At 43.7% G+C, this 143,582-nt stretch overlaps 3 protein-coding genes and 2 long non-coding RNA genes across 7 annotated transcripts; 3 read left to right on the top strand and 2 right to left on the bottom strand.

Annotated features, from left to right (window-relative positions):
• The first annotated feature begins 21,635 nt into the window (after positions 1-21,635).
• CNRIP1 (cannabinoid receptor interacting protein 1) lies at positions 21,636-36,953 on the top strand. 2 transcript variants are annotated; one of them, XM_072746104.1, is made up of 3 exons: positions 21,636-22,747; positions 24,851-25,001; positions 35,986-36,953. In XM_072746104.1, exons 1-3 carry the CDS (start codon positions 22,470-22,472, stop codon positions 36,148-36,150), a joined length of 594 nt encoding a protein of 197 aa, XP_072602205.1. In that variant the 5' UTR covers positions 21,636-22,469; the 3' UTR covers positions 36,151-36,953. The 2 variants fall into 2 exon arrangements, with proteins under 2 accessions (XP_072602205.1, XP_072602203.1); XM_072746102.1 differs by having other exon boundaries at positions 22,547-22,779.
• LOC140597500 (uncharacterized) lies at positions 35,737-39,042 on the bottom strand. The gene is made up of 2 exons (XR_011999312.1): positions 37,803-39,042; positions 35,737-37,759 (listed from the first exon to the last, which is right to left on the bottom strand). It is a non-coding gene; the product is annotated as an uncharacterized lncRNA (long non-coding RNA).
• A 2,637-nt stretch (positions 39,043-41,679) lies between these two features.
• LOC140597507 (uncharacterized) lies at positions 41,680-46,312 on the top strand. Its single transcript, XR_011999340.1, has 3 exons — positions 41,680-42,787; positions 44,300-44,473; positions 45,791-46,312. It is a non-coding gene; the product is annotated as an uncharacterized lncRNA (long non-coding RNA).
• A 24,367-nt stretch (positions 46,313-70,679) lies between these two features.
• Positions 70,680-131,085, top strand: PPP3R1 (protein phosphatase 3 regulatory subunit B, alpha). Of its 2 annotated transcripts, none has more exons than XM_072746100.1 (6): positions 70,680-70,993; positions 100,247-100,286; positions 117,554-117,730; positions 119,245-119,304; positions 120,208-120,392; positions 128,971-131,085. In XM_072746100.1, exons 1-6 carry the CDS (start codon positions 70,991-70,993, stop codon positions 129,016-129,018), a joined length of 513 nt encoding a protein of 170 aa, XP_072602201.1. In that variant the 5' UTR covers positions 70,680-70,990; the 3' UTR covers positions 129,019-131,085. The 2 variants fall into 2 exon arrangements, with proteins under 2 accessions (XP_072602201.1, XP_072602202.1); XM_072746101.1 differs by lacking the exon at positions 70,680-70,993 and adding an exon at positions 84,228-84,279.
• Positions 131,086-131,886: 801 nt separating this feature from the next.
• On the bottom strand, positions 131,887-142,540 carry PNO1 (partner of NOB1 homolog). Its single transcript, XM_026017812.2, has 7 exons — positions 142,277-142,540; positions 141,586-141,735; positions 138,914-138,997; positions 138,677-138,737; positions 138,325-138,442; positions 133,193-133,263; positions 131,887-132,334 (listed from the first exon to the last, which is right to left on the bottom strand). The coding sequence occupies exons 1-7, from the start codon at positions 142,481-142,483 to the stop codon at positions 132,267-132,269; spliced, it is 759 nt and encodes a 252-aa protein (XP_025873597.1). The 5' UTR covers positions 142,484-142,540; the 3' UTR covers positions 131,887-132,266.
• Positions 142,541-143,582: the final 1,042 nt, after the last annotated feature.

Genomic DNA, 143,582 nt, shown 5'->3' with positions numbered 1-143,582 from the left:
GGGCACCTCTGCCTGAGTCTCTGCCTCTCTCATGAATAAATAAATAAAATCTTAAAAAAAAAAAAAGATAGGAGTCCTATAGAAAACTAATCATCGATCTTAATCCAGAAATAAAACCGGTGGATAAATAAATAAATAAATAAACAAACAAACACAACCATACACATATAGATAAAATCGGAGATGGATATCCTTTTTTAAAACTTTATTTATTCATTTGAAAGAGAGAGCAAGTGAGAGCAGGAGCAGGGGAGAGTGTTGGACGGAGGGGGAGAAGCAGGCTCCTGCGGGGAGCCCGACGCTGGCGGGACTTGATCCCAGGACCCCGGGGTCACGCCCTGAGCCCAAGGCAGCCGCTCACCCCCTGAACCCCCCCCCCCCCCCGGTGGGGAACCGTTAGATGAAAATCCTTTACACAGTCCTCCTTTTAAATCATTTTTCGTCGCAATGCTCAAGACCGAAGTTGAGCACCCGAAAGTTCGAGGTCACAGTCTTTGGCAAAGGCCCCAGTGTGGCTGCTCAGGCAGGTGACGCATATGCTCGGGATGGCGGGGTGCCCTTCGGTAAGTGGGGGTGTCCTGCGTAGCCTGGGGAAAGAAAACTGGTAAGTGTGAGTTCCACGTCTCAGGCTTTATATCAAAATAAATTCCGGATGGATCAAAAACGTCCATATTAAAAATATCGGGAAAGCTCTATCAGAAAACACAGGATAAAATCATTCTTGTGATCCCAGAACGAGGATGCCCTAAGAGGCTGATGGGCTCAACTGCACGGAAGTTAGAAATCCCGTCTGCGGAAAGCACCGCAAATGAATCAAAAAGACAAACGTCAAGCTGAAAACAAATGATGCTAACATCACACACAAACGGCTGATTTCCCTAGTGTGTAAAGAACTTACATTAAAAAAATAAGATAAAGACAGAAAATGGGAGGCCCGGGTGGCTCAGCTGTGGAGGAGCAACTGCCTTGGGCCCAGGCAGTGACCCGGGGATCCCGGGATCGAGTCCCGCATCGGGCTCCCTGCATGGAGCCTGCTTCTCCCTCTGCCTGTGTCTCTGCCTCGGTGTACGTGTCTCTCAGGAATAAATAAATAAAATCTTTAAAAAATGAATAAATAAAGGTTTTTGCTGGAAAACAGTTGCTGGTGTGCTTCATCATACATGTAAATGCACAGACGATTGATGAGATGGTATTTTGCAGGCGATGATGGTTTTGAACTGGAGTCTCATCCAGCAGATGCTGCTGAAGAGCGGGGCGGGAGGGGGGACAGGCGTGTCGGGGGGCCGCGGGCCCGCTGGTCCCCACAGGACAGGGAGGCTGCAAGATAACGAACTCCGTCCGGCTGGTCCTCCCTGCAAAGTTGCTGAAAATCGATCAATAGGCTCTGTGGTAAGGGCTGCAAAAAAAAAAAAAAAAAAAAAAGAAGAAGAAGAAGAAGAAGAAGCAGAAGAAAACTGGCCTTCCAGGGTCTCTACTGAGCCTTCGAGGCTGTCGGCCGGCAGCAGGGGCCTCTCCTCCGCAGCGGCCCAGACGCTCGTAGCTACACAGAAAACTCCAGTTTCCTCTCGTCCGTGGAATAAATGGAACAACGAGGGGACGCGCGCAGATAATCCAGCAGCTGTGAACACCACTGAGAGTTACACTGAGGGGGGCCCTGCGGCCTGCACACCGGGCGCCCCGCCCGGCCTCGGCAGGCTGTCCCTGGCCTGGTCACCGCGTGGTGGCTGCTGCCCCGGCCTCGAGCTCCCGCCAGCGCCCAGAGCTGCCCCCACCCGGACTGTCCCGGGGATGGCAGGCTGCGGTCCCCCCTCCGCAGGAGCAGGCGACGGGCCACTGTGCCACCCGTGACCCGCCACCTGGCTTCCCGCCACCTGTGGCATTAGCCCTTCCGTGGGGCAGTCATGCCACTGGGCCGCCGGGCTGCGGGCTCCCCGGACTCGGTCAGCCTCAGCGCCAGCACGGCCACCAAGGCCTGTGACCGTAGGCACTGTCCCCTCCGAGTCAGCTCCACCCCTCAGTCCCCACTGTCCCCTCCACATCAGCGTGTCGGGGACAGTGTCCCCAGTCCCCTCAGTCCCCAGTGTCCCCTCCGGGTCAGCCCCGCCCTCAGTCCCCACCATCCCCTCTGTGTCACCCCGCTCCTCGGTCCCCACTGTCCCCTGGTGTCACTCTGCTCCTCGGTCCCCAGGGTCCCCTCCTGTCACTCTGCTCCTCAGTGCGCCCCCAGGCCCGGGTCCAGCTCTCCTTCCCACCCCAGGGCCCCAAGTAGCGTCAGACACTCGGTGCAAGGATCAGGCTCGAGCTTATTTGTCCCCCTCCTCTGGGTTCCAGGCTTTGCCACCTCTGTCCCCACCTAAACATGCTCTGCTCCTGCTGTTTGAATGGCAGCACTATGACAGGCGGGAAATCCGCGTTGCAGCTCGGCCTTCGGGGCAAAAGCTGTGCCACCCGCATCCCGTCCTCCGAGGGTGGGGAAGGAGACCTCTGGGGTCACTGTCGCCCTTGTGCTCGCATTGAACCTGCACAGACGCCCGCGACCGCGATGATCCGTGTGTCTGGGCGGTGCTATTGGAATATCGTGGCCTGTGACGTGCAGTGGCTTGAAATTCAAGTCAGAGATATGAGTGAGGAGCACAGTGCGTGGGCGCCACCGTGGTCATGAATGATGAATCAAACCCACCCAATCGGGGTGATCGATACCACCCACTACTTTACGTATGAAATTTCCCTGAATAAAGACTTTTCTGAAATATAAGAAATTGTGTTTAGGGCACGTCTGGGTGGCTCAGTCAGGTAAGGGTCCACCTTCAGCCCAGGTCATGACCTCGGGGTCCTGGGATGGAGGCGGGAGGGGGGGGTGTCCCCGCTCAGTGGGGAGCCTGCTTCTCCCACCCCCACCCCCTGCATCCCTCCCTCTCTCAAGCTCTCTCCTGGGCTCTGTTTCTCTCAAAGAAATAAAATCTTTTTTTTAAAAAAAGAAAGAAACTTAGTTTAATGCCCAGGAAACCCCTTGAGTCAGGTTCACAGCAGTGAGGGACCTGGAGCTGGGGTTTGGTGGCCGCTATGAAAGCAGGCAGTGCAGAAAAAAAGCAGGCAGTGCAGAAAAAGGAAACGCAGGGGAGGGAAACGGAAGAGCTAAGGGCAGTGGCCAGGCCGCATCTTCTGGGGTCAGGTGGCCGGGGGGGGGGGGGGGGGGGGGGGGGGGGAGGTAGGGGCGAGGCAGCCAGGCTCCCCCTCGGGGACAGATGCCGAGTGCTCACCACTTCTGCGACTGCTCGGCCCCTATTTTAGAGAGTGAGATCTCACAAGCCACAAAGCCAATCTGTGGTGCCACAAACTGGGGCTAAATAGAACCTGGGTTGCTATGGGAACAGCAGAGCCCGCCATGGGGGAGGGCCGCGTGCTTTGTCACTGAGACAAGAAAAAAAGTAGGTAAAAAGCAAAAGGCAGAGAATACAGTGGGGACGGGCGCCAGGCCGGAGCCCTCTGCAGTTAGGGCCCTGCAGAATGTCATTGGCCCCTTCCCAGCCTCGGGGGCCTCCCCCCCAGAGCCCTGTTTATGAAGCGGGGTCTGTGCACCCGGGGAGGGTGTCGGTGCGCCCATTCTGCAGAAGAGAAAACCGAGGCTCAGAGAGACCAGGAAACTCTCTAAGGTCTGGTGAGTGCCAGGGCTCGGATGGAAACCCCGATCAACCCAGAGCCAAGGCCCTGTTGTCCCATCTCTGATCCTGGAGCATTTAGCGCTGCTGAGTGCTCGCTCAGAAAGTATCTGTGTCAACCGGGGGGTCGAACAACAGCATCAAAGTAAAGGTGAACCTAGAAATCGTGTTTAAGCATTTAAAGGTCCGGAGCGGGGCTGCAGAAGGGGAGGTGGGAAGGGGATGGGGTAACCAGGGGCGGACACTGGGGAGGGCACTTGATGGGATGAGCACTGGGTGTTACACTATGTGTTGGCAGATTGAATTTAAAATTTAAAAATGTAAAAAAAATAATAATAATAATTAAAAATAAAAATAAAATAAAATAAAGGTCCAGAGTGTTTTGAAGACTCATACTCCATCCCCTTTCTTTCCCAAATGTCAACCAACTAGCAACTGTAATATTAGACTATAATAATAATAAGGGGGAAATCTCTGAGAAGAGACGCATCAACAGAGACGTGCGTTAAGGAATGGGCCAAACAAGCAATATTCTGAGACATCAGCGTGTATGTCAATCTAACATCATTGGGATAAATAAAAATGATGCTGTTCCACCCAGGTTTCCTCTCATAACTTCTCAAATAAAGGGTGCGATGTAAAGCAGCCTTATTCGTGTTCAGTCCCTATAATAAATCCTCGATTTGAGTATTTTTCTCAAGGTGGTAGGTAAAGGGTATGTATCATCTCAAGCTGGTTTTTGAGGAAGATGCTTTCGTCTGTGGTTGATGTTATCTGGGGATACTCGTCGTGTTTTGCTGAACACAAACACAACCTGATCACCAGCCCGGCTGCCTTGTCATCCTCGAGGAGAGAGATCGAGGCTCCTGGGGGGGAACACGGCCAAGAGCCTGCTGCCCCTACGGAACAGACACCGCGATCCACCGGTTCCACCAACGAATTCCAACCACGTTTTAGTCTTTGCATTATTCGTTCAAGATTTGAAGTCCTAAGAGAAGATACGTGCCTCGCCCCTTATGCAAGGATTAGCACGGAATCTGTAATTTCTCTAAATGCAAAACGTAAAACTAGAAAACTTGCAGAAGAAAAAGAGGAAAAATATGCTGCGGCCTCACGTTAGGCAAAGATTTCTGAGATACCACGGTAAATCCGTGATCCACAAGGAAAGCAAAGTGATGAATTAGAATTCTTAAAAATTAACAACTTTTGTCCTTAAAAGATACCACTAAGAAAACCAGGAAGATAAGGCACAGATTGGGAGAAAATATTTGCAGACCGCATTTCTGTACTGTATCTAGGTTACATGAGGAAGTCTCAAAACCCAGTAATAATAAAACTAACAAGTCAATACAAAAAAAAACAGGCAAAGAAAAATTATTAAACATTTTTTGGGGGACACCTGGGGGGCTCAGTGGTTGAGTGTCTGCCTTGGGCTCAGGGCGTGACCCCGGGGTCCCGGGATCGAGTCCCGCATGGGGCTCCCCGCAGGGAGCCTGCTTCTCCCTCTGCCTGTGTCTCTGCCTCTCTCTCTCTGTGTCTCATGGATAAATAAATAAAATCTTTTTTTTTAATTTAAAAATTAAAAAAATAAACATTTTGTGATAGGCTAACCAATGGCTCCCCTAGAGATGCCCACATCCTAACCCCTGCGGTTTGTACATATATTACCTCACACAGCAAAAGAGACTTTAAATATGATTAGGGTCAGGATCTCGAGATGCTGAGATTATCAGGGATTATCCAATGGGGCCAAATGTGATTACAAGGTTTCTTTTTTTTTTTTTAATTTTTATTTATTTATGATAGTCACAGAGAGAGAGAGAGAGAGGCAGAGACACAGGCAGAGGGAGAAGCAGGCTCCATGCACCGGGAGCCCGACGTGGGATTCGATCCCGGGTCTCCAGGATCGCGCCCTGGGCCAAAGGCAGGCGCCAAACCGCTGCGCCACCCAGGGATCCCGATTACAAGGTTTCTTATAAAAGGGAGACAGGAGGGTCACAGTCAGGAAAAGACAATATGATGAGACCCAGAGAGAGACTGGAAGATGCTCTGCTGCTGGCTTTGAAGACAGAAGGTAAAGCCATGACCCAAGAATGCAAGTCATCTCTAGAAGCTAAAAAAAGTTAAGGAAAGATTTTCCCCTGTGGCTGTCAGAAAAAAAAAAAAAAAAAAGCAGCCCTGCCAACACACTATTTTAGGATTTTTGACCTCCAAACGGTCTGATAATTAATGTGTGTTGTTTACACTCCCAATTTTTTAGTGACTTGTTCCAGCAGCAGTGAAAACCTGATGCACACACACCCACATGCACATAGGTGTACGTACAGCTTAAAGAAAATGGTTTTTATGAAGATAAAAAAAGTCACATATATACACAGACAACATAAGCAGTTCAAAGAAAAATTATGAACCCAATATATGTAGGTAACCACCACCCACAAGAGAAATGGAACATTCCCAACAGCCTACACACCCCCTTAGGCCCGACTCCAGGGTCATCGTTTTCAGGGTTTCCTTCACAATTCAGGGGCGCCTAAGTGCCCACAGACGAGTGTATTTCTAAACCTTACAGCAACGTTGCCTGTTCTCCTAAAGGTTTTCGTGGTGGTGGGATTCGCGTTAACACAAATTTTTTCCGCCGTGATGGTTTTTGAGCGTGCAGTTCTGTGATGTTAGGTGCCTCCACATTGTTGGGCAACAGATCCCTAGAACTTTGCATCCTGCAACCCAAATTTCGTCCTCATTAAATCACTCCCATTCCCCCTCCCCCAGGGTCCCTGGTCATCACCAGGCCTGCTGTCTCTGCGAGTTGGTGACTTTAGATCCCTCGTCTGCGCGAAATCCTACTAGTTTGTCTTTTGGTGACCAGCTTCTCTGCAAGCGCGTCCTCAGGGCTCACGCACGTTGCAGCATGGATCCGGATTTCCCTCCGCTCTAGGTCTGAGCAATGTCTCGCTGTGCGTGGACACCGCATCCCCCTGGTCCATCCACCTGGCGTGGACACTTGGTTTGCTCCCCGCGTTGGGCCATGGAAGATGTTGCCGCTGTGAACGTGGCTGTCCCGTCCCTCCCTCACCACTCTTCTTTCAGTTCTTTTGGGTGTGTATCCAGAAACGGGGAATTCTATTTCTTAATTTTTTTTGCGGAAATTTTGCTGTTTTCCACGGCAGCTGCCCGTTGTACATTCCCACAAAGAGTGCACAAGAGTTCTTATTTTTCCACATCCTCTTCAGCACCTGCTATTTTCTGTTTTTGGGGTTTGGGGGTTTTTTTGGGGGGGGGTTGGGGTAACAATCATCCTAAGGGATGTGAGGTGATACTGTGTTGTGGTTTTGATGTGCACTACCCTAACGATTAGGGACACTCGGCATCTTTTCATATGTCTGTTGGCCATTTGCATATCTTCCTTGGAGAAATGTCTATTCAAATTCTTTGCCCGTTCTTTAATGAAGTTATCTGGGGGGTTTTTTGGTTACTGAGTTGTAGAAGCTCCTTATATATCCTGAATGTTAACCCCTTATCGGAAATACGACTCTCATTTTGTCCCTTTCCATAGGTTGCCTTGTCATTCTATTGATTGTGTCCTTTCATCCAGAGAAGTCTCTAATTTTGGAGCAGTCCAATTTATTTTTATTTTTATTGCCTATATTTCTGACATCATAACCAAAAACATCACCGCCAAATCCAACGTGGAGGTTTTCCCCTTTGTTTTCTTCTTTTTTTTTTTTTTTTAAGATTTTATTTATTTATTCATGATAGTCACACAGAGAGAGAGAGAGGCAGAGACACAGGCAGAGGGAGAAGCAGGCTCCATGCACCGGGAGCTTGACGTGGGATTCGATCCCGGGTCTCCAGGATCGTGCCCCGGGCCAAAGGCAGGCGCCAAACCGCAGCGCCACCCAGGGATCCCCCTTTGTTTTCTTCTGAGAGTGGTATAGTTTGGATCCATTTTCAGTTACTTTTTTTTATATGCTGGGGGTGGGGTGTAAAGGTCCCACTTCATTCTTCTCCATATGACTATCCAGTTTTTCTCTGCATTATTTGTTGAAAAGAACTGTCCTTTCCCCTACTGAAGGGTTTGGGCTCCCTGCTGAAAATCATTTGACCATAAATGCAAGGGTTTATTTCTGGGCTCTCCATTCTATTCTATTCCATTGGTCTGCATGTCTGCTTTTATGCCAACACCAAACTATTTTGACTACTCTAGCTTATTTATGCTTATTTTGGAACTATCTAATCCCATTTGTACTCTTGAGGATTTTGTTGGCTCGGGATTTGTGTTGGTTTTGGTTTGGGTTTTGGTTTGGGTTTGGGTTTTTTGGTTTTTTGTTTTGGTTTGGCTTTTTGGGGTTTAGCATTGAGATATTATTGCATATAGCTGAGTTTGTTCATTTTCATTGAATATGGTATTCTCTCGTCCAAAATTTTGTCCATTCTATTGTTGGTGGATATTCAAGTCTTTCTCAAAATCTATGGGATTTTTTCTTGGAAATAGATTGCTGTCACCCAGTCCCATCAGGTTTGAAATGCTTTTTCATAGCTACAGTCTCTTTCGACCTAGATCATCTTTGTGATTTCATCTTTTGAGTTTTTAAACATTTAATTCATAACCATTTTATATTTCCTATCCGAGATTCTAACATTTGAATTTCCTGATGGTCCTAGTTTGCTGTTTATTATATGTGTGGAACCTCAATCTTCTATCTACGTGGTTTTACTGATTTTTTTTAAAGATCTTATTTATTTATTTGAGAAAGAGCCTGAGGAGGGGGAGAGGGAAAGGGAGAAGCGGACTCCCCACTGAGCAGGGAGCCCAGCGCAGGGCTTGATCTCAGGACCCAAAGATCGTGACCTGAGCTGAAGGTAGCGGGTTAACCAACTGAGCCACCCAAGTGCCCCACGTTTTGTTGATCTTTGATTGAAAGTCGGTATTTGGTTGATATTCATCTGTTGAATTATGCATGGCCGAAGTTGAGCATGCTTCTTCCTTCCTCCAGATATGATTTTTTATTCACTTCTTCGAGGAGCCAGGGACTGTTGCAAATCTACTACTCTTAGCCCGTATGTGGAGCATGAGGAGCCCTAGGCTCATTCCTCACCCCCCTCCCCTCCATCCTGAAGCTGGCCCAAGAACTTACTTTCTGGATGGCAGGGCTCATAGTGCAATTTCATTTACTCCTGCTCAAGTCTACCTTCTTAGAGGCACTGAAATTTATGGGGTTTTCACTGGGATTTTTTTTTTCCTTTGGAAAATTCCCTATTTTCTGTGATAAAAGCAGTGTCATAAAAGTTGGGTGTTATGTAAGTTCTAGTTGTTTTGTAAGAGGAGAACTCTCTCGAGACTATCTGGTGCAACGGCATATCAAAAGCAGAAGTCCTTCAGATGTCATTTTTGGTAGGTTGGTAAGGCCCTCAGGCTCCTGCTTGATCCTAATAAACGGCAGCTATTCCACGAACCAAACTGGACTTTTGCTTTATTGAATAAGATAGACAGGAGCTAGGTTGTCCCCTGCTGAGGACAAAAGCTGTACCTGGTCCTCACAGAGGCATCGGAGCGATCTGGAGACCGGAAAAGAGAAACGAGCTCTACTGAATGAGTTTTATTAAGTTTCCACTGTTTGCTGAGAAATGTGAGCCATAAACTAACCATAAATGCATCCATTGTTCAGAATAATGTGATTTGGGTCTACTTTGGATGAAGTAATGAGGTTCTTCATTATGTGACTCTGAGGGAGGTGAGTGTGAGAGCTCGAGTCTATCACCTACATCAGGTAGTATCTGGACAATCAAACTTACCTTGAGCTTATTATTTTGGCCTGTTGCTGAAGCGTCTTCACCATGTTAAGATTTGATGTGAGCCTCTTGGTTTAGAGAACATACTTCTATAAAGAATCTACTTGAAGAACATTCTGTCTTGTGCAAAACGACATTTCAAGATATCTATTAAATTACTCAGCGTCCCTTAAACAAGAACCCACACACTTACAAGATTTCTCCTTATATTCAATGCCAGGAAAAGCCACATCTCTTTAGAAAAATATGTTTGCTTTTTATCAGACTAAATAACCCATATGTTTCCTGTCTCAATTTTTTTTCCCTTAACTCCCAGAAAAATCAGATCTACACTAAGGGCTCAATTGGGGTAACCAGTACATCCCAGGTCCCATTTCTGTCTCTGATCCTGTTTGTAAAAATAACTTGATTACCCTTTCACTTCGTATCATGAAAGTAATGCATCTTCATTATTCATATTCGTTAGGAAATACAGGCAAGAAAATTTTTTGAAAGCCTGTTCCTATTAAAACCTTAGTGTACATTCTCTGACTATACCATCCCCACTCCCACCCCTACTCTATTGTTATTTCCTTGCCAGATAGGAGAACTGACTCTGACTTATGTAGGGAAGGAAATTTAGGAAGAAAATTTTCCTTTTCTTCTACCCATCACATGTTCATCAGCTGGGTCCTTGCAAAATAGACCCAAAAAAGACGCATTAGCAAGAGAAAAACAGAGGTTTAGTAACATGTATATCACACTAACTCATTGTACCCAGTGGCGAGTAACTCAAAAATGTAGTTAGAATTTGGGTTTATTCTTTTTTTTTTTTTTAAGATTTTATTTATTTATTCATGAGAGACCCAGGGAGAGAAGCAGAGACACAGGCAGAGGGAGAAGCAGGCTCCCTGCAGGGAGCCCGATGCGGGACTCGATCCTGGGACCCCCGAGTCGAAGGCAGACGCTCAACCACTGAGCCCCCAGGTGCCCCAGGGGCTACATCTTTACAAACGTACGTCTTCCTTTTTTAGGCAAATGGGGAGACTGCAGAGAGTTTTCCTTGTATGGCTCTTCTCAGTTGCCTTCTGTTCAAAGTAACCATCATGCCAAGGTACCGAGGCGTGTTGGGGGGGGAGGATTCCACTACCGCTCACTTTCCGAAGCTGTAAAATCTACTGGTTAGAAGGCTCCTGGAGGGCTCCCACGATTCAAGTGGAACACCCAGGCCTCAGAATGACAGCAACCCCGTTTACAGCCCCCAGAGATGGAAATCCCGGCCTCCTCAGGACTTGACCATTGGTTGACTCGTGTCCAAACTCCTTTTCTTCGTGGGGCCTGGCCAGCGTGAAGCAGGCATTCAGCACCCCACGAGGATTGCGCAGCGTGGGGCGGGCCCGGGAGCCAGTCCACTGAGCGCCGGGGGTTCTGCTGACATAAAGTCAGGATGAATAGAAGGAAGCGTTTCAAACCACTGCCACCACCTGTTTTTAACTCCTCTCTCCTGTGTAGCCCAGGCCTGGTGTTAATGAATTTATGTCGCCCCAAACCTAATGCCGCTGCTGTGACAAAGAAACCGTGGACTGACTGTCATTCTCCTGGGGGCTCCTGGGCATCGGCTGCCCACATGCCCTTCCTGCCCTTCCTGCCCCACTGAAGACGGGGGGCATCTGGAGGACGGGAGAACAGGGGTCTGCAGTGGGCGGGAGGCCAGAGTCCCCCTGAGCGCCTCACACACAACTAGAGCAAAACAAAGGCTGATTCTTTTTATTTTAAAAATTCACGGTAGGGATCCCTGGGTGGCGCAGCGGTTTGGCGCCTGCCTTTGGCCCAGGGCGCGATCCTGGAGACCCGGGATCGATTCCCACGTCGGGCTCCCGGTGCATGGAGCCTGCTTCTCTCTCTGCCTGTGTCTCTGCCTCTCTTTCTCTCTCTGTGACTATCATAAATAAATAAAAATTTAAAAAAAAATAAAATAAAATAAAATAAAAATAAAAATTCACGGTAGATGGTTTTTTTATTTTAAATTTTTTTTTAAATAAAAATTTAAAATTTTATTTTAAAAATTCGGATGCGAATCTGTTGCATATCGTCAACACCCGAGACCTAACGGGCACCATCCTCAGCTGTGTATCTCCTGCAGTATTTCTCCGCAGATATGGGAACACCCATTTATGGGACCCTGGTACACTCAGTGAGGTCAATGTTACTTTTGAGGAAAGGGTTTGGCAGTCAAAATACCTTTGGGAGACATTGCCTTCTATATTATAATTTTGGATAGGCTAAATGCACTATATCTAACTTCTAGAAAGTTGCCCCCTCCACCATACACACACACACACACACACACACACACACACACACACATTCCAGTACAGCTGTGTTCCGACAGAACCTGATTTATGGACACTGAAATCATGTAATTTTCACATCATCGGATACAAATTTTTCTTTTTTCTTTTTTTTCCCCCAACCACTTAAAAATGTAAAGCCGTTCTTAGTTCACAGGCTATACAAAAATAGGCAGGGTCAAATCTGGCTCAAGGGCTACTGTTTGCTGATCCATGTTTTAAATATTTGTAGCGGGACGCCTGGGTGGCTCAGCGGTTGAGAGTCCGGCTCCGGGATCGGGGACCAGGGATCGAGTCCCAGGTCCGGCTCCCCCGCAGGGAGCCTGCCTCTCCCTCTCTGTCTCTCATGAATCAATCAATAAACTTTTTTTTTCTAATAAATAAATAAATAAATAAATAAATATTTGTAGCGCAGTGACCACCTCCCTCAAAATGCTATTTGTTCAAACAAAAACGTGTATATGCTTTGGGGCTGCCTTATTAGGAAGATTTCAGATTTAACCTGACATTTCCGAGGGGGAACAGTCTTAATAAAGACTAGCTCCAAGTCGGCCCGGCGACGCCCGCCTCCTGCTAGCACCCCTCCCGTGCGACACTAGCGTATGGCACAAGTGATGGCATGTCACATCCAGGAGGAAGTTATAAAGACTGATTTCCGTCTTGGATGCTCTCTCTGTGTCTCGGAATCTGCCGTGGGGTGTGGTGAGGCCCACCCGGCGAGGAGCTGGAGCCTCCCGCCGACAGTCAGTGGGGGACTGAGGCCTCTGGATCACACCCGTGGGAGCGGATTTAGCAGCACACCCCGCAACCTTGGCTAATGGCTTGAATGGAACCTTATGAGAGACTCTGCACCAAAACCCCCCGGCCAAGGCCTCCTGAACACCTGATCCCCCAGAAACTGTACGGTAATGAATGTGTGTTGTTTTCAGCTACAAAGTTTTGGGGTCACTTTTTACACGTCCAGAAATAAGTGAAGCAGTGTCTACGTGTGACCAAGATCTGTTGGGATCCTGACACCAACCCCTCCCATAACCCTGTCCTCAAGCCCCCTCTGCTCTGATGCAAAACCCAACCCTTTGTCTGGGTGCCCAGTCCATGAACCCTGCTGCACCCAGACACTCCCTGAAATTGAGACTTAACTCGAGCCTTTGGAATGTCTGTGTGTCACATATGGAACTAGTAAAAGGAGAGAGGAAAAGTTCCTGGCACATTATTTTCCATAAAACACTGGTTGGATTTTCTGAATCTAGTAGTTTAACAGCATTTTTCCCTCTCAAGAAAAAAAAAAAAATTAAAGTTAATCTGCTCCTTCCTAACCTACTTATGTGACTCGTCATCTTTCTTTCTCACATGTTCCAGTTTCTTTCCAGACAGTATATTGAAGTTTAAGTGCCAGTTGTTAGAGAATTGTGCTGTTTTTCAGTTAACTGATTTTCCTTATAATGCACAATCTATTCCACTATCACTCTTCAGTATGAAAGGTCCTGTGGTTATTCAAGATGACATTTTGTAAAACATAAGGCAGGAAAAGCAATAATAATAATAATAATAATAACAATACTCCCTCTGCCAAGCCAATCACATGACCCTCACAGAAGCTTGGAGCCAGGCCAGTTGTCATTAGCAAGAAATCATCTTGTGATTTCATCATACTTTGTGATTTCAGGGCATGGGAACTTCCTAATGTCCTCAGATACCTTCTGTACCCTCTGCTTCAGTGTGAGGGAGTTTCAGGCACCTGAGCATGTGGGCATGTGAGCTCATAAGCAGAAGAGAGGTGGGATTCAGGAAGTGTGAAATACCCAGCTGTTCTAACTTCCCCTATTCAATTTGTTTCTCAATTAATCAGAGAACTCTAAATGTAGGAGAGACTTCAAGAGATCATTAAAGATTCCCATCTGGTCTTTGACATCCATACCTATGTCCTCTACAAAATTAGACAGGGTCTAGTGACCAGGTAGGCCTAATGGACGAGGGTTATCAGTGGTGATGGGCTTGCCAGACACTGTCCTTAGAGTTCAGGCACCAGACTTGGGCCATCTCCACTCAAAGTCCCCCTCCATCATTTATTTTTGTTTTTATATGTTCTTTTGCCTGACCAGCGTCTTCACTGGTCCTCCTTTAGGAAACAGCACCCCTTCTGGATACTGATTCTCTCTCTCTAATCATTTTGGTACTAAGGGTTCTATTTCTAGTTATTCCTGAGGTCCAGCTGATACCTTTCCTCATCGATGTGCTGCTGCATAGACTCTTTCTTTGGTTTTCATCAGATACCTAGTCCGTCTTTACCTAAACTGGTTAGAACTGAGTTCCTTGACTTGTGAGCACTTGCAAATTCATCCTAATTCAACTGTGCTATGTGTCATGGTGTAAATAAAAGAACAGGAAATTATGGCCTGACTGAAACACAAGACATGCAAAAAAAATTAGAGAATTATGTAAGAGAGCACATAAATATAATTATCATAGTAACCAGGTCTTGGTGGTGTATTAAGTGGACTTTAGCTAAAGAACATTTCGAAAGCAATATTCTAGGGCACCCGAGTGGCCCAATGGGTTAAGTGTCCAGCTCTTGATGTCTGCTCAGCTCTTGATCCCATGGTTGTGAGCTCAAGCCCCGTGGAACATTCACACCGGGCATGAAGCCTACATAAATAAATAAATAAATAAATAAATAAATAAATAAATAAAATTCCATTTGTGAAAAAAAATTATTAAAATGGCCACAACACTTGCGTGTTAAAAGACATCTATTAGTTATTATCATACGCTCAGCATTAAACCCCCACCAACCAGAGACAATCTACAATATTGTGCCATAGACAGACATTCTGTCATTGTCCTATGAAAATCTGAGCTACACTCTCTTGTTGGACATCTGAAAGTTTAGTATGATTCAAAATGTCGACATCCTGACATTGAAGAAAATTTCAAAATATTTCAACAAATGGAAAAACGGGAAGAGGGGAAAAGATGAACCCATCTCCATCCTTGTCATTTGCATTAAACACAGTGAGAAAAGCGAGGGGCCATTTTTTTGAAAAGTGTTCCTATTGGAAGGGAAAACACGGTGATGGTTTGAACCTATCACAGGAGACTCGGTGAGTGCCCTGCTCTGGTTTCTTCTGCATTGAACTAAAGATTTTTGCAGTCGAAGAAGAGAAGATAGCTTCTCCGTGACTCTAAAAGTAGTTGTATAACCTTCACCTTTTGGAAGGAATCTATAAAGCAAAAAATATTACTCTAAAATATTAGATGTACTCTTGGGGTGCCTGGGTAGCTCAGTAGGTTAAGGCTCAGACTCTTGATCTTCAGTCAGGTCTTGATCTCAGGGTTGTGAGTTCAAGCACTGCATCGGGCACCACACTGGGCATGGAGCCTACTTAAAAAACAAGCAAATAAATTAAATTAAATTAAATTAAATTAAATTAAATTAAATTAAATTAAATTTTAGATGTACTATAAATACCATATTCATTTTGTACTAGATTTTGACTATGACTAGATTTTATTATTAATTAGAGTTATCCATGTCCATCTTTTCCTCTTGTAGTTTGCCATTGCCCCCAATATTCCAATTAGTTGTCAGTTGACTATATTGTGATTGCTCTAAGACTTCGAAGGAAGGGAATATTGGTGAGGGCTGGGCCACTCGGTAACAGCTTTAAGGAGAAGGCAAGACTTGACTTGGGCTTTGGTGGATGGGTTAATTACTAATAATTCTGAAAAATTAATCATTCACTGATTCATTCAACAAATATTAAGCACCTATTATTTGCTGGGCTCATTTCTAGGTACTGGGAAGAAGGTTGTAATAGGATAAAATCCCTGCCCTAAAGGTATTTACATGCTGGTAAAAAGTGTACAAGTAGACAAGTAAATGTATATTTTATAATTCCAGATGCTGACAAATGTCCTGAAAAAAATAATAAAGTAGGGGCACGGAGGCTAAATTTAGGCGTCTCTAATGAGCAACATTTGGTCCTGAATGGAGAGAAAGAAACAGGCAATGCAGAGGTGCAAAAAAATAGCATTCCAGGGATTTGGGAGGAGGGGAGAACAGGAACTTAGTTTTTCAAAGTTTGAGTTGGGGAAGATGAAAACATCCTAGAGTTGGATGTCAGTGATGCTTGCACAATGATGAATGTTCTTAATGCCACAGAACTGTACACTTTTTAAAACGGGTTAAAATGGTCAATTTTATATTATGTGTATTTTAACCACAATTGCTTTTTAAAGGTCTGTATTAATAGCAGAACAAATGGAAAGCCATCTCTATGAAATCTAGCTTTCATTGAATATTTATTTACATTTGTGAAGAAAAAGTGAGTACTGTTCTCCTGGTTGGTCACAGATAACATCCATGGCAGGAATCAACAAACGTTTTATTTGGATGTAAATTCTCAGGCTAAATTGGCCCAGAGCAAATGCAAGTAAGAATTGATGTTAGGATCAGCATCACTGAGCCAGAGTCTGCACAGTAACTGTGTATAAAGGTAATTCCCCCAAGAGTCCAGCAGACCGACAGGAGGCCCATTGCTGATCGCCATGACTACAAAATCCTTTGGGCCCAAGGTAGGGTGTGGATTCTTTGGGATTGGCCTAGGAGAACGGCTTTGACTTCAAGTCTAGCGAGTGAAACTAGGAGAGGAAGTCGTCTAAAGTCTAAAATAGACGGTAAACTAGTTGAGATCTCTGATGCCAAGTCCATCTGAAGCAGGAGGAGTCTGGTACGTCATAAATCACTGACACTGATAAAAAAAAAAAAAGAAAGAAAGAAAGAAAGAAAGAAAGAAAGAAAGAAAGAAAGAAAGAAAGAAAGAAAGAAAGAAGGCAGCCCGGGTGGCTCAGCGGTTTAGCACCACCTTCAGCCCAGGGTGTGATCCTGGAGACCTGCGATCGGGTCCCACGTCGGGCTCCCTGCATGAAGCCTGCTTCTCCCACTGCCTGCGTCTCTGCCTCTCTCTTTCTCTGTGTCTCTCATGAATAATAAATAAAAAATCTTTAAAAATAAATAAATAAAAAATAAAAAAAGAAAGAAAGAGCTCTTATAGATGTCAAACTGTAGCTAAATATGGATTAAATGAAAAAGAAAGTAGCTAAGAGTACTGGGATTGGACTTTATATATATGCACATGTATACACACACACCTACACACACAGCTACGTCTTGTGTCATAATGCTGATTGCTCTTTGAAGTCTATAATATGAATTTAGCCCAAAGAACGGACTGTGAACATGGAAAATTATTAGCTTGATTCCTCTACCATGTGCACCATTCACTTGGGCTAAACTTACCAATCTCTAAAAGAAGAGCAATAACAGTGGCCCTGTTGATAGACAACGTTTAAGGACATCAAATTTGAGGTAATAACACTAGAGACCTTAGAATCTAGTAACATATTTTCAAATAAACAAAAATAGCTACAATTTATTAAATATCTATTATGAGACTGATACCCTTGCTTTACACAATCTCATTGGATTCTATGAGCATCATATATGTTACCACTATCATTAAACAGATGAAAAACCTGGGGACCTCAGAGGTTAAGTAGCTTGGGTTGTTCAAGGTCACCACCTTATAATCAGCAGAACAAGAATACAAACACAGATCTGTTATACTACATACCCGTGCCCTTTGCACATTTGCACAGGAAATATTCCATTCTCAAAATGTTACCCTCAATGCACAGCATCCACAACACCTCATATTTGAAAAGTAATTTATTTTTTCAAATGCTTTCCATATTCTCATTTGATTCTCATAGCATTGGGAAGGATGTATTTTTTTGGGGGGGGGAAGTATTTTAATTCCCATTTTATACATAATAAAAATTGAAATGCAAAGATTTTTAAGTGCTTTGCATAAAGAAACCAATTAGTGGCTGAGTCAGCAATCAAACCAAAGTCATCTTACTCCACACCCGACGCTCTTTTCTTTTTTTTTTTTTTAAAGATTTTTATTTATTTATTCATGAGATACACAGAGAGAGGGAGAGAGAGGCAGAGTCACAGGCAGAGGGAGAAGCAGGCTCCATGCAGGGAGCCCGACGTGGGACTCGATCCTGTGACTCCGACGCTCTTTTCAATATGCAGATGGAAGTTGACTTGAGACTGGGATTACAGACCAAAACACGGAGGAAAACAGTAAAATTTCCAAAAAGACTATAAAATAATTTCAAAAGAGTATCGCCCTCTTTCCAGTCCCTATCCACCAGAGCCACCAACATTATGTTTGCTGTGTACCTTCTAATTTTTCAAAAGGATAAATAAAAAACATACACACATTTATATGGTCTTAAAATTGTTAGTGTTTTGAAATACCATCATACGATAGATAGCATTTGCAATCAGATTTTTTTTTCAATTTATGTTACTCCAGATAAATCACTTGGATCTAATTACTTTTCAAGATACAGGAGAATTTACATATGAACGTGTTTAAACTAAGGACAGAAATTCGACTTAACAGATATTTACGGAGCACCTACTATGTGCCAGGCACGGTTCTGTGCTGGGATACAGCAACGAACAAACCAGACGACGAGCTGCCAGTCTGCCACCGTGTAGCCACCTCACTTCTATCATGAAGAGTTTTAGCAGGGGCAGCCCGGGTGGCTCAGTGGTTTAGCGACACCTTCAGCTCAGGGCGTGATCCTGGAGTCCCGGGATCGAGTCCCGCATCAGGGGACTGCTTCTCCCTGCCTGTCTCTCTCTCTCTCTCTCTGTGTGTCTGCTTGCTGCAGGGAGCCTGCTTCTCCCTCTGCCTGTCTCTCTCTCTCTCTCATGAATAAATAAATAAAATCTTCAAAAAAAAAAGAGTTTTAGCGCATGTGTTTGCCAGTACAGCATACAATTTATTATGTTAACAGTGGCATAAATTCTACAGCATGGGCGTATAAGAATGTATTCAGCCGTTTATTTCTCGGTTGACATTCAGTTTATGCTTTGTTTCGATATTTACAATCAATGCTGCAATTGATACCCAAATTGCGTATCTCCAATGTAATCATGCCTTTAGTTTGGCTGAAGGATTGGTTTTATTTTTTTTTATTTATCTTTTTTAAATTTTTATTTATTTATTTGTGATAGTCACACACACAGAGAGAGAGAGAGAGAGAGAGAGAGAGAGGCAGAGACATAGGCAGAGGGAGAAGCAGGCTCCATGCACCGGGAGCCCGACGTGGGATTCGATCCCGGGGATCACGCCCTGGGCCAAAAGCAGGCGCTAAACCACTGTGCCACCCAGGGATCCCTGAAGGATTGGTTTTAAAAGTAGGATTGTTGACTCAACAGTATGTATGTGTGCGTGTGTGTGTATATACACATAGATACATATATGGTTTAATTTTTAAATTTTTAATTAAAATTGTTTATTTTTATTTTTTTAAGATTTATTTATTTATTCATGAGACATACACACACACAGAGGCAGAGACACAGGGAGAGGGAGAAGCAGGCTCCATGCAGGGAGCCCGACTTGGGACTCGATCCCGGATCCCATGACCATGACCTGAGCCAAAGGCAGGTGCCCAACCACTGAGCCCCCCAGGTGTCCCTAAATTTTTTATTTTTATTTATTTTAATTAATTTTTAATTTTTAATTTTTAAAGTAACCTCTATGCCCAACATGGGGCCTGAACTCACAACCCTGAGATCAAGAGTTGCATGCTCTGCCAACTGAGCCAGGTAGGCACCCCATTTATGGTTTAACTTTTAGTAAATCCACTACTTTACTTCTGATAAAAGGTGGTAGCCACTATATTTTTCCACCAGCCTATGACAGGGCTGATCCCTACATCTTTACCCACAGTGACTTTTAAGTCTTTGAAAATTTTGCCAAGTTGATAGACAAAAACATTTGATATTACTGATTTAGTCTACATTCCTCCGGCTTTTTTAGTAGAGATAGCTGAGCATCCTGAAACATGTTTATGGGCCATGTGTATCCCCGACCCCAAACCTTAATAATAATGGCCAATATTAGAGAACGTGCATCGTCTCATTTGACACTCGCAATAACCCTACCAGAGAGCCAGCCTCTGCTTTCCTCCACCCCTTTTACAAATGAGGAAAACGTTTCCAAGAGGTTGTGAAATTTGCCCAAGTCACACAACTGGCAAGGTGATCGAGCGAGGATTTTAACAGGTCTGACTGGAAGGCTTCTGGGTTTAACTACTACACAAACTGCCTCTGCTGCCGAGGCACATTTTCAAGTCATTCCCTCCAGCCTTATTCCCTCCCTCTCAGTGAAGTCTGAACGATTCGGATAAACACAAATATTTGATGGGTCCCTTTGCAGAAGACACCACGTAGGCATTATTGGGTGACCTGAAAAAAGAGCTCCTGTCCCCAAAACTTATACATGTTTTGTAAAGAACATATATATCAGTTGTTTTTTTTTTTTTTTAAGAGTGAGAGAGAGAGATTTTACTGGGACACATGGGTGGCTCAGTGGTTAGGCGCCTGCCTTTGGCTCGGGTCGTGATCCGGAATCTGGGATCGAGTCCCCTGCGTGGAGCCTGCTTCTCCCTCTGCCTGTGTCTCTGCCTCTGTCTCTCAGTCTGTGTCTCTCATGAATAAATAAACAAATCTTTAAAAAAAATAGATTTTACTTAATGTCAATGACGATGGTATGATCAGCAAATTTATCGATGTAGAAAAGCGAACCATTACGCAAAACCCTGAATTTAACACCAAAGAGTAGCGTGGGCAAGATTGCAAACAACTCTGAAACGAGAATGAAACCTGATGTATTTTTGTAGAATAATGTAGCAAACAAATCATCTTCGAGATGATGGTTTTTCTAAAGAGAAGCAATACTAGCCTGATTGAATGAGGGCTGCCGTGCAGACGGGTCCCTACGCACCGGTCCTCACTAACCTGCCCTGGCCTTGGCCAGGTGAGCTCAGGGCCCCGGTAACTATCCAGGCAGGTGGTGCTGAAGCCGTCCCCAGAGGAGCCCAGCACCCTGGGTCGCCAGCTGTCAACCAACCTCTCCATCCCATCACACGCATCTCAGATCTGCAGAGTGGCAAGGGCCGCCCCGCCAGTCATCTTGCCACCAATCCCTCCTCTTGGCCTTCGTCACCAGCGATGCCTCAGGCACCTGCCAGTTGCCTTTTACAGGGTTAATCGCTCACCTTTCAGGATCCGTGTAAATATATGTGACTCATTACACCGTGTCAGTCTTGACCCAAGAATATGCATAAGAGAAATACACACCTACAAGAAGGTGCAGCTCCTGGAATGTGTATATATATATATATAATATATAAATATATATAATATATATATGGTCATCTTGTAAATCATATATATATGATTTTTTCTTGCATATGTATATGATCATCATGTAAGTCATATATTTATGATTTTCTTTTTCCTGTATGTATATATGATCATATAAATCATATACATATTATTTTCTTTTTCTTGCATATATATATAGGATCATCATATAAATCATATATGATTTTCTTTTTCTTGCATATAAATCATATATATATGATTTTCTTTTTCTTGCATATATATAGCATCATCATATAAATCATATATATGATTTTCTTTTTCTTGCATATAAATCATATATATATGACATTGCTTTTCTTTTTCTTGCACATATATGATCATCATATAAATCATATATATGTATTATTTTGTTTTTTCTTGCATGTATGTATGATCATCATATAAATCATATATATATGATTTTCTTTTTCTTGCATATATATAGGATCATCATATAAATCATATATGATTTTCTTTTTCTTGCATATAAATCATATATATATGATTTTTTTTCTTGCAAACATATAGGATCATCATATAAATCATATATGATTTTCTTTTTCTTGCATATAAATCATATATATATATCACATTGCTTTTCTTTTTCTTGCATATATATGATTATCATATAAATCATATATATATATTATTTTGTTTTCTTCTTGCATGTATGTATGATCATCATATAAATCATATATATATGTGATTTTCTTTTTCTTGCACATATTTCCAGTCCAGGGTCGCTTTCAGGGCGCATTATCTGGACCTGCGCCTTCCCGCGGCCATTTCCCCTAAGCCTTGGAAAGACTCGCATTTCCTGAAATTTAAATCACTGGCTAGTGAGTAGCGGTTTCCTGCCGCGTCTCCCCTGCCCGCGCGGCCTCCTCCTCCTCCCGGGCCCGCCCGATTCGCCAGCTACGGCTTCCGCAGGCCTCGGCCGGCCGAGCAGGGCGGCGTGGGGAGCCCGAGCCCCTGCACCCCGCACTCCGCACCCCTGCACCCCGCACTCCGCACCCCTGCACCCTGCACCCCCGCTCCCCTGCACCCTGTACTCCTGTACCCCGTAGCCTTGCACCCCTGCACCCTGCACTCCTGCACCCTGCACCCCCGCTCCCCTGCACTCCTGCACCCCCGCACCCCTGCACCCTTGACCTTTGCACCCCTGCACCCCTGCACCCCTGACCTTTGCAGCCCTGCCCCCCGGAGCCCGGCAGCCCCGCACCGCTGCACCCCCCCGCACCCCCGCACCCCCGCCCCGCCCCGCGCGTGTCCAGGAGGCGCCCCACGTCCCCCCGCGGCCGCAGGGATGGCGGCGCGTAAACAGGATTAAGTCCCCTCCGGCCGCGCCGCCCAGCCCCGGGCCTGCGGGCCGCGCCCCCAGCAGCGCGGCGGATGCTCCGGCCCCCGCAGCCCGCGCCCCGAGGCGGGCCCCCCCGCGCCCCCCGCGCCCCCCGCGCCCCGCGCCCCCCCGCGCCCCCGCGCCGCGCCCCGCCCCGCGCGCCCCCGCCCCCGCGCGCGCAGCCATGGGGGACCTGCCGGGCGCCGTGCGCCTCTCCATCGCGCTGCGCATCCAGCCCAACGACGGCCCCGTCTTCTTCAAGGTGGACGGGCAGCGCTTCGGCCAGAACCGCACCATCAAGCTGCTCACCGGCTCGTCCTACAAGGTGGAGGTGAAGCTCAAGCCCAGCAGCCTGCAGGTCGAGTGAGTAGGCGCGGCCGGGGGGGGGGGGGGGTCCCCGGTCCTGCCCCTGCCCCTGCCCCCGCGCCTGCCCCCGCCTGCCCCCGCCTCCCCTCTCGCTCCCGCCCACCCGTCGCGCCCAGGGGTGTTTACAGGGCGGCAGGAGGCCAGCCTGGGGGCGCGGGGGTCCCTGGCAACGTGCCACCCCTGGTGCCCAGGCCTCGGCGCCCCCTCCCCATGCCCCGGGGCTCCCCGCTGCTCCCCCTGCCGCAGTCCGCCCGCCGCCGGGGCCAGGATGCGCGAGGAGGCGCAGAGGCGCGGGGAGGGGGGTCCCCGAGGGATGCTCCCCTCTCCCCGAGGGATGCTCCCCCCTCCCCAGGGATGCTCCCCCCTCCCCGAGGGATGCTCCTCCCTCCCCAGGGATGCTCCCCCCTCCCGCGGCCGCGACCCCGGGGCATGTCTGCTCGTCCCGGTCACACGGCGCCATCCCTGCAACCAAAGGATGTCCCTTGCTTTGTCTGTGGCCGCGGTGACCTCTCCCGCCCCACCCGGGCAGCGGGGGGCCAGCCCCGCACCTGGCGCCCTAGCCCGGGAGGCCCCGAGCCCCCTGCACACCTTCCAGAGCCGCAGGGCCGCGGGCAGGCCTTCATCCGGCGCGGTGTAGGCCTTCCAGGTGTCAGGCCCTAATCCAAGGCCCTAGAGCCCCACTGCGAGGTGGCAGGCGCTCCCGACCCCTGTGTCACCAGCCCTGCAGCCACGTGCATGGGTTACCTTGGCGCTTCCCCGCGTTCCCTGCACTTCCACACAGCCCAGACTTTTCCTGTCCCTTCTTTCCTCCCAACCCCTTCTCCCAAGTTATCTGTCCTACATCTCATTTTCTTCACGGTGGTTCTCTATGTTTTAAACTAATGTAAAACGAATCTGTGTTAAGGACGGGACTAGGGATGCCTGGGGGGGCTCAGAGGTGGAGGGTCTGCCTTGGGCCCAGGGCATGACCCCCAGGGTCACAGGATCAAGTCCTGCATCAGGCTCCCTGCAGAGAGCCTGCTTCTCCCTCCGCCTGTGTCTCTGCCTCTCTCTGTCTCTCTCTCAGGAATACATAAAATTTTTTTTTTTTAATGACAGGACTATTTTTTTTTTCTCTTCACACTGTAATGTTTTTAAGATTTTATTTATTTGAGAGTGAGAAGCTGTGCAAGAGCAGGGGGGAAGGGCAAAGGGAGAGGCGGACCCTACTGAGCAGGCAGCTGGTTGTGGGACTGGGTCCCGGAACCCAGGGATCACGACCTGAGCCAAAGGCACGACCTGAGCCAAAGGCACTTAACCACCTGAGCCACCCAGGTGCCCCTGCACTTTGATTTTTATCAAGGATTTTTCATTGCCCTAACCTAGTAGTTCTTAAGCTTGAGTGTCAGAATCACCTCAAAGGCTTCTTAAAACACAGATGGCCGAGCCCACCCTAGAATTTCCAGTTTACTATGTCTGGGGTGGGGCTTAATATTTTGTTTTCTGATACCTTGGCAGGTGATAGACACTGCTGCTCCAGGGACTAAACCTGGAGAATCCCGGTTTAACATAAAGGAATGATGCCAGTGAGAATTTCTGCTTGTGCAGCCCTAGATCACGGGATCTCTGATTGTTCGAACAGAAGAAATCATTAAAGAACGAGTTCAGTGGTTTTTCTGCATGTTGGAATCATCTAGAGAACCTTAAATTAAATTTACCAGTGGCCAAACCAGACCTGACCATATTGAATTCTAAGTTCTAGGGTTTGAGATGAGACTGGGGATGGGCAAGTTTTTAATAGCTCCAGAGATAAGAAACTATAGAGGCGAATGATAATCCGGCTCCACCTCAGACAAGTGTTCTGGATGAGAATACTAAGGTCAGTCCAGAGAGATTAAGTCATTAGTCTATGGTCACACGACTGGTAAGTTGGAGAACTCAAGCGTCTTCACCTTTCCGAAATTTCCTCCCCATCAGATGTCCCCTTTAGCCAAACCCTGTAGGATTCCGGCCTAGGGTTATGGTCCAAACCAGGACAGGGTGCCTAAGTTAATTCCTACCATATATAGTCACCTCTCGTCCATTGCAGGAACATTTCCATTGGTGGCGTGCTTGTCCCGCTGGAGCTGAAGTCGAAGGAGCCAGATGGGGACCGAGTTGTTTATACGGGCATCTATGACACGGAAGGTGTGGCCCCAACCAAGAGCGGAGAACGGCAACCCATCCAGATCACGATGCCGGTAAGGCCCGCGTGGGGGTGTCGGAGCAAACAGAAACCGTGGAGGGAAAAAAGTCGGTGTCTCCCCTTAAGAAAAAAAAGAAATAGCATGAAACTATGAAATATTATATAGATGCACAGCTTCATATTGGGGTCTATTTGTCCATAATATCCCAATACAATTAATTAAATAATCTATGCTTCTTCAATGGTCAGTTCCATAGTAATTTCTTATATGGCAAAAAAATTAAATCTCTTTCTACACTCTATTCCGTTGATCGGCTATTCTCGTGCTAATACTGCACTGTTTTAAGTATATTGCTTTTTCATAGTATGTCCGTGTATTCTGTAACTGGCCGCCTTACCGAACTTGCTTACTGAAATTCTTCGTTTAATCTTAGGCTTTTCAGATTGGTAGTTGTAATCTACATACAACTGTCATTTTCTGATTCTTCTTTCTAGCCTTGTGCCATTGGCTGATGTTCCTAGAATAATGTTGCTTATTAATGATGGGAAGCGGCATCCTTGCCTTTACGGTTTCACTATTAGGCACAATGTTAGTTTTAAATATTTTATCATGTTAAAGCATCCTTTTTCTAGCTCATTAAGAGATTTTTTTTTTAATTTTCTTTATTTGAGAGAGAGACAATTAACCAACTGAGCCACCCAGACGCCTTGAGACTTTTTTTTTTTTTCCATCGGGAGATGTGTTGAATTTTATCTAATTTATTTTCTCATCTATGGAGATATGATACATTGATGTAATAATTATATAACATGCTACCCTTTATTTCCTAAAACAAACCATACTTAAAAATTAGGTATTTTAAAAAATATATCACTAAACTCAATATGCTAATATTTTATTTAGGATTTTTGGATTTCTGTTTTATTTTTTTTGTTTGTTTGATTCATCAACAAATATATGGAGATAGCCTACCTGTCAGGCAGCAGGAGAGTATCAATGAACAAAACAGACATTTCTGGCTTTATGGAGCTTCTAAACCAGAGGAGGAAAACATACCTTACATGATTATCGATAATAAGGGAAATAATTTTATCATACAAAGTATGCTTAAAAAAAAAAGTAGTGGTACCCTTGGAGCATATGCCAAGGGTCGTATTCTAATCCAAAATTTGGGGGATAGTTTTTCTGGAGAAAGGAATAAATAATTAATGAGAGTTTGAGAGTTGAGAGAAGAAGGAACACTTGGTATAAGGGTTACAAATTGTTGATTGATTGTTTTTTGATCCTTAAGGGGATGATACTCGTTATGTGATGAAGAAAGTCAGATTTTTGAATACTATCACTTAGGAATACACTGATAGAACTGAAGGCCAACAAGTCCCTGTAGGATTTCTTTTTATTGGGAACAGACAGAGAGAGGAGGACTGGGAACACATCCCAGCATCTCAAAAGATTGACATGGTTTTTTAAAAAACGTGAAATAACACAATTTTCAGAAATCTGAGCAAATTTCTAAAACAACAGTAATCCTCACATTCTGACCCAGTTCATTTTCAGATTCCCTTCCACATTTATACATTTTATCTTTGCAACCATTTTATTACGTCCAACATTCTATTTGTCCATTTTATTTGTCCAACATTCTACATATTCACTGTTAGAATTTCAATGACAACCTAAGACTCTGTCATGCTGTTCCGTAATGATCAGATTACTCCCCAGATGTTAGAGTTGTCAGTTGTTCTCATCATAAAAAGTGCTATCATGAATAATTCTGTGCTACTGCTTCAATAGGAGTAAAATTGTTCGGTCAAGAGAGGTGCATTTTACAGCTGCTCCCACATAACGGCCATTTCAGGTATTTTTACAACGTGTTGTACGTGCCATTTTACAGCGTTACTAACAATATGGAAACCTAGTGGCTTTGCTCTAATTATGACAACATTGGGAATTACTTTTAAAAATAAATTTCCTAATTTAATTTTTACGATCATTTATAAGAATGAACATTTATTTCAACATTTAATTTTATTTTTGTGTGTGTAAATTGGTTTTTTCATGTTTTGTTAATAGTTCTATCAAAGATTATTTTTTACAAATCAGAGTCGTGAGGCGCACCTGGGTGGCTCAGTTGGTAAACCTCCAACTCTTGATTTCAGCTCAGGTCATGATCTAGGGGTCGTGGGATTGAGCCCTACATCTGGCTCTACACTCAGTGCGCGGAGCCTGCTTGAGTTTCTCTCTCGCTCCCTCCCTCTGACCTTCCCCCTACTTGTGTGCATGCACAATGCACTCTTTTTCCCTCTCTGTCCCAAATAAATAAAACCTTAAAAAATCAGAGTCCTAGTAAAGATCTTTTTTAAAAATTCTGTCGTATCTGTCATATTTCTCCCAGTATTGCTTTGGTTACATTTTCCATTGTGTAGAAACGTAATTACATCTCTCACATTTTCCTTTAGGATTTCTTCTATTTAAATTTGAGAAAGTTATTTTTCCACACTGTTGACACTCTATTTTGTTTTTTCCGTAATTTTAGATTTTGTTATTTGCTTTCCCCTTGTTCGATCTTGATTTATATGTTTATAGTTCTACATCCTCTTACAAAGGGTTTAAGATGGGATTAGCATTTTGTGAGTCCCAATAGTAAAGCCTAGATTCCTACATATATTGTCCATGACCAAAAGCAGCAAGTGATTGACAGCTGATTTTTCCAAGAGTGATCACATGGCTGTTGGTAAGAGCATTGGCCGTGTATTTGTATCTTATCTGCAAGAGGCTGATTCTAAGGAAAACAATAGAAATTAGAGAAGGTTTCCTGATCCAGTCAGCAGTTCTAATGTTAAATTCGAATTTTATTCTAGTAATGAAAGACCCACGTGGCCCTGAACCTATTTTATGACTTTTGTCATCAATGTTTCAAGCTTCAGTATTGTAAATTACAGACACAACCACACTTTCAGAGACAAGGAAGTCATGAAATGTCTGAGTAAACTAATTAACTAAGCAGGGGAATCCAGTAAGGGAAGCTGAATTAAGGGTATACAAGAGCAGCTTCTTAAGAGTGTAAAGTTACGTCAAAGTATTTTTTTTTGGGGGGGGGGACACCTGGGTGGCTCAGTGGTTGACCATCTGCCTTTGACTCAGGTCATGACCCCAGGGTCCTAGGATCGAGTCCACATTGGGCTCCCTTCAGGGAGCCTGCTTCTCCCTCTACCTTTGTCTCTGCTTCTCTCTCTGTGTCTCACACGAATAAATAAATAAAATCTTTTTTTAAAAAATGAATTTTTAAGTTTTGTTTTTTTTTAATTTTTAAATCATTAACTAAATAATGCTGAGACTATTGGCTACTTGAGGGGAATGTCACTGTTACTCTTTCCCGATACCATACTCTAAAATATATTCCAGATGGATCAAGGGGCTAACTGTAAAAAGCCAACTTTTAAAAAACTTGAATGAAAAGAAACGGGAGATGGCCAAAGCTAAAAATTAAAAGCTTTGATTACATGCGCTCTAAAATTTCTGTCAAACATCCTAAAGGTAAAGTAAATTTTCATTAAGAGGATTTAAATTAAAAGGCAAGTAGCAATCCGTGAAAGCGTGCACAATCTCCTAAGCTACTCGCCCTGGGTTTCGGCCGCGGCCCCTGCAGACTGGGTTTGCGGCCTGCCCTTTGCTGCCCGCTGAGGCTGAAGGCAGGAGGTCCTTGAATGCTCTCTGCCTTGGATTGATGGCAGTTGATCTCTTTATTCAGATCATTCCAGGGGCCCCGGTGCTGGGAGTGACTCCAGCAATACCGAGCTCTCAAGCTCTCAAGCTCCATTTCAAACGGCAGCGTTGGCTTGTTCCTTAATGTGCCCGGTGCCCCATGCGGTGCCTCCAGGGGGACACGCCAGGTGGAGACTCTGCACCAGCCCCACTGTTCCCCTCTTGCTGGCTCTCGTCAGTGGGGGACGGGGCGGGGGGTGAGTTTGGGGGAATACGGCAAGGAGGCCTGCGACCTTGTGATGAGGCCAGGTGTGCCGAGGTAGGTAGCCCTACCGGGTCCTCCCAAACACAAGAGTGGTTCCTTTGTGTCAACTCGGTGGGGTCATTTGGCAAGATCTGTAACTTAATATACAAAGAATTCTTCGAAACCAGTGAGGGGAAAAAAAATAACAATAGGATAGGGAAATGGGAAAGTAAGCAAAAATAAATAGGCAATTCACAGAAGAAGAAATACAAATGACCAATAAATATATATTTTTAAAATATTTTATTTATTTATTTGTTTGTTTGTTTATTTATTTATTTATTTATGAGAGACACAGAGAGAGGCAGAGACACAGGCAGAGGGAGAAGCAGGCTCCACAACTTGATCCCGGGACCCCGGGGTCACGCCCTGGGCTGAAGGTGGCGCTAAACTACTGAGCCACTCGGGCTACCCCTCAATAAATACATTTTTAAATGGCTTAATTTCACTACTGGTGAAAATATACGTGTAAATAGTGCAATGCTAATTTCCACCTACAGAATTGGTGAACTATTAAAAAAAAATAACACCAGTTGTTCAGTGCTGGTGTATTTCTTTAGGAAATAGAGTAATTTTTGTGAATTGGTATTGTGTCTTACAAACCTGCTAAACTCGCTTATTAATTTTTGTAGCTTTTTATTAGATTGCTTAGTATTTTGTGCAAACAGATGTTCACCCGTAAATAGAAACAGTTTTACTTTTTCTTTTTTTCTTCCTCTTGCCATAAGGTACTGGCTAGGACCTTCAACACAATGCTGAAGAGGAATAGTAAGAGCTGATGTTCTTGCCTTATTTCCCATCTTATAGGGAAAGAGCTCAGTCTCTTACCACCAAGGGTGATGTTAACTACAGTTTTTTAATTTTTGTCCATGCCCCTTGGGCAGATTGAAGAACTTCCTTTCAATTCCTAGTTTGCTGAGAGTTTTTATCATGGATGGATGTTGAATTGCCAAATGCTTTTTCAGCATCTATGGATATGATGATAATGGCTTTTCTCCTGTATTTTTGTCAATATAGTCGATTACAGGGATTTAAAAATATTGAACCATCCCTGAGTTCCAAGAATAAAACTCTCTTGGTACTGTTGTAAAAGCCCATTGCTGGATTTGATTTACTCATATTTCAAACAAATAAAAAGTAGAAACAAATTTTATGCATAAGCTCATGAGGAATTTTTGTCTACAATTTTGCTGATAACATCTTTGCCAAGTTTTGGTGTTAACATTGGCTTCATGGAATGAACTGGGAAGTATTCTTCCTCTGTGGTCTGAAAGAATTTATGCGGAATTGGAATTTTTCCCTTTAATATCTGAATTTATCAGTGAAGCCATTTGGGCCTGAAATTTTGTCTCCAGGAGGATTTGTAACAACAGATACCATTTCTTTAGTACATGGAGGTTTACTGATAGTTTGTATCTTGCCAGAAATTTGTCCATTTCATTAACTGTATTGGCATAAAGTTCCCAATTTAAGGTCTTTAGGATCTATAGTGATTGCATCTTTCATTCCTGATATTGGTCATTTGTTTTATCTTTTTTTGCTCAGTTTTTTTAGGGGCTTATTGGTTTTTAAATTTTATCATTTTTTAAAGTAGACTCCCCCACACAGTGTGGGGCTTAAATTCATGACCCTAAGTTTAAGAGTTGCATGCTTTACCAGCTGAGCCAGTCAGGTGCCCCTGGAGTTTATCAAGTTTTAAGACATCGTCAAAAAACCAGATTTTGGTTTCATTACTTTTTACTTATCATTATTTTTTCCCTCTAGAGTCATTCCTTATAGTCTTTTATTTATCATTATTTTCTTTTCTATTTCACTGATTTCTGTTCTTTTTTTTTTTTAATTTCTGTTCTTTATCATCATTCTTCTCCACTCGACTGAGTAAAGTTAAGAGGACTGGCAATGCCAAGCGCTGGAGAGGATGTAGAGCAGCTAACGCACTCATTGCTGGTAGGACTGTAACATGGTGCAATCACTTAGGAAAAGTTTGACAGTTTCTTGTAAAGTTAAACATACTTTATAATTCTCAGAACCTTTTGTCCTATCTATTCAATAAGAGAAATGGAAAGCATGTATTTACTCATAAAACTTCAAGCAGGACAGGAGCAGAGAGGCTGCGAATCCAGTAGGAATCCATAGGTCATACCACACTAAAAGCCACAAATGCTTATTATACTGAATTTGTTCACCAATGAGGTGACATCATATCTCTACCAATACAATCATGTTGTTCTGTGCTCTCGAGTCAATGGATTTCTGAGGGACCTAATTCTTGGTGAACTTCTTATGTCTCTAAGTGGCATGGTGAATGGGACGAAGTATCCTAGTGATTCTAGGCCATTTGGTTCTAAGACCATAGAAGTTATTTTAAAAAATAAAATAAAATAAAAAATAAAATAAATAAATAAAACAAACTTTGGGGGTTCCTTGTTACTGAAGATGACGGATGAATCTCTTCTCCTTGGAATCCGAGGATTCTCTTCCATGTCAGTTGTAAAATAAAAACGTAAAATAAAAAAGTCTGCAACTTGCAGGACGCTAAGAAAAATAATACATCCAGGTCTATAGTAGAGTGTCACTTTTAGAATACCAGAGACTGGGCAGCTTAAACAACAAGCATTTATTTCTCATGGTCCTGGAGGCTGGAAGTCCAAGACCAGGGCACCCGCAGATTCGGTGTCTGATGAGAGCCCTCTTGCTGGTTCAAAACAGTTGCTTTTTTGGCTGTATCCTCGCATGAAAAAGGACATAGAGATCATCCATCCCGTGTCTGTTTTTAAAAGGGCATTAATCCCATTCATGAGGACTCCACCCTCATGACATACGAATTTTGGGGAGATGCACGCATTTAGTGCATGGTAGTGTGTCCTAAAGCATCCTACACATGACAATCCATATATGTTCTCACTCAGAGAAAAATTAACCTGTAACAAATTTCTAGAAGCAGTTTGGTTCAGTGATCCTAGTTTCTAGATAGGAATTAGGGATCCCGGGCAGCCCCGATGGCCCAGCGGTTTGGCATCGCCTTCAGTTCGGGGCGTGATCCTGGAGACCCAGGATCGAGTCCCATGTCAGGCTCCCTGCATGGAGCCTGCTTCTCCCTCTGCCTGTGTCTCTGCTTCTCTCTCTCTCTCTCTCTCTCTCTCTCTCTCTCTCTGTGTGTCTATCATGAATAAATAAATAAAATCTTTCAAAAAAAAGTAATTAGGAATCCTAAGTTCTTGACCTTCTCCTCTCATTAGTCGGCTGCATAACCTAGACGTGGGGCAGTCACTTAACCTCTCTGAATCTTAGTCTTTCATCTGTGAAACAGGGAAGCTAAAACCAGTCAAAAGACCTAAGCAGAATGGCCCATGTGAGGTGTTGTATAAAATACAGAATGCCATGCATTTGCACAGAATCCTACCTGTGTGTGCATTGCATCACACAGGCCGACTGGGTAGGTTTTCCTTGGAAGGCACAGATGGGTTGGGAGGGAGTAGAGAGACTGTGTAGTTGCTTCTGTTCTTTAAGAAAAATGTCAGCTTTCGGGACCCCATCTGCTCCTTACATTCGAGGAGAAGAAATTCTGAGCCAGGTGGTGAGGCATCCATCCTGGAAATAGATCTCCAGAAGAAAGAAAAGGAAGAAGGCTCATGCCTTAGAACAACTAAGGCACAGAAAAGATATATGCATAGTAGGTGGCAATTAACTACAACATGACCTGGGGTCCAACACTAGTAAAAGAGAGAGAAACCGGAATAGAAGCACCTAAACCTCCCATATCTGTAGCTCTGACTGTTGCCATCAGCAGATTTCTACGTTGGTCTCCTGTGTCCCTGAGAATGGTTGATGTAGGAGAGATGTTCGGGTTTGAAGCCGACGGCCAAGAAAGAATTCTTGAGGTGTCTTTGATGCAAAAAGATGGTTTTATTAAAGCACAGGGATGGGCCTGGGGGCAGAAAGAGCCGCACTGGGGTCATGGGGAGTGTGGCCCATTATATACTTTCAAGTTGAGAGGGGGTCAGGGAGAGTGGAAGCCTCCCAGGTATTTCGGAAACAGGGTTTCCAGGACCCTAGGGGGCTAGCTGTTGTTAGGAAAATATCATTTATTACTGTTTAGTAAGAACTCCGTCTCATGAGACTCTTCAGATGTATACTGGGAGTCGTGTGCTTGGAAGATGATCTTGGGAAAGGGGATAGAGATAAAGGAAGTTTCCAAAGGAATTTTGACATGGTAAAGTTGACTTAAGGACCCTGGGGGTCAGGCTAAGATTGCCTGTTGCCCTTAGCAAAGCATCAGCATCGAGGCCGCTGGGTTCCTATAGGAAGGTCCCTCTGCCTGTTTCAAGGACTTGTCATTCTTAGGTGTAGGTAGTGAGGGAACTTAATAAGTTCTCTTCTTTATTTCCCACATCACTGTGACATTCAGACTTTCTTAATTTTAAGGTTGTTCAGACACAGCATCACGTCTTCAGGTTTTTCTCGCCTGTGGTCATCATCATCTTCGTTTTGTTTTTACAACCAACTTTTATTTATATCCATCCCAAGAAAGGCCTCAGTGATGTTTCTCCCACTTACCTAGCATAGTCTAGAGCTGCTTTGCTCCAAAGATTAATTGGTGTTTGTAAAGTATTTTTGTAACGTAATGTAATTCAATTGCACTTAAAATGTGCAATGCCCTGTGCTGGTCAAATCATGGTAATAATCACAATCCTCATCATCGTCCCTCTTTAAAAATCTTGGTGATTTATAAAATGAGATTTCAATTTATTCTTCCCGCCGCTAGCTTACTGTCAACAAAGTTGTCATCTTTTCACTGACATGTATATGTATCCTTGATAGAATTCATGAAATGCCTAGGGTTAAGAGGATATTTATGTTATTGTTTTAGAGATAAATCCATTTCACCATTTTTAACATTCTTTATGATTATAAAAGTAACATTTTAAAAAAGATTTTATTTATTTATTCATGGGAGACACAGAGAGAGAGGCAGAGACATAGGGAGAGGCAGGCTCCATGCAGGGAGCCCAACATGGGACTCGATCCTGGGACCCCGGGGTCAAGGGCGCTAAACCACTGAGCCACCTGGGCTGCCCGAAGCCGTGATTCTCTAGAAAAAGATACTTTCTTCTCTTACTTGGGGAAAGAGCTAGGGACTCTAGGTAGATCACCCGGTATTTCCAGTCAGGCACATTTCCCAAAGGAAAACCAAACCTTGTTTTGGGATCGAATTAGCAGGATGAGGCAATGGTGCAGGATATAATTTTGAGAGAATCTTGGAAAGCCATCTGGGGAGCACCTGATCGCCCTCCTCCTGCAGCGGCCTCAGGCTGAGGCTCCTATTGCTCACTGCCCTGCCGCCCTCCACGTCTTCTGGCGCCCGACAGGTCTAAGAACGCTGCCAAGTCAGTCCCTGTCCCCTCCCATGACAGGAGAGGGTCAGAGGAGAAAATAACGACAGGCATCATGCTGCTGAATGCCAGATCCCCTAAATAGCTCCAGGAGGCAGTAGCAGGGTCAGGCTACCCCGCAGGACACTTGAGCACCTGCCCGGGGGCCCCTAGGGTATTCTCTGCCCTCTTCTCAGCTACAAGGGAATTGCGTGCTTAGGGCCCAGGCGAGTTCTGTGCCGCGATCTGCAGGGCCCACCTTCTGGAGGCAGAACGCAAACTTCTCGAGGGCAAGAACCATGCACGTTTTCATGTGTGCAAAGCACATAGTAGGTACTCGAATGTGGGTCTGGGTTAGTGGATAATCGAAGCCAGAGCCACGGGCACGGATTTCTTTCTTTCTTTTCTTTTTCTTTTTCTTTTTTCTTCTTTTTTTTTTTTTTTTTGCATTTTAAAAAGTTTTTAATATGGAAGACAGAGGATCATTATTATGAAACAATTTTCTTTTTATAAATAACTAGGACTGACACAGTGGCATATCCATGGGGCACACAAGAAACATACTGTGCGTGACATATATATGAGATACACCATCACCTTATGCAGTATCCCTAACTTAAAAGACTGAATTACATTCACTGATTTATTTACCTATGTTAGATACAGAAAACTACTATCATTTAAGATAAAAAAAAATTGATGTTCAAAGCACTTCTGTAGATGATACAGAAGGTATGTGTTGGCACCATAACCAGATAACTGACAACTAAGCACATAAACCAGAGACGTAAATAATATACTGTCCGTTATGAACAAGTTCTAGTCAAGGCTCCATGTCACATCTAGTGGCTGAAAACTAAAGAGCACCTAGTAAAAGAAAACATATTTAAATAAATGCTTTCCGGGCACGGATTTCTGACGTGGAAACCCTCAACGGTATTTTTAAAAGCTCAAGCAGGGCCTTTGACAAACACGTGCTTCCGAGAAAATATCCTTCCCTGGAAACGAAATTACTGATGGAAGGACAGTTGTGTCTTGTGTTTCGTGATTTTGTGCTTATGCTATTTTGCACGAACGTCTTTTGAAATAGAAGCCAGGGGCAGCCTGGGTGGCTCAGCGGTTTAAGCGCCTGCCTCCGGCTCAGGGCGTGTTCCTGGGGTCCCGGGATCGAGTCCCATGTCGGGCCCCCTGCATGGAGCCTGCTTCTCCCTCTGCCTGTGTCTCTGCCCTTCTCTCATGCTCTCTCTCTCTATCGTGAATAAATAAATAAAATCTTTTAAAAAAAGAAAAAGAAACCAGGTCACCATCAAACACTATCCCCTCTTCTCTTCCTAACCCCCACCCCCTCCCTTCGTGGCAAGCTCGCAAAGCCCGAGATTCAGAGAGCGGTTTCCTTCGGATCATGGAATTTGGCAAACGGGTTGGTCTGGGGAGTCGTGTTTATTAAAGACGGTGCGACAGCAAACGGCTCTTGTACGATGGGATTAGGGTCTTAGGGGAAGCGTGGCTTGCAGGCAGCGTTTCTGGGAAACAGCTCGTCCTAAAGGCAAATAGCTCGTCCCAGTGGGGGCCTAACCTTGCAGACCCAGGAGTCCTGGTTACGCAGGCCCCCGTCTGCGCAGAGCGAGGTCCTTACGGCGCGTTTGTCTTCCCGCAGTTCACCGACATTGGGACCTTCGAGACGGTGTGGCAGGTCAAGTTCTACAATTACCACAAGCGAGATCACTGCCAGTGGGGAAGCCCCTTCTCCGTCATCGAGTACGAGTGCAAGCCCAACGAGACGCGCAGCCTCATGTGGGTGAACAAGGAGTCCTTCCTCTGAGGCCGCCTCTCCCCGACGGTGCGGGTCGGCCCCTTCCGACGCCCCCTTTCGGGTAACCCAGCGCAGGCCTTCACCAAGGCACCCAGCCTCTCTTGCCCCTCGGGTGCCGATGCCCTCACCGGCCCCGGTTATTCTGCAAGTGTCCGTTTCCTTCCGATGTTCCGTCCCCGACGTGAAAGGTTGTGACGCCCCGTCCCCGAGAAGCCCCCCACTGTAATAACGCGTCGCTGTCCCTGCGCCCGGCCACCGACCGCTGCGAGGAGCTCGGTGGCGCGGGCCGGTGGCGCCCGCTCCCAACGGTTCGGCTGCGGGGCCGCCGGTGTGTCGTTGCCAAGTTGAGTGATCGCCCTGTTCTTGGTAAATGCTAAATAAAAAGATAAAACACAAAACCATGTGTGTGGGTTCTCTCCCAAGTGTGATGCGGGGGGGGGGTGCCGTGCAGCTGGGCCAGGCTGTCGGAGAGCCCCCCAGGCTGCGCCTCCTGGGGACAGGTCGGGGACACGTCGGCCCTTTCCCCGGGAACCACGATGACTGGAGGACAAGTGTTTCAGGACGATCTAGAACACATTAGAACTCTTCCAGGTAACTTCAGGGATTCCGCTGCGGCCCGGTAGACGTGGGCCAAGGCATTGTCGGGGTAACCCGAGGGGACGGCTGCTGTAGGGTCACCTGGCTGGCACGCTCCCGACGTGTCATACGCATATGGTGGGCTCCCTGCGTCCCCCTCCTCTGGGACTTTGTAAACCTACCTGTGGAACTGTAACGAACTTCTGATATTTCTTAATAAAGGTATTGGAACGGCGTGCTCCGAGTCTTCTTCTCACTGGAGGCGGGAGCTGCCCAGCTGGAGGACCCTGCTCCGGGCCGGCCCGTCCAGGTGTCCAGCTGCAAGGGGGGGACCCCGGGACTGCAGGCAGCACGCTTACCCCAGGGCGGCGGGGCGCTTCAGCAGCGCTCTGAGAGGCTGCATAGACGCTGCACCGGGTGCACCTCAGACGGCACCGCACCCCACCGGCCTGCGTCCTCCTCCTGTGATGACCGTGCGGCTCCCAGGTCGCAGGGCCTCGGGACGTGCTGTCGCGATGGGGGAGGGACGCCAGGAGGGCGCCTCCTTGCCCGCCCCGGTGCTGTAGCCACGGGCCGGTCCCTGACCCCGCGCAGGGAGGATGGAGGCCCTAAGGACCACAGACATTTCCTCCAGAAGCAGAGGTCGGAGTGAGTCAAGGGAGGTGGGGAGGCGACGGAGCCGAAGTCCCGTGGTGCACGGTGCTGTCGCCGTCCCCTGGCAAGCGAGGATCCTGTAGTCCTGCAGAAGGCTAGTTGAGCAGCTGGTTGTGCATTTGCTCATTTGCTCCCCGAGGCTCCCTGGGGCACCTGCCGGGTTAGGGGGACCCTGTGATGAGGGCTCCCCGAGGGCACCTGCCGGGTTGGGGGGTCCATCTGATGGGAGCTGGGTTAGGGGGTCCGTGTGATGAGGGCTCCCTGGGGCACCTGCCGGGTTAGGGGGCCCATCTGATGGGGGCCGGGTTAGGGGGACCGTGTGATGAGGGCTCCCCAGGGGCACCTGCCGGGTTAGGGGGTCCGTGTGATGAGGGCTCCCCGGGGGCACCTGCCGGGTTAGGGGGCCCATCTGATGAGGGCTCCCCGGGCACCTGCTGGGTTAGGAGGCCCGTGTGATGAGGGCCACGGAACCGCATTTGCAAGGCCGGCCCCAAACCCGCGGCCCCTCCAGGTCACTTCCCCATGGTGAGGCTGTGGGGCCAGCAGGGCACAGCAACCCCCCGGGCTCTGGGCCACCCGTGCTGGGCGCTGAAAGAGAACAGTGTGTGTCTCAATTCCTTTGTTTGTCAAAAAAATAACAGCGTGCGTTACGACGGCTGCTAACACAAGCATTAACCCATTCCCCATTTCTGTATTTTGAAAACCAACATTCGGGCACCCCGGGTGGCTCAGCGGTTCAGCGCCGCCTGCAGCTTAGGGCGTGACCCCAGGGTCCCGGGATCGAGTCCCCCGTCGGAATCCTGCAGGGAGCCTGCTTCTCCCTCCACCTGTGTCTCTGTGTCTCTCATGAATGAATAAAATCTTTAAAAAAAAAGAAAAGAAAAAGAAACCCCACGTTCGATTACTGGCACCCAGGTTGAGCTAAGCCATGGATTAAGGCCGGACGGAGGCTTAGGTCTTCTTCCAGAACATCCAATAGAAACGCAGACGTATCAGCTGGTGGAGCACTATGGGAGCTGGATGTGTCGACGAGTAAAGGTTTCCACGTGTGGAGCGAGGTTTCGCGCTCGTGACTCAGCTGCCAGAGCTTGCGTGTAGTTGTGTTGAGGGATGGACGCAATAGCACAGCTTCTGCAAATGTCCTTTTTTTTTGTTTTGCTTTTAACGAGAGGCTCTATAACCTCTGAGTGCGGGCTGCCTCACGCCGAGCTGGGCGCCGGGCCCGGTGGGAGCAACCACCTGCCGGGGAGGAGGGCCCGGCCGCAGCCCCGGGAGCCGCCACCTGCTGCTGCCCGCGCCCAAGTGCTCACCACCCCGTGCGTCTCCCTTGGCTCGCATCGGAGGAAGCACGGAGCGAGGCTCCTAGAATTCTAAGGCCCTTTACGATGTAAGGTGGAGGCCCCTACCTTGCGGTCCCTTAAAAAAAAAATTAAAAGAAGAAGCGTGTGTCTTTCCTTGGGGCTGAGAGGTCGGGTTGGATCAGGGAGGTGGGGAGGAGATGAAGCCGAAGTAAACAGGAAATCTTACAGCTAACCTGGAACCTGTAAGCGATCTCTCCTGGCAGCTTCTCTTCTACTGTGACTGGCCTCCAGCCCGGTCCCTCTGGCTACTTCTCGCCGAGCTCGCCTCCTACTCCAAAATCTGAGTGCTCAGCTATATCAAGCTGCTGAGTTGTAACTTTGCCCCTCGGCCATCTGGAAGGGCTATTTTTATACGAGCTGTAGCCATCTCCCCCTACTTCCACGCATCAGATGGCCACCCAGAAGCTTGAGGAACTAGGCCACCCTTCTAATTATGATGATGACTCAAACGCTTCGGAGCAGGTGGGAGAGTAGAAATGCCTTGAATTTATATTTTGTGACACCTCGTTTGTCGAGAGGTCGCTTACCCAGCCGTCCAGACTGTCTGGATCGCAGTCGAGAACAGAAAACATGCCAAAAAAAAAAAAAAAGACAAAGATCCCTGTCACAGATGTTGCAAAGTCCATTCACGAAAGGCTGGGGTCTTCCCTCTCAAGACCTCGCGACTCCTACTGCAGAGGCAGTTCTGACTTACAGGGTGGTCCGGTGCCTGGCTTTTAGGAAAGCAGAAGCAGAATGAGTGGAGGAAAGAGGGCAATTTGTAGGGGTAGGCACAGTGAAAATAAATTTGTTTCTTTGTTTTTTTTTTTTTTTTTTCACAGAGAGAGGACAAAGAAAAAAAGCAGATAAAGTAAGTCCAAAAATATCATAGATAGGGATATCCTTACAGTATAGGGACACGGTCCTGTGCTAGGCTCGTGGTTTCCATGGACATCAGAGAAAAATTGACGTACACAGTCATTACCCTGATTTACTTAGAAAGAGGATGCATCATTATCTTCAGAAATGTGGCATCATGACTCTGTGTTTAAGAGTTCAGATTCCGGGGTCACCTGGGTGGCCCCATGGTTGAGCGTCGGCCTTCGGCTCAGGGCGTGACCCCGGAGTCCCGGGATCGAGTCCCACGTCAGGCTCCCTGCATGGTGCCTGCTTCTCCCTCTGCCTGTGTCTCTGCCTCTCTGTGTGTCTCTCTGATGAATAAATAAAATCTTAAAAAAAAAAAAAAGAAAAAAAGGACTTCGGATTCTGGAACCTAGACACCCCGATTCAAATCCTGGCTAAAAAAAAAAAAAAAACAAAACAAAACAAAAAAAACAAAAAAAAACAAATCCTGGCTCATCCACGTAACAACTGTAAGACCTTAGGTAAGTCACTTAATATCTCTTTTGCTTCAATTTTCTCATTTAGAAAACAGAGGTCGTAACAGTATTTACCCAAAAGGCATGGTTATGAGAATGAAATTATGTAAAATCTTTAGGATGATGTCTGACACATTAACATTTGTTTCCTTATTAATTATCCTTTTTTTTTTGCATAGGGTTGGCACACAATATTACATTAGTTTCAGATGTGCCACTTGGTGTTTGGCAAGTTTGTACCTTATGCTACATCCACCACACGTGTAGCCAGATCTGGCCCATTACATCACTATCCTAGTATCAGTGACTGGCACATCGCATTATTCAGTACATTTTATTTAAAAGACAAAATATATTTGCGAACAAAATATTAAAAATGTAAAGAGAAAAACTGAAGGTATTTAAGGGATAAAACTCCTAGGATATTACTGATATGGATGTGGAGTAATGGCCAAAGTTTTTGCTCTATTTTTTTCTTTTCTTTTTTTTTAAGATTTTATTTATTTATTCATGAGAGACACACAGAGAGAGGCAGAGACCCAGGCAGAGGGAGAAGCAGGCTCCATGCAGGGAGCCCGATGCAGGACTTGATCCCGGGACCCTGGGGTGACGCCCTGAGCTGAAAGCAGACGCTCACCGCTGGGCCACCCAGGTGCACCTATGCTTTTTTTTTTCCTTAAAAAAACAAAAACATATGCAAAGACAATATTTTAATTATGTGAAAGTAAATAGCTTCAAGTAGCATATTTTAAGACATTCTGGGAAAAGAAACTCTCCAAAAACCGGCTCCATAAAGTTTCTTTTAGGAAGACCCAGTTTTGAATAAGATGGAAACGTTAGGACAAAGTCAGAGCACCTAAAATCTGGGAAAGGTCTAGAATGATGTCTCAGGTTCTCTTTGTTATGTCTTTTACTCGTCCTCACTGTTCCATGAGGTCGGCAGCATCTGTCACATGTCCATGTTACAGAAGAAATGGGACTTAAAAATTACTGCCAATAAATAGAAGTATGCAATTTTTCAAAATTCAGTGCTCAGTATAGAAATCTGTGGCACTTGGGATGCCTGTGGGGGCTCAGTGATTGAGCGTCTGCCTTCAGCCCAGGGTGTGATCCTGAGGTCCTGGGATCGAGTCCTGCATCGGGCTCCCTGCGTGGAGCCTGCTTCTCCCTTTGCCTGTGTCTCTGCCTCTCTCTCTGTGTGTGTCTCTCATGAATAAATAAATAAAATCTAAAAAAATGAAAAAGAAAAAGAAAAGAGAACTATGGCACTTGGGGCGCCAGGGTGACTCAGTCGGTTAAGCAGCTGCCTTCGGCCTCAGGTCATGATCCCGGGTCCTGGAATCAAGCCCGGGGCAGGCTGGGCTCTCTGCTCAGCAGGGGAGCCTGCTGCTCCCTCTCCCCCTGCCCCTCCTCCTGTTCGTGTTCTCTCTCTCTCTCTCTCTCTCTCTCTCTCTCTCTTTCTGTCTCAAGTAAATATGTAAAATTTAAAAAAAAGAAATCCATGGCACTCTACGCAGCAAATTTCTTAAAGATGATGTTTTGTCTTTAACGTCATCCCAAGTACTGTGAGCGCACGGATACAACGTGACAGGTGTCCCGGGGCAAGGACGAGGCCCATTCCCATTTGCTCCCGGTGCAAGGCAGGCCATAGCCGTGGTCCCCCGGCGTCTAGCCCCCGGCCGCGGCCAACTTCTGCTGCTCCCTGCGGTCCACCCAGCCCGGGCGCCTGCACAGCCTGTTCCCTCTGCTTGGAACGCTCCATCCGTTCCTACCTAGCCAGGCCCTCAAGGGCCAGCTTAAATGTCACCCCAGCTCGGACGTCCTTCCTGACTTCTCTGAAACGTTGAGTCAAGAATAGTTGTGAAACCTTGTTTACTCAAATATTTTTCTTCTTTTTCCTGTTGTACCCTGTTTCAGAAAAGCGTCGTCAGCCTCGATCTAACTTCTGCTTTTCTTAAGTGTTCTGGACGGCTTCCACGTGTTCTTACTGACTCAGTGAAAATGAGCTGACTCCATAAAACGGTGATGAGATTCTAGAAAGAGCTGGCTGGCTGGCTGGCTGGCTGAGTGGCCGGCTGAGAAGTTTGGAAATGCGTTAACCCTTCGGGGGGTCAGTTCTGCTCCCCAGAAAAGAAGGAAGGGGGAGGAGAAAGGAAACCAGCTTCTGAGGTCTCCTACTGCCACTGATCTCAGTGAAGATGCCCTGTAACGTCAGTGCCGTCGGTGATGACTGATGACGGGGCGAGGATGGGGAGTCCTTTCTGGGCGTTTGTTCGCGGCAGGGTGGTCGCGTGCGCTCCCCGCCAGGTGTTGCCAGCCTTCCCCTGTGGGAGCGCGTGATAGGATCGCACTTCCACGGCCTGGGAGAGCCACGTGTGAGCGGCCCCAGCCAGCAGGCCGTGAGCAGAAGCCACCCTGTCACTGCCAGCCTGAAATCCCCAGCTGTCCGTGCAGTGCCCAACAGCGCTCCCCTTCCCATTGCCGTGGCCACCAGGCACTTTCACCACGATCCATCATCCTGCATCCTAGCGTGGGAAGATACGGAGCAGAATCTTAGCCCGCCTTCTTTGGACCCGAAGCATCAGTAAGAAATAAACTTTCCTCCCCCGCCTTTTAATGTGATAATGTTGAAATATACAGAGAAGTTGGGAAAACTCTACAGCAAACATCCACACACCCATCACCTGGATTTCACAGGTAACAACTGGCAATATTTGCGTTATCACTTGTCTATCCATCCACCCTTCCATCATCCATCCTTCCACCCATCCACCCATCCATCCTTCCACCCATCCACCCATCCATCCTTCCACCCATCCATCCATCCATCCATCCATCCGTCCTCCCACCCATCCATCCTTCCACTCATCCATCCATCTGTCCATCCATCCATCCTTCCACCCATCCATCCTTCCACTCATCCGTCCATCCGTACATCCATCCATCCTTCCATCCATCCATCCATCCATCCATCCTTCCATCCATCCATCCATCCATCCTTCCATCCATCCATCCTTCCATCTGTCCATCCATCCATCCATCTGTCCACCATCCTTCCACCCATCCATCCATCCATTCATCCACCCATCCATCCTTCCACTCATCCATCCATCCGTCCATCCATCCATCCTTCCATCCATCCATCCTTCCATCTGTCCATCCATCCATCCATCCATCCGTCCATTCATCCCTCCACCTATCCATCCATGCATTCATCCATCCATCCATCCTTCCACCCATCCATCCTTCCACCCATCCTTCCATGCTGTATGAATCTATCTTTTTTTTTTTCTGGATGAATGAAAATCTATCCTAAGACACATCTAAGACTTGGAGTTGTATATTAGGACTGTATAATTTAGGCTTTCCCGATGTACAACTGAGGAGCCCTGACCCCACTACTCTCCTTTTCAACAGATGATCCTAAACTGGAACTACTCCCCCCCCACCAAAAAAAAAAAAAAAAAAAGTAATTGTTTTAAAATTAATTCTAAAACATCATTTCCTGCCAGGGAAAAGTTAAAGTCCTGGAATAAATTAGGAGGCTGATTAAACCATCTTTTTCCTCTCATGGACTTAAAAAAAAAAAAGATCAACTCTGAGCTGGTTGAGGTGGGGCTCTGGAGGTAGCAGGTGGATTACGTGGGGGGGAGGAAAGGCACCCATCACATTCCCTGAGGGCTTGTTGTATACAGCATCTCATTAAACCCTTCAAACTACCCTAAAAAGTGTAGGTGATTTCCACCATTAAAATGAAGACATTAAACTCAGAGAAATTAGGCTACCTGCTGTCGCAGGGCTAGTGTGAGTGGCAGAGGCAGAATGACAGCTCGGTGACTCCACCTCTGGAAGCCCACAAGCTCCCGGCACCTGACCGTCCCCAAAGCTGTTTCCCTCGTGCTGATGAGGTCCTTCCTGGAGAGGACGAAGCCTGTAGGGTAGCAGTGATGAGCGGAATTGTGAACATCAGATTATTCGACAAAAATATTTTTTGAAGGTTCCAAAAATTCAACAAGCCCATTAACCACAGGAGCACTGTGGATTTTTCAAAGCTGAAACAGTTGGTTTTTCCTTTGCCTTCATGGGTCACTTTCTTTGATCAAAAAAAAAAAAAAAAAAACTAAAAAAAACTAAAAAATGGAACTTTTTTTTCATTTCTTTAGTTCAAAACCTGGTAAGAATCTTGCTTTTTTTTCTTCTTCTTCTCAGTTTATTCTTTAGGCTTTTATCTTGTCGTGGAGGATCAGATGCGTGTGTGTGTGTGCAGACGTTGGGCACTTATTTCCCCCAGCCTAGATGATCCCACCTTGAAATTTAATGAGAAGACCACACTGAGACATGTTTAGAATTTTGACGGTTGCAACCCAGTGATTTCAGATTCGTGTAAGTCATACCCAAAGTGGAGGGTGGGAGGGACGGGACTTGAAGTCGTCAGGTTTCCATTCAGGGCAGGGATGTTCTTCCCCAAGCAAGGTAGCTCTTGCTTACGGGAGGAAAGGGCACAGCCCAGCCGTGTGGCCTGGGAAGACGACCCAAGAACCCTTTTAGCACCTGGAGTTACGGGAACTTATTCTTACCCTGTAGATGTAATCCAGCCCCGAATGACTAATTCCTTCAAATACTGAATATAGACTTTCTTCACTTTTTATATTTTATAGGGCTGCACCTTTCCCTGGTGATCTTTATGAGATTGAGCCTCCCACGAAAGCTCAGATACCTTCAAGGGGGGCAGCGTGTAGGAGTTGCCTGGGGTGTTGAATCGGTTCTGTACCCTGACAGTGGTGGTGGTTGCATGAATCCATCCACGTGTCCAAGCTCACAGAACTGTACAAACACACACAGACACATAGTTCATTTTATTCTGTTTCCTTAAAAAAAAAGGCAAAACCCATGAAGATACTAACGTAGTGGCCCGTGAGTCAAGAAGTCAAGTTCTCAAGGTCGGCCCATCTCCTCCAGCATCGGGGAGTGATTCCAGGGGGACAGACCTGCAGACAGGCTTCTCGAAGGGGTGCTGCCGGGTGCGGGTCTCCCCTCTTTCCTGCGGGGGTACCAATCCTCCGGGAAACCTGACAAGCCGCAGAGGCTTCCTCAGAGGCACTGGGAGAAGAGCTCCGCGCCGGGTGCTTGGACTCTCCGTGGCCCGGTGTGGGGCGTGGGCTGAGGTGCGGCACCCCGAGGAGGCTGCAACGGGGAGACAGGTGCAGCGCGGACGGGGCAGGAGAGGCCCGAACCAGAAGCGGGCCTCGGTCAGCTGGGTCAGCCTCCCGGGCTCCGTGGCGCAGGGAGGGGCTCTCCCAGGACGGCCAGGGGACGGGGAGTTGGGCAGGTGCAGGCAGGTGCGCGCCTGGGCCCTGGGCCTGCATCTGTGCCCCGGAGCCGTGCTCGGCCAGGGCCTCTAGGCAGCCGGTGTGGCCCAAGCTTGTTCCCTCCTTGGGGGGTGAGGGAAGGCGGGCGGAAGGCTGCTAAGATGCTCGGAGGGCCTCCCAGGAGGAGCTTAGAGACGCGGGTGATGTATCAACGCACACGGCCGGGGCTGCCCGGATCACAGCTCTTCTGGCAAAACAGACCTATGGGACTTGACAGTGGTTCTGAAGAAGAAACGGCCCGGCCCTTGTACGTAAAGCTTGCTCCTTCTAGGGCCTTCCCAGAATCCCCCGCCCTGCCGGGCTCTCTGACCGAGCCTGCTGTCTATTCTAGGCGCGCACACACCTCCGGGAACGGCCGCCCCCAGGGAGCCCTTCTGGGCAGAAGCGCTTCTTCAGTGAACGCCATCTCGAGGAACAAATGGTCTTTGCTCCCCCCCCCCCCCCCCCCCCCCCGCCCAGATTCTTTGCTTGGCAGTCTGAGGAAGGATGGCTGCTTCTCACAGGCCATCAGAACTACCTGGGGTGCTCGCTGACACGGAGATTCCCGAACCCCACCTTGTGCAGACCTGCCAAGGTAGGGAGACTCTCTGAGAGTAAACCCAAAGCATCTGCGTCTTACTAAGCACCTTAGATGATCCTTGTGACAGCAAAGTTCAGAAACGCCTGGGGGCGCAGCGGCTGAGCGTCTGCCTTTGGCCCAGGCCCAGGCCGTGACCCCGGGGTCCCAGGATGAGTCCTGCATCGGGCTCCCTGCAGGGAGCCTGCTTCTCCCTCTGCCTGTGTCTCTGCCCCTCTCTGTGTCTCTCAGGAATAAATAAGTAAAATCTTAAAAAAAAAAAAAAACACCTGCCTACGGTCTATTCACTGTAGTTGTTCTCTTCCATGTCCTTTACTCATTCCCCCAACACTCGCAGGGTGCAGGGTGGGCCTTGCACAGACGCACATGCATTGGGCTGTGTTCGGCAGGAAACGAGGGCTGCAGGAATCTTCCGAGCATAAAGTGCCAGAATGACATGTGTCACCGAACTATCTCCCGTTGGCGGCTCGCGGGCGGGGAGAGGAATACAGAAGGCAGCACCTGCAGAGGAGGGGGCGAGCAGGGCACAGTGAGAGCGCAGCCCACGCCGACCAGGAGGGGTCTGACGTGGGCTAATGACGGTGAGCATGCAGCGGGGGGCCTGCACGGAGGCAGCCTGGCCCGTGCCCTGTGGGCCATGCCATGGAGGGGTGGAGGGCTGACCGCTCGGGCAGGCACGGAGGTAGGGATGGACGTAGGGACAAAGGTAGGGATGGAGGTAAGGACGGAGGTGGGCATGGAGGTAGAGATGGAGGTAGGGATGGAGGTAGGCATGGAGGTAGGCACGGATGTAGGCATGGAGGTAGGGATGAAGGTAGGGATGGAACTAGAGATAGAGATAGGCATGGAGGTAGGCACGGAGGTAGGGATGGAGGTAGGCATGGAGATGGGCACAGAGGTAGGCATGGAGGTGGGCACGGAGGTAGGGATGGAGGTAGGCATGGAGATGGGCACAGAGGTAGGCATGGAGGTGGGCACAGAGGTAGGCATGGAGGTGGGCACAGAGGTAGGGATGGAGGTAGACACAGAGGTAGGGATGGAGGTAGACACAGAGGTAGGGATGGAGGTAGGCATGGAGGTAGGCACGGAGGTGGGCACAGAGGTAAGGATGGAGGTAGAGACGGAGGTAGAGATGGAGATAGAAATGGAGGTAGGGATGGAGGTAGGCATGGTGGTAGGCACGGAGGTGGGCACAGAGGTAGGGATGGAGGTAGGCACAGAGGTAAGGATGGAGGTAGGCATGGAGGTGGACACAGAGGTAGAGATGGAGGTAGGGACAGAGATAGGGTGAGGGATCATGGCTAGTCCGAGCCAAGAACCGCTTCAAGGGAAGACTCTTCAAAACTTTTATTTATATATTTGGGAGAGAGAGAGAGAGAGAGAGAGAGAGAGAGAGAGAGAGAGAGAGCTCGCAGAGGAGAGGCAGAGGGAGAAGCAGGCTCCCTGCTGCCTGGGGAGCCCGATGCGGGACTTGATCCCGGGATCCCTGGATCACAACCAAGCCGAAGGCAGATGCTCAACCACCGAGCCGCCCAGGCGTCCCCTCCATTTATACATTTTTATAAACTAAATGCAGGGGGTAAGACAAAGAAAGAGTCAGGGAGACAGACCGAAAGAACGAGAGACATGGAGAGAGGTTGGGATCCGAGAGCGTGCACAGCCAGGGCAGGTGACCATTCCTCAGGAAGGAGGGTGGGGCCGGGAGACGCCGATTTGCAGGCTTCCTCTGCGTCTTCAAGCTGTTTTTAGCAATGAGTTTAGAGACGCGTGCTTTGGGGACTTTTGGAAGCCGTTTGTTAACAGCTGCTTCCACGTCTTGTTGGCTGCCACTAGGTGGTACTCGTGGCAGGACAGATTGGCCGGGCTTTCCGCGGCCCGTGCTCATCCCGGGCACCTGCACTGGGTGGAACTGCTTACCTGTAGAGAGTGATGCACATAACTTCACCCGGTGTTATTAGCATATATTCCCAGAGCTTAGGGCTCAGGGGCCCCCGACTTCCCTTTTATTCCCCCTCTGGATAGGAGGTAAGAGATTTTTCTATTTCATTCCTATCAAAATATTTTCAAGTAAAAAACTGCCTCTATATAAATTGTACAGAGTGTGGTCCATGTGCTTCTCTCAGATTGAGCTCAAGATCTCCACTCTACGCTAATATTCCCAGGCCAAATTTTGATCAGATGCATAAAAATAACTTAACTCTTTTTCTCTGATGTCCCCCTTGACCTGAGGTTTCCTAGTTCCAAGAATGAGGCCTTCCTTTTCATCCACTCACCCTTAATTCTCCCGGACGGTCACGTCTTCTGCCCACCTCAACCGATGGGGGCAGGAGACAAAACGTCTTACCACCCATCGGCTTTCCATGTCCCCTGATAACGCAGTAACTGTGATTTCGGGCTTTCCCCCGTTTAGGCAGGCGTATCTCCTCCCCGTCATGGAGGGTTCTGGACTGGTTGTCCCTTTGTTCTAAAACAGGCTTTCGTCTCCAAAGCGCGTACCCCAGGCTCCCAACCCCAGAGTTAGCGTAGCTTAGCCGGACGCGGTGAAAACACTCCGTGCTGTCTGCAGAACACCAGGGAGACCCACCCCAAACTCCCACAGCTACTCAGTCCCAAAGGCTGCAAGGCCAAGAGGTGCCTGCCGTGGTTCTGGCGTGGCCAAGGAGGCCGAGGCCTGTTCCCGGTTGTATAATCCTCACTAGGCCTGCTGGAGTCTTTTAACCTTCCTACCCCCTCCAACCCCCCCTCCAACCCCTACCAGACTCCTCCAGCAGGGGCAGTACATTGAGTCAGCCTTTGGATCAAACCCAAGAAGAAAACTACCGGGTTACACAGCTGTACGAGCCACTTCCTGCACAGCCGGTCGGGCCACTGATAAATACCAGAGGGGAGGCCCAGGAACACCGCAGACCAGCAGCATTAGTGTCCCATAGGTATTAGCCACTATCCATTGTTGGTAATAACAAAGACGACTGTTTATTTGAGCTCTTGCTCTTTGCCAAGCCCGGGGCTAAATCCTCCGGCCACACCGGAGAGCAGCCGTGTAGCTCCCGTTTTGCAGATAAGGAAACAGGGACTTGGAAAGGTTCAAGTGACCAGGCTCAGATTCATCTATTCTCCAAGCCTGTCCTCTTAATCCCTGTGCTTTTACGAAGATGGGTAAGGGCCCTGATCGGTCAGAGATCCGTCTACACCCCCGCTTCATAGGTTACTGAGGATCTCGACTCCCCCTCCCACCCCCCGCGCCCCCACCTCCTCTGACCCCTTAGTCCACTGTCTTTTGCAAAAGGGAGAGAGAGAAGTTCAAGGCAAGAAAGTAAATGTAACCTTGTCCACGGGATTTGCACTGACATCTTGCCTTACACATTTTTAAAGGCAAGAACTGTTTTTCGGGTGCTTTTTGTCTCCTCTCGGTGTTTCCTATAATTCTCGGCACTTTGATGCGTCGGTGACCGGCTGGCCTCTAGTTCCCATTCGGCGTCAAGAATGTTAGTGATGGGATAATAACTCAAGGTTTGTTATTTTCTGTGGGCCGAGATAATTTTTTTTTTTTTTTTACTATTTGTTTCCCTTTACCATGAATCCTTAAGAATGAAATGAAAATTGGTTTCCAAATTGAAATATTTCATCTACTTTTTTTTTTTGAGGAGTCTAATCATCCTTTACCACGAATTCGTAAGAATGAAATGAAAATTGGTTTCCAAATTGAAATATTTCATCTAGTTTTTTTTCGAGGAGTCTAATCATATTACTTTAAGAAAGAAAAAAAAAAGAGTGGATCAAGCCTGGTGTGGTTGTTTGAAAGCTGTAAACAAGAATAAATCCACCACAACCTTGTCTTTCCTAGGAACTTGGAGCAAGAGCTTGTTTTCATGATATAATTAGGTAGGGATTTCTGTGACTTAATTTAAAAGCCTGAATTATAATCACCTTTTGTTCTTTCTTCTTCTTCTTCTTCTTTTTTTTTTTAATTTTCAAAACAGCTTTCTTCTTTACTACCCCTGGATGAACCTGGCTCTGCCTCTCCAAATTCAATGATGTCAGGTCAGCAGGGAGCAAATTCAAGACTGTGCAATGCCCATCAGCTATTAGCTGGGGAGATCCCTTCATCCCCAAGGTCCAAGTTCAATTCTAAAGGGCATGTTTTCTTTTCGGCGTACGTGGTTATCCCTCATGAACAGCAATGGGTGTTTAAGAGTGAATGTGAAGAAGGCTTTGCAACCCTGAGATTTTTCCAAGCGTGAATGTCACGAGGCCAAACTAAACACGGTTTTGGGGGATCCCTGGGTGGCACAGCGGTTTGGCGCCTGCCTTTGGCCCAGGGCGCGATCCTGGAGACCCGGGATCGAATCCCACGTCAGGCTCCTGGTGCATGGAGCCTGCTTCTCCCTCTGTCTGTGTCTCTGCCTCTCTCTCTCTCTCTGTGACTATCATTAAAAAAATAAATAAATAAATAAACACGGTTTTGCTCTTTGGCTCCGACAAATGGTGATACCCCTGAACCAGAGACTCCAAGTGATGAAATGTCCACACAGGTGGCTTCTGCATGCGTCACCTCGAGGACACGGGCTTTGAGAATGGCCTGTCTCTGTACTTCTCGGGCGCCAAGCTGTTGTGACCGTGCGAGGGAGGGGAGGGGGCATTTCTGAACAGGGCTGGGGTTTGTTGTTGTTTTGCTGCCCAGATGTCCTACAGCTCGTGCCAGGGAACGAGCTATACTCAGTGCTGCGTGAACGTCCTGCCGTGGAACACTTGCATCCCCGGCTACCTTCTGCTGATTTTATCAGTATCAGAGACTCTGACATCATGCACAGAGACACAGGCACTGGGGAAAAAAAAAAAAAAAAAAGCAACCAAAATGTGAATAACAAACTGTTCGAGATGAAGCAGTTCTAGAGGGCTGGCTCCACTTGCCCGAGAGGTGTATAGCAACACCAAATAAGCCCAAATAAAAGGCAGCCTTGTTTGTATAGTACTTAATAGGCCCCAGAGGGAAAAGAGCTCAATGAAACAATCTCGCCTAATATTTTTTTCTTAGGTTCTTTGCTCTATACCGATGATTTAAAAAGGTCTCTAAAACACACGGTGGCAAGAACACCAGTCTGCCAGGGTTCTCAAAATGTACGTCAATGGCTTTAGTCTTATTGGATATACAACTATCAATAGCAGTAGTGGCATTAGCATGAACTTAAACTCAGTAATTCCTGACAATGAAGGCTTGACTGATATTTCTAAATTCTTTACCCAAGGAAAAAAAAAAGAGTAGGAAAGAACATGACTAATAGATGAAGACCCTTTCTTTTCTTCTGAAGATATTTTTAAGGATATAAACAAGCCATTCTCTTCTTTGCTGGTATTAACCTACAAGAGACAGAAAGTCAACTTGTAGTTGTCTTTTTGTGACTGTTGGCCTCAATTCCTGGCTCAGGACATAATAATATAAAGCAACTGGTTTTGTCTTGCATGAGAAACTAAAATTAAAATCTCAGGAGTTACTTATTTTAACCCAGAAACAGGAAAGGAAGCAGTCTGTTAGAAAAAAAAAAGTCATAAAGACAGTTTCTCAAATGTGTGGACCTTTTTAACTTAGTACCAATCTATGACAAAAAGCAAAATGAGACAGGAGTGGGGTTTTCCTTAAGGTTTTTAAAGTGTTTTGGTTTTTTTTTTTTTTTAATGTCTTTCTCTAGTTGCAACTGGACACTGCTACTGGCATGTCACAATCTACTCTGGGGAATGACTAACTAAATTACTATATCCATAAATATTCTAGTGGAAAACATTTGCAAGGCTCATTTTCATAAGTACACTGCAGTGCCTCGAAGTTGAGACCCATCTCATAAGACTAAATTCAATTCTGTTTTTCTACATTACAGTCAACAATTTCAAGGTGTTATTTTAAACATCACAACTCCAAAAGTATGACAGAGAAGAGTTATATGGATGCCATATAAACCAATATTGCAGTTTATTACAGAAAAAAAAAAACTACCCAGTGATGGTGGATTCCATTTTTCATACTCTCTAATTCTGAAAGTCAAGCAGCCTCTAGCATTTATTCTTGGCTGGGATAAGTGGTTTTTTTGAAAAGTGAAATTTGGATGAATGTGTGTTATGCCAGCTCTTGACACATTCAATCTCTGTTTTTTTTTTTTAAATCATAAATCATACTGCTGTTATCAAATGTTTAGCTTTTGAAGAAGAAATAACACTAGGTGTTTATTTACCAAAGCTAACTGAGTTGAAGTCATCACAGCTAATTCTGGCTTATTCTTGGGATTCTTCTAGTCACAAATTACTCAGTGAAAGGAGCAAATGTGCTATATTAACTGAATGCTTGAATAGTAAGTGAAGTTGTTTATAAATTGTGTTACCCAGTACACAATATTCTATACTAGTCATCGGTCAATCTATAATTGGAAGGGGAATTGTATTTCAGACAATAAACCTTTATCGAGTGCCTTCTATGCGTCAAAGGATTGGGACAGAGAAAGAAATCACAAAATAATCTCTAGATCATCTTACAAATTACAGTTGTTGTGACAAAAATGTGAAAGTAGTAACTGCAATAAACAAGTAAATAACTTGTCTGCAAAAGAGGAAAATCTTTCGTTTTCCCTTTCTGCTTTTGGTCTTCAGTGTTATTAAATTCCATTTTTAATCCACTTCCAGGAACAATGTGAAGCTTCCCAGGTAAGTTCAGATCTAAAAGATTGAGGTGTTGGCATCATCAACAAATAATTTGTGAACACAGTTCCTGGAAACAAAGAGCTAATATTTTTGAAGATCTCAGTAGGACATACAACCTCTTCCCCTCGATTGTATCGATCTAAAGAGAAGTAGAAATGTTTTCATATGTGAGGAACAAGTCTCTTCTTTTATTTCCTCCTCTTTTTTATTTTTTTGAAGGTTTTTCTTTTTTCTTTTTTTTAAAGTCATCTCTACACCCAATGTGGGGCTCGAAATCACAACCCCAAAATTAAGAGCTGGCTCCACGGACTGAGCCAGCCAAGTGCCCTGGCATGAGTCTCTTCTTTCTCTGTAAACACACAGGGCTCCAATTCCAACCTCCTTGGTTCCCTTTCCTGGCTTGGCAACTTCTTCCCACACATCCCCAGGGAAAACTGCTTTGTCTCATGGACACTTCATCTTCCAGCCTGGTAAAAGGGGAGGAGGGATAATAATGCTTTTACTGCAGAGGTGTTGGTAAGAATTAATTAATATTTATAATGTGCTACATTAAGGTCTTCAAGTGATTCATAACTTAGAATTTATATGGCACTTGATCATTGCTTAAAGTATTTAAAACAGTTCTTGGTTTTTCAATTCAGGCAAAAAAAAAAGGGGGGTGGGGGGTGGGGAGGAACAAATCTTCTTACTTCAAACAGTAGGATTAAGCATAGGAACACTTTGGCTTTCCTAGGAACGATTATTTTCCTGAGGTGAAAATATTGCGTTAGGCTATGAAAAGAGTCGCCTTCATTTAGAGCTGATAAAAGCCAAAGGAAGGAGGTTCTACAGAGCCATTTTAATAGCTTATCCTGCCATCTTTGGTTGGGTTTTCGAACTATTCGCTACTCAAGGGGAATCAGTTCATCTATTTTGCAATTAGTTAATCCTGGCACTTACCAGAAACCCAAGAGGTCATTTGGTTGACGTCCTTCTGCCTGCAGTCGTAGTATTGAGCTCCGATTCTGCAAAGCAACTCTCATTTTATAGATAAGGAAAGGAAGCCTTGGTGAGAGCTTAAGGGACGGAGCAGGGATGCAAACTCACAACATTGGACGACACAGCCCATTCCCTGTCCACTCCTTCCCACGACCATCTCCGGGAAATACCGAGAGCTGCCATACCCTGTGCACGTATACTTGCCATCCCTATCCTTCCTCTGGACTTAGAGAGGAAACTAAGGCATTCTAAGGAAACTTGAGTCCCATCCCCAGAAAAGATCAAACCGTCAGTTATTTTTGAAGGATAGGTAGTTTACAATCACTTTTAAAAAAGACACATCTATAAATTTACATTGAAGAAACAGTAGCTTCCTATAACCTTTCTTGAAAATTGACTTAAGTTCACTGAGTTTCAGTGATTTTTAGACCAAGTTAAAAGGCATGTGATGTTTGCAGAGCCCTTTAAACTTTATATTGAAGCATAATATACACACAGAAATGAAGTATATTGTCGAAATAAAACAAATGTCTAAGATCCATTCTATCCGTACCTCATAAGATGTGATGCCATTTCACATCTCAGAGAAATGTATACAAGTCAGAATTAGCTCTAACAATGTATACGTTACCTCACATACTTAAGAGTGCTCTGAAAGGTTACGGTCATTATGTAAATTAAGGTATCATTGGTAAAATATTATTATAATTATCATTGTATTAAGTGATAATGATATATTTTCCTGTGCCTTTGAACAGCAGACAGGACGAGATAAAGATAATTCTTATTTATTTATTTAAAGATTGATTATTTAGAGAAAGAAAAGAGAGAGAGCATGAGCGGGAGTCGGGGGCAGGGGCAGAGGGAGAGGGAGAAAGAACCCCAGACTCTGAGCAAAGTACAGAGCCTCACACCGAGCTCGATCCCACGATCCTGAGATCACTACCTGAACAGAAATCAAGAGTTGGACACTTAACAGACTGAGCCATCCAGGTGCCCCAAGATAGAGATAATGTAAAAAATCATAGGTGCCTCTGCACACTACCACTATCTGTAAACACTGATTAATAACCCGTACAAGTATGAACATGTATAAAAATGTGTTCATACAATTTACCTCCACACAAGTTGCATAAATCATCTTCATTGTCTTTTAGAGGAATGATATGGCCTTAAGGTCCAGAAATACCTAAAACCTTGGATAGCAATTGAGAGAAGTCAATCCTTTTTTTTTTTTTTTTTAAGATTTTATTTATTTATTCATGAGAGACACAGAGAGGCAGAGGGAGAAGAAGCAGGCTCCCTATGGGGAGCCTGATGTGGGACTCGATCCCAGGACCCCAGGATATTACGCCTTGGGCCAAAGGCAGATGCTCAATCGCTGAGCCACCCAGGAGTCCCGAGAGAAGTGAATCTTGAGTCGATATCCATCTTCATCCTTTCATTTGGACTCATATTCCTCTGATTAACATTCACTGAGTGTCAACAGAGAGACCTTTTCAAACCCACATCATTGTCCTAAGCTGGTAAACATCCAACCCCCAACTCTGGAGGCTCCGTGATGCTCCTGGGCTGCGAATGTATGTTTGTGGGAACATCACCAATGAGCATAGAGCTTCTATTATACTTGGTTACACTCTTATCTTTAGACAGGGAGTCTGTTCGGCCCTACCTCTAACTTAGTTGAAGGATATAGGCCACCAAGTATCCTGCTCTGTGCCAAGACTCAAATTAAACACAAACAAAATGCTCACACCGTGCAAGATTGACTTGGACTCAGTCCCTATTCTCGGTGTCTATTATGACAGGTGCGAGAGCTGAGCAGCCCTCTGGGTACCACGTCTCAGCTGTGCAGCTCCCTCCTGATCATGGGGCTCTGGCACCATTAGCAGAAAACACCATGAGAAGACTCCCTAAGGGGCTGAATTCAGCTTTTGTCTGCCTGGTGAAAAACATAATTCTTCTCCAACAATTCCCCTAGGATTTTCCGTAGGGAGTAACATATAACACTAAATTGACCCAATTTGAAGAACAAGTTAACTAAATGAGAAAGAAAACAATGTCCCGTAAACATATTTTGACGAAACTTCAGTAGTTTGAGTTTAATGTCTTATCAGATTATATTCTCTTTTGGCACTGAAATCTGGCTAACAGTGTTCAGGAAAAAACACATTTTTAGAAAATATTAAATATAAATGCAGGTATTTAAAAAATCATAAAAACTGTCCGAAGAGCTTTTATGAGAGTAATTTAAATTATTTATTAAATTTACTAGAGCCCAGTATAACCACCTACTTAAATACTTTGATGTTTTAACTTTTGAGGGTTGAAATTTTTACAAAGTTTCAGATCCAAAAAAAAAAAAAGATTTTTATTTACATTGCAATGTTTTTTTTTAAAAAAAAAAATCTTCATTTTATAAACATTAAATGATCCCATAACTCAAGCAAAAAACAAAAACAAAAACAAAAACAAAGCAACCAACCAATTAAAAAGAAAGTTATGGGGTGAGGAGTGGAGAGAAATTAGAACTGATCCATTGTCGTGTAACACATTCTCCTACTAAATCAGACAGAGGAATTTTAGATCAGCAGATAAAAAGCTAATCCAATTTCCCCTACAAATGCTTGGGGGTACTTTACCCACTGCCACGGTGAGGAAGTATTTCTAGGTATCTACAATTAATGATAAAAATGAGTGGTCATTATCCACATAGAAACACTGTACTCCTGGTACCAAGAAAAAAAAAAAAAAAGCCCTCAATAGCTAAATTCATAAAGCAACTAAAAATAAGTAGACAGAAAGTCTCTATGAATCTTTTTCAGAGAAAAGTCTCTTGACTAATTCAAAAAGTATCAGTCTTTGCTCCCCTTCAAACATCCCCTTGATTTCCTTAACTTCTGGTTACATAACCGGTTCTGTGACTTGTAAACAAACAGCCCCATCGCTTGACAATTCGGGATCTGTGGGCTTGTACTGCTGTTTCCCTGTGGGGGTTGAGAGCTGCATAATGATTTATTCTTTCCCCGCCCCTGCCTTCTTTTCCTATTTGGCTCCCTCTTTTTTTGTCAAAGTAGGTTAAAAAAAAAAAAAAATCCAAGGGAACTCGATGTGAAAACAAACCCCGGTGCTAGAGGATGGAGGCCAGCAATTTCGATGCCCAAAGTGCAAGAAATGCAAAGATGTGAGGGTCTCGTAGTTGGATGAGCTCCCCGCAGGGAGACCACTAGGATGTGGTCTTTCCAGCATCCCCTGGGCTTCCAATCATGTGCTTTTGGATAAAGCAGCTTTGATTCTCCTCATTTCCCACGCATGAAACTCTCACAGCTTCAAAGGGAGCTCTGCCTGCAGAGGATGGGCGGCGGGGGAGTTCAGGGGGAGGCCGGGCTCGCAGGCGGGAGGGGGATTCACCTCCAGGTCGCTCGTGGGCCCCAGTGACAATATTGGCTGCTGGCCAGTCGGATGCTTGCCATTCTGGTGACTGGACCTCATCGATTACCTGGGATTGAACCCACCCAATTCCACCCCTGAGAAGTTAGATTCCAGAGGAGCGGTTATGTGGTGGGTTTGATTTCTTTTCTGCAGGGCAGATTGAATCCAACTGATACTGTGGCACGTTGTACCAGGCATTTCCTGGCACTTTGTGTTGCTTATGGAATTGTCAGGAAGTGTTTTCGTTACATAATGGTTTAATGCAGGAAAAATAAACACGTGGACAAATGAAGTATCTGGAATTTTTAAAAAGTAGAAATGCGGCCTTAAGGAAGGACAGACAACAGAGCCTTTAAATACCTTCAGGGATTATGAAATGTTAAGTAATTCTTCTTTTGTGCTTGCTATTTTAGAAGACCTTTTTTCTTTATTCCTAAATAGTAAAAAAATTTTTTTTTCTTTTCCACTTATCACTTATTCTTCTACGATTCTGGGCAGTATAAATGATTTCCATGCCAAAGAATCTCTTGGAACATTAGTGTCTAACATCTAAGCTCCTAGTGGACTTCCTTCAAAAAAAAAAAAAAGCCCCTGAAAGTATTTTATTAGCTGCAACAGAGCAGAAATAAGGATGTTTTAAGATTGCAAAAAGCAGAGATGCCTGGGTGGCTCAGCAGTTGAACAACTGCCTTCAGCTCAGGGCATGGTCCCAAGGTCCCGGATCGAGTCCCACATCGGGCTCCCCACGGGGAGCCTGCTTCTCCCTCTGTGTTTCTGCTTCTCACTGTGTCTCTCAGGAATAAAAAAAAAAAAAAAAAAAAAAAAGATTGCAAAAGGCGTCTTTGAATAGTGTTTGGCGATTTGCTGTTAGTCCAAGGAGTGTTATGTGATTTGTGATAGAGGAATACTTGATGATCTCTCTCTCTCTCTTTTTAAAAAAGATTTTATTTATTTATTTATTTATTTGAGAGAGAGAGGGTGCATGTGCAAGAGAAAGCACAAGTGGGGGGGGAGTGGCAGCAAAAGGAGAGGCAGAGGGAGAAGCAGGCTCCCCACAGAGCAGGGAGCACCAGCCCCACCCCAGGCCCCTGGGCCATGACCTGAGCCAAAGGCAGATGCTCAACCTACTGAGCCACCCAGGCGCCCCTTGGATGATCTCTCCATATGATGCTTGCCCCTCCTTAAAAAACCATGTTGTCCTGGGAGCTTTCTGACCGTAGTATGTTCTCTCGCTTTGTTTTTAAAATTTATTTTCACTTGTCTAATTTTGAATAAGAAAGTCCTATTTTCTCTGACCTTGATCCACATGATCCAGGTTGAACGCCGCCGGCCCCAGTTCCGCAGCCTGCCGACTAAAGTGAGATTCTGAAGCCATTTAGCTGCTGCACCCAAGAAATCAAGAGGAGCCTCTGTGCTCCTCTCAGAGACTGCCTGCCGCTGGGGCTTGCCTGGTTTTGCTCTGGCAAGTTTCATAAGGTTTGTTGGAAACAATAGAAGCATAGATTTGTAGAGCTGAAAGAAATGGTGCTTGGCCTTCACGGATTCTAAATCCCTTATGCTAGAGATGAGAAAATGCATTCCAGACAAGGATGGGGAGCTTGAGGGGCACATTTTCTATTTTTTCTTATTCTTTTTTTCAAGAATCCATTTTTATTTTTTATTTTATTTATTTATTTTTTTAAGAATCCATTTTTAATTCAAGTTCATGGTAACAATGTTTATACCCTACTAAGGGGCAGGGACCCCAAAATTTGTTGTGATTTCTCTGTTCACATAGCACAGGAGTTAGAGGGAAAGACTAGTTTGCTCCCGTGAAAAGGACGGAGAATATATAGAGCAAAACACTGAACAAATCTTAAGGACCTGGGTGTGATTTGCCAGCCTCCATGTTAGTAAAACCAACGATCTGACTTTATATAATCATGAACTGCAACTTTGAAATTGGATAATAAAACATTGGGGTGCCTGGGTGGCTCTGTTGGTTGATCGTCCCTCTGCCTTCTGCTCAGGTCATGATCTCCAGGTCACCTCCCTGCTCCATGGGGAATCTGCCTCTACCCTCCTTCCTTCCTTCCCCAAGCACCCCCCCCCCCCCCCCCGTCTCTTTCTGTCTCTCTTCCAAATAAATACAATCTATTCTTTAAAAAAAAGGGGGGGGATCCCTGGGTGGCGCAGCGGTTTGGCGCCTGCTTTTGGCCCAGGGCGCGATCCTGGAGACCCTGGATCGAATCCCACATCGGGCTCCCGGTGCATGGAGCCTGCTTCTCCCTCTGTCTGTGTCTCTGCCTCTCTCTCTCTCTCTGTGACTATAATACATTAAAAAAAAAGGGGGGGGGGTAATAAAACATTATCATGGAGGACTACATGTTTCTCCATAGTGGAACATAACTGGAATTGTTAAAAAGTAGTTTAAAAATTAACTTTCTCACTTCACATATCTGCTTCTTGTGTATCTTGGAAACGCATTTATTTACTGTATAAACAAAGTTGTAGTGTTTTAAAAGTTCACTGTTACTTGTTATTACCTAATGAGTAGAAACATTAATTGAGGACACAGTGGAGAAGATTATGTTCCTGCTATTTCTACACATTAGTGCAAAACATTCCAAGTGGGAAAAAGTTGGTGAGTCTATGGTCGTGGAGGTCTCCATAACTGGACTGTTCTTACAAAGTCAAAAAAACTGAACCATCGTCTTTTCCCTCATCACGTCTTCGGGGCTGGCTGGCTGGCAGATGAATGGCACGAGTCAGTGGTAGGTTTGGTGTGGCCTTCTGGGACTGTTCCTTGTGGAAGGAATTGGTTTTTATTTAAATACGGTTATTGGATTCGAGGTTACGTACCTGGAGCCATCGTTACCAGAGTTCTCCGAAGCCTAAAGTCTTACATGAATATGATACTTGGTGAGGGAAACAGTTTTACAAAGAGTGTCAACATCCCCTTTTTTAATTTTAAAAAGAAAATTAAAAACATAAGGGATAATGCCCACACATGCACCCACACGCCCCACAGTTAGGCACCAAATGGCAGGCAGTGTGACATAGTGGTGGAAGGCTTGAGCTTTGGAGTGGCTCAGGCCTAAGTTCTACTTCCAGCCCCAGCACTTACTGCCCTCTCTTCTTAGAGCCACACAGTGATTTTCAGTCAACTGAGAGGAATTAAAAGTATGGTACCGGTTTCAAAGTGCTTAAAAATATGTCTTTATAACTGCATCCTCCTTCCCATGCTCTTCCAGCCATTCCTATGATTCTTCGCGACCTGCTAACCAGCCAAGCTCAGACTCCTCCAAGCTTCTCCACCAATGCTGGTACTGGAGGGCTCTCCTGGGGTTCAAAGTTCTTAAAGTCAGTGTTTATAGTGCCTCAATCTTCCACCCACCACTATCTAAACATCCAAAGCCTGTTTGCTCTGTCACAAGAACATGCAGATCTCAACCACTAGGTGACTGGAGACTCTTGTCGTCATCTCTCAACCTCTTACTCTTAAATCCTTACTCTTAAGCCCACGCACTTTAAATACCAGGATCGCTTTGTTTTGGGGCCTCTCAAAACCAGTGTTAAGGAGCAAAACGTGTATAATTCACTGAGGAAAACATTTACCAAACATTTTATCCTTAGTCCAAAATACACGATTTGTAAGTAAAATATTTTCCTAGAAATACAATCACCTTCCTCATTCTAATAAGATGCATAAAATATTATCTACATTGCAATTTCCAGCTGTGGCCTGGAGAATTTTAGCACAAGTGCAATTTGCCAATTATGCAGAACTAGCAAGTTCTATTTACAGCTTTATAAATTTTGCATATCTCCTACATGTTTATAAACTCTTTTCAGAAGAGCAAATTATTTTAAAAAGCGCACTGATTAATTTTAGTGATACAGTCTTGAATAGGCAGTCATGGCTCATTTACTGAATATTCACAACTTACAACATTGTACTGTATATACTTATTTCCACAAGTATTTTTCTTCAAAATATGCCTTTTTTGGTTACTCTTATATTTCTTGGAAGAATAGCATTATAGAGAATATGCTAGTGAGTGTTTTAAATTTGATTCCGACAAGTTTGTCCTTAAAAAAATAAATTTTCTACGATAATTTTAGTCATTGTAAGGAAAACTGATATAACCAGTCAATTTTTTAAAAGATATTGCGAATTTAGAACATTGCACAAGAAAGAACTCATTCCAGCAGAAAAACAGAATGAAGATTAAATACTCGAAATAGTTACGACTTTTGTTGAAGCAAATTGTTTTAATATACTCATAAAATATAGACATAGAAGAACTATGCCATTGTCACCTTTATGTATAAATAATAGGCTAATTTAATTTTCTATCAATTAGGATACCATGGAGAGAAAGAATATGATGCGAAATTTTGTGGGTAGTGTAGGTACTTTGATGGAGAAAAAATTGTAAAGCAATGTGTATCACAGAGAACATTTTATAACTATATTATATGAGCTATGTGTGCGATTGGTGCAAAATTATAACAAAATAAGAGTAGACCCTAGATCATATGACATTTTCAGAAAATATTATCTTCAGCTCTGAAGACTTTTTTGGTTGTATATGCAGTTCATTATATGGTCTTGTTGCAGGATTTGCATAGGTTACTTGCCTCTTCATGAAGACATGATTGACAGATCAGTTCTCCTTTTTTCTTTTTTTTTTAAGATTTGTTTGTTTATTCTGGAGAGAGTGCATGGGGGGCAGGGAGAGCAGAGGGAGAGAGAGGGGAAGCCCACTCTCCACTGAGTACAGAGCCCAACAAGGGGCTCCATCTCACTCATCTCATGACCCAAGATCAAGACTCAAGGGGAAACCAAGAGTTGGATGCTCAACCAACTGAATCACCCAGGTGCCCCAGTTTTGCTTCTTTTTAAGGTCAAATGAAGTTTTGAATGAATTGGATTAGCTATTCAATAGGAAGGAGAGTAAATAGCCACTGTCAAGTCAGGCCTAATTAACTTATACTTCGTAGGGAAAAAGTGGGTGGTTATTTCCTAGATATTTTACCTTCAAACCTAATCACTAAATATTAATAAAAAATACATACACACACACACACACACACACACTCTCAATGTTCAGGACAAAAGAGACAGATTAATACTAAGAAAAAATAGTTTATAGTTGCCTAGAAGGATATTTATATAGTAAAGATACAAATTATTTTGTTGCCATTTACATGTTATATTTTCTTCCATATACAGAACAGGAAAACAACTTTGGAAATACAAGCAGAATCAAAAGTCAAACTAGAGGCTTGGGGGAAATCATATAACACATGATAAGGGAATCATATCCATCAACTACAAAGGGTTGTTACAAAAAAACACTAAAAAAAAAAAAAAAATCCTCCTCCCCAAAGTGGGCAATGAGCAAGTAAGGACATAGGTAAAAGGTCAAAACTTAAGAAAAACATGCAATATTACCAGTAAATCAAGGAGTGTAAATTAAAATGAGGTGCCAGTGTTTTTAAAAAAATCTGCATTTAAAAGAAATGTCAATATGTAATTTAGATGGTTGTTGGGAAATGTGCAATGCCAGTGGGAGTCTACAATGGTACAAACTTCCTTGAGAGTAATCTGACAATATATATATTTTAGAAATCTTTAACATTTTTTTTTAAATTTTTATTTATTTATGATAGTCACACACAGAGAGAGAGAGAGAGGCAGAGACACAGGCAGAGGAAGAAGCAGGCTCCATGCACCGGGAGCCCGACTTGGGATTCGATCCCGGGTCTCCAGGATCGCGCCCTGGGCCAAAGGCAGGCGCCAAACCGCTGCGCCACCCAGGGATCCCCAGAAATCTTTAACATTTTTATATTCTTTGTTTCTATCATTTCACTACAAAGAATGTATCTTTAAAAAAATTGGAGGTTTGCACAAAGATGTGCAAAGACGTTTAATATACTATTGTCTGTAATAGGAAAAAACTGAAAACAACCCAATTCAAAATTAAGTCATGGGAGATTCGTTAAATAAATAATAGGATACATTAACATTATTAATGTATATATAATTAATGTTTATGTAATGAATATATAAATATTAAAAATAATATTTTTTAAAATTATTTATTTATTCATGAAAGACAGAGAGAGAGAGAGGGGGGCAGAGACACTGGCAGAGGGAGGAGCAGGCTCCATGGTGGGAGCCCGACGTGGGACTCGATTCCGGGTCTCCAGGATCACGCCCTGGGCTGACAGCGGCGCTAAATCACTGAGCCACCGAGGCTGCCCATAAAATCATATTCTTGAAGAATATTTACAGAGGTGGGAAACGTTACCAACCATTAAGTGTAAAAGTATGTTATAGAACAGTAGTTTCCAATTATGTAAATAATATATATAAATAGAAATATATATAAATTTTTTTCTGTGTATACATGTAAAAAGGATAGGCTATACGTCCAAATATAAGCAATGATTATGTCTTGGTGGTATTATTACAGATGATTTTCCTTTCTTTGTACTTTTCTGTATTTAAAACATTTTCTGTAATAACCATCTTAATGAGCCAGTGGTTCCCCCCAAGAGTCCCTTAGAATTAAGTTATTCCATTTATGTCACTAAAGATTACCCAGTTCTCAGAGTCAGGAAAAAGGAGAGAAAAGGTGTTCAAAAGGGGAACATCCAGAGTAGTTGCCTCTAATAGAAACAAGGGATGTAAACGACCAGTTACTAATGCCTCATATTTAGCCGCAGTGGTCCCCGCTCTCTCCCCATCTAGAAAAATGCCATCCCAGCCTAGTTAGGGTTCAACCACAACTGAATGGCAATGCGCGGTCTTTGCATTGCCTGGTCATTCACTAGAGAAGTCAGTGGGGGCCTCTGAGGCCTGCCATCTAAGGCCAGCGGATCCCCACTAGCTGTGGGTTAGAAGCCATAGAACTTCTCCTTTTCTAGGGGTTCGCTGGATTCTGAGCGCATCCCTTTTCCAGTATCAAATGAGTTAAACTAACGAATGGCTACTGTAGGCCAAACCAATCTTCTTTTGCCAGTTTGTGCATTTCCATTCCTTTGGAAGTCACAGTCTACCGTGAAAATTCCCTGAGAAAAAAACCCCGACAATCAAAAGAACTAGATTCAGTATGTTGCATGCACAAGGTGCTGACTAGGAGGAAGGATGCTTATTTTTACATGGACCATAAAACTGGAACCTTGATCCTTTATTTATTAAAGATCTCTTAAGGGGATGCCTGGGTGGCTCAGCGGTTGAGTGTCTGCCTTGGGCCCAGGGTGAGACCCCGGGGTCCCTGCAGGAGCCTGCTTCTCCCTCTGCCTGTGTCTCTGCCTCTCTCTGTGTCTCTCATGAATAAATAAATAAAATCTTACAAAAAAAATAAAGATCTCTTAAGAGTCTCTCATGAATAAATAAATAAAATCTTAAAAAAAAATAAAGATCTCTTAAGAATTTTTGTAAGATGGCAGGATTAATACTTTATCCCCTATTACATTCTCTACATTTTAGAATTTCTCTACAGTGTACTGATTGCTACTTGAAATTTATATTAATGGTGAGGGTAAAATATGGAAGTTAAATTACAGTAAGAAAAAAATCATTAGTGAAAGCTAAATGAATTATTAATTCTATAGAGCTGCTAATAATATTTTTATAAATTAAAATGTGTTGTTTGTTGCAATATATTGTTTAATGCTGAAAAAACTAAAGTATTTTATTTATTTACTTATTAAAGATGTTATTTATTTATTTATTCATGAGAGACACACAGAGAGAGAGGCAGAGGCACAGAAATGCTAAGGGCACATAATATAGTCTCAATTAGTCTGTTACATTTAAAACTTGCCTACCGGGCACTGAGGTGGACACTTGACGGGATGAGCACTGGGTGTTTTTCTGTATGTTGGTAAATTGAACACCAATAAAAATTAATTAAAAAAAAAAATAAAAAAAAAATAAAACTTGCCTACCCCCATAATAAACAAATACTATGTTTGTGGTCAGTGATGAATAATTTCAGGAAAAGGATTTAGATGAGCGCTATCCAAGAGAACTTTTTGTGATGTCCAATATGGTAGCCACTAGGTACGCAGTTACCCAGCATTTGAAATGTAGCTTAATAAGAGAGAAGAACTGAATTCAAATTTTATTCACTTTTAATTAGTTTAAATTTAAACAGCCACAAGTAGGCTGGTGGCTACCATATTAGTGCAGACTTAGACTTAAAACGAACTACCCAAAATTCATACAGAAAGGGGCTGGAGCCAGAGGTGAGACTAAAACTAGGGTCTCGCCCTGGACTTCTTTGCTATCTCATGTATGGAGCACCTGGAGGTATTTGTGAGTGTGTAAGTATATAAATGCGTTAACAAGTACGAAAAATAGGTCTTCTCTAGTGTCGTAATACGTCCGTTTCATAGTTAAATCCTATTTTTTGTTATGCTTGGGTAAATACTGTTCAGGTTAGTGCTTTATGGTAAACACTCTTAGTAAATGTATATACTGGGAATACTATCAAGTCTGCATCACTCAGCCTTTGCTTGGTACTCACTTTTAAGTGCAAGAGAGCAGAGAGACAAATGAGACTTCCAACTCAGAAAAACTATTTCAAGACATAATCTAGGACATCTCGGTGGAAATGTCCAGGTGTACACCAGTTGTTCCGTTTGTCTTGGGCCTCTCGACACGCTGCGGGACCGTCCTTTGCACCTTGACCTCCCCTCCTTCAGCTTCCTGGGCATCCTTGCTGGGTATCCCGCCCTGAGCCACGTTTATTTTTTTTTCTGTTACTTCTTTCTCCTTCCACCGCTTAAGAGCAGATGCTACCTTTGGTCCCGTCTTTAGTCCTATTGCTTCTATGCTCTCTGATTTCTGTCCTTTATCTCATGTTTCAACATTTATCTTTATGCAGACAACTATCCAATTGTAAAGGACTTTTCATATGGAAAAATGGTCAGCACAGGAAAAGGATTGCTCGTTAGGTAAAGAGTGTTAACAGGCTGCCTCTAGAAGCACCGTGGAGTATTCCTCCAACACACAGATTTAGATGTGGATTCAAGAGGTTTAGGAACACATTTCAGGAAGACCTTTTTCCCCCCTTTTCTTTTTGGCCTAATATCTAATATAAAAATAACTTATACAACCAATTAATCACATAGTTTGGGGAACCTTGTCCAAATTTTAATATATTTCTGATTTGTGTCTCATCTGGAAACTAAATGACAGAGGATTTTATTTTGAACAAATTCATTGTTAGGAGACTTAGAGAAGTTGCACACAATCCATAATTTAAAGTACTAATGCGGGGATCCCTGAGTGGCTCAGCGGTTTGGCGCCTGCATTCAGCCCAGGGTGTGATCCTGGAGTCCCGGGATTGAGTCCTGCGTCGGGCTCCCTGCATGCAGCCTGCTTCTCCCTCTGCCTGTGTCTCTGCCTCTCTGTGTCTCTCATGAATAAATAAAATCTTAAAAAAAAATAAAATACTAATGCTTAAAAATTTTAAAATTCCATCCAGGAATTGGTAAACATTTTCCCCAAACTCATTAATTCATAAAGCTGTATCTTTTTAAGAGCATTGTTTTTTCTACCATCATGTTTTTAATAGCAAATACACTGTTTCAGCTACATTATACTTTAATTTTTTAGGAAGATTTTATTTACTTATTCACGAGAGACATTATTATTCATGAGAGACACAGAGAGAGGCAGCGACAAAGGCAGAGGGAGCCCGATGTGGGACTCGATCCCAGGACCCAGGGATCACGCCCTGAGCCAAAGGCAGGCGCTCAACCCCTCAGCCATCCATGCGTCCCCCAGCTACATTATAATTTAAATAGGCTTTTGCAGAAAGGCCATTGTTTACAAAACTCTTTGTAAAATGGTTTCTATGGAGAAATGAGTTTCCAAGATGGAATTTAGAATCCTTGGCTCAACCCTCTGCTGCTTAGCAAGAAGGGAAGGACCCACTTCCCTGCCGTCTAGGTGCTAGGAACCTCTCCTCGACCACACCCTGGGGCACGGGGTGGGGGTGGGGGGCTGGCATCTCTGCTCCTTCCTTGGTACAGAGGAGGATCCTGGGAAGGAAGGTGATCTATTCCCCGTGCAACCTCATGCCCATCAAAAGCGAATTCTGTGGTGTGAAACCAGGTGGCAAAAAGGTACAAAACATTCTTAAATCCGGGATTCTTGAACTAGGACATAGATGTTTCGTCTGGGAGGAGAGGTAGACGTTTCCTTTAAATCTGCATTAATAATAAACAGGTACCGAAAAGGAAGAGACAGGACTTCCAGGTGGCTTCAGTCGGCTCTCCTTGTCAACTGGCGTTTTCTTCCTAGAAGAGTGTGCAGCCAAAGGGGGTTTCTAATTGACCTCAGCAGAATCACGGGTAGAAGCATGAGCCCTGGGGTCATGCTGCACCCAAGTACCTTAAACAGCCGCAGGAGTGGTTCTTTATTTCCTCTGCCACCCTTAAATCGTGTGTGTGAATAAGTGACAGTGACCAGTCCTTGAAGAATAAGGCAGATTTCTGGGTTTCACAACCGTCTAGAGTCTCTAATACATAGGATTTCCTGTGACATTCCTAACTTCTTACACGTAATTGTGGGGGCACTGAAGCCCGAGGCTGCCTGCGGTCAAATAGGACCACAAACATTAATTTCTTAAAAGCTTTAACTTGCTCTCTGCTTACAGCTTAATTACTATCTTTGCATCTTTTCTTCTTTCTACCGCTAAATAAGAGAAAATTTGAAGATTTCACTTTCGACCCATCTTGAGGCGGATTCCCACGTCTCTACTACCTTCTAACCCGCACTGCGGCCTCCTATTTGGACGCCTCCGCTGGGCTCTCTCATCGGCAACTCAGCATTTATTTATTTTTTTTATTTATTCATGAGATAGAGAGGCAGAGACACAGGCAGAGGCAGAAGCAGGCCCCGTGCAGGGAGGCCGACGTGGGACTGTGGGACTTGATCCCGGGTCTCCAGGGTCATGCCCTGGGCCGCAGGCAGGTGCTCAACTGCTGAGCCAGCCAGAGATCCCACAACTCAGCCTTCTTAAATCCAAACTCCTCTTGCCCCCCTCGGCACCCAAACTTTGGCTGATTTGTTTCTTTGAAGGACATCCTTATTTCCTGTCATCTGAACTGAATTTAGCCATCTTTCACAAAATTTTCCTTCTCCTTGTCCCCTGCATCCACTACGCTGCAGTCAGGGCATCTCTGCTTCATGTCTTTCATCTCTTTCCCTTTCCCCTTCCTGGGCCATTGGTACTTCCCATTACCCCCTGCATGTCGGGATGTCATAAGGGTATCTCCCTCCAGCTTATGGGACATAAAACTCCCCAAGTCACCTTTGGGTCGCTCCATTTTCTAGGAAGGAGGCCCCCTTCTCACACAGGTCTTTGGTCTTGGGCTCACCTAGTGCAGGCCTGCAGGGAGACTACTGGGCGCCCGCCCTCTCCCATACCAGGCTTCACACCAAAACTTAATGCAAAGAGACAAGGGGAGTGACTGAGGTCATACTCCGCTTTTTTGAACCTTAGGGCGAAACCCCGCGAATTAAAAGGTGCATGTTAGGATTCAGAATAGACGACCCGGTGTCAGGGGCAGAGATGCAGCCTGCTGCAGGCCTGTATCTGGTGCGGAGTAGACAAGGCTGAGAAGGTGGGCGGTGCCCCCGGGTGTAGACGAGGACGCGCAGACCTTGTGTGTCGCTGTGTCAGGGGCAGAGGCTCGCGACCTCTCACGCTGCCTCACTTCCCAATCTCGGGCTCACCTGCACAGCACACACCTGCTGGGCGCCCGTGGTCTAAACTGGCTCAAAACCGCCACGAGACCGCGGGTTACTCTAAAGCTACTGCATCCCACAAAAGTCCTTTCCTGGTACTTAATCCCTTCACGGAGGACGTCCCAGGGCCCCCACACGGGCGCAGCTGCAGGGATCACCTCCCGGCGGCGGATTTTTTTTTTTTAAAGATTTTATTTTATTTATTCATAGAGAGAGAGGGGGAGAGGGAGAGACACAGGCAGAGGGAGGAGATGCGGGACTGGATCCCGGGTCTCCAGGATCAGGCCCCGGGCTGCAGGCGGCGCTAACCACTGCGCCACCCGGGCTGCCCAAGGGTGGGGGAGTCTTTTTTATGTACTGCTTAAAGCAAAAACAAAGAGGGTGCGTCTTAATTTTAGGATAAAGTCATCAAAAATAACACACGGGACACGCAGCTTAGCTCGGGAGGGCACATCGGGGGCTAAACAGCAACGTACGCAGGGAGCAGGAGGAGCAGCGCGGCCCCCTTGGCCTTTCCTGGATGGATGCGCGGGAGGAGGCCGCGGGTCAGCTCAACGTCGGGGCACGGGGGAGGGGGGAGGGGGTGGGGGTGGGGGCGGACCTGCCCTAGGGCAGGTGACCCCAGCAGGGAGCAGGACTCCCAGGTGGGGGCCACTCGCCCATGGCCTCTAAGAGCCTCCGGAGGATTCGCCCACAGGGGCGTCCCCACACTCCCCACACCTGCCCGGGCTGCGTCTCACACGTGATCCCCGAGTTAGCAAGAATTCGAAAAGGAGCAAGTGGTCACAGCAGATGCACACGGTGGTCCCCACCATCCTGGGCGGTCCCGCTCCCGCTCGGATTGCCCCGCTCCGCGTCCCGCTCCCCTCCCCCCCGCTCCCCTCCCCCTCCACGTCCTCCTCCTGCCTCCCCAGTCCCCTCCCCCCTCTACTCCCCCTCCTCCCTCCCAGGGCCCCCTCCCTCCCGCCCCTCCTCTCCTCCCCCATTCCCCCCCCACGTCCCACTCCTCTTCCCTCCCTCGTCCTCCCCATTCCCCTCCCCCTCCTCCCTCCCAGTGCCCCCTCCCCTCCTCCACGTCCTCTTCCTGCCTCCTCCGTCCTCCCCATTCCTCCCTGCCCAGTCCCCTCCCCTCCTTCCTCCCAGCGCCCCCCTCCCTCCCGCCCCTCCCCCTCCTCTTCCCTCCCCCCATCCTCCCCTCCCCCCACTCCCGTCCCCTCCCCCACGTCCCTCTCCCCCCTCCCCTGCCCCCCCACGTCCCTCTCCTCCCCCCGGGCTCTTCCGCTCTCCGTTTCCCTTCACGGGCTCTGCTTCCCGGGCAGGTAACCGCCCCCCTCCGGGGCCCGCGAGACTCCAACAGACGGGGCGGCCCCGAGGGAGCGCCCCGGCCCCCCGCCCTGCAGCTCCCAGCGGGCGCGGGCGACCCCGCTGCACCTCGGCCGAGCCCCCGGCGCCGCCATTCCCCTCGGTTCCCGCTTCTGCCGCAGCGCCCGGGCGGCCCCGACACCTTCCGCCCGCCCCGCCCCCGGCTCCCCGCCGCCGCCCGGGCCCCCGCGCCCCTCGCGCTTCCTCCCCCCGCCCGCCTCCAGCCACGTGACAGGAAGGGCTCCGCCGCGCGACGTCACGACGTCCCCCGCGCGGCGCACGCAGACGGCGGGGGACGGGGCGGGGGGGACGTGCTCGCGCGCCCCGCGCTCCCCACCCCGGGCCGCGCGCGGGTTCCCGGATGTGCGCCGCGCCGAGGCCCCGCCCCCGCCGCCCCGCGGCGCCCCGCCGGCCCCGCCCTCCGCCGCCCTCCCCCGCGCTCGTGCTGGAGGTTGCGGGTCAGCGCGAGCCTCCGCAGAGTCGGTCGCGGCCCCGCCTGAGCGCTCGGCTGCAGCCCCCGAGCCGCCCGCCCGCCCGCCCGCTCCCTCCGGCTCGGGACCCGCTTCCCGCCCCCGCCCCCGCCCCCCGCCGCGCGGGCCCCGAGGGCCGCCGCCCCTCCCCCACCCCGCGGGCCCCGAGGGCCGCCGCCGCCGCCGCCTGCGGGAGCCCTTCCGAGCGCCGCCGCCTCCAGCTCCCGCTCCCGCTCCCGCCGCGCGAGCCGCCGACCGCCGAGCAACATGGTGAGCGCCCGCCGCCCCCTCCCCCTCCTCCCCCTCCTCCTCCTCCTCCCCCTCCTCCTCCGCTGGCGGGGCCGCGGGGGCCGGGGCCGGGGGCGCAGAGGGGCTGCCGGACGGGCCTCCGGTCCCCCCGCCCCGGGCCGCCCCCGCCGCCGCCTCCACGTGGACCCTCCCGTCCTCCCCCTGCCCCCGCTCCCCGCCCCCGCCCGCCCCCGGGCTCACTCCGAGGCGGCCTCGTCCGGATCCCGGGCAGCTGCGGACGCGCTCGGGGGCCTGCGTGTAAGCTCCGCGGCTCCGCAGGGCCCCGCCGCCTCCCGCCGCCTCCCGCCGCCTCCCGCCGCCTCGTCCCCGGGCCCCGCGGCCGCGGCTGCAGCGTCGGGCTCCCCCCACCCCCCCGGCGGAGGTGCCCGGGTCGGCGGCCCCGGCTCTCGGCGCGTCCCCGCCGCCCGGGCCTCCCCTGCCCGCCCGCCGAGCTCCCTCTGCCTCTCGAGCTTGTCGTTTGAATCATGGCGGTTTAAACTTGTCTTTCCTTCCCCTCGCGTTAATCCCCGGTAGGAGCCGCGCCGCAGCGCTGGGGGCCGAGCCAGGGTGTGTCCCCCGCCCCGGGCCCCGCGCCCCGCAGCCCGCGCCGCCGGGCCTGGCCGCCTCCCCGGCCCCTTCCCCTCTCCTCCCCGGCCCCTTCCCCTTCCCGCTCCTCCCCTCCCCTCCCCGGAGCTGGCGGCGCCCCCAGGCCCCGGGTGTGCGCCGTGACCCGGGCGCGGGCCCTTCCCCGAAGGCGGCGGCGCTGGCCCGGAGGTGTAGACGGCGGCTCGCGGCTGCCGTGGGCCTTGGTGTTCCAGGACCGAGCGGGGCGCGGGCTGTGAGCTTAGCCCGCGGGGGTCCCGGGGGAAGGGGCTGCGGAGGATTCGGGAGTCGGGGTGGGGAGGAAGCCTGGCCCAGCTCGGGGCCTGCCCCCAAGTTAGGGAGCTCGCAGGCCCAGCTCCGGGCCTGCGTCCAAGTTAGGGAGCTCGCAGGCCCAGCTGGGGACCTGCCCCCCAAGTTAGGGAGCCCGCAGGCCCAGCTGGGGATCTGCCCCCAAGTTAGGGAGCCCGCAGGCCCAGCTGGGGATCTGCCCCCAAGTTAGGGAGCCCGCAGGCCCAGCTCAGGGACCTGCCCCCCAAGTTAGGGAGCTCGGAGGCCCAGCTCAGGGACTTGCCCCCAAGTTAGGGAGCTCGGAGGCCCAGCTCAGGGACTTGCCCCCAAGTTAGGGAGCTCGTAGGCCCAGCTCGGGGACCTGCCCCCCAAGTTAGGGACCCGGAGGCCCAGCTCGGGGACCTGCCCCCCAAGTTACGGACCCGGAGGCCCAGCTCAGGGACTTGCCCCCCAGATAAGGAGCCCAGGTGTCTGCAGGCTGCTGCAGAAACCGGCTTAGATCATGGCTGTCTGTGCTGCAGTCTTTTTTGTTGACATAGATTTTTTTTTGCAGTTAGGAGCTGCACCTGAGAACTCTAAGGCCCCCCTCCTCACCCATGCATTTTCCTAGAAGGTCAGGATCTTGAAGATTTTTGGCCACGGCTGCTAGTGTTTTTGCAGCATTTGTAAACAGTACATTGTGAGCAATAACGACCCAGCTACAAAAGATCCAGCCTTTTGTGGCGAATGGATTATATATCAGAATGAGCTGGTTTCCTTCTCTCTGTGTTGGTTTGTTTCCTGTGCTGTGTCCCCTTTTTGACCCCCCCCCCCCCTTTTTGACCCAACACATTGGATTTGGGAAATACTTTCTCAGCTCTTAATTTTAACTTCCTGGTACTGTTTTCTTATCTTGAAAAAGGTATTTTAAGATTTATCTTAGCGGTATTGTTCCCCCCCCCCCCCCCCCCCCGTCATTATTTCCTTCTTACCAGTTTTCAGTGTTTTCTGATTTTCTCTGGGTTCTTGCTTCTGCCATGGTCTCAGTACCATTTTGGACCTAACGGATTTGTTATGACAGTAATTTCCCAACTTTAGAATGATTTTGGTCTGTTGAATGCAACACTGGTTTGAAAGTATCGAGACCATACCTATAGCTCAACTCTGCTATGTGGGATATTAATTAGCTCAAATAATTTGGGCTTTGGAGTGATCTAGTTCATTTTTCTAGTTAAGTGAGCATAGAATTCTGAAAATTTTCATTCCCTTTGGAAAGTTTTATTACAACTGAGTGTCATGGACGTATTTACAATTTTGTCAGTGGGTTTTAATTTATGGATAAACTTAAGAATATCGCTGATTAATTCAAGTAAGGAGAAAGTAAAAAGATGGAATTGAACCTATGAACAATCTTTTCTGACAGGTATTTATTTTAGTTGCTATGTAAGAGTAGTTTATTTCTTTTTTTTCCTGAGAGTTAAGTCTTTTCCTCCTTTCACCTGAGCATTCAGGTGGGATGAAGATTTTAGATATAACGTACACATACCACAGCTGAGTCCTGAGCTTCTAGGAATTCTCCTTAAACCACTAACGGTCAGTTGTCTCTGATGAAATAGTGTATATTTGCTGAAATAAAAAAAAATATATGTCTTCACAATTTTTTTCTCTAGGTGGGCATCTGTATTTTAGAGTACTTCAGTGTTACATGTAGAAAAAATAAAATGATGAAACAAAAATGATAAATCACACATCTAGGTGTGTGTGATTGAAAAGTCTCTTGAGGGATTTTTGGAGGAGTAAATTTTGTAGGGGCATTTTCATGTATCAGAAATAGTTTTTACCACGTACTTAAGATAACTTAAAAATAGGATTTTATTTTGGATGCATATATGAATACTGTGCATAAGTAATTGGCTTTTTAAAAAAAAATTCCTTAGGAAAACCCTTAATTTTAAAAGTGATCTTTTTATGTCCTTGTGTTTTTAAGCTTTGTGTTAAAATTATCTCCATAATCTATAAATAGAACTTAAAACATTTATTGCTGTCCTCAATACCTACACTTAGAGTTGCACCCAACATATTTTAGTTTAGATTCCGTGACAAAGGCTATATAGCAACAACAAAGCACGCAACTTGCTTTATGGCCAGCAGAATTAAAATTCACATTAGTCATAAGGAGAAAATTTTCTCTGCTCATTATGTCCCCAAAATGGATGAGAAAATTACAAAAGCGTAGATTGCAAGGTGGAGAAGCTAATAAGGGTCAGTCAACAAAGCAGGGCAAGGACCCGGTAACCGCGGGTAGATGAGGCATCTGTCATGGGTGGTAAGGCAAGGATGAGTACAAGGGAGCGGAAGGAGGTCCTCTTGGGCCAGGAGGATTAAGTGAGTCAGACCGGGGCCCAGAGTCTGGTCAAGCAACAGGGATTCATTCGTATCACAAATACTTGTAGATTTTTGTCTGCTGTTCACTGGTTACTGTGCTTCGGTGTTGAGGGTATTAAAATGATTAAGGCAGGTTTCTACCTTCATTTAAGGCTAGAACATTAGACAAATGCCAATAGGTATAAAGAAAAGTTAATGTGAGTTATCCTATGAATAATACACACAAAGTCCGATAGAAATTGAGGAAAGAGAAGGTTAGTTTCATCTGGGTTTAGGGAAAGTTTGATGAAGGAGCCGACAATTGAATTGGGTTTAAAAAGGTTATTAGAATTGCAGAAGGCAGAGTTGGAATATCTAGGAAAAGATGACTTTTTAAATCCTGGAGATAGGAACAGAAAACATTTGGAGCACTGATAACTTGGACCAGCAGAGTCAGTGCCATTTGGGGACTCGTTGGGTCCCCACCCTGGACCAGCTGAATTCAGAACTCTAGGGAGGGGGGCAAGCAGTCTCGGTTTCATAGCTTTTCCCCCTAATTCTGATATGTGCTGAATTTTGAGAGCCACTATTTAGAGAATATCGAGGAATGGATTTTTTAAAATTTTAGTTGGAATATCTGTTAGCGCACCTCACACTATACAAGCAGGACACATTTGTAATTTCCAAGGAACTTAATCAAGTGGAGTAAACAAGACAATTATGCATTGTGACGTGTGTTGAACATGGGGTGCCGAAGAGTACGGGGCAGGCAAGAGTTGCCCGGTGCCTGGCTGGTTCAGTCAGTGGAGCATGCGGCTCGATCTTGGGGCTCTGGGTTCAGGCCCCACGTTGGGTGTAGAGATTACTTAAAAATCTTAAAAATCAGAGGAGAGGCTTAATCTGAACTGTGGTGAGGATGGGGCAGGGAGAAGAATGCCACTCAGAGACAGCTTCCTGAAGAGATGGTGTCTGAGCTGAGTCTTAAAAGGAGGAGTGTTTAGTCAGTGAGACCGTGGTCTAGACAGAGAGCTTTAGGTTTATGACCGTAGAGACATGAGACGCACAAGGCAGTTTAGCATGGCTGGAGGTAGCGGGGTAGGGTGGAAAGGAGATGGGGGTGGTCAGGTAGACGGGTTTGCATGTCACATGGAAGACGTAACATTTTTTTTCCCTCCTGAAGCCAGTGGGAAACCATTATTTTTAAGCAGAAGAATGACATTGTCTTAATGACTTTTGTAGAGAGATCAGTCTGGTGGCCATGTGGATAATAAAATAAATGAATATAGGTGTGGGGACCGATTAAGAAATTGTTACAGTAATTCATGTGAGAAATAAGGACTTGAAAGACTAGCAACGGTGCAAATGGAGAGGAGAGACCAAGAATGAGACGCATTTTGGGAGGTAGAGGAATAGGACTGATGATGACTGTTGGATTATAGGGAAGAAAAAGGGTGTACCCTTTCAAGGGTGTGGCTTCTGATTTGGGTGACCGGACAGAAGGTAGTACCATCCGTTCAGCAAATGTTTACTGAGCACCTGCTGGGGTAAGATTCAGTTCTAGAGATAGAAGAATTGTCCTCTCCTCAAGAAACTCCAGTTTGCCGGGTTGACTGTTCCCTTTAGCATTCTCTTATCATCTGAATATTAATGCTTGGAATGCTGTGTCGCAAGATTCCGTATGTTCAGTAAGATAGAGCGCTGTGAAATATTAAAGCTGCTTGCTGCATAGATTCCATGGCCTAGGGTAGAGGAGACCGGATAGCGTGAAGGGAGCAAAGGTAATGCATTAGGGCAGTGATCCTCAGTATGCGGGTCCTGAACGGGCTGCATCAGCATCCTCCGGGACTGTTTTGGAGTTGCACATCCTCTGCCTAGGCGGTATAGGAAAAGGAGATAGGAGGGAGTGATGGTGATTTCTATTTTGGACATGTTGGATTTAAAGTAGTTGTGGGGTGGCAGCCGGGTGGGTGGCTCAGCAGTTTAGCGCTGCCTTCAGCCCAGGCTGTGGCCCCGGGGTCCCGGGATCGGGCTCCCCGTAGGGAGCCTGCTTCTCCTTCTGCCTGTGTCTCTGTCTCTCTTTCTCTGTGTCTCATGAATAAATAAATAAAATCTTAAAAAAAAAAAAAAGTAGTTGTGGGTCGGGGCACCTAGACGGGCTCAGTTGGTTAAGCATCTGCCTTTGGCTCAGGTTGTGATGCCACCCACCGTCCTGGGGTGGAGCCCTGAGTGGGGCTCCCTGCTCAGCAGGGAGCTGTTTCTCCCTCTCCCTCTCCCTCTCCCTCTCCCTTTCCCTCTCCCTCTCCTCCCCCTTCTCCCTGCTCATGTGCACTTATTTCACCCAGTTTCCTGGCTCACTCTTTTTCTCTCAAATAAAATCTTTTTAAGTAGTTACGGGTCATCTAGGTGGAAATGGCCAAAAGGTAAACTGGCTATCTGGAGCTCAGAAGAGAAATCTGGACTAGGATCGAAGATTTGAGCATTGTCTGTGCAGATCTGTTATGAAGTCGTTGAAGCCAGGAAACTGGGTGAAATGCTGTGGAGAAAGAATATAAAATGAGAAGAGAAGAGGGCAAACCCTAAACCCTTCACTTAGGTAGGTAGAGGATGAGGAATCTGAAGGCCGTCTGAGAATAAATTGCCAGAGAGGGTTGGGAAGTTAGAGTGATGTCACATCTGAAGGAGTCAGCAGGGCCTAGATACTGCAGAGCTCAGGAAAGAGAAGAACTTGAAAGTATCTTAGAGGCATCAGGAGAGGTCTGGTGACCCTGGCAAGACTACAAGAAAACACCATTTTGTGCTGGTAGCAAGGAAAGCCAGGATGCAGGGAGTGGAGGAATAAATGGGTGGCCAGACATTGAGTATAGACTCCTCTTTAAAGCTTTGACTAGAAAGAGACAAGACAAAAAGCTACAGAGTTTAGGTTTGAGGAAGGATTTATTTTGGGCTAAAAGAACTCGCCTGGAAAGAGAGTGTGGTTGAGGATTCAAAGGGAAAAGATGGAATTATTAATAGTTCGAGGTTCCCCAAGGGGGTAGGAGGAAATATGACTCTTCTTAGGCAGTAAGATTTTTTTTTTTTTCATCCGTTAACATGAGAGGGAAGGAGATAAAGATGAAGACTGTTATACAGGTCATGATCTTTAAGACAGTAACTTCAATTAAATCCTAGGTAATGAGAATAAGATTGCAAGGGGATGTAAACTCAGAATGCAGAGGCCTTGCCTTTGTCTTTTCACTCTTCTGTTACAAATACGTGGTATGTACCAGATACGAAATAGAGTTTGAAGAAGAAATACGTGGCTGAATAAGTGGAATAAAGGAGTGAGTGCTGATGACACAGCGGAGGCTATGAGTGTAAGTTCCTCTATTGAGGCATTTATAGGAAAAGAGGGACAAAGAAAGGTTGACTTCAGTGGCTTACAGTTGGGGTGAGTTCTGTTTAGGATAGCAGGTGTTGGTATTCTTTAGAATTAGAAGAGAAGCCAGGCGAGGGAGCTGTAAGAAAGGATAATTAATGGAATGAGTGCTAGAAGTGGCAGAAAGAAGAGGGATAAAGGGAAAGAAAGGACGTCTAAAGAGAGGGTAAAAAATCAGAGTGAGGTGAGTGGGCCACGGCAGCAGATATGTTTTAATGATGGAGTTCATGTGAGGTGGCCTAAATTATCTCAGTAAATTCAAGATAAGTTTAAGGTAAGATCATCTGAAGTTGAGATTAAAGGCTGAGGCAAATGGGGTGAGATGGAGGGTGAGGAGTATGGAAAAGGATTATGATGCTGATTTGGGGGGATTTGATAATAGGGTATTAAATAAATGTTATTAAATAGTAAATGGGACCCAGGAGAGAGCACCAGTGGGTCAGTGACCTAGGGCATGAATATAGGAAACAAGAGTATTAACAAGAAAAGAGGGTTAATGCTTTGTCAGTCTTTGTTTTCATAACTTCTGATAAAATTACATAGGTTTAAAAGAAACCATTTTCTGAGTTTAGGTTTTATGTAAGGGGAACATCTACTTGCAGATTGATATTCCTTTTTTTTTTTTTTTTTAAGGTTCTGAAGACAGTATTAATACATTTGCTTAAAATTCAGATTATACCAAAAGGTATAAAATGGTGCGTGAGCCTTTTCAGGGCACCCCTTTCTCTCGTATTGATCACTTTTGAGTTTCTTACATACTTTATTGTATGCGTTAATAACAAAACATTTGGTTTTTTTGTATTTTTTCATCCTTTTTCCTTTTTTAAACTTCTGACACTATGGATACATTACTTTTTTAATAATTTAGTTTTTATTTAAAAAGATTGCAAAAGTCAAGTTTAAAGAGATTTTAATGATACCATGCTCTAGTTAGCTTATTACTATTAGTTTTATTCCAAGGGATTGTATTTATTTATTCATGAGACACACAGAGAGAGAGGCAGAGACACAGGCAGAGGGAGAAGCAGGCTCCATGTAGGGAGCCTGATGCGGGACTCGAACCGGGGACTCCAGGATCGTGCCCTGAGCTGAAGGCAGATGCTCAACCGCTGAGCCACCCAGGCATCCCTATTCTAAGGGTTTTAACTGAATTTCATTGTAAGCACTGACTCAACAATTGAGCATAATTTTTAAAATCAGGTAGCAATTTTGTAACTGTTGAGGTTGGTATTTTAACAAGGTTCTAACTATGACAATATTTTACAAAATTACTTAGAAAAAAAATTTTTTTAAGTAATTTTTCCATCCAATGTGGGACTTGAGCTCATAACCCTGCGATCAAGAGCCATGTGCTCTGTGGACTGAGCCAGCTAGGCCTCCAAGAAAATATTTTATTAGAACATTTTTTTGTGCTTATTTTTCCACTTATCACCTTATTATGCATTAACTAAATGGATAACAGTTTCTTAGAAAAAGTAACCTCCAAAGTGTAGTCCTATAAAGCATCTATTTTATTTCAAGCTTGCCAGATTAAATTTACTTCCTCACTTTTATACTTTCCAAATAAAGCTTTTATTTAACAGCGCACATCTACTTTCCTTTTCTGAATTTTCTCCTTGAACTCTCATACCTTTTTTGTGATCATGAGTTGAGCATATATCTGGCACAGGAATGAGATATGACTAATATGTTTTTGGGTTTGTCTTTGATTTTTATAATCTTGTGCTATAAATTTTTTTTAGACTCTTGACGATTTTTATTGGAAATATTTTAAAATTTTGCATTGAAAGTGCAACAGGCCATAGGTTCTTAGAAGTTCCTTCCTCAGAGTTTTGTTTTGTCAGTTAAAGCCCTTTATTATGATTATCATAAGGAGGGCCATGTGATAATCTATTGCTATCCTAAAAAACATTTCTGAAATGTTTTTCTGAAATGTTTTACCCACTTGTTTGGGTAGCATTATTAAACTTATCTGTACTCTAACCGGGTCTCTTTTGTCCCTTGTATATAATAGAGTATTTTTTTTTTTTTAATTTTATTTATTTATGATAGTCACACACAGAGAGAGAGAGAGGCAGAGACATAGGCAGAGGGAGAAGCAGGCTCCATGCACCGGGAGCCCGACGTGGGATTTGATCCCGGGTCTCCAGGATCGCGCTCTGGGCCAAAGGCAGGCGCCAAACCGCTGCGCCACCCAGGGATCCCTAGAGTATTTGTTTTAATTTGTGTGTGAGAGTTAAGTATGCATTTTAAAACCTAAGTACAAGACAGTGAAGCATAGCAACCTGTTGGCCCTAATGAAGCTGTTAGCAGTTTTATTTTTTAATCCTTAATCTGTCTAGTTTCAGAGCTGATTTTTTTATTGTATCTGCCGGAGTGTGATGCCACAGGGAATCTCCTGTTACAGACGTGCAATAAGCTGGCATCCTGTAATATTACTTACTTGTAAGGCAGTCTTTAATAAAAATTGGAATGTCACGAAAAACAAGTGTAATGGGGTAATAAGAGAAGTCTGTGACTTTGTGTCTGTCTTGCAACTGTTTTCTTAACAAATAGAATTTATGAGTTACAAACAAATTCATAATAATCTTTTTCAAGTAAATAACGAATTTATGAATAATCAGATTACTTAAGCTCTGCCTTCCTATCTGACTGTCACTTTCTATCTTTACCATCATACTTCTTGATTCTATTTGCTCATTTTCTTGCTTTTCAATCTACTACAGTCTAGATCTGTGATGTATAATTCCATAGCCACATGTGGTTTAATTTTAATTAAAATGACTTTAACTTAAGTAAAATGATAAATTCAGTTCTTCAGCCACAATAGCTACCTTACAAGTGCTTAGTGGCTACTTGTGGCTAGTGATTCCTGCATTTGTGCAGATACAGAACGTTTCTGTCCATGCAGAGCAGAAATTTTTATTAGATAGCACTGGTCTAGAATGATTATGTATCTGCAGTTCACTGAAAGTTACTGTGTTGGCAGTAATCCTCTAATACCAGCAGGAGCTTTGGAGTTGGAAAGATTTGAATTTAGATTCTGGTTCTGCCATTCATTAGCTGTGTGACCTTGAACAAATACCATAAACTCTTGACCTTATTTAGTAGTGTAAAAGGGGGATAAAACCACCTCAGATCGTGGTGACAGTAGTGTCTGGAAATCCATTTGGTACTCATTAAATCTCCTTGGTTCTTCATTCTTAACTTGACTTCTTTGTAATGTTGGAACTTCTTGGAGACTCTTGGAGTTCTTTCCTTTTTTGGCTTCTGTGACATTTTCTGCTAGTTGCTGTTCTCCATCTCTGACCATTTTTAATCTTAGTTCCTAGCTTCTTATCTGGGTTTGGTCCAAGGTTCTCAAGTATTGATTGCATCACTTTTCCATTTAAAATCCTGTATATTATGGTATTAACATAGCCTTCGCATAGCCCATGGACTCTGTAGCTTCTACCTGTTTACTTCCGCTTCTTTACCCATGTTCTTGCTTTTTCTCTATATTCTAGCAACGTGGTCTTGTTAGCATTTTATTCCGTATCGGATGCTAGATTTCTTCTGCCGTCTGTTTAATCTATCATCTGAGCCTTTTGCATAGGCTATGTTTGGAATGGTTCAGAAGTCCCTCAAATAAGTAATGGAGTCTCCTACCCCCGTGCCAGGTCAGACCGTGTTCCTGTGTTTTGCCAGCTGCCAGCGTAGACCCCTCCATATTACAGGAGCTTAATAAACATTTGTTGAATGAGTGAATTGAGTGAATACATATACTCTTTGTTTATTTTCATCGTCTCCTGTGTACTGATGATTCGTATTTTCAGCCTGCATCATTCTTTTCTGCTCCAGTCTGTGGATCTGACCCCTTACAGGATATTTATCTAAATGAGGGTGTCTATAAGTCCCCTCAACTCCTCAGAACTAAAACCACATTCATTATTGTATTCCAATGCATGTTTCAATTACTCCCTAATTTTTCTTCCTAGAAACAGTATCTATTCATTCACTCCTATCTGGAAACCTGGTATGCCTTTTTCTCCCCTTTACTACTATTTAAGTCTTTTTTTAAATTCTTTTTTTAACTTATTTATTCATGAGAGATACAGAGAGAGAGGCAGGGAGACACAGGCAGAGGGAGAAGCAGGCTCCCTGCAGGGAGCCAGATGTGGGACTTGATAGGACTTCAGGATCACTCCCTGAGCTGAAGGCAGATGCTCAACTGCTGAGCCACCCAGGTGCCCCCCTACTATTTAAGTCTTAAGCAATCAATCATCAGTTACATCCTGTCCTAAGACAGTGCAATGTAGGAATATGTGGCCTGACCTGGTGTAGGGTTGGGAGGCTCAGTCACTTACCTGAGGGACTTCTGAGGAATTCCAATTTGGTTCATGTAACTACTGATAAAGAGGAAAGTATATTTATAATGTTCTCAGCATATTAATGCTTTGTGCTATTAGGTAGTAGCAACTGAATCCAAAACACATTAGCAACTAAAAGTAGCAAGAATAATAGCATTTTATACTATCCATGTAGCCCACATTCTTTCTCTTGACTCAGTTTGGCCATTTACCTATATTGGAAGAATTTATTGCATAATTCCCTCAGATATTTGTGCATTTTTCTCGTGTTTCTATAATTTAGTTTCAGATATCCCTTTTTCTTTTACTCTCGTATACCTTTTAAAAGTCCCATACTTACTTGTTAGCTAACACATCTTTACCTATGCTTAGTTAGGATTTTTGTTGGTTTTGTTAGTACTCTAATTGCCTAAGTTTTGAGTGTCTGCTTCCAACTCTGTTTTCCTTAAGCCATGTTATTTTTTTTAAAGTAAGCTTTATGCCCATTGTGAAGCTTGAACTCATGACTCCGAGATCAAGGAGATCAAGAATTGTATGCTCTACAGACTGAGCCAGCCAGGGGTCCCAAGCCATGCTATTTTTAATATGTAGTTTTAAGAGGATGTTTTTTTTCAGGAATATAAGTATCATGTTATAAATCCCACAAATGAGTCGGCTTCTTTATCCCTATTGCCACTGGCATTGTTGGAATTTCATTTAGATCTTATGGGGACTATTTCCATAGCCTACTTAACGCTTTGCTCTTTTTGCCTCCAGTTTCTTCTTCATTCTGTCTTTCATATTGCCACTAGAGTTTTTCTTCTGAAAAGGAAATCCAGTGTCACTGCCTTACTTAAAAGTTAGTGCTATATATCTTCTTATATTAAAATTTTTAATTCCTTTGTATAACACTCGTGTTCTGATCCTTATTTCTGGCCATCCTTGTGTTTAACCAAGTCAGACTACTTGGTTCTCAAGTGCCTCCTCTTTTTTCTTTTCTTCTTCTTTTTTTAACGTGTAAATGCTTTTGTATGTACTCTTTCTTCCATCTGCACCGTCATCCTCCTTTGTCCCACAAACGTTAAGATCTATTCTAGTGGCATTCTATGAAAACTTTCCCAACTCCCTCCAGCAATTAATGGTCATTCATAGATAGTTTTCATGATAGTACATACCATATTTCATTGTGTTTAGTTGCCTCCCCTTACCTGTGGGATCCTCTAAAGTAAGGGATGCATTTTTACTCATTTTTGTAAAGCTAGTTCCCATTGTAATATCTCTCATGGAATATGAATGTAAATAATGGATAGGTATAAGTAGACATTTTTTTTCTGCTGGCTTGGGAATCCAGCAAAATGCAACTAGGTTAGTTATATTTATCGTCTAGGGCTAGGGAGGTCTTTGAAAGTCTTATGAATAAACAATTACAAAGCTCAAGTGCATTAGCACAATGGGAAAGCTATTGGAAAGCAAAGTATTGATTCTAAAAGTTAAAGGATTTCTCTTATGCTTGGAGATATTTTTATGTATCTGAGTAAATTATCAGTTGCATGTGAGAATGTTATTCATTAAGGAGTAAGTAGACTTTTTCATAAATAAAGGAGACTCAATTTATAAATAACATTTTTATTTACTTAGGCTGATCTAACATAACGTTTTTGTACTAGATATATTCTAGAACAGCTGATAAAGTGAAACTGTTACTCTAAATCTTTGATTTCTTAATTTACCAAACACTTATGTTTGCCTACTACAGCTATAAAACTAAGCGTTACAAAGATGAAAGAAAAAAAGACATAGCTCCCAAAGACTTCACAGCAGACTGAGTCAAGCATGTGGAAGAAAATATTGTAATACAATATAGTGTATGTGTACATATACGTGTATATATAAAATTAGAATACAGTATATATGCTCTCTCTCTATATATATACAAACACATACACGTGAATATGTTTCAGTAGAGCTATTATAAGGTGCTAAGTTTCTTCTGATCACTCTGCTTGCCTAGTTTGAACTTGACATGTAGCGGCTGTTTGGACATCCTATTACTCGTTTGGGTCACACTTGACTCATAGGCCGTGTCAAACAATTAAATGCTGAGAGAATGCTATAATTTTATTTATTTTAGAGAGTGCATGAGGAGTAGTGGAGGGGGAGAAGAGTACAGAGAATCTTAAGCAGGCTCCATACCTGGTGCAGAACCCGACGCGGGGCTGGATTTCACAATCCTGAGATCATGACCTGAGCTGAAACCAAGAGTTGGATGCTTAACCAGCTGAGCCACTCAGGTGCCCTGCTGTTTAAATTTTTAAAAATTAATGTAGTAAAAACTAGTATTTGTATTTTTGGAAGATCTGAGTTTCATAATCATTTCATGCTTCTGTGATTTCTGTGTAGCTTTCTATCCAGTAATTTTTAACAAAGTAGCACATGTATCTGAGTGTTGGGCTATAAGTAACAGAATACCCACCCAACTAAATGTGGCCTAAATAATAAGGAATGTATTATTTCACAAACTGAGAAGCCTAGAATCAGAGAGTTACAGGGTGGTTCAGCAGTTGACCCAGTTTCATCAGGGGCATAGATCCACTTTACATTAAAGCTCCACTTGTCTGAAGAGGGCCACTGCAATTTTAGACACCAACATCTGCCTGCAGAGAAGCGGGGAGCACTTCCTCAAGTGTCTCTTTTTATTAGATTGCAAGTCTCATTACAGATTTTTTCTTAAGGTCCATTATATTTTCTGTATTTCTTGAATACCAGAAAAAGAGCACAAATTTCTCACTCTGGCAGTTAAGTGCATCCTCCTCTCCCACTTGCCCTCTGTTGATTGAGAAATAATTGTCATAACATCAGTGTAAGTTTAAGGCTTACAGTGATGTTTGATTCATGTATGTTATGAAATGAATGACACAATAGGTTCATTTAACATCCATCATCTCCTATAGATACAGTAAAAAGAGAAGAAAAATAATTTTTTTCTCCTTGTGATGAGAACTCTTAACAATTTTCATATATATCAAATAGCAGCATTAGCTCTGGTCATCATTATATCTCTAATACGTATTTCTCTTGTTACTGGAAGTTTGTACTTTCTGACCACCTTCCTTCAAGGCAGCTCTTAGAAATTGTCCCTAGGTTACCTTCTATCACCAGAGCCTAGGCTTTATGTAGTAAAAACAACTTCAGTATTTTATTTGGTATTCTGAACAAAAGTCGGTGAAAATGATGTGATTGTAGGTAATGAAAATTAGGTTTTTTTTTTTTTTTTTTAAAGATTTTTATTACTCATCAGAGGCACACACAGAGAGGGAGGGACATAATCAGAGAGAGAAGCAGGCTCCCTGCAGGGAGCCTGATGCAGAGACTCAATCCCAGGACCCCAGCAGGGCAGACACTCAACCACTGAGCCACCCAGATGCCTCTGGGATAAAATTTTTATAAATCACAGGTTCTGTAAGAAACTTCAGTCCAGAATGTTTAAAGAATTCCTACAATTCAGCAATAAAAAAACAACCAATGAAAAAATGAGCAAAAGATCTGAGCAGACATTTTTCCAGAGAAGGTCAACAATTGTCCATAAACACATGAAAAGATGCTCTGTATCATTAGGGAAATGCAAATCAAAACCACAAAGAGCTACCACTTCATACCCACTAGCATGGCTATAATCAAAAAGACCAGATAAGTGTTGGTGAAGATACGGAGAAATCAGAATCTTCCGAACATTGCTTGTGGCGATGTAAATATTGTAGCTGCTTTAGAAAACAGTTCTTCAGCATGTTAAACATAGAGTTGCTATATAACTTGAGTTACAGAACCTATATAACCATTTCTAGTGTATACCTGTAAGAAATGAAATGAAAGACTTGTACATGAATGTTTATGCAGTATTATTTATAATAGCCAAAAAAGAGGGGACGCCTGGGTGGCTCAGCGGTTGTGTCCCAGAGTCCCAGGATCAAGTCCCACATTGGGCTCCCCGCAGGGAGCCTGCTTCTCCCTCTGCCTGTGTCTCTGCCTCTCTCTCTATTGCTGTCCCTCTCTCTGTCTCTTACGAATAAATAAATAAAATATTAAAAAAAAATAAAGAGGAAACAGTCCAAATGTGCACAGATTAAATAAAATGTATATACATACAACAAAATATTATATGGCATTAAAACAGAAGTATTGATTCTTGCTGTACTATGTGGATGACCCTTGAAAATATTCTAGGTAAAAGAAGCTCTGGTTACTGAGGAACACATACTGTATGGTTGTATTTTATATGATATTCAGAATAGATAAATATGAAGAAACAGAAAGAATGGTGAGATGAGTGAGGGAGATGAGGAATGCCTCAGTGGATATGGGCTTGCTTTTTGGTGTGAGGAATTTGATTCTGGTAATGGCTGCACAACTGTAAATGTACTAAAAACCATCCACTTCAGATGGATGAATTGTATAGGTTGTGAATTACATTTCAATAAAGCTATTATTTTAAAAACCAAACCCTTACAAAGCTATAGTAATCAAAGTAATATGGTATTGGCATAAAAACACATAAACCAGTGGAATAGAATAGAAAGCCCAGAAATAAACCTGCACATATGAGGTCAATTTATGACAGAGGGTGGGGAGGAGATGGCCTCTTCAATAAATGATGTTCAGAAAACTAGACAGACATATGCAAAAGGATGAGGCTGGACCGCTATCTTACACCAGATATAAAATCAACTCAAAATAGATTAAAGACTTGAACATTAGACCTAACGCCATAAAATTAGATGAAAATTGAGGCAGTAGTTCTTTGACATCATCTGTCTTGATGGTTTTTTGGATTAAACACCAAAAGCAAAGGCAAGAAAGGAAAAATAAACCATTGGTATTACATCAAAATAAAAAGCACAGCAAAGGAAAGTCAACAAAATGAAAAGGAAACCTACTGAATGGGAAAAATATAAATCCTGTATCTGATAAGGGGTTATTGTCTGCAATATATAAAGAGCTCTACAGCTCAATAGCAAAATGACAGTCCAGTTTTATAAAAAGAGGATCTGTATAGACATTTTTCCAAAGAAGACATACAGATGGCTAACAGGTAGATGAAAAGATCCTTAGCATCACTAATCCTCCCGAAAATGCAAATTAAAACCATAGTTAGATATCACCTCCCGCCTGTTAGAATGGCTGTTATCAAAAAGTCAAATGACAAGTACTGGCAAGGATGTGGAGAAAAGGGAACCCTTGTGCACTCTTGGTGGGAATATAAATTGGTGCAGCCACTATAGAAAACAGTATGAAGTTTCTTGAAAAAATTAGAAATAGAATTGCTATATGATCCAGGAATTCCACTTCTGGAATTTGAAGGAAATTCAAACACTAAAAGATGTTTGCACTGTCCTGTTCATCGTAGCTTTATTTACAGTAGGCAAGACATGGAAGCAAACTAAGTGTCCATCAGTGGATGGATATGAATGAAGAAAATACAGTGTGTATATGTGTCATGGGATATTAGTCATAAAAAAGAAGGAAATCTTGCCATTTGCAGCAGTGGGGTTAGATCTTCAGGGCATTATGCTAAGTGAAATAAGAGAGAAGGACAAATACTGTATCTCACTTCTGGAATATTAACAAAAAAACCCCAAAACTGAATTTATAGATACAGAGAATAGATTGGTAGTTGCCAGAGGCAGGAGATGGGTGGGTGAAATGGGTGAAGGTGGTCAAGAGATACAAACTTAGTAATAAAGGAACTCATGAAATAATACAGCATGGTGACTTACAGTTAATGCTATATTATTTGAAAGTTGTTAAGAGTAGACGTTAAAAGTTGTCATCACAAGAAAAAAAATTATGATTGTTGTGGTTACTGACGTTAATATTAATAAGATCTACTGTAATCCCAGGGTCCTGGGATCAAGCCCTGTGTCTGGCTTCCTGCTCAGCTCAGAGTCTGCTTCTCCCTCTCCCTCTGTCTCTCCACCTGCTTGTGCTTTCTCTGTCAAATAAATAAATTCTTTTTAAAAATTGTCTTAATTTGATGAAAATAATGTCATTGTTAGAAGTAAAGTTTTTGTTTTTGCCAACCCAGACTTTCAGAAAGATCTCTGCTTTAATAAAGCTTTTGTCGGGCAGCCCAGGTAGCTCAGCAGTTTAGTGCCTGCCTTTGGCCCAGGCCGTGATCCTGGAGACCTCCGATCGAGTCCCACGTCAGGCTCCCTACCTGGAGCCTGCTTCTCCCTCTGCCTGTGTCTCTGCCTCTCTCTCTTTGTCTCTCATGAATAAATAAAAAAAAAAAAAAAAAATAAAATAAAATAAAATATTTTAAAAAATAAAATAAAGCTTTTGTCATGTGTCTCTTGCTACTTGAGAGGTGTCTTACAGCTTTTGGGAATGAGATCTTATTCTTAAATCCTTCCTTTTATTAATTGCTTACAGTGTATCCAACACTTTGTAAGGAATTTTTAACTTTTTGGACATACACTCAGTCTCAGTCCTGGAAAAATTCTGGTTTGGCATAAAGAGGAAGGTTAATTGGCGAATGGACTATGTTTACAATTTATATAACAGTTGTTTAGAAATTAATACATTTTTTCAAAGAAATTACAAAAGGGGATTTACTTTATAAATATAAAAACATATTTTGGTGATAACTTAAAAATATTAGTAAGTATTTTGTATGTCTCATAGAATAACTGTAGTGAATAAAACCAGAAGAATACAACCACTGAAGTTTGTGGGATGTGGGTAAAGCACTGCTGAGAAGGAAACTTAAAGTACTAAATGCAACTATATTTTAGAAAAAAGTGTAGATAATCTTGAGCTCCCATCTCAAAAACCTGAAGAAGAAAAATTAAAAAGAGAAGCACAATCTACCCAAAGCAAAGAAGCAGGGGATCCCTGGGTGGCTCAGCGGTCTATCGCCTGCCTTCGGCCCAGGGCATGATCCTGGAGACCGGGGATCGAGTCCCGCATCGGGCTCCCTGCATGGGGCCTGCTTCTCCCTCTGCCTGTCTCTCTCTCTCTTTCTCTCTCTCTCATGAATAAATAAAAATCTTTAAAGAAAAAAAAAAGCAAATAGAGATAACAAATCAGTGGAATTGAAGACAAAACCCAGAAAATCAGTGAAGAGCCGGTTCTTTTTTTTTTTAATATATATATATATATTTTAAATTTTTCATTTATTTGTGATAGTCACACAGAGAGAGAGAGGCAGAGACATAGGCAGAGGGAGAAGCAGGCTCCATGCACCGGGAACCCGACGTGGGATTCGATCCCGCGTCTCCAGGATCGCCGCCTGGGCCAAAGGCAGGCGCCAAACCTCTGCGCCACCCAGGGATCCCAAGAGCCGGTTCTAAAGACAATTTTGACAACTGTGATGTAATGGACTAGTTTCTTGAAAAATACAAACTACCACCCTTCACCCAATATGTAATAGATAATTTGAATAGTCTCTATTACCTTGATACCCCCCTGGAAAATAATGCAAAAACTGTCAATTTTCCCACATCAGTGTATATCCAAAAATTTTAAGGAAATTAAGCACTATGGGGAAAAAAGTTGGAATACTATTACCGAGTATTATTATTTATACTAATAACTAGTATTAGATATTGCACTGTCCTGTCACTGATGAAATGCACAGCTGTTTCACTATTTGAAACTCAGTATAAAAATCATGTGATCACATAATTTGATGGAAAAGACATTTAATAAAATTCAGGACCGATTCATAGTTTCTTAAAAAAAAAAGATAAAAATAGATATATAGGGGGAACTAACTCAGTTGGATAAAGACTGTACAAATCTGTAGGTGCCATTATACTTAAAAGACCAAGTGCTTTTCCTATCAGATCAGTAACAAATACCTGCTCTTAAACGGCTCTTTAAACCTAGTGATGAAAGTTTTACCCAGTGGAATAAGGCAAGAAAAAAAATAAAGATTGTAAAAGAAGAAAAACTCCCTATTTGCAGATGATATGATTGTCTACATAGAAAATTGTGGGAAATCTACAAGAGCCAAAAACTAGAATAAATCCTCAAGATCGAAGGAGACAAGATAAAAATACAAAAACCGAGGTTGAGCTTGGGTAGAAAAGAAGAGTAGGATTGGTTAGGTTAGATATTATTTAAAAGATAAATTTTAAACTGTGAGATTGAGTAATAGACACTGCTATTTCAGGTCCTATCAGGCAGTAGGATCTTTATATTTTTATGCAGTAGGAGCTTTAAGCTAGTTAACGTATTATGTACCTTCAAACATTTGCTAGGTAAAGGTACAGAGTATAGTTTTGACAGCATTTATCAGGCTAGAAAACTTTGGGGTTTTGTTTTCCTCCTGAAATAATTTGACAGGTACAGATGTTACTTCTTCTGGAAAACTCGTCACTGTTTGACAGTGGTATTCTGTGTTAACATTTTTCCCGCATGATGACATCATAACTAATTTTTATAGAGTGTCCACAGTATCCCTGGTACCAGATTTGTTGCCATAACCAAGGTCATGTTTGATTTGGATTGCTAACAATTTCTGCTTCTGAGATTTACTGCCTTAAAAAGTTTCATTTGAGCCTGTGTATGAGAGGGCGAGAGCGCATGAGTGAGGGGCAGGGGGAGAGGAAGAAGAAGACTCCCCACTGCGCTGGGAGCCCGATGTGGGGTCCGGTCCCAGGGCGCTGTGAGCATGGCCTGAGCTGAAGGCGGGAAGGCAGACGCCGAACTGACTGAGCCACCCAGGTGCCCCTGCCATTTCTTGTCTTGTGCCGATTGCTGTACTGCCCACAAAGGAACGGAATATAAGTGAAGCATCCTCTGTTGGTAAACTTTGGTCTCCTGAGTCCACAGGATGCTGTAAAGGGCTTCTTGGTCTCCCCTGTGTTCTCCTTCCTCCCTTCACTATCCTCCTCTGGCATCTTTGCTGTCGTCAGAAACGGTACAGCTGGAAGGACCCTTTGAACTTGTCTAGTCAAATTTTCTTACTTCCTTTATGGAGAAGTCCATGTCTGGAGGGAGGGATACTTGTGAACTCCCTTGATAGGGAGGGAGACTTGGCCTTGGAATCTGCTGGTATCAGTGATTTTTATCTCTTGCTTCTATCCTTTGATCTGTTCACTTCTTTGCCCCCAGTTTATCCATCTGCAGTTTCACACATTGTTTTGTACTTTTTTTTTTTTTTTTTTAAGATTTTATTAATTCATGAAAGACACAGGCAGAGACCGAGGCAGAGGGAGTAGCAGGCTCCCTGCAGGGAGCCCGATGCAGGACTCGATCCGGGACCCCGGGGTCATGACCTGAGCTGAAGGCAGACGCTCAACCACTGAACCATCCAGGTGCCCCTTGCTTTGTACTCCTGAGAGCAAAGGGTGGATGTCTGTTCTAGAACAAGTATTAAGATGGTCAGTCATTTTACCCAAGAAATTAATAGATTTCTTTATAATAATTCCCATAACTGTGGGAAGTTGGCAAACTCTGACTTTAAGCAGATGAAGACATTTGGATTCTTCAAGTCCATATTTAGTATTTTAAAAACTTACCATATGATTACCAATTTTGATTGGAGGAATAGGAATATAATTTCTAAAGAAATTTTCTGGCAAAGAAATGAAGAAAGTATTTTTGGATCTCTTTCATCTCACTTTGTTTAGAGTTACTTTGATCCTGAAATGTCTTGATGTGAGAGAATAAAAATAAATTTTGTAGATGCATACGGTAAAGTTTAGACGATTTTCAAAGGGCCTGCTGTCAGAATACGTGGACCCTTGTCTTCAGTAGACTTGAAGAGGGGACAGCGTGGCCTTACTGGGCTATAGGCTCCTCTTGGGAACATATCAGAGTGCTGCTTGCTTATTTAACGTGTCTGGACATCCATATGCTTAATAGATAACTCATGACAGGTGAGCATTAAGGAAAGCAGAAACCCAAAGTTCCTTAGTAAATGAACTTTTAAGAACTTAGAGAATCTCCTAAGATGCCCTGAATCTAACCATGTTCTGTAACACATTGGTGCGTAACAAGCCACTTAAACGAGGTTCCTGAAAGCTATCTGGATTTTTATGTGCACCGATAGAATACTTCTTGCATAGATTTAGGACAGTGTTAAATCCGGCAAGGGGTTGCAAAAGATAATAAAACCGTTGCTGCCCTCATGGAATTTAATATCTGAGAAGGGGACTAAGTAAAGGATCAAGATTACTTAAGTTTCTGGTTCCTTATGATACTGTAAGGTTAATCTAAAAATATGTAATTTGCTACCTTGAAATGAGTCTGTAAGTTACAAAAACAAAAATCCATATACTTGATATGTGAATAGTAGTGTGATAGGAAACGTTATTTTAAAGAAAGTGATGAGAAACTTCTATTTTTTATTTGAAATGTTTTTTCTTAACTAGAGACTTAAATCTATGAGTCCTAAAGTAATTCCATTATATCTGAGACGCCTATTGAGTTTTTAAAAAATAAGCTTTAGGGGCACCTGGGAGGCTCAGTCGGTTGAGCATCCAACTCCTGGTTTTGGCTTAGGTCGTGAGCTCATGGGCTGTAAGGTCAAGGAGCCCTGTGTGGGGCTCCACATGCTTGCTCCAGCTCTGTCTCCCTCCCCTTCCCCACCACCCCTCTCCCTGCTGTGCACACACACATGTGGATGCTTTCTCTCAAATTTTTTTAAAAAATCAGCTTTATTGAGGTATAATTTACATATAACAAATTTTAAGTGTATCGTTAACGTCATGACAGTTTTGTAAGCACCACCACAATCAAGATGTGTAAACATCTCTGTCACCATTAAATGTTACCAGTACCCCTTTTCACTGACCCTCTTAACCTCTGGCAACCCCTGATCTTTTGGTAACTGTAGTTTGCCTTTTTAAAAAGTACTTATAGACAGGGATCCCTGGGTGGCTCAGGGGTTGAGCGCCTGCCTTCAGCCCAGGGTGTGGGCCTGGGGTGTGACCCCGGGGTCCTGGGGTTGAGTCCCGCGTGGGGCTCCCTGCATGGAGCCTGCTTCTCCCTCTGTCTGTCTGTCTGTCCCTCCCTCTTCCCCTCCCCGTGTCTCTCACGAATAAATAAAGTCTTTAAACAAAAATAAATAAATAAAAGTACTTACAAACGGAATCATGCAGCAGGTAACCTTTTGTATCCAGCTTCTTTCACTGACTGCTTTTGAGACCGATTTATGTTGTGTGTATCGGGTGTCTTCCCTCTTCCTCAGTAGTACTCCAGTGTCCAGATACACCAGTTGACCCATTTGACGGTTGACGGACACTTAGGTTGTTTCCTCCTTGGGCTGTTAACAAAGCTTCTGTGGACTTACATGTACAGATCTTTGCATGGGCATGTTTTCATTTTTGAGTGTCATGTTAAACTCGCTGATGGGAATCCATCAGACTGTTCTTCAAAATGGCTTTGTCATTTGGGGTTCCCACCAGCAATGTATAAAAATTTCATTTGCTCCGTATCTTCACCCACACACATTATGTCAACATTTTTACCTCTGGCCACATACCGTGTGTCTGGGTGTTGACCTCTGTTGCTGTGTTACAAATGACCGTTAACTTAGGGGCTTGAAACAGGGCCTAGTGACAGTGTCATAGTTGTGTAAGTCAGAAGTTCTCTGCAGGGACTCAAGGCTGCAGCTCAGGTGTGGGTCAGAGTGAGCTCTGGTCTGGAGGGTTTGGGGAGGATTCTGTTCTGAGCTCGTTTAGGTTGTTGGGGGAATTCAGTGTCTAGCTGTGGCACGATCGCGGTCTCCGTTCCCTGGTTCACTGTGCGCTGGAGGCCTCTCGCCCTTAGAAGCTGCCTGCGTGCAGTGGCCTGTTCGGTGGCGTGTGGTGCGCTCCCTCGTCCTGAATTCTCTGGGTTTGAATCTCCGATGTCCACCCTTTGCTTCTAAAAGGCTCTTATGATTAGAGCAGACCCACCTGAATAATCGTACCAAGGTCAGCGGGTGTGGCACCTTAATTACATGTACACAGTCCCTTTGAGCCAGTCCCTAGGCCTTAGTATTTGAGTAACCGGGAAGAGCCGTTTGCACACCTAGGCCTGGGAGTGTCGCGGGGGTGGGGGGGGGCATCTGAGAACCCTGCCTAGCACGTAACCGTCTGCGCTGCATCTTCAGGAGCATTTGGTATGTCAGTTTCTAAATTCCGGGCGTATATATACTAGTTGCAAATATTTCATCTAATTTTAATTTGCATTCCGCTAATGTCTAATGATGTGAAACATCTTTTCATCTTATTTGCTGTCTTTATCTTTTATAAAATACCTACTCGTGTTTTGTCTTTTCCTTTTTAAAATACCCATATCCATTTGTTTTAGCATTATTTGTTGCAAAGGTTTTTTTCCCCATTGAATTAACCTGGACACCTTTGTCAAAAACACTTGTGTGTGTGTTTTCCATTTTATTCTTTTTTTTTTAATTTTTTTTTTTTTTAATTTATCTACGATAGTCACACAAAGAGAGAGAGAGAGGCAGAGACACAGGCAGAGGGAGAAGCAGGCTCCATGCACCGGGAGCCCGACGTGGGATTCGATCCCAGGTCTCCAGGATCACGCCCTGGGCCAAAGGCAGGCGCCAAACCGCTGCGCCACCCAGAGATCCCCCATTTTATTCTGTTCCATTGATCTTTATGTCTGGTCTTACACCGATACTCTATTAGTGACTAGCCTTACTCTTAAAGTCAGATAGTGTAACTCCTTCGACATTGTTCCTTTTACAGATTGACTACGTAGGTCTATATGGAAATGTATTTGATTTTTGTATACACCTTGAATTGGGTGACTTTGCTTCATTTTTTAGTTGTGATAGTCTTTTGTAGTTTGTTTGGTATTTAGATACATACACAATCATGTTATCTGCAAGTAAAGGCAGTTTAACTTCCTCTTTCCAGTCTGTGTGCCTTTTATTTCTTCTTTTCTTCTTGCTTGCCTTACCGCACTGCTGCAGATAGCTTTATCTTGTTCCTGATCTTAGGGAGAAGGCATTTAGTCTTTCACCATTAAGTATGATATCAGCTGTAGGCTTTTTGTAGATAAACTTCATAGATTGAGGGAGATCCTTAGCTTGCTGGATTGTGGTTCTTATTCTATCATGAATGGATATTGAAATTTGTCAGATGCTTTTATTGTATCTGTTGAGGTGATCATATGGTATTTTTTTCTTTTTTTAGTCCATTACTGTAGCGAATCACATTGATTTGGAATATTAAACCAACCTTGCAGTGCTGGGATATTCCTCAGTTGGTCATGAGGAAACAATTTTATGTTTTAAAATTTTTTTCTCGATTTTGCTCAGATATTGTTAACGATTTTGTGTTGGTTGTCATGAAGAAGTAGGAGAGTATAGTTTTCTTTTTTGTAATGTTTCTGTCTGATTTTGGTACGAAGGTATACTGGCCTCATTAAATGAGTTAAGGCGGCATGTTTTTTACTTCGAATATATGATCACATTGACCGGTGAAGCCAGCCAGGTCTGTAGTCTTCTTTATAAGAAACTTTTTAACTCAAATTCAGTGTATTTTAATAGCTGTAGAGTTATTTGGCTTTTCTTTTTTTATCTTGAGTCAGTTTTGTCATAGTCTGTCTTTCAAGAAACTTGTCCATCGAAGTTGTAAAATCTGTTTTCATAACATTGTTTAGAAAATTCCTTTATTATTATTTTAATGTCTCTAGGGTTTGTATTGATTTGCCTGGGGGGTTTACTTATTGACCTTTTCCAAAAAATGGGTTTTTGTCTTTATTGATTTTTCTTGTTTGTCCACTTCTATTTTATTTCTCTTTTTTTTTCTTTGTGATTTCTCTTGCTTTAAGTTTAACTTACTCTTTTTCTAGTTTTTTGTTTTTTATGATTTATTTATTTATTTATGACAGACGCAGAGAGAGGCAGAGGGAGAAGCAGGCTCCCTCTGGGGAGCCCGAAGTGGGACTCGATCCCAGGACCCTGGGATCATGACCTGAGCCAAAGGCAGAGGCTCAGCAACTGAGCCACTCAGGCATCCCTCCTTTTGGATTTTCACGGGTTTTTATGGAAAGGCTTCATTACATAAGCATGACTGATTAAATCATTGGCATTTGGTGATTAATTCATCCACTAAACCCTCCTCCCCTACAGGAGGGTAGTGGAGCTAAAGTTCCGACCCTCTAATCACATAGCTGATTCTCCTGCAACCAGCCCCTATCTTTAGGTTCTTTCTCAGCATCACCCCTTAACATCTGAAAAGACACCTTTAAAAAAAAAAAAAAAGAAAAGACACCTTTTTATATAGTTCTCATTTAAGAAATTCCAAGAGTTTTAGGATCTTTGTGCTAGAAACAGAGGAAGACCAAATATAATTCTTATTATAAATCACAATATATTTAGAATTGTTAACATCCTCCTATTGAATCCACTCTTTTAACATTATGAAATAGCCCTCTTTATCCCTGGTAATATTACTTGTTCTGAATTCTACATTATCTAGTATTACTAGCCACTGTATCTTTCTTTGGATTAATATCTGTGTGGTATATCTTTCTTTTTAGTTTTAACCTAGCTCTAACCTCTGTTTAAAGTAGGCTTCTTGGGACATCTGGGTGGCTCAGCAGTTGAGCGGCTGCCTTCGGCCCTGGGTGTGTGTGGTCCTGGAGTCCCGGGACCAAGTCCTGCATCGGGCTCCCTGCAGGGAGCCTGCTTCTGCCTCTGCCTGTGTCTCTGCCTCTCCCTCTGTGTGTCTCTCCTGGATAGATAAATAAAATCTTTTAAAAAAAAAAGTAGACTTCTAGATGACATACAATTGCATCTTTTTTTGTTTGTTTAAGATTTATTTAGACAGAAGACTTCCTGTGTGCTTGCCTGAGCAGGGAGTATGGGCAGAGGGAGAGACAGAGAAGCGGGTTCCCCACTGAGCAGGGATCCAGACATGGGGCTCCCTCCCAGGACTCCGATCATGACCTGAGCCAAAATCAAGAGTTGGATAGTTAACCAGCTAAGCCACCCATGCGCCCTACAGTTGCATCTTATTAATTGTAGCTTTAGAATGATTACTTAACATTGTATTATTTTCAGAATGTTTAAATTTAAATCTGCCATCCTGCTATTTTACTTCCTATTTTTTCCACATTTTTTGTTTCTTTTTTCCTATTTACCTGCCTCCTCTGGGTTGAGTATTCTTCATGATACCATTTTAGTCATCTTTTTATTAGAAATGGTTGCTCTAGGGTTTAAAATACACATCTTTAACATCATGCTGTACTTTCAAATAACATTGGAATGTTTCCCTCATACTGTAAGATCTTGACAGCATACATCACTCTTCTGTCTCACATTGGTGCTGCTCTTGTCATAGATGTTACTTGTGCAGCACGTTATACACTCTAGAGTACATTGTTACTGTGTTTGTGTTAAGCAATCAGTTATATTTTAAAGATGTTTAAAAATGAGGAAAAAAAAGCCACAATTGCCATTTCTGGCGATCTTAATTTCTTGGTCTAGGTCCACATTTCCATTTAATGTCATTTTTTTTTTTTTTTTGCCTGAAGAATTTTCTTGCGATATTTCTTATAGCGCATGCATATTGGAGCTTAATTCTTTTAGTTTTTGTTTATCTGGGGGAAAGCATTTTGCTTTGAATTATATTTTTTTGAAAGATATTTTTGCTGGGCGCAAAATCAGACAGGTTGAGGTATGAGTTCTAAGTTTAGGAGACAGATGAGGCATTCACTCACTGTTAGTGGAAAAGCACTGAAGGGTTCACCTGGGCTGGTGCTTGCTGCTTGTGGATGCTGGCCAGCTGGGAATGATATAGATAAGGAGGGATGGCATCATTTATAAAGAATATATAAAGGCCAGTGAGTTGAAGAAACCTGGACCTGGTTTCAGAGTTCTCCCTGAAACTACCATAGAACCCTTTTTGCCTTCACTTCTTTTTTTTTTTTTTTTTTTTTTTTAAGTTTTATTTAAGTAATCTCTACATCCAGTGTGAGGCTTGAACTCATGACCCTGAGATCAAGAGTTGCATGTTCTACTGACTGAGCCAGCCAGTTAGCTGCTCCATGCCCTCACTTTTAAGACAATTACAGAATTAATCATTATTGTTAATAAAACCCAAACCAAAACAAACCAAACAAAAAAGACCAACCCAACTCAGAATGACAATCCAGAGTATCATTGTACTCTTTTGAGAGCCTCTCAAGAAACATACTTTTAATACAGTGTGGGGTTTTTTTAAAATATTTTTTAAAAATTTAGGCCTGAAATATGTGATGCAGTAAAAGATAGGAATCATGGTAAGAATCTTAAATAAGGGGTGGAATAAACAACTCTCTCTGTTCATTACTATCAAGTTTTCTTAACGGTTGCTATTTCTTCCATTTTTAACATATATTTGATGTTTAAAGTAATCTGAAATTAATTCTGGAAAATTGCAGTTATCTGCTATAATTTTCAAGGGAAAGGCTAATTATTGGTAACAGAAGAATTAAAGATGCAAAATTACTGATAACCTTTTTTAGAGCTCAAACTTATAGCTAATGAACCGGACTAAAATATGTTTTTCAGGCTGTATTCAGTAACCTCTGAGGCTCTGCTAAGTATATTCATATGTTAATCCTATTGTACACATTGCTAGACAGGGTCAAGATTAGGTAAACGGAATGAACATAGGATGTGTGGTATTCTGATTTTATCACTGAATTTTTAAGAATTCAATTATTTAAGGATCTGTAGACTTTTTAAAAAAGTTTATTTATTTATTTATTCGTGAGACCCAGAGAGGGGCAGAGACACAGGCAGAGGGAGAAGCAGGCTCCCTGCGGGGAGCCCGGTGTGGGACTCGATCCCAGGACCCTGGAATCATGACCTGAGCCGAAGGCAGATACTCAACTGCTGAGCCACCTGGTGTCCCCGTAGACTTTTTTTTTCCCCAAGATTTTATTATTTATATTAGAGATGAGGACAAACAGACCCCACGCTGTGTGCAGAGCATGATGAGGCCTGGATCCCATGACACTGAGATCATGACCTGAGCTGAAATCAAGAGTTGGATGCTTAACCGACTGAGCCACCTCAGGTGCCCCTAAATTCTATAGATTTTTAAAAGATCTTCATGATTTTTACATCATGTGAGTCTGTTATACTTGGAGTTTTTAGTGTTTTAGAATTACTCCTGGTTTTATCACTAAGCAAATGATCTGATCATTCACCAGGTACTTGACTGCCCTGGGCTCAGTTCAGTAAAATTCATTAAATGTAGACTCTGGGCCAGGTTTGTAGTTTTTTTTTTTTTTTTTTTTTTTAAATTTATTTATGATAGTCACACAGAGAGAGAGAGAGAGAGAGGCAGAGACACAGGCAGAAGGAGAAGCAGGCTCCATGCACCGGGAGCCCGATGTGGGATTTGATCCCGGGTCTCCAGGATCGCGCCCTGGGCCAAAGGCAGGCGCTAAACCGCTGCGCCACCCAGGGATCCCTGTAGTTTTTTTTAGAGCTCTTTTTTCCTTCTATAAATTTAAATGGAATCCTGCATAGAAAACAGATGGTTGGTTTTATATATTTTATAAGTTAGGAATTCAGGTAAATTATCAACTTGGAGTTTTATTCATGAAATAAGACTTCTCAAGAAAAAGACTTGAATTGGCTGTCTTACTTTGGACCCATTTTCTTATGAATATTTGTCTTATTTTAGTTGAGCAGCATATAGAAAATGGTTTCAGTGCAGGTATAAATGCTAAGAAGCTCTTCTTTTTTAAGAGCTTTATAGTCCTGAGAAACTTCATTAAAATAGAGGTAACAGGGGACGCCCAGGTGGCTTCAGAGTTGAGCGTGTGCCTTTGGCCCAGGGCGTGATCTAGGGATCCTGGGATCGAGTCCCACGTCAGGCTTCCCGCAGGGAGCCTGGCTCCCTCTGCCTGTGTGTCTCTGACTCTCTCTGTGTCTCTCATGAATAAATAAATAAATCTTTAAAAAAATAAATAAAATAGAGGTAACAGGAGAAGTTTTTTTCTGAACTTTGTCCCAAATTGAATTCAGTTAGAGCATTGATAGTCTTCAGTATGTTACAATTGGGTATTCAGCATATTTAGGGCATTAAAATATTTAAAATAAATTTTACTCAAATGTTTGTGTAAGTCACACAACTCAGGTCTGTTTGATTCAAGAACTCTTTCTGTCATACTATGTAAAAATTTTTTGTATCTGAAAACTGTAATTTATAGATACTTTGGTTTTTGGCTTATTTACCTATGTTTCGGGACTCAACCTTTTAAAGAAATTTGTGACTAATTATTATTTCTTTTTTCTAGGGAAATGAGGCAAGTTATCCGTTGGAAATGTGCTCACACTGTAAGTCAGATATTCTTGTTTTCAAGAATGTCTTTTATTTACACATCTCTATATATGTATGTATACATGTCAGGTCCGTCTATATATCTATACAGCTAAGTTAGCCCTTAACTATTTAAAATGGATAATGAATTTGACTTTTAGTCTTTATAAGTTATTAAGAGTTGGGAAATTTTTAAAAATAAAGTTGTTCTTTATTATCTGCACCAAGCTGTAGTTACAGATTAACCCTCAAATCTCAGTGGAGTAACCCAACAGAAGTTATTCAGATTAACAAAGTTTCAAGTAAACGGCTAATTTATTTATCCTTTGGTAACATAAAGTATTTATTGAAGGCAATACTTCCGGAGACCAAGTAGCTGTTGCAAAAGAGGTTTCTCAGGGAATGAGGAGTATAAAAAGTGTGGGTGGTCTGGTCATTTCTGACAGTACTGGAGAATGTAAAGAAAGAAAAATGACAGTTTTAGAAACTCTGGATCAGTCAGGATCAAGGGGCTTAAATAAAAATCATAAAGTCTCTTGTGTAAGAGGGTAGAAGTATAAATCGTGACCTCAGCATATTGCTAGAATTGACCAAAACCAAACCTAATTATGACTGGCGACCAGGGGTTGGTAAACTGCCTGCTGGGAGTTTTTGTTAATAAAGTGTTGTTGGACTATAGCTGTGCCCGTTTACTTATATTTTGCCTGTGGCTGTTTTCATGTGACAGTGGCAGGACTGAATAGTTGTAACACAGACCATATGGTACCCTAAACCTAAAGTCTTTACTACCTAGCCTGTTACAGAAAAAGTGTGCCAGACCCTGTTGTAGACTGTAGTGGTCTTCTGGATGTGCGAACTGTCACTTCTGGGAGTGTCTAACCTACCTTTGAAAGACGATCAAGATTAGAGCAGTTAGGTACTGGTGCTCCAGGTGTTACCTAGATCTGTAATTCTTACCCTGGAAAAGTTCCCGTGTCAGTTTTATAGTCTCTTTAGAATTGAAAGGGTTCTGCTCAGAATTGTGCCTTGCCACTTACTGTTTAGTTTGAGGATGTGACTTTTTTTTTAGATTTCATTTATTGGAGAGAGTGGGCGAGAGAGAGAGCAGAAGCAGGGGAGGGGCAGTGGAAGAGAGAAAAGCAGGTTCCCCACTGAGCGCAGAGCATTGATGCAGGGCTTCATCCCAGAACCCTGAGATCTGACGTGAGCTGAAGGCAGATCTTAACCCACTGAGCCACCCAGGCGCCCCGAGCATGTGGCATAATTATTTCTCCAGTTGCTAGTGAGCAAAAAGGAGGTCTGGAAATCTGTAATTAGATGGGCTTCAGGCTGCAAATAGAGTTGGGATTGGCTGTTGAGATTACAGCTCTGATAGGAAAGAGGTATTAGGAAGTTAGTTTTTGTTTCCTCATTAAGGTTAAACGATGTCATGCTTCCTCATCCCTCCAAAAACCACCTCAATTCTATGTTCTTGATGAGGCCTTATGTAATTGGCATAGCCGTGAGCGGTCTTCTCCACTCTTCAAGTAGTTACTGTCTGTTTTGTTCTTTTAGTATTTAAATTGTGCTTTTTAAATAAGCAAGAAGGTTCTTTGTTTTATTCTGTAAGGTACTGTCTTTGGTTCTGTGATATACAGATAAGTAAGCCCCACACGGTACTTACAGTCTGGCTATTGAGAGGAATTACTACAGTATAAGTAAACCATTATGAGAAATAAAAACAAAGGTTCTAAGGAGGGAAAATTAATTTGGCTAAGGATGTTAAGCTTCATGGAGGTTGTTTTGAAAGCTGTTTAAGATTTATCCAGTACAAAGATGGGCTATTCTCTCTCTCTCTCTCTCTCTCTCTCTCTTTTTTTTTTTTTTTTTTTGTCTCTCAATTCAGTGTTCACTTCTTACTGAGTTAAATTACTGTTAGGCCACTGTGACTTTTTGTTGTCTGTTAGCTAACCTGGCTGAGCTAGGAAATGTATACTGTGCTGGGGTGATTTGCTCAAAGTCGAGACCTTAGTTGTAACTTGGCCTGAAAACTTGGAAAAGTGACTGAGTGCAAGATACTACTTTAGATAGTTTACGCAGAGTACTAATGGGGGAATAGTTGGAAGTTTGAGTGGAAACTCAGCTTTAGCTAGTCTTTACTGCTGATGAAACCAGTATAATTCTGAATGTTTCTGATAAAATTGGTAAACATAGGTCTGGCTTATTTTGTAGACTGAATATAGATGAAAACAAAGAAATCTTTTTTTTTTTTTTTTTAAGAATTTATTTATTTTAGAGAAGGAGCATTAGTGGGAGTGGGGACAGAGGGAGAGGGAGAGAGAGAATTCTAAGCAGACTTGACACTGAGTAGAGTCTGTTGCAGGGCTCTATCCCACGACCCCAGCATCATGACCTGAGCTGAAATCAAGAATCAGATGGCCAACCGACTAAGCCCCAAGAGATCTTTTATCTGAAAAGATTTCTCAATTTTCTTTCATTAGAAGGTGACCTATGAAGATCTTGGCAGATTCTGAAGGCATGTCCTTAAAAAAAAACAGCTATCTGTAGAAACCTTGAAGACATCATTAGCTTTTAGGCCATTGCTCTCATTTTGCGTAAAAAGTCTTAGATTCAGGCAATTTTGTTTCTGGTTTGAGAATATACAGATGACGTGAAAGTGTAGAGACTTGACTTTGTGCTGTTAATTTCTGCTCTCAATCAGACTGTCGCAGGGAAGTTTACGTGTTCATATCCCTGAGAATCATTGTTTTTCTTTGTTATGAGAACAAGACTTTTTCAGAGAAAAAGTTAATCTACGGTTAATTTAATTTCCTCTTTCATTTTTGCATTCCTTTTTCCTCCTTATTTGGACTAGCTTAATTCCATTCAGTATTTGTTTTAAAGATTTTACTTATTTAGAGAGAGCATGCACAAGTGGGGTGGGGGTCAGGGGGAGAATCTCAAGCAGACTGCCTGCCTGCAGGTGGGGAGCCCTAGAGATGATGACCTGAGCCAAAATCAAGAGTCAGACACTTATCCGACTGAGCTACCCAGCAGCCCCCCGTTCAATTTTTAAATAATGTGTTTCTTAAAGAGTGATTTAGGGGTGACCCTCAAACCTTTATTCATCGTCTCAGAAATCTTTGGTGGAAACTCTTTTAATATCAAAAATTTCATTTTGAGTGTATACAGGTAAAAATATGTTAAAACATTTTATTCCTTTGGGGTGCCTCAGTGGCTCAGCTCGGTTAAGTGTCTGCATTTGAATCAGGTCGTGATCCCAGGGTCCTAGAATTGAGCTCCACGTTGGGCTCCCTGCTTAGCTTCTCTCTCAGCCCACTCCCCACAGCTCACCCCACTCGTGCTCATGTTCCCTCCCCTCTCTCACAAATGCACACATGCTCTCTCTCAAATAAATAAAATCTTCAAAAAAAAAAAAAAGAAAAGAAAAAACCCATTTTGTTCCAGAATACTATTTAGTATTCAACTTCTTTGTCATTAACTTTGAAATTGATTTCTGGATTTATTACCTCGATTAAAATATTTATAAATGTATCACATAGTTCATGTTTCTTAATCTACCAGTTGTGCTTTACCATTTACTTACTAATCTAGTGATCCTGAACTCTATTTTTACCTAGTTTGTTGAAATTGCTTATATTTTGATTTCTTTGAGTAAAACTGTAGAGCTGGGTAATGGAGAGAGGGATGAAAAGCTCTCTATAGTGTATGACTTGAACATCTGGGTTTTGAGTTGTTACCTTGTTTTACTGTTATAGGTAACCTTTTAAAAAGATCCCTGGATTGTCTCTGTTAGCTTCTAAATATTTTTAAGATTTTAGGTAGGTAGTCTTAAGAAAAAGTGAGGGGCTAGCTATCCAATTTTGGTATGTCAGCACCTACAAATCTGAGGTTTTAACAATGAAGTCCATGACGTATAATAATGTGATAGGCTACTACAGATTTGAATAATTTTGTAGCTGGTGTGCAGAAATCAGTTACTTTAGCTGGTGAAAAAGCCTAGCCAACTAGTTAGCAAAAGTATGATGAATTCTTGGGTCTCCTTCCAAATGTTAGAGCAAAGGATAAGGAAAAATATACAAAAAAGGAAAGATTTGGGGCACAAATGCAGTGAGTAATAGCATCTGCCTAGGGGAAATTTCAAAGGATATAATAGGTAAAATAGCAAAACTAATCAGTGAAATAGGAGAAAAAAATTTCCTCACCTGAAAAATCAAATCTTCTGATTGAAAAAGCATTCTGGGGATCCCTGGGTGGCGCAGCGGTTTGGCGCCTGCCTTTGGCCCAGGGCGCGATCCTGGAGACCCGGGATCGAATCCCACATCGGGCTCCCGGTGCATGGAGCCTGCTTCTCCCTCCGCCTGTGTCTCTGCCTCTCTCTCTCTCTGTGACTATCATAAATAAATAAAAAAAAATTAAAAAAAAAAAAAAAAGAAAAAGCATTCTGATGACCAAGTTTAGATGAAAAAAGATTAACATTTAGTCTCAATTTCTTTTGTAATTTTAAAATCCCAGGAGTAGAAAGAAAAAACCTAAAAGCTGCTAGGCAAGGGGAAAAAATGCCTAAAAAGAAAAGGAATCTGTTGGCATTGGATTTCTTAGCAGCCCCAATAGATATTAGAAACAAGTGGAGGAACATATTCGGAGTTCTGAATTCTTAAATCCAGAATTTGGTTCCAGCTTAAGTGATTATTCAGGTTTGGGACCAAATTAAAGATACTGTCAGCAATTAAAGGGCTTGGGAAATGCACCTTTCATAAGTTCTTGAATATGTACCCAGAGAAATGAAATAGAAGTTAAAGAACATATAAAATGAGATCTAAGAAATGAAATCTCTCAGACATCAGTGAAAATCACAGGATAACAGCTATGCCGGTGGGCCTAGAAAACAGTTGGTACAAATTAGAGCAGGAGGCCAGAATTGTCTGTGAAGAGTGTCTTCAAGAAGAAAGAAAAGCCATAATATAAATTGTGTCCTGGAACCTTCGCCCGCCCTCCCTCCCTCCATATCCCCTTCTTTCGGAATTTCTTGAAGTAAAAGGCAAGTCAATAAAAAAAAATAAAAAAAAAAAAGCCCTGGATATATAGTATCACATTATTGATGATAAACCAGATTGAACTCTGGAGCAGCCATAAATAAGTCTTGAATATTTGTGTTGCAAGTAAAAAGACTCTTAAATATCCATTCTTTAGTGAAAATACCATATTTTGGGGGGGAGCTTGGGATGGGGAGTGGTACAAAGCTAAAGAAAAGTGCAACTAAGTGTTTAAATGCAACATAACATTAGGAACAAATAAAAAACAAGAGGAAAACCTGGAGAATATAGTATGTAATGAGTTGGGGTTGGATTTGACTTACAAAACAATGGAAATCTTTAAGAGATCTGTCTTTTGAATAAGGTACGTTACTGACCCACACGTGTACACTTGGGTTTAAAAAAGTGTGACTTTTAAGCCATGGTTATTAATCGCAGTGGGAAAATTCATTGTGTTTTTATGATCTTATAAATACATGCTTTTTCAGTACTTATTGCCTGTTTTGATTAGAACCACAGTATAGATAAACCAAAAGGAGAAAAACAGCATCAATACAAACACCTTCAGTAGGAAAGCCAGTAATATATAAGTTAGAGAACATCTCATTAATACACTGTTTGATTTTTATCTATCTGGAATGAGAGCATTCTTATTATTCCCTTTTCTCCACATTTAGCCTGAAAATGCAGGTAAAGGAACAACAGTGTTTAGTGTCTCTCAGCCTAAGCTTCTGTACTGTTCACATGGAACTAACATAGGAAGAGAAATCAGATGAGAAAGGATTTCAAGAAATCCTGTCACTCAGCTTTGCCATCAAGCTTTATAGTATTGAGCATCTTAACTCTCTGGGTCTGTTTCCTCATCTTGAGTTTTTCATCTCCAAGGTTTCTCTGAACAATTTACATTACATGGCTTTTCTGTGATAAATTTTCTTCTGAAGCTCAATTACCGCTGGAAATAATTTTAAGAAAATTTAAGATTATTATAACTGTACAGCTATTTTTGACATTTTTGGACAACATTCCTATGCCTGAGTGATTTCTAGAATGATGGATCGTTTTTGGTCATGTCTTTTATATGAGGTAGGAAGCAGTCAGTGGAACATGCGGCATTAACATTTTGAAGGAACATTCTAGAAGAAAGAAAACAGTTACCAATATTAGTAACAAAAGAATTTGAAATCATTACAGATCCTACAGATGTTAAAAGAATAACAAGGGAATATTATGAAGAATTTAATGCTAAAAAGTTTTGCATCTTAGATTAAATGGGAAAATTTCTGTAAAAACAGAAACCTAAAACTGACACAAAAGTAGAAAGTCTTAATAGAATTGTATCTGTTAATGAAACTGAATTCTTTTTTTTTTTAAGATTTTATTTATTTATTCATGAGACACACACACACACACACACACACACACACACACACACACACACACAGAGGCAGAGGGAGAAGCAGGCTCCATGTAGGGGGCTTGACATGGGACTCAATCCCGGGTCTCCAGGATCACACCCTGGACCGAAGGCGGTGCTAAACTGCTGAGCCACCAGGGCTGCCCTGAAACTGAATTCTTATTTAAAAATCTTTCCACAAAGAAACTCCAAGCCACGTGGCTTTACTGGTAAATTCTAGCAAACATGTAATGAAAAAAAAATCATAATCTATATTTCCTTCAAAAAATAGAAGCTAGCATTAGACCATTAGCAATATCAAAGACATTATAGAAAACTGTAGACCAACATTCACCATGAATGTAATGCAAACATCCTTAAATATTTTTAAATAGAAGCCAGCAATATGTAAAAAGGACAGTAAAACATGACTGAGTGAAACTTATCCTTGGAGTAGGGTTTTTAAATAAACAATATAATTCACTATGTGGATAGAAGAAGAGGAAAAAAAACAATGATCTTATCAATAGATGTAGCAAAATCTTTGACAGAGTTTAGTGGTAAATACTCTTAGCAAATTTGGAATAGAAGGGAACTTCCTAGATAAAGCATCTGTAAAAACCCTATAGTTAACATCAAACTTAATAATGAAAGACTGAATGCTTCCCATCCAAGATTGGGGAAAAAAGACATAGTTTTTCCACTCCGACCAAACGTAGTCAAAATTGTACTAGAAGTCCTGGTCAGTACATTAAGTCCAGAAAAAGAATATGTTCAGATTAGAAAGGAAGGAGTAAAAAATAAGAGTTTTTATTTTCAAACGATATCATTGTATATATAGTAAATCTTGAGTTAGAAGAAATAAGTGAATTTGGCAAGGTTGTAGAATACAAAAAGTGTGCAAAATCAGTGGAAATTTCATATAATCACAATGAATAATTCAAAGTGAAATTGACAGAAATACTATTTATAAAGAATAAAAATGAGCTATTCATGTAAAAATTTAACCTAATAAATGTAATATTTGTATATAGAAACTATAAAACATTTCTAAGAGAAACTTAAAAAGACCTCAATAAATGAAGAGAGAGAACCACATTCATGGTTTGGAAGACTTGGTAAGGCATCGGTTCTACTCAGGCTGATGTATAGGTTCAAGTTGATCCTTAGCAAATTCTCAGCAGGCTGTTTTTTTTTTCCTTAAGATTTTATGTATTTATTCATGAGAGACACACATACAGAGAGAGAGAGAGAGGCAGAGACACAGGCAGAGGGAGAAGCAGGCTCCCTGCAGGGAGCCTGACGTGGGACTTGATCCCGGGACTCCAGCATCATGCCCTGGGCTGAAGGCAGGCAGGCGCTAAACTGCTGAGCCACCCTGGGATCCCCTCAGCAGGCTTTTTGTAAAAATTACCAAACTAATTGTTAATTTCATTTGGGAATGTACAGGTCATTAGAAATGCCAGAACAAAAAAAAAAAAAAGAAATTCCAGAACAATTTAGAAAAAGAAAAACAAAATACTAGGACAATGCTCCCTGATTTAAAGATTTACTATAAAACATAAGACTAGTATTGGCATAAGACAGAAATGAATCAGTGGAACAGAGTGGAGGGCTTAGGTCCATACACCTGTATACACCTATACACACACATGTAGCTTCACTGGTAAATATATATTTTGATTTGTTTCTAATCTGTATATAGTTGACATTGTGTCAGTATCATGTGTAAATTTAAGATGTACAACATGTTGATTTGTATAATTTATTTTTTAAAAGATTTATTTATTTATTTGAGAGTATGAGCAGGAGGGGGGGAGAGAGAGAAAGGGGGAGTGAATCTCAAGCAGACTGTGCTGAGCATGGAGCTTGACACAGGGCTTTATCTCACAACTGGGATCATGACCTGAGCCAAAATCCAGAGTTGGATGCAACAAACTGAGCCACCCAGGTACCCCTGTAGAGCTGATTTTTCACAAATGCATTGAAGATACCATTGTAAGGGATACTTTTCAATAAAATACAACTATATTTCTATATGGAATAAAAATTTACCTCTATCCTTCCCTTACTTATACCATATACAGAAAATTATATGGGTCATAGATTTAAACATAAAAGCTAAAACTATGGAACTTCTAGAAGAAAGGAGAAAATCTTCATGACCGAGGATTGTCAAAGATTTTTTTTTTTTAATTTTTATTTATTTATGATAGTCACACACAGAGAGAGAGAGAGGCAGAGACACAGGCAGAGGGAGAAGCAGGCTCCATGCACCGGGAGCCTGACGTGGGATTCGATCCCGGGTCTCCAGGATCGCGCCCTGGGCCGAAGGCAGGCACCAAACCACTGCGCCATCCAGGGATCCCAAAGATTTTTAATACATATAAAATACAAATCATAAAAGAAGAAAATGGATTTCATCATAATTGAACATTTTTGCTGCTTTATTTAGATTGATTAATTGAGCATGAGTGGAGGGGAGGGGCAGCGGGAGAAGGAGAGAGAATCCCAAGCAGACTCTGCACTGATGCTGACATAGGGCCTCATACCATGACCCGAACCAAAATTAGGAGTCTTGACACTCAGCTGATGGAGCCACCCATGTCCCCACTTTTTTGCGCCGATGAAAAGGCAGCTTATAGATTGGGAGAAAATACTTGAGAAACCTACTCTCTGACAGGACTTGCATCAGTCAGTATATAGACAATTTCACAACTCTTTCGACAACCCAGTTTTTAAAAGGATAAAAGAGGGATGCCTGAGTGGCCCAGGGGTTGAGTGTCTGCCTTCGGCTCAGGTCGTGATCCCTGAGACCCAGGATTGAGTCCCGCATCGGGCTCCCTGAGGGGCCTGCTTGTCCCTCTGCCTGTGTATCTTCCTCTGCCTTTTTCTCTGTGTCTCTCATGAATAAATAAAATCTTAAAAAAAAAAAAAGGATAAAAGATTTGAATGGTCACTTCACAAACGAAGATAGATGAATTGACAATAATCACCTGAAAAAGATGCTCAAGATCCTTAGTCCTCAGAGAAGTACAGTTTAAAACTATACAGACGGCTGCCACCCACTAGAATGGCTAAACTTAACAAGATTGACAGTACCACATGTTGACAGGAGCTCCAAATGGGGACCTCCTAGAGTTCTCACACATGGATGAGGAGAGTGTAAAATGGTACACCGCTGTGGGAAGGTTTGTGATGGTTACTGAAAGTTCATCATATGCTTACCCTGTGATTCAGCAAGTCCGGGAAAACATTTGTTGACAAAAGACTCTGTGAATATTCTTAGCAGCTTTACTTCTTATAGCCCCAAACAGGAAACAGGTGTGTCTAGTAACCAGTGAATGCATAAAAAAAGGAGTGTGTGTATCCATAGAGTGGACTGTACTACTCTGCAATAAAAAGGAACAAACTACTGACCTATGAAACAGCTTGAATTAATATAGAAAACTAGAGAAAAAGTAGATACAAGAGTATGTTATATATGATCCCATTTATTATATGAAATTCTAGACATTACAGAAAGCAGAACAGTGGTTACTTGCTGTTGGTGGTAGGGGACATGATTGTCTGCAGAAGAGCGTAAGGGAACATTTTGGGATGATGGAAATGTGCTTTTATATTGATTGTAGTGATGCATATTATCACTATACGTTTGTCAAAACCTATAGAACTGTATTTAATGATGTATTTTTGGAGTGTCAGTTATTTCTCAAAGTTGGCTTAAAATTTCTTATTAGCATTCTACAACTTGATAATTATTTTCTTGGTGCTGACGTCTAGCTTTTGCACATTTGACAGTTCATTTTTTTTTTTAAAGATTTTTTTATTCATTTGAGAGAGAACCAGCAAGAGCATGAGCAGCGGGGAGGGTTAGGGGGAGAGGGACAAGGGGAGGGTTAGGGGGAGAGGGAGAAGCAGACTGTCCCCTGAGCAAGGAACCCAATGTTGGGCTTGATCCTAGGACCCTGGGATCATGACCTGAGCCGAAGACCAACACAGAACCGACTGAGCCACCCAGGCGCCCCTACTTTTTTTTTTTTTTAATTATATGAAAACTATAATCTAGAAACACCAAAACTGCATGTTGCCTCTTGGATTAGAAAATTATGATATCCCCTAAATTTGTGTGACTGTATGATCGTATTGCATAAAATACTTTTTCTGTTATTTCATAATATTGGTAGATTGTTTCTTTGCTTTGTTGTCAAACAGTTACTTACACAATGTAAATATTAAACTGCTAATCATACACAAGGTCATTACAGAATTTGGGATTTTTTTTGGAACTGCTTATGAATGTTTTATCTGTGACAATCTCGACTGCGCCCTCTGGTGGTTTTTGCAGCTTATTTGGGGTAACATGAAAATACAGTCTTCCTTTGTAAGGAGATATATTTTACAAAAGACCTTACAATGTCAAAATTAAACTTTATGTTGAGAAACTACCCCAGTACCTTGTATTGATGACACTGTAATGATTTATTCTTGTGGCAGTCTTTATAAGAGTCATTCAGTTCATGTTTCTTCATAAGTAATTTTGTTATGCTTGGTAGTTCTTTCTAGAATATTTCTAGGTGGAGATTCTGAGATTCCTTGTTAGAGTAATCTTTCCTAACAGTTTTCATTCTATAATATAGTTCTAAATACCGTACCATAGAAAGTAGATTGGGGAAGCTCTTCTTGGAAATAAATCACCATACAGTCAGGATGAGGCTGGAAATTTTCATGGTGCCAGAAATTAAGGAAGTGCTCAAAATGGGGATTGTTATAAGTCACATAGGAGCCAACTTGAGGTAGTACCTAAACAAAGCTGGAAAAATTTGACTAACAAGTAATGACAGTATTGGACTTTAACCTATGGAAAATATCTGTGATCCATGCTGTGATGTGAATAATTAAATAAGGAAATAAATGGAGAAGGAACAGTTTTTAATTTTTTTTTTTAAATAGGAACATTTCAATTAATGTAGGAAGAAAGAGGGGAAAAGAAAATCATTGTTGGGATCCCTGGGTGGCGCAGCGGTTTGGCGCCTGCCTTTGGCCCAGGGCGCGATCCTGGAGACCCGGGATCGAATCCCACGTCAGGCTCCCGGTGCATGGAGCCTGCTTCTCCCTCTGCCTGTATCTCTGCCTCTCTCTCTCTCTCTCTCTCTCTCTCTCTCTGTGTGTGACTATCATAAATAAATAAAAAAAAAATTAAAAAAAAATTAAAAAAAAAAAAAAGAAAATCATTGTTAAGCAAATAGTAATAAAGTCTTGCCCACAAGATTCACCTATAGGTGCTAAAGTTGGGTCACAGTTTTAGGAGAAATAGGCTATTTGCATAGCCTCAAAGTATTGCCCCCCCAGCCCCCCTTCTCTGATACTTTTAATACAAAGGGAGAGGTAATAGATTTATAGTGGAGAAATCTGACAGACACCACCTTGGCCGGGTGACCCAGGTTAACGTCACTAGCAAAAAAGACATTGACACCATGAATCCTTTGATAACAATGTGCTGATGAGGACACATCATCATTTCTATGGTATTCTTGCCCCAAATGCCCAAATTCATTCTAATCATGAGAAGACATCAACAGGTTCAAGCTGAGGGACATTTTGCAAATACCGGATTAAAAGTTTCAAGAGCGGGATCCCTGGGTGGTGCAGCAGTTTGGCGCCTGCCTTTGGCCCAGGGCGCGATCCTGGAGACCCGGGATCGAATCCCACGTCGGGCTCCTGGTGCATGAAGCCTGCTTCTCCCTCTGCCTGTGTCTCTGCCTCTCTCTTTCTCTCTCTCTCTCTCTCTCTGTGTATGTGACTATCATAGATGTAAAAACAAACAAACAAAAAAAAAACTTAAAAAAACCCACTATCTAAATGCAAAAAAAAAAAAAAAAAAAAAATCCTGTAGCCAAATGAATTCTCCAAAGGAAATTCTTAATTATTTTATGTGTTAATGAGATTCCTGAAATCACTTGTTAAAATGAAGTAACCATCTAAATTTTATCTTTATTTATCCTTGAGTATAGTGAAGGTGCAAGGATCTGGGTAAGGTCTCCACAGTTTAATTTGGTGTTTTCTGTGTTAGCAATCCATCAGTTCCTTATTAACAACTTAAATTTCATAAACTGATGAAAAGATCCAACTTTTTAATGTCTTGGTTAAATTTAAGAAAATGATGTATATGACTTTTATAAGATTCTTTATTTTATTAGTACTTTGTATAATATAAATTGAATATCGTAGGCATTTTCAACCATTAAAAATGATAGTCTTTCCAAAGGTATCCTTATAAGAAGAAAAATAACATGTTTTAACTTGGCAAAACATATGAAAAAGAGTATCTCTGAGTCACAAGATGAGTCAAGAGGGTGAGGTGTTTTTTACCCCCCATTGTCCATCTGTTTTAAGGGAGTATGATCCCAAGCAGTAGAAAAAAATCTTTGATGAAACTTGGTACCAAAATTTGGAATCTAATCCTTAATATTTAACTTGTACTAAGTGCAGACCTGAACCATTTAATGGTACTACCAAAATGGGTTTCATCTGTTTCAGAGCTCTGTGCCTAATTTGTAGGAGATTGGTAAGTGCCGATATTTCAAGAATTGAGATGCTGTGTCATGCTCCAGCATACGTTTAATCCTGCGGCACATGTGGTCTGCAGTGCTGGCGGGTGCAAGTGCTCAATAACTGCTTCGTGGTAACAGTAAAGACCAAATAGATTACTTTGTTCCATGCCTAAAATAACTGTTTTTACCGTTTATTTTTGAAACTAGCTTTCTTAGATCTTGGATTTAAAAAATATTTATGGCATTGCCTTCTAGGCTAACCATTTAAATATATTGTAATTACTTAGGTACAGATTCCTCCAGTTGTTCAGCTAGCCTCAATTAGATAATAAATACTAGGTAATCTAATCTCTGTCTTACTTACCATTGTGATCCACGCAGGAAGGAAGGGACAGAAAGCAGGAAATAAAATGGGTGATTGGAGAATAGATACTCCCTTCTTTCAAATTAAACTGGCTTCTTAAAGAATCTCAGGGTGAGTTTTGGCTGCGAGGGGTATGTGAGAGTGGTGAATAGAGATTAAATAGAACTCGTTCTCTCCAGGTCTTACTTGAGGGGCTTTTTAAGAAGCCAGTTAAAGTGTGATCGCTGGCACATTGCTTTGCCTTTGAGGAAAGTTGTAACTACTCATCCAGAATAAGTATCAACTATCTTGTAATATTTCATGAGATATTTAAAGCAAAAGACAAATTTTAAGATTTTATTTATTCATTTGAGACAGAGAGCATGAGCAGGGGGAGAGGGAGAAGCGGACTCCCTGCTGAGCTGAGGGCCCACCTTGGGGCTGGATCTCAGGACCACCCAGAGATCATGACCCGAGCCAAGGCAGTTGCTTGACCATCTGAGCCACCCAGGTGCCCCCAGAAAATGGTTTTAAATGTTGCTATAAGGGCTTTTGCCAGAGAATGAGTTAGTGATACGTACAACTACAGAACAGTTAGTACCTCCTCCCTTTTTTATTTATTTATTTATTTATTTATTTATTTTTAAATTTTATTTATTTATTCATAGACTCAGAGAGAGGGGCAGAGACACAGGCAGAGGGAGAGGGAGAAGCAGGCTCCATGCAGGGAGCCCGATGTGGGACTCGATCCCGGGTCTCCAGGATCACACCCCAGGCTACAGGCGGCGCCGAACCGCTGCGCCACGGGGGCTGCCCCTCCTCCCTTTTTTAAATCAGAAAAATTGATAGGAGTCTCCTAAATGGAGAGTTCGGGGAAGGACATTCCAGTAGAGGGTATATAAGGAAGTGGAAGCATGAAATTTATGCTCTCTGATCAACTGTGCCGAGAGCATTGTAGCTAAAGTCAAGATAATGGGGGAAGAGAAGGATGGAGATTCAGATTGAGGCTAATAACTATTGTGGAGGGCTCTAGATTTTTTTATCCTGATTATATCAGGAAGTCACTACATATCTGTAAGCACGAGAGTTAATGATTTGGCTGAATGTGTCTTCTAGAAAGATTATTGTTGGCAGTACAAAGAAGTCAATTTGTTGGTTGATGATTTATCTTTATTCTTAATATTCCTTAGTCATTTGTCAAGACTGGAATTCTGTCTTCTGGATTAGTGGGGTTTTCTAGGTAATTGAAACATAATCCTTCACCTCAGTCTCAGTTTCCTGATGTGACTTGATGAACCGTTATTTATGTCCCGGCCTTAGTAAATGGAATCTCACAGTGTCTGGGTTACGGCGCTGCGTTTCCGCCTTTGCTCCTTCCAATTCCTGATACGCACTTGAGACCTGTTGCTAAATGGCAGGCTCTTGGTGGACATACGGTCTTTCCTTTTCCACTTGTAGTATACGTTAGTGATCCTTTGTGTTCCGTTTCCTCAACATCTTTTCTGGTTTCTGGTTGTAAACTAAGGCAAAACTAAATATTACCAGAAAATAGTTAACTCATCCTTGGTATGTAGAGAGAGGAGAGTAGCTTTCAGCAAAATCTATGAACTTGGAGAAACTGTTGTGAAGGATTTGCTGATTGGTGTCTGATTAGATAAGTAGAGTTTTACTCTAAATTCTAATGGCACTTTGATCAGCAAATTTTATTATTTATTTATTTATTTATTTATTTATTTATTTATTTATTTTTTAAAGATTTTATTTATTTGAGAGAGAAAGGCGCAGAGACACAGGCACAGGGAGAAGCAGGCTCCCTGCAGGGAGCCCGATGTGGGACGTGATCCCAGGACCTGGTGATCACGACCTGAGCCAAAGGCAGACACTTCACCACTGAGCCACCCAGCCATCCCTGATCAGTAAATTTTAAATCTGAAACACAGTGCTCATTTAAAACATTCATTGAGCACCTTTTATATGCAGTGTATAGAAGAACAATGAAAAGTCGTGATTTCTGGTCTGGGGTAGGAGAGATGTGTAAATAAATAAATGAAAAGCATTTGAGGGACTTAAAGTGAAGTGTTTTTCTCCAAGAGTACAGGTATCCAATTTCATGAAATACAGAAAATCAGGTACTCACGGAAAATCAGAAAATAAGGTTTATCTGAACAGTTTGTTTTTATCATCTGTTCATTAAGGAATATACTTTAATAGAGGGATAAAAGGCTCTTTGTAGTTGATGTGTTCATGGAGTGTGTGTTTAGTTGTTGGAAGCAGTGGTTAGATGAATCGTGAAAGGCATTTCTGTTCTGTGGTAAATTTAGTATGTATTCTTGAACATCTCAAATGCTGCAAAAAATCACATATCTGGGGAAAGTATGGATTGGATAGGCCACTCTATGCAGCTTTGTAACAGTACTTAGAAAAACTATAAAGATCTGAAATTTTTTAGCACAAATAACCTGTGGTATTTGTATTAAGCATCATAGCAGTTCATTTATTAGCCTTAAACTAGGACTTGTGCTTTCTATTTTGAACTTTCTTCCTTGAGGACATCTACTTCAGCAGAAACTAATTTTGTAAAAATTAAATAATGAGCCAGGTTATAGTCACTTTTGTTAATTGCTTTTCGAGGCTGGTGGCGGGGAGACACGGAGGTGGAGAGATGAGGAAGTACATTTGCAGCTTGTTCATTTGTTATCTGTGCTTTTCACCCGATAACAATGTTGGAAAAGCCTTGAAGGTTTTGAAGCCACTAAACTTGGAGTTATTTTCTCTAAAGGCATTTGTTTTCACCTTTTTTTTTTAAGATTTTATTTTATTAAGACTTGCTCTTTAATTTGAGAAAACTTGGTCCTTTTCCCTTCATAACACACTAGGAAAAGTCCCTGCGTACCAGTGGCGTTTCTGCTCCAGGACTGACATGACTCCCTTTACCAGTTGCATATGAACTGCTTCATACAGAGCAGCACCTGCTAGTTGGACAGTGTGTACTTCAGTAGTGCAGATAATTAGAGTTTGTATTCCATTTTAAGATAATATTTTTATATTTTAAAAATCTGTTCTTTAGCTTTTAAGTTCTTATAATGAGGATGCCATATATTTGAATTTTCAAGAACAGTTTGCAGTCTCACTCTCTAATACCCATGGGCTGCATAACATTTGACTCGTTAATTTTCTTTTAAAAGTTTCTTTTAGGAAGTTATGCTTTTAATATTTTGTTCTGCTATCAGTGATTAAAATTATTTGTATGAATTAGTCTGATTTCTTAAAGAAATGAAAACAGTAATGTAATTTCGGAGAAAATGATCTTCTTCAAGAATGTGTATGCTGCTAAGAGACCTGATACTGAATTTTTATAGAGTAATCACAAACTAATACAAACGGTTCTTAAGTTTATTTTTCTTTAAGGCATTGAAAACTTAATTTTGTTAGCTCTGGTTCTTTTGTTTAAAAAAGATGAAAGCTTGTGTTTTATTTACTTGCTAAGAGTATCTCTGGAAGAATACTCAAGAAACTGGCAACATTGCCTCTAAGGAGGGGAATTGGATGTCTGCAGGGTGGGATAGGAGGGAGGCCTTGAATTCTGAACCATGTTCAAACCATGAACTATTAGAAATAAACTTTAAAAAGATAAGTGAAAATCAAGATACTCTGGTACAGAACGGAGATTGATTTAGCTTGCCTAGTAGGAATCACCTGACTTCCATGATCAGCTTAGCATTGCAATCCTATAATATCTTGGTGCGGTATACAGTTGGTTATGGCGTGGGCAGGCAAACAAAAAGGTAACCAAATAAAAATATCATCGACTTTCTCTGTTATAAGGAATTAACCAATAGTTCATGTAACTCTATCAGTTAAACTAGAAATTAAACTATTGATTAACTGCTGGATTTTTTCCCTTTAATTTTGATAAAATCATTTGTAAATCTTGCTACCTCTTTTGGTTTGCTTTTAGTTGATGCTGATGAAATTAAAAGGCTAGGAAAGAGATTTAAGAAGCTCGATTTGGACAATTCGGGTTCGTTGAGTGTGGAGGAGTTCATGTCTCTGCCTGAGTTACAACAGAATCCTTTAGTACAACGAGTAATAGATATATTTGACACGGATGGGAATGGAGAAGTAGACTTTAAAGGTAAGAAAGTATTTTTTTAATTTAACAAGTTAGGTAATCTATAACTAGTTTTACAGTTCTGTATATGAAATGTCTGACATTTAGCTTTTTAAAAATATGTTTTTTGGAGATTGTATAATTCATTATGTTAAATTCTCAATCTGTGGTATATAAACCTTAATGAACTAAGATATTTTACTGTTTTAAATTTATTTTTAAAGATTTTATTTATTTACTTGACAGACTGAGAGATTACAAGCAGGGGGAGTGGCAAAGGGAGGGGGAGAAGCAGGCTCCCCACTGAGCAGGGCTCCATCCCAGGATCCTGAGGTCATGTCCTGAACCGAAGGCAGACGCTTAACCGACTGAGCCACCCAGGCACCCCAGAACTGCATTTTTAGAAACCTTTGTTTTTTTTAAAGAATGAGACTTTAAAAATAAAATAAAGAACGAGACTTGCACTAACCAATAAATTAAACTGTAGTAATAAGGATGTGAGCATTATACAAAAGATTATTTGAGTTAATCTAGATTTTTATGTAAAACAGTAGTATTTTTGATAATATTACCATGATACAAAATTTTATATTTGATTCTATGATTTTAATCAACAGATTTTGTTATTTTAGTTCCAAGAACTGAATTTACAGTGAATGGGGATCTAAAGCTGATTTTATGACTTAGTGTTTAGCAGGCAGTGAAGAAAAATGATCATTTTCACAAGTGCCATTTTCATTTAAATGGGACTGAATTTTGGAACCAGAAATTCAGAATTATTTTTGTTCTGGCAAAACAGTGTGTAAGAAGGGCACCTGGCTGGCTCAGTTGGAAGAGCATGGGATTTGATCTTGGCATCATGAGTTCAAGCCCCATGTCAGTTGTAGGGATTACTTAAAATAAATAAAAATTTCTAAAAACCCAAAACAACATATAATTTTTTTAATACTTTTTTCTTTTTTAAGATTTTGTTTTTAAGTAATCTCTACACCCAGTGTGGGGGCTGAAAACTGAAACTGAAAACCTCGAGACCAAGAGTTTCATGTGCTACCTACTGACTCAGCCAGGCACACCATGATCTTTTTGTTTTTTACATTTCTTTATTTTTAAAGATACTCATTTGCTTGAGAGAGAGAGAGAGAGAGAACAGAAAGAGGGAAAAGCAGACTCCCCGCTGAGCATAGCGCCCAACACAGGGCTTGATCTTTTTTTAAAAAGCCCCCTAGAATAGTTAGATTCCAAAAAGAAAGAGTTAAATAGCTTAAAGAATGTGTTTCTTTTTAGTAAGCTCTCTGTTGATTAATAAATACTGTTCAAATTGATTTCACCCTAGAGAACTCCCAAGTTCAGATTAAAAAAAAAATATGGAACCTTTTTTGTTGAAGTTTGAAATTTAGCATTTTCAGTTTAAAACACTGCTTAGTAATATTTTTCTTTTGTTGCAGGGAGACATGCTTTTGTGAATGTGTGTGTGTGTGTATTTTTCTGTATAAAGAATAGAAACTTCTGATTTGTAAACACTTTCTATTCTTGTTCAGAATTCATTGAGGGAGTCTCTCAGTTCAGTGTCAAAGGAGACAAGGAACAGAAGTTGAGGTGTAAGTATTTTTCTTCAGTGAGTTCATTTTCCCTTTTATACCACTCTACCCCATATACATCATAATTTCCTTTTAAAATATTATAAAAGATGTCTTCTATTCTGGATCCTTAATATATACCTAACAGCAATTTTAAATTCTGGAGAAAATCCTTTTAGGATATTTACAACTAGTATTTTTTAAAAACAATGTCATTGTTGCTTTTTAGTTGGATAGAAACAAAAGTTTCCTTCTACTGAGAACAGCTATGTAAACTACATGTCTTGGATAAGAGATTTTTTTTTTATGAAAGTGGGGAAAAATGTTCTAATGTGATTAGGTGAACTTAGTTTATCATATACATATTTAGCTATAAGTCCACTGTTTTGGTTACTGTAAGCAGCTTCTATTACAGAGGACATCTGGTACCTTTTTAAGGTAGTCAGCTCTTAACTAGAGAGACATTTTACTCAATCACAGTTCTCTGAGGCACAGGATAGATGCAGACATCCTTTGTAAATGAATTCTTAATGTAAATGAGAATAATAGTAATAGCAGTTGCTGTCTTTCATTGAACTTTGCTGTGTTTGAGACACTGTTCTCAGCAATTCTCATGTATTAGTTGTCATCCTATAGTACTCTAAAGAACGCGGGAGGTTGGAACTGTTAGTCCCAATTTCATGTGTAGAAACTGAAGCTTAAAGGTTAAATAATGTAACCCCGAGGTACGCCCCAGCACTCTTGACAGCCAAAGCCTGTCCTCAGCCCAACTCTTACCTATTAGAGACAAGATCCAGTGTGGGAAGGAGCCATCCTCATAGTTCTAATTCTCCATATTTGACCACTTACTGTTTCTTCCTCATTCCGAGTATTTTCCTGTGGTTGCCTTATAACTATCACTGATTTTCCTTACTCTCTTTTTAGTTGCTTTCCGTATCTATGACATGGATAAAGATGGCTATATTTCCAATGGGGAACTCTTCCAGGTGCTGAAGATGATGGTGGGGAACAATCTGAAAGATACACAGTTACAGCAGATCGTAGACAAAACCATAATAAACGCAGATAAGGATGGAGACGGGCGAATATCCTTCGAGGAATTCTGTGCCGTAAGTATAAAGGGCTGCTTCTCCCGACCACTAGGCTCTAAAGTCCTTTACAAAACCACTTCATAGGTTGCATTCCTTATACTTGTTTTGCCCTAGAAATTTACGTATTTGATTTTGCCTGATGGCCCATATTAAAAATTTTTAAGTGTTCCTGGCAATTGTTAATGACTAACAATTGTCACTCTCAAGAATTCATATTCTCAGTGATTATTTGGTAACAAACCACAGGAACGGAACTAGTCACTTTTGCTTATTGTTGGTAGCCCCCCTACTATAACCAGGGTATATTCTTAAGGTTGTTTATCTAAAAATAAGTATGTTTGAAAATCCTGGTGGAAGCTATGTGTTCATGGGTTTCAGTGAGGAATCTGGACAGAAGGTTGGCTTCACGAGGGTAACAGAAATGGAGTCCGCATGCATCTCAGACTCCTCAGTGAGGCAGTGTCAGTGGTGATTCCGCCCTCCTCCCTCTCCCAAGCTATCGGTGGCTGGTTCTTGTGTGTTAGGGGAAGGGCCCCACAGGTACAGGGACTGCGGTTACAGGGAGCCCTAAGAAAACTCACCGGAAGTGGAAACGGGGGCCACAGATGACCTTCCAGTTTGTTGCCTTTCTTCGGTACATCCAGGGTCTTACCACCACTGACTGCTTCCAACAGCAACACAATCACTCATCTTTCACTACTTTTCCCCTAAAGCAAACATATCAGCCTTTTGGTATTTTACAGGAAGTTATAAGTGCAAGCTAGAGATGCTAGAGAATCCAGAGGAGAGGCCAAGATAACAGAGAGAAACGTTTTGAAATTCTTCAGTTACGATTGGATGCTTCTGTAGGCAGATTCCCTCCTCCCTTTTCATCTTTTATTTAGGCCACACAAGGAAAAACAAATGACTGTGGTTGTGTGTCATATAAGGACTAAGGTTGCTGCTTGGCATTTAAGTAGAAGTTCATATTATCCTTTATATTCCTTCATCTCAAGGGAATACTGTCTGCGTGTTGTTTCAAAAAGTAGGGTGGTGCTCTATTTTAAAGAACAGACTGGATGATTTTGGAAGAGTTAGCTTGAGAAGGAGGGGGGAGGAATCCAAGATGGCAGAGGAGTAGGAGACCTTTGTTTTGTCTGGTCCCAGGAATTCAGCTAGATAGCTATCAAATCATTCTGAACACCTGCAAACTCCACTGGAGATCTAAGAAAAGGATTGCTGCAATTCTACAAATAGAAGAGCAACCACTCTCTGCTAGAGTGACAAGACAGAAAAACCCACCGCAAGAAAAGAGAACCAAGAGTCAGTACTGACTGCCAGGGATCCGATCAATATGAATATAAGTAAGATGTTGGAATTAGAGTTCAGAATAACAATCATAAAGATACTATCTGGGCTTGAAAAAAATACAGAAGACACTAGAGAATCCCCCGCTTGGATAAATAAAAGAACTAACATCTAACCAAGTCGAAATCACAAAGGTTATTAATAAGATGCGTTAAGAAATGGAAGCTCTAACTGCTAGGATAAATGAGGCAGAAGAGAGAATTAGCGATATAGAAGACAAAGTGATGGAGAATAAAGAAGCTGAGAAAAAAGGTAACTAACTACTGGATCATGAGGGGAGAATTCAAGAGACGTGATGCCATATAGAGCGAAACAATATTAGAATAATTGGGATCCCAGAAGAAGAGGAAAAGGAGAGAGGCACAGAAGATATATTGGAACAAATTATAGCAGAAAGCTTCCCCAAGGAAGGAAAACAGGCATTCAAGTCCAGGAGGCACAGAGAATCCCCATCAAAATCAGTAAAAATCTGTCACCTCGGCATATGATAGTGAAACTTGAACATCTCAGAGACAAAGAAAAAATCCTGAAAGTGCTCAGGACAGGTTTGTAACCTACAAGGGTAGAAACATTAGACTGGCAGTGGATTTATCCACAGAGACCTGGCAGGCCAGAAAGGACTAGCATGATGTATTCAGGTTGCTAAGTGAGAAAAACATGCAGCCAAGAATACCATATCTAGCAAGGCTGTCATTCAAAATAGAAAGAGCTTCCAGGATGAACAAACTAAAAGAATTTGTGATCACTAAACCAGCCCTGCATGAAATATTAAAGGGGATCCTATAAGTGAAGAGAAAGCCCAAAGTAACATAGAAAGGAACAGAGACAGTATATAGAAATAGTGACTTTATAGGTAATACAGTGTCACTAAATTCATATCTTTCATTAGTTAACTCTGAATGGAAATGGGCTAAATGCCCCAATAAAAAGACACAGGGTATCAAATTGGTTAAAAGAGCAAGACCCCCCCCCCCCCCCAAAAAAAAAGAAAAGAGCAAGACCCATTGAGATGCTGTGTGTAAGAGACTGATCGTAGACCCAAAGACACTTCCAGATTGAAAGTGAGGGGGTGGAAAACCATTTATAATGCTAATGGACATCAAAAGAAAGGGTAGCAATCCTTATATGAGACAAATTAGATTTTAAACCAGACTGTAATAAGAGATGAAGAGGGACACTATATCATTAATTAAAGGGTCCAGCCAACAAAAAGATCTTAACAATTATACATATTTATGCCCCTAACATGGGAGTAGACAATTATATAAACCAATTAATAACAAAATTAAAGAAACACATTGATAATAGGGGACTTTAACACCCCACTCACTTCAATCATAGATTGCAGATCAACAAGGAAACCAGGGCTTTGGATGACACAGTGGATCAGGTGGACTTCACATATATTCAGAGCATCCATTCTAAAGCAACAGAATATACACATTCTTCTTGAGCGCACATGGAACATTCTCCAGAGTAGATCACATACTGGGTTAAAATCAGATCTCAACTGATCCCAAAAGATTGGGATAATTCCCTGCTTATTTACAGACCACAGTGATTTGAAACTTGAACTCCATCACAAAAGGAAATTTGGAAAGAACTCAAATACATGAAGGCTAAGCAGCATCCTACTAAAGAATGAATGGATCAACCAGGAAATTAAAGATGACTTAAAATTCATGGAAACAAATGAAAATGAACACACAACTGTTCAAAACCTTTGGGATGCAACAAAGGTGGTCCTAAGAGGAAAGTATACAGCAACACAAGCCTTTTTGAAGAAACAAGAAAGGTTCTAAATACGTAACTTTACACCTGAAGGAGCTGGAGAAAGAACAGCAAATAAAGCCTAAACCTAGCAGGAGAAGAGAAAACAAAGATTACAGCAGAAATCAATGAAATAGAAACCAAAAGAATAGTAGAACAGATCAACAAAAGTAGGACCTGGTTCTTTGAAAGAATTTGTAAGATCAATTAACCACTGGCCAGACTTACAAAAAAAAAAAAAAAAAAAAAAAAAAGACAAAGGACCCAAATAAAATCATGAATGAAAGAGGAGAGATCACAACTAACATCTAAGAAATATATACAATTATTAGAACATATTATGAGCAATTAGATGCCAACAAATTAGATAATCTGGAAGAAATGAATGTGTTCCTAGAGATGTATAAACTATCAAAACTGGGAAAAAAAGAAATAGAAAATCTGAACAGACCTATAACCAGCAAGGAAATTGAATCAGTCATCAAAAGTCTGGGACCTCCAGGGCACTAGGTGGCTTCCCAGGGGATTTCTACCAAACATTTAAAGAATTAATATTTACTCTTCTGAAGTTGTTTCAGAAAAGTAAAAATGGAAGGAAAACTTCCAGACTCTTTCTGTGAAGTCAGCATTACCTTGAAACCAAAACCAAAGACCCCACCAAAAAGGAGGATTATAGACCAATATCCCTGATGAACATGGATGCAAAAATTCTCACCAAGATACTAGCCAGTAGGATCCAATAGTACATTAAGAGGGATTACTCACCATGACCAAGTGCATCCCTGGGCTTCAAGAGTCGTTCAGCATCTGCAAATCAATGCAATACACTAATTAAAAGAAAGGACAAGAACTATATGATCCTCTCCATAGATGCAGAAAAAGCATTTGATGAAGTACAGCATTCTTTCTTGATTAAAACTCTCCAAAGTGTAGGGATAGAGGAAACATACCTCAATATCATAAAAGCCACGTACAAAAAGCCTGCAGTGAATATCATTCTCAGTGGGGGAAAACAGAGCTTTTCCCTTAACGTCAGCAACACAACAGGGGTGTTCACTCTCACCACTGCTGTTCAACACAGTACTGGGAGTCCTGGCCTCAGCAAGGAAATGGCATCTGAATTGGCAAAGAAGAAGTCAAACTCTTATTCTTTGTAGATGACATGATATTCTATGTGGAAAACCCAAAAAATTGCACCACAAAATTGCTAGAACTCACACAGGAATTCAGCAAGTGGCAGGATATGAAGTCAATGCACAGAAATCACATTTCTGTATACTAACAATGAGACTGAAGACAGAGAAATTAGGAACTTGATCCCATTTACAATTGCACCAAAAATTATAAGATACCTAGGAATAAACCTAACCAAAGAGGCAAAGGATCTATACCCAGAAAACAAGAGAACACTCATCAAAGAATTTAAGGGAGACACAAAGAGATGGAAAAATGTTCCATTCTCATGGATTGGAGGAATAAATATTGTTAAAATATCTATATACTTAGGGCAATCTATACATTCAATGCAATCCCTGTCAAAATACCATCAACTTATTTCACAGAGCTGGAACAAATAATCCTAAAATTTGTGTGGAACCTGAGAAGCCCCCAAGTAGCCAAAGGAATGTTGAAAAAAATCAAAGCTGGTGGTATCACAATTCTGGACTTTACAAAGCTATAATCATCAAGGCAGTATGGCACTGGCACCAAAATGGACACATAGATCAGTGGAACAGAAGAGAACCTGGAAATGGACCCTCAACTCTATGGTCAACTACTCTTCAACAAAGCAGGAACGAACATCCCCTGGAAAAAAGTCTCTTCAATAAGTGGAGTTGAAAAAAATTGGACAGCCACATGCAGAAGAATGGAACCGGACCATTTCCTCACACCACACACTAAAGTACACTCCAAAGGGATGAAAGACCTAAATGTGAGAAACGGGCAGCAACCTGTTTGATCTCCACTCTTCTTGCTGGACATGTCTCCAAAGGAAAGGGAAACAAAGGCAAAAATGAGTTATTGGGACTTGATCAAGGTAAGCTTTTGCACAGCAAAGGAAACAGTTGACAAAACCAGAAGACAACGGACAGAATGGGAGAAGATAGTTGCAAAAGACGTCGGATAAAGGTGATCAAGTCTATAAAGAATTTACCAAACTCAACACCCAGTGAACAGATAATCCAGCCAAGACATGGGCAGAAGACATGAACAGACATTTCCCCAAAGGGACCTACACATGACCAACAGACACATGAGAAAATGCTCCACATCACTCAGCATCGGGGAAATACAGATCAAAACCACGATGAGATCCCACCTCACAGCAGTGAGAAATGGCTAAAATGAACAAGTCAGGAAACGACAGATGTTGGGGAGGATGTGGAGAAGGGGAGCCTCTTACACTGTTGGTGGGAACATAAGCTGGCACAGCCACTCTGGACAACAGTGTGGAGGGGCCTCCAGAAGTTGAACACAGAGCTGCCCTACGACCCAGCAGCTGCACTGCTGGGGATTTACCCCAAAGATACAGATGTAGTGACCTGAAGGGGCACCTGCACCCCAATGTCCACAATAGCCAGACTGTGGAAAGAGCCCAGATGGCCAAAGAGACGAATGGATAGAGGAGGTGATACACACACACACACTGGAATGCTACTCAGGCATCAAAAAAAAAAAAAAAAAAAAAAAATGTTGCCATTTGCAACGATGTGTTTGGAACTAGAGGGTATTTTGCTAAGCAGAGTAAGTCAATCAAGAAAAACAATGATAATCTTACTCATATGTCAAGTTTAAGAAACAAAACCGAGGATCATAAGTGAAGGGAGGGAAAAGATGAAATCAGAGAAGGAGACAAACCATAAGAGACTTAATCATAGGAAACAAACAGGGTCCCTGGAGGGGCGGGGGGACGGGGTAGCTGGGTGATGGGCATAAGGGCAGGTGATGTGAGCACTGGGTGGTGGTCTGTGTAAGTGATGAATCACTGACCGACCTCTACCTCTGAAATTAATAATACACTCTATGTTAATTAATTGAATTTAAATAATAAATGAAGAGAGTTAAGCTTGAGATTGAGAGTTTGAGCTGTAGTGATGGAACAGCTGTACGGCGTGTCCTCGCCTTGTTTCTTGGGGGCCAAAGATCACAGAAAGACTCCCGGGGACTGGTGTCCGATTGTGACGTGAGAGCAGGCTGGTAGTGGCAGCGCAGATGGTAGCCCGCTTTAAAAGAAGGAAAGAAAAGAAATCCTAAGCCTTGAGGGAATGAAGTAAAAATGGGAAAACTCTCACCCGGAGTGATGTGGAAGAGCTGTATAGAGACAAAGACTCCATTGGTATTTAGTAAATATAAAATGTAAATTAAAGTTACATAGGAGTCACTTGTCAGTGGGCGGAAATTAAAACACATCTTCAGGTATAGAAATGCTGCTTAACACTGAAGACAGCTGTGCTTTGAGTTCCTCTCCAGTGTTTGTGAGAAATTGCTTTTGTTTTTTTGAGGAGCACAGTTCAGAAGCATAGAAAAATGTTTGCGTTAAATAATCCAACTTTTCTGAACATTGATCAAGCCCATAACTCTGGCTTCGTGGAGTCCTTTTTATTCTGATTCCTCAAGCTATAGCAGTGAAAGAGCCGGGAAGTTACTTTAAAAGATCACATGCTTTTTTGCCTCCTTTAAAATTTTCAGAAATTTTAAAATAGAAATGATTAGTGACTGGATTAAAGTTGGGGTTGAACTGAACACGTACAGTTGACCCCTGAACAACACGGGTTTGAGCGACACTTGTCCACTCATGTGCAGGTTTTTTTCAGTGAAGTATTGTACTTTGTTTTGGTCTTGATTTTAATAATGTTTCTCCCACTTTGTTGTGATACAGTGTGTGACACACGTAACTCCAGAATGTGCGAGTTGACTGTTGATGTTATTGGTGAGGCTCTTAGTAGTTCGGTTTTGGGAGAGTCCGAAGTTACGCGTGGATTTTTGACTGGGGGGGGGTGTTGAAGGGCGACCTTGCTTTCCGAACTGCAGGGATCTTAAAGGTAAAGGCTGTGGACCCACAGGACAGAAGAGCAAGAGCTAGGAGTAGGGAGGGTGACGGCCGGGTTCAGTGATTAGAGGTCGGGGAGCTGGCGGGCCGAGTGCGGAGCTGGGGCTGGGGAAGCTGCGGGCCGTGCGCCCCGAGGGACGGTGGTTTCCAGCTAGGATTCGCCCCACACTCAAGCCGGTGGAAGAATGAACACGCCCCGCTGTACGCACGACGGCGTCTTCTGGGGAAACTGCTGGGCGGTGTGCGCCTGCTGTAGTCGCTTGTAAATCGATAAAGACCGTGTGGGGCGTAGGAGGCAGAGGGTGCAGCCCGAGGGGAGGAAATGCCAGGATGCTGAGGGAAGGTCAGAGGTGGCACAGGACTAAATTGCTGAAGTTCTGTCCACCCACAATGAAGACGCAGCAGTCGGAAGGGTGGGGTGGGAAGTGGGGGGAGGAGACGGCGCGGCGGTGTCCTGCGGAGGCACCGATTGGCGGGTTAAGCTGGCGTTTTCAAATAAAATTTTTTTTAAAAGATTTAAATTGAAAAATAATACAGATGCAGTTATATGCAGCACCAGGGATTATCAAAAACACGTTGGGTGACACGGGTCAGACAGGAAAGGTCTCGTCAAATTAATCACGTAGTCCCGGTGGCGGCGGCCTGTGTGTGTGAGGGGAGGAGGAGGCCGCAGGAGGCCGCAGGAGGCCACGGAGGAGGCCACGGAGGAGGCCCGCTGACCGCCCGGGGGCCGGTTATTTGGGGCTTTACTCGGGAGAATTCAAGCTGTGAACGTTTAGGACGCCCCGCGTGTTCTTTACGTAGGTCGTACTTAATAGACCGTGGCCCCCAGATGATAGCACAGGTGACTGCGAGTAGGTCAGTGACCCGTGACTGTCCTCCGTGGATTCAGGGCCTTGGGAAAGCCATGTGCAGAAAGTTGTATTCATTTGGTACTTCTTAATACTTTCTAGAATAGACCGACAGCTAAGCCCATATTTGGATCTTGAGGATAATTTCTGTGCCCACATCCAGGTATCCCTTAACATTAGGCTGAGAGAGTAGCGGCGGTGGCCGGCTGCACAGTGGGCCAGACCCTCCCATGCCTGCTCTGGGTCTTTGGGCTTTAGAACAGTGTTTTACATCTTTAAAGTGTTAAGAGCGTGGGAGAAGAACATGCGAGAGGAACGGTGCGCGGCCCGCAAACCTGAAGCACGGCCTGGCCCTTCACGTTTGCCACCCGCTGTCCTAGGACACGAGGAAATGCCTGTTCTCCCGGGAGAAAGAAGCCGTGAGAATTCTCGAGGCACTGCAGGTTTAAAAACAAAAAGCCAAACAAGCAAGCTTCTGAAAATAAATTAATGTGTATATTTTTTGGTCAAGAGGGTGAGACTAGTAAAAAGGAGTTTTCAAATACGGTTAAGCTTGATTTGTTCGTGTCTGTTGCAGGTTGTAGGCGGCCTAGACATCCACAAAAAGATGGTGGTAGATGTGTGACTCTTTTTTAAAGAGTACCACCCAACACTTTTGCTTTCTTCTCCATCTCTGAAGATCTGCTCAAGACGTCCAGCAATGCTCTCTGTGTATTTAAATGGAAGTATTTTTCTCTGTGAAGCCACATTTTCCAACACGAGCCTCATGAAGCCAACTAAGTGTTATTGAACTCTTGTTCTCTCAATAACTCAGTGTAGCACTTTAAAGTCTGAAGGACAGCAGCATGGAAAGAGCATATCAATGTGGTGAAGAAAGGGAAGGGGTTGGCTTTTTAATTTATTTTCTTCATCTTTTATAACAAGAAAGTATCTATATATACATATGTAAATATTTATATATAGATATATGTAGCTTTCTATATGTGTAGTAGGTTGGCTTTAATTTAATCTACTTGATTCAGAAACAAAACGATAGAGTACAAAAGTGCCAAGCAGAACATAAAACATCCTTACTTTTATTTCACACAGTTTTATATATAGATAGAAAACTGTACAATTTGAGCCGGGTGTTAGGCCAGCTATCTTCCTTTTCCTGTGCTTTCTCCTTTGAGAGATTGACAAAGCATTTGTTAACGTCCTCTATTATTTACCTTAATTGCATTTTTGTATCAAAGGAGTTTGTAATTTTATTTATACCTATGAATATATATTGCCAGGGACTGTGTCTCATTGCTGAGCAGCTTCTATCACCTCTGCTTGAGGAGAAAGGGTAGTGCAGTGCCGCTGCCAAGAGCTCCTCCTGGTGTCCTCCGGGAACTGCACAAAGCTTGTGGCTGCTTCCTTGTTGTTTCTTGACTAGGAGCCATCTCCACGTTCAGTGACCGTCCCTGAGTCCGCGTACGTCACGAGCTGTGGAAAGGCCAGAAGCCGTCCGAGGCGATCACTGTTTCCCTTAGACGTTTAATGATACCCGAAGCAATCCTGGAACGGCTTAGGATAGCCGTTCGTTAGTGAGTACGCGGGTAAACGGTTTGTCACCACACCTCCCTCTGAACCATAAACCCCCTCCTGTCTCAGAAGACTTGCAGCTCCTCTCAAAAACTAGTGATGCTCAGTGTGCATGTTTGTATCTAACGCTCACATACATTTGTGACCTAAACGGAAGACGTCTTACTGAGCTAAACGCCGCCGAAGAGCAGCAGTCTTCCCCAGATTTGCACCTCTCGAACTTCTTTACCACGAGGCATAGAGTGCATGACGGTTTTTTCTTGATTTGCCCATATCTGTAATGGATGCTAACTTACTGAACGTGTGATATAAAAGTAGCTGATCATGTCCCACCACTTGATATTATCCCTTCCCTTTTCTGCAAAGGTACTATTGGCTGGAAGAAAACATTGTGGTTAGCTTTCTAGGAAAGTAGTCTTCCCCTGTATAGTTTTTCTAGAAAAAACGGTTTTGTAATCGTAAGTGGAAAAGGGCAGGTTCAGTCAAGGTGAGTGAATCTTCAGTTGGGCACCTGCCTGCCATCGCTGTTCCTTCAACTGAGTGCTGCACATCATGGGCTCTGTCTGTGAGAGAAAAATCCCGGTGCTTGGTGTCCTTGCATGACATGGAGTTTTGCATGTAGATCAATTTAAAATGTACCTCTTGTTTACATAATTTGCATAATTTTAAAAGATAATGTTGCCAAACTTTGGAAACGTTAATGTTCAAACTGAAAATCTCCACTACATGTAACTTTCTTCCTCTGGATCAGTACGTGGCTTATAATCCCAGCCAGTGGTTTGATCTGTTCCAGTGTCAACGGCCATGTGCTCTGCTTCAAGGGGGAACTAGTCTTTTGTGAATTTTTTGTACATAAGTATTTGTTACAGATATTTTAGCAAATGCTTTCTATTTCTCTTGCTTGTGCATATCTTGGCTGGCGTTACAGAAAAATAGTGCAAACATTATTTCCTTACTGGGGAATGAGGGGTTTTTTTCCTTCCCTTTTTTTTTTTTTTTTAGTGCGGGTGGGGGAGGGGTTTATGTTGAATGTTTAGTTTTTCTTCTGCATGAAACATCATGTTGTGGGATCTTTAGAAAACTTCATACTGTATGAATAAGAAAATAAAATATTTGAAACTTGCTCGAGTGTTCACAGTGGTCTTTGCTGGGCTTCCACAGCCATTTGATCGTGTCTTTGGTTTTTTGGGGGGTTTTTTTTGTGTGTGTGTGTCTTTGTTCACTTGGTAGTCGTTTGCCCTTCTCTCAGATAAATGGATGTTTGGTATCTGACTAGAAGAACCTGCTTTATCCCTGGTTGAAGCCACAGCACTAGGAGCACCCACCAGGCCGCCCCCCACTGCTCCTCTGTGGCATCTGCAGCTCTGGGCCTCCCTGCTGTCTCCCCACCAGGCCCACAGCTGCCGCCAGCAGGGCCGCCCCACCAGACACCCCTGCACCCGCCTCTCCTCCTCACCTTCCTCCACAGCATGTTCCCTCCGTGACAGGACGTACCTCGGCATCCTGCACATTTGTCTTCCCTGGTTATTGAAATAAGAACTCAGCAGGGACAGTGACTGTTCTGTCCCCTGTTCACAGGCAGCCTCATGGTGGAGGCTACCTCGCTCTCCGCGCTCGCTCGTTACCGAGCAGACTATTCGGATGGGCAGCCCCAGGTCAGCAAACTCTTGCGCCTGTAGGACATTGTGGTTTTCTTGGTAAAAACATTCTTTTACCATATCTCCCCTTCACCCAAACATTGGTTAAGGTCTGGCTACTTTCACTAAGTGCTTATTTGAAAAATAAAATTCTTACATCAACCTTGTGATGTAATCTTTAATTTTATAAACTACAAAATAGATCAACCTTCCTTTGTTCGCAAGTGATTTCCTAACTTCTAAAAAACCCACATGCCACCTATATTAAGGGTCATGATTCAGAGCGATTTTGTGAGCTGATTGTTTAATTACACTCCATAGACAAGAAATGTTTATAAAAAGTTACAAATTCATAAATAAATTCATATAGGACAGTTTAAACAAGGTTCCCTCCAATAAGAGCATTACTATGCAAATATTTTATTTAAAATGAAGTGATAAATTATGATGTATAATTATGGTATTAAATTCAGATACGGGAAGTATCTTCAAGTTGCTGCATTATCAAACCTTTCCTTTCTGCTGATGCTTCTGGCTGAGAACGGAAGAAGCGATGGAGGCTGCAAGTGACTAAAAAGTTCTTCACGTGGTTTCCTGTGACCACAGGCAGAGGGCAAGGGCTTTTATTTACTCGAGTCCAAAGACAAGGTAAGCCTCTGATTTGAAATCAGAATCGATCTGCTGCTCTGCTAGCCACGGCTCGGATATTGCCGTAAACCTTTGATGGAGGATTTCCTGCAGAGGAAAATAAACACACCTGTGTCAATACACTCACGGATACAGAAGACACACGGAAAGCCATCTGCAACTCTAAGAACGCACACTTTCCAGCGGAACGCTCTTAACAAAAGAACCATAAACCATACCCAATATATACTCTAAAAATATTTTAAATCCTAAGGGTCAAAGGCACTGAGTTATCTAAATATTTCACAAGGAAGCTGGTCAGTTCGATCTGGGCACTGGTGGAAAATCCCATTTCGAGTGAGCTCCTACAATCCTGTAACTCTTAAGCAGAAGTTGCTGGCTTTGCTGCACAGTTTGAAAATAGGACCGGGGCGCCCGGGTGGCTCGGCTGGCTGAGTGAGCATCGGACTTGGTTTTGGCTGTGGCCCCAATCCCAGGGTCGTCAGATTGAGCTGTGAGTTGGGTTTCTGCGCTCAGTGCCGAGTCTGCTTAGGACTGCCCTCCACACCCCCTTCACCCACGGACTCATGCTTGTTCGCTCAAATCTTTAAAAAAAAAAAAAAAAAAAAAAAAGGCAAAGTGCATCTATTAGGTTGACTTGTGATCAGCAGCTCCCTTTTTGTTGGAACCTAAAACACAATGCCTGCCTGCTATTCTGGAATGGCTTTTCGTGGCACCTCAGGTGAAAGCAGCAAACATTTAAGCAACATAACCCAATAAACCTTTTTCCAGCAAACTGATGGAATCCAAGCAAAAATACTTCAGACCCACATTTGCCAACCCCTCTGTTTCTACTTGTAATCTTTAACATCATCCTTAACCTGAACTGATTTGCAAATGTGGTTTGAGTTCTAAATCCCCTAGATTCTTTCCAGAGAAAACCGCCAAGGAATAAATTATTCTTACCCAGGATGAGGTTGCAAATGGCAGTTCTTGCCATCTTGATGTTTTGGAAAGAGCCAAGGATGTGAACTTTCCTGCAAAAGAGAATGTGAGATGAGTGAGCAACATAAAAGCATTTCCTGAACTAAATCCCATAATCCAGAAACCCTGGAAAATCATTAGATACAGATCCCTTAAAAAAAAAAAAAATGGTGGTAATGGTCGCACAACTCTAAATACACTAAAAATCACTCTGAAGAAGTCTGTGGTATGTAAATTACATCCCAATAAGAATTAGGAGAGACATAAAATTTAAGAAGCCAAGAATTTTGAGATTCTTGACTAATAATAGCTACATCAAGGGAGTGCTTCTTATGGGCCAGGGCTTTATGTGTTCCCGCTGAATCCGCGCGAGCGTCGTGAAGGTAGATGGTATTCCCGTTTTATAAATGAGGAAAGAAATTTACAAGAAATAAAGATCTGCCTCATTCTACACTGGCAGAGCTGTCATCGAGAACCCAGCAGAGTCCCCCTGTACTTCATTAAAACATTTGGATTTCAACTGCACAGCTTTCTATAGGTCATCTAACTTTCTTCACCACTCAGGATCATCCAGGCCCAATGGAAACTTCTGGCTGACTCAAGAGGGACAATATAGTATTTTGCCATTTTGAGACCATCTTCCAAAATGTCAGTAAACAGACACCAAAACTGGCAGTGGGAACATCAAGCAGAACCCTCCCACCCAGATGGGCCCAGGCATTTCTGAAAGTGGGGGTAAAAATGACACAATCTGTTCAAGATGATGCCTAGACCTTCACTGTAACTGGCAAAATTACCGACATGGGGGGAGCCCCCCAACTATTAGGTGTTGCTCCCTGGGAAAGGTAAAAGATGTGGTGCCTGGACCAGGACTACCAGGTACAGCTGAGGTACAGATGCCACGTTACAAACAGGCAATGTCAAGCAAATTTTTGCACACTTAATTGAGACCTCCCAACTATCTTCCATAACTGGGCTTCAAAGTCTGGCAGCAAAGAGCCTGGAGAGAATGCTTCTCTGGGGGAACCTGACCTGCTCAATAATAAAGACGGAAAGATCCACCAGGGCTCCCTGAAGAACAGCCTGGTGATCGGTATGTAAGTGAAGCCTACATTCAGCTAGCATCCTCCCCCTGCCCCCTGGATGCCCGGAGACCAGGTCTTCTAGTCTGCTCTCAGCTGCCTCACCCCTGAACGTGCGGCACACCCTGAGGATCACCAGGATCTGAGATCATCTACTACAAAAAAAAAAAAAAAAAAAAGAGGCTACAGCCAGCTAGGTGAAGAAAGAGAAACGGACACTACCAGGAGAAAAGAATGAAAACGGCAAAGACCAGAAAATCCAGTCGGTAAGGCTGAGAGAAGCTATTTTCATGTGAATCAAGGGCACGGTGTTAAGAAAACTAAAAGGATTAGAAGACAGAGTTACAGAAAGGAATCAGAGACAGGATGAGGGAAGAAAAAGGGAAACCAAAGCAGTTCAAGAAAATTTCTAAGAATTATAGAAAATGAGCTTCTAGTTTGAAAGGGCCCAGTAAGAGAAATAAAAATAGACCCACGCTCACACACAGCACTATGAAATTTCAGACATAATACAACTGCCAGCTAGTTCGCTCAAAGAATCAGGTATCAAGATGGCACTGGCCCTCTTAGTAGCAACACTGAAAGCTGGGCTACAGCAACGTCTTCAAAAATTTTGAACAGATGGGATTTATATAACAGAACTCTATGGTTGGCCAGGAGAGAGGACATCTTTGGAACGAGAAGTTCTCAAAACACATTCTTCCTAAGCTGAGCTAGCTCCTCGACTACATACGGCATCAAAATAAGGAGTCCGGGGGGGGGGGGGGGGGGGGGGTGCGCAAAGGGAATGCAGGGTTGGTCAAACAGCACAAGCTTCCAGTTATAAAATAAGTGAAGCCCTGGGGATGTGATGTACAGCACGTCTAGTAGAGTCTACATAATGGAAAGGTGCTAAGAGTAAACCTTAAGTTTTCACACAAGAAAAAACAAATTTGTAACTGTGGTGATGGATGTTAGCCAGACTTACAGGGCTGCTCAGTTTGCAATATATACAAATATCAAATCAGAAAAGAAAAACAAAAAAAACCATAAGGAGCACTTGGGAAAAAGAATCCAACAACCAAGGGATTCAAACAGCAAAAGGTGAGAGGAAACCCAGGATGCCAAGTGGGTGCCAGGCAGAGAGGGCAGCAGTGTTTCTGAGAAAAAAGGCTCCAGGTGAGATTTCTCCAACGTTTGATGCATCTGGAAACACCAAGAGGATAGAACAACATACAGCTTTTTAATGAGTTTTACTGATAGATAATTAGCACACAGATAAAGAAGACTTTTCTTTAAAGATTTTATTTACTTATTTGAGTGAGAGAGAGCGCAAGCACGTGCAAGAGAGGGAACCTGGGCAGGGGGAGAAGCAGGCTCCCCAGAGCAGGGAGCACAATGTGGCGCTCAGTCCCGGGACTCCAGGATCATGACCTGAGCTAAAGGCAGACGCTTAACCGATGGAGCCACCCCTGCGGCCCAAGATTTATCTATTCAAGTGAAAACAAGGTGGTAAAGGACAAAGTGATCACAGTTACCACCTGGCCCAGCTGGTGATACGCTGAGCACTGACTGCCCAGGTAATAATGTCGGTCTTAACAAAACCCACAAGGTACTGGAGAACGCAGGGAGGGCTAAGTACACTGGGTGTTTTAAGGGCTGAGTAGTTGGGGTAGAGGTGGGAGGAGAGATGAAAAAAACCTAAATTTTCAAGTTTCATAGTAGAACGTCAACAGTTAATCTGAAAAAACAAGACGCTGGTATATAAACAAGGTATTTGAAAATATGGATATATAATTTTTAAAAGTTAGCTAAAAGAGTTGAAATTAGTTACTTTGAGGAAGAGGAAATGGGAGTAGGTGGTACAAATGTGGGGCTTGCTAAGTACATGTACGTGTCATTTCAATAAAAATTCTTGACAATAGCAGAGGAAAGATGAGGAAACAGCGAGCATACGTAAGTGTGAGTAGTTTTGCTGCTGAAACCACCAAAGTGATGGGGCGGTGGCTGGAATGGAGGTCTCAGGACCCACAAGTAACATGACTTCCCATCTGATGCACTGAATTTATTTGGAATAGTCTCCTGCTTGCATCGTACTGTATTTTACCAGGTTATCAGCAACTCATCAAAAACAACACTTACAGGTGCCTGTGAGTCCGTGTCATGGTCACAGCGTAATCAGGAAGTTGCTGAACATGTGGATTTCAAATTAGCTTATTTATACCACACACTCCATTTCAAGTAGTGTGTGACTCAGTTTGTAACTCGGTAATAGCACCATTATTCTTAGTGGCCCCAAACTGCAAACAGCCCAAACCTCCATCCACTGGGAATGGATGAACAAAATGCAGACCTCACGCCAGTACTTGGCTTGTAAGAATTGCTGACCTTCCCAAGGAACGGAGATGCTAATTAAAGCAAGCCATACACCAAAGACTGCATCCTACTGTGCACTTCATTTATACACATTTCTAGAAAAGGCAAAACCATGACAGAAGGTGGAGGAGTGATGGCCTGGGGTTGAGGTGGGATCACAGACTGGCCTATACATCTGCCTGAAACTGAAACAGGTAATGTGGTTTGTATGTACATCACGCTGCAGTAAAGCGTTAAAAAAGCTAGTTCAGGGGATCCCTGGGTGGCGCAGCGGTTTGGCGCCTGCCTTTGGCCCAGGGCGCAATCCTGGAGACCCGAGATCGAATCCCACATCGGGCTCCTGGTGCATGGAGCCTGCTTCTCCCTCTGCCTATGTCTCTGCCTCTCTCTCTCTCTCTCTCTGTGTGTGTGTGTGACTATCATAAAAAAAAAAAAAAAAAGCTAGTTCAACTAGTTAATTTTACATTAACACTCATCAATATACTTAAAGTTTTAAACTTCATAGGACCCATAATTTGATTAGTGCATCAGTTACATTTTTAAATCCTCAAGTCTCTAGGGCGACATATGATACTTTCTAATGAGGTGTGGATTTCTAAATATTTTAATTTCTAGTTCAAAACAAGCTCTCCTCATGGCTGCATACTCCCAACTCCAGGCTCGCCTTGCAAGGACCAAGGTTACAATAAGCCTGTCTTGCAGGAAGAGGGCTGTCAACGTGGTGGTGTGGTTAACCCTCCACTGTAAACCAGAGTCCAAAACTTAGGTTCTAAAAAACGGTGAGCCCGAGTTTAGAACAAACATAGTAGGATTCTAAATAAAATGATTTCTGGGTTTAGTAGCGGGCAGGTCCCTCCTCCTGTCAGTCAACTGCTTCGTTCCCCAACTTGGCGGCATTATATAACCTCCGCACCATCTGCCAGGAGCCCCGACCTGGCACCGCAGCAGCTGCAGCCCCGCCGGGGCTAATCCCAGCTTGACTTCCTGCACCCTGACTTTAAGCCTGGCTCCTCTCCTTTCCGTTCATATAGAGCTGCTCTCTAGCTTTTCACCTAACGTGCAATACTCACCATCCTCCCGTGAAAAGCCTTTACATAGAATTTAAAAATATTTATTAAATTATGCACATGTATTTCTTTCTTTACAAGGAAAGTCACAATGGCATTTACAACACCCACTCCTTGCTCTCTCCTACTGATGTACCGGTCCCCTTGGATACTATTTAAATCTTCACCTGTCATGTAACTTCTTTTAATAGTAATTATAAACATTTCCTTTGCTTTTCTGAAGATTCTATTTATTTGAGACAGAGAGAGAGAGCACGAAGAAGGGAGGGGCAGAAGGAGAAGCAGGCTCCCTGCTGAGCAGGGAACCCGGAGCAAGACTCGATCCCAGGGCCCCTGGACGGCGACCTGAGCAGAAGGCAGAAGATCAACCGACTGAGCCACCCAGGCGCCCCTGATCATTTCCTTTATTGCTGAGAAAAAAAGCTTAATTCCTGAGATTTTTCTCAACTCAATCTGCTTCCAAAGTAACTGTGTATTTCATCCGGAACTGCACACTGGCAAAGAGTCAGTGGCAACATTATGCACGAAATCCAATTTTTATGACTCCTTGAAGCCAGCAAAAGATCACATATAAATCATGACAATAATATTCTCAAGACCAGATACTTACACATCAGCCAAAACTATCCGTGTCCGTGTCACATTCTCTATGGTGAACTTGGTTTTTCCTCCTTTGCCAGCAATTCTTCCTATTGCCCTGGACAGGTGGTCTCCCTTTAGGGGCTTCACTAAATGAGAGAAGGAAGACCTGAGGAGGCAAGCGACTTCAGCACGCCACCCACTCCATAATGAAGTTTAATCACTAACTGAATTAACCCTCCTAAAACACAGAAAAAAATTGTTTTGAACCTGCCGATAATACAGGTCAACTGATGCCATGAGAAAGCTAAGAGTCTCCTACAATACAAAGTCAGCAGCACCAAAGTACAACAGTTAAGGGAAAAACACCACCCCAGACTCACCATCTGTAATTTCAAAAGACTCTAGGAAGAGATCATCCAACCTAATGAGGGCAAGCGCGTCCTACAACATAAAAATTAAAGCTGTGAAGTCCTTCTGTTTACATACCTGAGAATAACTGTTAAAATTCACCAGACCCAGAAGACTCAAAAAATATTTTTTTAAAAAGCTCAAACCCATTGAAATGTTCATATTAAGTGTTTTTAAGCACCCAATTCAAATGTCACAAAGTCACTCACCTCCACCTGAAACCCAAGAATAAAGGCTTTCACAAAATCAGCTGCTTTTGTTAGAGCACTAACATCCTTGGTTTCTTTACAAGTCTGTTAAAAAAAAAAAAAAAACACCTATTAAGACCAGAGGTGAAAATATTATAATAAAACACCAGGGCAGACTTTCCTCATTATTAAAATTTCCTTAACCACCATCCTTCCCCAGTATATCCTCTATGACCCAGTTTTTGGTGAGATAAGCAGTGTTGAATTTGCACAATGCAATGCTCCCAGCTGCAGAGTTGGGTAGTTCCATCTGAAGACTACACCCCACGACCCATGGGACTCGGGGGCCAACGGCAGGATTCCTCTGGCAGCCCAGTGGCCCACACTCAGGGACCCCCTGGGAGTGCTGATCTCCTCTCCTGACTTCAATCACCGTCATACGCCCATGTTTCCCAAAGCACTAACTGCGGGACCCACTACCATGAATGGTGTAAGCAGGAATCTCGTCCTTAAAGGCTTTATTAGATACCTGCAGAAATAGCTGCTACTCGTAAAATCCCCACCACTCACAATGACACATGACGCAAAGGTGCCTTAGGCACAACAGCTCTAGTCTCCATGACAACACTGAATATTAAGTAACATAAACCCCTTTTTATTTGAGGAAACTAAAGTACTAAAATGTGAAAAAGGCAGAATTCTGACACAGGTCTGATTCCAAAACCGTCATCTCCATTCTCCGATGTAGTTGAGGAGACCAAATATTTGAGAAATTTCAAACTACCCGAGGTTGTGTAATGCACACCTCAAACCAGATCCCAGCTCCCATCCCGTCTGCGAGTGACCCTGGGCAAGTCCCACAGATGCTCTGGGTCTTAGGTTTCCTCACTGGTAAAATAAAAGGGTCCGCGTGGGGGGTCCTGAAGGTCCCCCAGCATCAAGGCTCACTTGTTAGTGAAGGACCTTGATGAACATACTCCTTTGACTCTCAGTTTGCTCACATCTAGAGGCCGCAGGGCTGTGCATGCGAAGCACCCCGTGTGCCTGGCAGCTGGCTGTACCGACGGGTGTGAGTGGAATCCAGACTGACGCCTCTGCAACAGGTCCTAAGACAGCCAGGCACAGTCTGAAGAGGTGACTGGAACACGGGCCCATCCCAAGGGCGAGAGCACTGGAGCTGGACTCTGAGATGACAGGAGTTGAGGCCGCAAAGGAATAGAGTATGGGGGAGAAGGCCTGCTCCCGGCGGCAAAGTCCCCCACAGGTAGGGACCCGGAAATGCTCAAAGAGCTGGTGACATGAACCTGGGACTTAGATTCCTACTTACAAAGGCAAGGTCATTCAAAAAGCCAACTCTTACCCTTGAGAGGTTTTGAAGATACTCGGGGTGAAAGCCGTGTGGTCCAGGAAAAGTAACCCGCACCAGCACGGGGGGGGGTGGGGGGGGGGGGAGTTCAAAGCAATGAAGCAAGGGAAACCTCTGCGGAAACAAGCCGTTCTGGCACAAAAGGACAAGGACCTGCACTGAAGTGACCGTGAGAACAAAGAGGAGTGCTGCTGCCAACCTCTAGATTTTAAACTTTACCAACTACTTAAAGCAGTGCCTCTGCTTTACTCCATCATTCTAGTTCAGCAGAGAGGAGTCTACAGCGGTCCTGAGGATGCTGGGTGGCTCAGCGGTTGAGTGTCCGCCTTCAGCCCAGGGCATGACCCCAGGGTCCTGGGATCGAGTCCCGCATCAGGCTCCCTGCATGGAGCCTGCTTCTCCCTCTGCCTGTGTCTCTGCCTCTCTTTCTGTGTGTGTGTCTCATGAATAAATAAAATCTTAAAAAATGGAAAGTATAATTTTGGTCATTGATTCTGATATAAAACTGGTGCCCAGAAAAGGAAGCCCAAAGTCGATGACCTTCCCTAGCTTCTGAGCTGACGCCATGGAAGGCAGGTACGTGCGTGTGTCCCTTACACGCTCCTTCCTGTGTAGGACACAACCCCTTTACCCAGCCTGGTCTCCTTTCAAGGCAGAACATCATCAAGATACACGCACAGGCATCGTCAGTATTTTGGTAGGACCCTGGATGCATCTGATAGATTCAACGAATATTTTTTCTTTTTTTAAGATTCATTTATTCCTGAGACACACACACACACACACAGAGGCAGAGACCCAGGCAGAAGGAGAAGCAGGTGCACACAGGGAGCCCAATGCCAACTCGATTTGGGGACCCGGGGTCACGCCCTGGGATCACGCCCTGGGATGTAGGCGGCGCACTGCCAGCCCGATCCAACGACTACTTGTGTTGAATGCATGCAGATTTTTAAGACTCGTCTGTGTGGCCATTTAACAAAACAAATCCCTGTTAAAGAAAGTCTATTGGGATCCCCGGGTGGCGCAGCAGGTTTAGCGCCTGCCTTTGGCCCAGGGCATGATCCTGGAGACCCGGGATCGAATCCCACATCGGGCTCCCGGTGCATGGAGCCTGCTTCTCCCTCTGCCTATGTCTCTGCTCTCTGCCTCTCTCTCTCTCTCTGTGTGTGACTACCATAAATAAATAAAAAAATAATAAAATAAAAATTAAAAAAAAAAGAAAGTCTATTCACGCCTTCTCACCCCCTCACCCCTCCCCTCACCTCCCCCCCCCTCAGGAGAGCGACAGACCCCAACACACTTGGGAACCGGCTGACATCCTCCTTACCCTAATTTCCACATTCCTCGACTTCAGGTTAAACCGTATCTGAAGCCCCAGGTGCTCTACGATGGGAGTGAATATCTTCATCCAGTTCTCTTTTAAGGGCGTGTACCTGTTGGCCGGGACGGCTATCTTCCTGGTTTCTTCTTTCCCACCCTATGATCAAAGGACACGCAGGTCAGGAGCTGCCCCAGGTCAGGGGGCCGCAGGTACAACCCTGAGCGAGCCGTCCTTCCTCAGGACGCTTGGGCTCCACGGATCAAAACTCCCTCGCGGAGAGCCCCAACTTTGAGGACTTCGCTAAAGATGCCCGGGGGGATGCGGGGGGCGGGGCCACGAGGCGAGGGGGCGGGGCAGGATGGGGGCGGGACCACGATGCGAGGGGCGGAGCTAGTGCGGAAGGGGCGGGGCCACGAGACGGGCGAGTGTGGAAGGGGCGGGGCCACGAGGCGAGGGGGCGGGGCCACGAGGCGAGGGGGCGGGGCGGGCTCAGCGGCTTAGCGCCGCCTTCCGCCCAGGGCGTGACCCCAGGTCCCGGGTTCGAGTCCCGCGTCGGGCTCCCCGCAGGGCGCCTGCTTCTCCCTCCGCCAGTGTCTCTCATGAATAAGCAAAACCTTAAGGACTTCCCTCGGGACCATCCCCGCAGCTCCAGCAGCACCCGCAGGCCCCGGCCCCGCCGCGCGGTCCCCGCTAGTACCAGGACTCCATCCCCGGCGAGGGGCGGGAATACGGGCCTCTTCGCGGGCCGGGCCTCCTCCGTGTCCATGCGGCCCGCGTCCGCGCCCTCGCGCGCCGCCGACAGCCGCTCAGCCCGCCGTTTCTTCGCCCGCCGAGCACCCCTGCGGGCGACCGGGGTGAAGCCGTCCCCGGCCGCGGCGCTCTGGGCGTCCATCTCCGTCTCCATCGCCGCGGAGCTCCGGCGCCAACATGTGCTTCCGGCCCCGACGCGGGCGCCGCTGCTCTGCGCAGGCGCACGTCGCGGGGGGGGGGGCTGCGTCGGCCCAGCAGCCCCAGGGCCCCGCCCCGTGCCCTCGGGGTCCTGCAGGGGGCCTGAAGCTGCCGGCGGAAGGGAGGGCGCCCCAACACGTGCCTGACTCCCGCGGCGCCGCCCTGGCTCCGCCGGTCGCAGCGGGGGCCTCGGCCTTCCCAGCGGGGGTGTGCACGGGAGGCCGCAGGTGGAGACGGAGCCGAGTTCGTGCCGTCGGGGAGGAAACGTCTCCGTGACTTGAGCAGCGCGTCAGGCACAGCCGCAGACGACCACACCGGCCGGGGGGCGCCCGGGCGGCTACGGCGAGCGGGAGGCGGGCGCTGTCGTTGCTGTTTGGGGTCTGGTTTCCCGGTTAGCGCAGTCGGGGCGCGCCGGCGGGGCCGCGGGGCCGGGCGGGGCACCATGTCGGCCTTCGAGAAGCCTCAGATCATCGTCCACATCCAGAAGGGCCTCAACTACACGGTGTTTGACTGCAAGTGGGTGCCCTGCAGCGCCAAGTTTGTGACCATGGGCAACTTCGCGCGGGCACCGGCGTCGTCCAGGTGTACGAGATCCAGCACGGGGACCTGAAGCTGCTGCGGGAGGTGGGTGCGGCGGGACGGGCGGGGGCGGGTCGGGGTCCGGGTCGGGGTCCGGGTCGGGGTCCGGGTCGGGCTCCGGGTAGGGGTCGGGGTCGGGTCCGGGTAGGGGTCCGGGTCGGGCTCCGGGTAGGGGTCGGGGTCGGGCCCGGGTAGGGGTCCGGGTCGGGGTGCGGGTAGGAGTCCGGGTCGGGGTGCGGGTAGGGGTCCGGGTCGGGGTCCGGGTCGGGGCGGGGGCGGGTCGGGGTCCGGGTCGGGGTCCGGGTCCGGCCGGGTAGGGGTCCGGGTCCGGGTCGGGGTCCGGGTCCGGGGCCGGGTAGGGGTCCGGGTCCGGGTCGGGGTCCGGGTTGGGGTCCGGGTCGGGGTCCGGTCGGGCTCCGGGTAGGGGTCGGGGTCGGGCCGGGTAGGGGTCCGGGTCGGGCTCCGGTAGGGGTCGG

The sequence above is a fragment of the Vulpes vulpes genome, unplaced genomic scaffold (genome assembly GCF_048418805.1).
Source record: "Vulpes vulpes isolate BD-2025 unplaced genomic scaffold, VulVul3 u000000657, whole genome shotgun sequence".
Classification (NCBI taxonomy): domain Eukaryota; kingdom Metazoa; phylum Chordata; class Mammalia; order Carnivora; family Canidae; genus Vulpes; species Vulpes vulpes.
The sequence above is the reverse complement of the archived record's forward strand: the minus strand, read 5'-3'. Positions and strand labels throughout refer to the sequence as shown.

What these genes read in the sequence shown, in the direction of transcription:
- CNRIP1 (XM_072746104.1), top strand. Translation starts at nt 22,470, where the DNA reads ATGCTCCGGCCCCCGCAGCCCGCGCCCCGAGGCGGGCCCCCCCGCGCC. An exon ending in GCTCGTCCTACAAGGTGGAG is followed by an intron (nt 22,748 to 24,850) that starts GTGAAGCTCAAG and finishes CGTCCATTGCAG; the next exon opens with GAACATTTCCATTGGTGGCG. An exon ending in CCATCCAGATCACGATGCCG is followed by an intron (nt 25,002 to 35,985) that starts GTAAGGCCCGCG and finishes GTCTTCCCGCAG; the next exon opens with TTCACCGACATTGGGACCTT.
- PPP3R1 (XM_072746100.1), top strand. An exon ending in TGGAGAAGTAGACTTTAAAG is followed by an intron (nt 117,731 to 119,244) that starts GTAAGAAAGTAT and finishes ATTCTTGTTCAG; the next exon opens with AATTCATTGAGGGAGTCTCT. An exon ending in CAAGGAACAGAAGTTGAGGT is followed by an intron (nt 119,305 to 120,207) that starts GTAAGTATTTTT and finishes CTCTCTTTTTAG; the next exon opens with TTGCTTTCCGTATCTATGAC.
- PNO1 (XM_026017812.2), bottom strand. Translation starts at nt 142,483, where the DNA reads ATGGAGACGGAGATGGACGCCCAGAGCGCCGCGGCCGGGGACGGCTTC. An exon ending in TCGCCGGGGATGGAGTCCTG is followed by an intron (nt 141,736 to 142,276) that starts GTACTAGCGGGG and finishes CTTTGATCATAG; the next exon opens with GGTGGGAAAGAAGAAACCAG. An exon ending in CGAGGAATGTGGAAATTAGG is followed by an intron (nt 138,998 to 141,585) that starts GTAAGGAGGATG and finishes TTTTTTTAACAG; the next exon opens with ACTTGTAAAGAAACCAAGGA.